Below are 144,179 nucleotides of genomic sequence, written 5' to 3'. Positions count from 1 at the left end.
GATCAAGTTTATTCCTGTGACTCTCCTAAGGTTACAGAATCACAGAATCACAGAATCACAGAATGGCTGAGGTTGGAAGGGACCTCTGGAGGTCATCTGGTCCAACATGCCTGCTCAAGCAGGGTTACCTGGAGCAGGTTACCCAATACCATGTCAAGGCGTCTTTTGAATATCTCCAAGGAGGGAGGTTCCACAACGTCTCTGGGCAACCTGTGCCAGTGCTCAGTCACTCTCACACTAAAAAAGTGTTTCCTTACATTCAGATGGAACTTCCTGTATTCCAGTTTGTACCCGTTGCCTCTGGTCCTGTCACTGTTACTGCTGAACCGTTAAACACAGGTGCTGTGGATCCATTTGCAGCTGAGGAAGGTTAAGTCATGTCCTTTAGGATACAATTGGAAGTGTAGAAGTTGCATCACTTCCTGGTTTCCTCCTAAGCATATATCATGGGGTTCTTTCAAGCCATATTTAAAAAGCATATTTCAAATGCATGGAAGCTAAGAAGTGTTATACATTTGTCTCTTCTCTTTCATATGACAAAGACATAAGCTACGGAACTTCACTCAGAAGGGGAAGTAGGAAAAACTTAACTGCATCTTTTTTCTTCTCATTTTATTTAAACTTCTTCTCCTATTCATTTAAACTCAAGCTGAGTTTTGCTTGAGAGTTAAGAAAAAAATTATACCTGTTTTGGAAAATGTTTTGTGACACCTGGAAAACTAAGACCACTCTTTCAGTGATCCGCTTTTCCAGTTTCGCTTACATAGGCTTCTACTGGTTTTTGTCCATTAGTATTTGTCTGTTTTCTTCCTTGTCAATGAATAAAGTAAAATAAAATCATTAGTATACATACCAGAATTTAATACCAATTGATGATATGTTAATTTCCTTCACTGTAAAAAATGGATAAAGCATTATGAACATGCTATGGTTGTTGAAGTCTCTAAGAATACTTGCATAGTGTAAATAAATTGTGCTATGTACTATTTTGAACTTTTATACTGTAGGTTTGGAAGATCTAGATATGCCATAGGTTAATAGGTAGAACCCTATATGTTAAGCAATGTACTTAGAGACAAAAAATAAACATTTTTTAATTACAGCTATTTAATTGCACACTGAATGGGGACTTTGGATTCAAGAGAAAAGCAGAGTGTCAGAAGGTACCTGAGCAAGTTCAGTATAACACAGTCTGCATGTTGTGTTTAAAATACTCAGTCCTAGAGTACATTAATCACCTCTCTCAAAGCATAAGTTATTAAAAATGCACTTCAGCCTATGTTAATATTCTTTGCTACCTATAATAATGTTCTTTGCTGTTTATATTCTTCTTTATCCTATGTCCACAGAAGTTTCTTCACTGAGACTATGCTGGACTCTGTTTAATCCTTATTTACAAGAAATATATTTTTTCAAATATGTATTTTATTAAAAGTCTGCTACTCGCCTCCCCAAATTCCCTCTGTTGCTTATCTTGATCAGTCACTTTTAATTACTTGAAAAAACACTAAAATAATTTAAATGCTGACATACTTATTCATTCTGTACTGAATGTTCATAGAAAAGAAACAGAAATAAAGAATCCTTCTCCTCTAATCATCACCACTAAAACATATCTAGAGTGTTGGGTCCAGTACTGGGCTCCTCAATACAAGAGACATGTAGATGTACTGGAGCAAGCGCAAGGGGCCACAGGCCACAAAGATTATTAGGGGACTGAAGCATCTGTCATATGAGGAAATGCTGAGAGAGCTGGTGTCCTCGTTTCAGCTGGGATAGAGTTAATTTTCTTCTTAGTAGCTGCTATAGTGCTGTGGTTTGGATTTAGGATGAGAATAATGTTGATAACACACTGATGTTTTAGTTGTTGCTAAGTAGTGCTTACACTAGTCAAGGACTTTTCAGCTTCCCATGCTCTGCCAGGTGCACAAGAAGCTGGGAGGGAGCACAGCCAGGACAGATGACCCAAACTGGCCAAAGGGCTATGCCATACCGTATGATGTCATACTCAGCATATAAAGTGGGGGGAATTGGCCAGGGGGCAGCGATCGCTGCTTGGGGATGGGCTAGGCATCGGTCAGCAGGTGGTGAGCAATTGCATTGTGCGTCACTTGTTTTGTATATTCTTTTATCATTATTATTAGTATTATTTTCCTTCCTCTGCTGTCTTTATCTCAGTCTGCAGGTTTTACTTTTTTTTTTTTCCGATTCTCTCCCCCATCCCACCAGTAGTGGGGAGGGTGAGCAAGCGTCTGTGTGGTGCTTAGTTGCCGACTGGGGCTAAACCATGACAGCTAGGACTGTTCAGCCTGGAGAAGAGAGCTCAGGGAGATCTTATAAAAATGTATAAATATTTGATGGAAGGGAATAAGGAAGATGGAGCCTCTTCTCAGTATGGCCCAGTGACAGGGAAAGAAGCAATGGACACAATTTTTTTTTTCAATTTCTATTGAAATACAAAAATTTCCATTTAAACATTTAAAAAAACAAACAAAGAACAACAAAACAAAACAAACCCCAAACCCCTACTCAAACAAAACAAAACAGATCTTTGTTTACCGTGAGGTTGATGAAATATGGAAACAGACTGCCCAGAGAGACTGTTGAGGCCCCATCCTTGGAGATATTAAAAACTTGACTGGACATGGTCCTGAGGAACCTGCTCTAGATTTCCCTGCTTTAAGCGGGATGGTTGGGCTGGATGATCTCCACAGGTATCTTCCTACCTTAACCATTCTGTAATTCTGTAATATAGGTCTCTCTAAGAATATACAGCCTGAGTTTTATATCAACCAAATATTGTCAACATTAAGTTGTTGACACTTGTGTATTGACAAATACATACAGTAACTTGTGATAGCATATATATTACCTAGTCTCAGGTCATTATATGATGAGAGAGATGCAGAGTTCTATAGGTTGAGGTATTCTCTTATACTTTAACTACATCTTTGTGCCTTTGTTTCCTTTTGTTGAAGGTGTCATCTTTTCAGTCCCCAACTTTATATCCTAGGGACTATTTTATTACTTCTGAAAACCAAACATTACAGAAATTCTTCAATTTAGAAACTAAAATTAAGATACTTCAAATCAATAGTCATACAGTGCATGTACAAATGATCTGAGTGTGTAAAACGCATCATTCAGCTTATCAAATAATATCTATCAGCTAATAATCTCAATATCAATGTCAATGTGAAAAAGTACCTATTTCCCACTGAACATACAGTTTTCAAAATGCATTTGGCCTTTAGCATCCCGTTACTTTAGATGTTCTCCCCACTTTTGTCTGTACAATTACAACTTGGCTGCATTCAGTCAAATATTCACTACAAACAGTTCGTCCTGCATAGTAATTTTGTAAACACTTATTGAGAGAAATTAATCTTCTACTAGAGACAATTATGTAGCAAATAGGTTTTTCCACCTATGAATGATGAACATGCTGTGCTACCCATATGGTGGAGCATCTGAACTTTATAAACTATAGAATCAGTATGCATCTTGTTCTTTCTGTCAGAACAAGAGGGAAAATAACACATCGACCTCTGTAAGAATTGTCTAATTGAACAGGCAGTTTGTTAACTGAGGCCTTGGACAGGCATGAGCCATGTCCATGATGGGACATTGCTGTTGAAAGAACACATATAACAACACTGATCAAGGTAAATGTCTTTCCACACCATACTGTGGTAAACAGTGAGATCCAAAGATGTAAACTCTATATTGGCAACATACAATCATACATATGTTTAGTCATCAAAAGATCAGTATTTTTGGTAACTTTGGCAACTTTCCTATCTTGTCACACACCCTCCTCCAGTTCTGAATGATTCTAGAGAGAAATGGGCAAAATCAGACTACTGAACTAAACACCCCTCCCATTCAACTGTCCATTGAATGAAAAAAAAATTCTTCCCGGAGACACAGTTCAAACCCTAAAGCAAATACTTTTGTTTGGAATAATATTTTGATGAAAAGTGCAAATTTCTGAGATTGCATTGAGAGCTTGTGTTGAAGTCACTACTGTCTTTAAGTCCTTTCTGAATCTCACTTTTTATACACCAAATCTTTTGCTTTATTTTTAGGAGATTTAAATGCATTTTTGCTACATTTCAACATTACGTTTTCTGAACAGAACTTGGAACTGCACTCTGGTAAGCCTTGCTGCTTGACTTTTTTGTCTGTTTTTCACCTAGAAGGGAGAATTGGCAGCAAATGGTTAGTGTGTGAGATTTATCTCTTCAGCAAGATTACAGCTTTTTGTTTCAAACTTCTTTGAGTGTTTTTTTGTCCTTAGTTCTGGCATATTACATTTTTGTAAGCTTTCTACATGACCACTTCATCAAAAGAGGTTGTTTAAAACATCCAACTTGGTTGGAATGCTATTGTTCATCTCATATTATTTTACAATACCACTTGCAGAAATGTGCTCACTGGTAGAGGATGCTGATAATTTCAATGTTTTGAAAAATTTTACCAATTTTTTTTTTCCAGCAAAGAACATTTCCACTCCTTTAAAACATAAAAACACTGTTCTGCTTTTAAGCAGAGGGTATTATACAGAACAGAGTATACCAAGCTAAGTTCTGTTACTGTTTTGCAGCTAGTAAGCATATATTGACATTTTTTTTAGGTCAGTATTAAGCTTATTGACTGGAGGATTTAATATTTACAGTATTTTGCCAGAATCAATATGATGACCTTAAGGGGGAAAAGGAAATGTCTTTGAGTCAACTAAATAACAATGTTTTCTGTTTGTGCCAGAAGTCTGCTGATATTTAAATATATCTATGGTGAAAAATTTGAAATGTAGTTACAGTTAACAGCTCATCATTCTTTATCTCCTAGAATTCCAATTTTTTCAACACAAAAAAAATACTATTTTTGAAAAAAATCTATGGCACTTGCTAATGCTATCTGATGCTTCAAGTCCTTTTTTTTTGCAGAGACAACTGATGTCCAGAGACCTTAATTTCAGAGAAATTCTATTCTATTTTATGTTTTTAACATGTAAAGTGTTCCTTTCACTTTTTTGCTAGCCACTGGTGAAAATTAGAATCACCTCAAAGTAGATGGAATTTGTTCATATTGATTTAGTCTTAGTGGCTTTAAAATGCTTCGGAGCTCCTATCCAGTTTGGATATTTTGTAATGGGGAGGATCAGAAAACTTCATGAGAATGCCATGAATTCTTTGTGTTTGAAATCCCTATTATTTTATTAAATATGATATGGTAGGTAGAATACAATACAATATAATACAATAATTAATGTAATATGATATTATAAAATACAATACAATAGAGTGTAATAAAGGATGATGGCTGACTGTTATTTGCCATCTTCTGTCATATTGGCTTTGATGTACTCCTTTAGGAAATATGCTTACTTTTACTCAGTTTATTATTAAAATAAAAAATAAAATAAGAAGAACCAAATATTTTAAATTTTGCTAAAGAGCTTATATTGCACTGAATTAGCAGTGTTCATTGCACATCAACCTCCAGACCAAAACAATGTGCTACACAGTGGATTTTTTTATCAAAGACACCTAGAAAAATAGCAAGGTAGTGATGCCATACTTTTTAATAACTGTATGTTTATGTAGCAATGTATAAATACTAAGTAATATGTATTTAGTTTATGGTTATTAGTGTATGATATATTTTCTTAATTAAGAAAGTATATCTATATTTTCAAGTTTTGTTTTTACTGTGTTTGCATTATTCACTTTCATCTTTTCTTTTAGAAATTCTAAACATTAAAAATGTCAATGGAAGTCCATCCAAGAAGCCCAAACTGAGGAAACTAAAGTGATTTGATTTTTCTTTTAAAATTTGCTCCATAGATCTTTAAGTATTAGAAATGGTAACAGATCAGATTATTCTGGGTTTTATACTCAGACTTCGACTCATTTTGAGAAGATGTTGCAGAAAATCCGGAAAAAGAAAGAGAGAAAAAGGAGCAATAAAATGTCTAAGGCAGCATATGAATTCCCCCTGGCCCCCCAAGTGGATCTGAAAAATAAATTTCTAAAGGGAAAATCTATCATTGCTCAGGTAAAAGGAAAGCTTTTTTCATTTTCAGATGGTTTTAGAGATGACAAAATCTAAATATTTTTATAAAAGCATCTGGCTACTTTGCTATTCAGTATTCAACTCTTCACAACTTGATATATACATGAAGACATTCATAAAGATACCACATCATCATTTGTAAAATAATTGAGGAATCAGTTTAAATGCTTATTTTGAATGTAAGTAAATGATTTAGCTGTGGTATTCTCACCATTGTAAAATAACTGACTTGTTGATGTACTGGATAGAACATTTTTAGGGAACAAGAGATAAAAAAAACCACATTTTTTTTCAAGTTGAAAATACCAATTTTTCTATTAAGAACCTCAAAATCTCTTGGGTTGAAAATGGAAAAAAAAGAGCTACAGCAATGTCAAAGGGAGCACTCTATGATGTCCTAAAAGCTTATTTACTCTAAGAGAAAAATATAAAGGGAGAAGAGAGAAAGCGGCTGTAACAATCCACAGTACATGTGCTGTTGCTGAGATACGGTGTATTTCTTAAGGAAAAAACTTTGTCAGTATGTAATACGAACTCTTGCTCTGTGTTACAAGGCAGAAATAGCATTTACCGAAAGAGAAAAAAACATTGCTCTCTCTTAAAACTTCGCTTTGGTTTGATTTGATTTTCTTCCTCTCTGGATGCAAATATACTTGTATTTTTATCTAAATTACACCAAAAGTAATTGAAAGGTACATTTGATTTCATCACAGCGTGGAATAAAGAGTAAAAACATCATCAGACAGCACTTTATTCTTCTCCTCTTGCCTTGTCACTTTGTTTCCTTTTCTTCTACCTAAAACCTCTGTTTAAGTACAGGCTGTTATCTTTACTCACCTCTTCAGCAAATGTAGCATGAACATAGCATAGAGTACCTTCCTAGTCTCCATCTACTTTGGGCACAAACATTTTTTGAGCCAGAGGTATTTTCTTTGTATTTAAAACACTGGATGGATTTTCTCTCCCACTCCCATGTTTGTCCAGCCTGTCTTTTGATCCCATGTAATGTAAATTACTAAGGCAGATTGTGATTAATATTACTCTTGGGCAAGTACGGTTTGTTTGAGATGTTCTGCAAAACTTCTACAGAATTCTGAACATGATAAACCAAACACTTATTAAGATGAAGAGATTCTTTTTTCTTTTTGTCTTTTTTTTTTGTTCTTAATGTTGCACAGATGACATTGCACTTGCTGTTCCATGACTGCTATAAAAGAAGTTCCCAAAATATCTCTCTCATACTGCTGTACCTTAGGCAGTTTCCCTGATCTCTTAAACTGTCTTGTTTCCCTTTTAATAAGGAATAAACATTTTCTTGCCTCTTTTATCGAACTCTTCCCTGAAAAACTGCAATATACTGTCAAATGGAAGTATATTCATTTTCACATTTGAAATATTTTCCAGGAAATATGAAATATTTCCAAGCAAATGCTAATACTCTTGTAACAGAGAAGACCACGATCTAGTACAGAGAAAAATATTGTTCAAAAAAGAAAATTTGCCTCTTGAGCTATACTTTGAATTTTTCAGCTATTGCATATATCTTCTTTTAAGCTAAACATTTAAAAATCATATTAAATGTGCAACATAACTACATGTTTAATTACAGTGTCTTTGTGGAGAGATTTGTCCAATTACATTAGGGCTGACAGCTTCCGTAAATAATAGTTAAGTTCCATTGCAAATGGACCTTAAACTCTGCTTTAAAACTATCCTGTCATGTCATAGATCTTTTCCTACAATTACGTGCAGGAAGGTATAGAAAAAAATGTATGTATTTAATTGGTAAATATATAAAATGATGATATGTATTAAAAAAATACTTCCTGTTTGTCATAAACAGGTATATGAGTCACTCTTTGCTTGATTTCTAGAAGAAAAGAAAAAAAATCCCTCTTTTTGGATATGATTTAAATATTATTTAAAAAAAAAAACCCGAAGTGTATCTTTTAAGGGTAATGCAAATTAAGTAAGGAAGGTGACTTTTACCTCTGAGCCCAGTTACTCTGACAAATGTCTCTAAGATTGTCTTGGTCAATCAAATCCGTATAATGCAATATTCTCTATTAGTGGAATTGTATATCATCTAACATGTTGATGCTTTGTAACCAAAGCAAATCTGAAAAGATGTTTTCACTGAATACTGTGATACAAACAAAATGCGCATTACAGCTAAGTTGTATTTACACCAGTAGTCTTGCCTTGTGGTGCAATATAATCCATGTGTATACATTAAAAATTATCTTTCAAAATATTTGTTTCATATTTGGATTTGTTGCATTTGCTTGTTTTCTGATAGTCTGAAATTTAAAAGCCTACATGTGCAAATCTAAGCATAACTAGTTTAATGAAATCTTCCAAACTCTAAAATTAACATGAATTTGACACAAACAAAAGAGAAGAAAATATGTTAACATACCTTAAATCTATGCAGGGGGGTTTTCGTTTTGTTGTTTGGAGTTTTTTTAAATTATTTTTCATTGTATTTAGTTTAAGACAAGATTTGGTGAAAAACAAGATGTGGATATTTATGTGTGTCATATTCTTGCCTGTGTAACACTGCTTAATGCAGACTATCTACTGTTCCTGATAAAAGTTAAGAGCTACTGAAAAGTATTTAGCACCTCTTGTGAACAGTCTGAATTTGACAGAAGAAATACAATTGCTTCTCTGCCTATGGACAGTTTATTTAAGACTATTACCTAATATGTAGCCATAGACAGAAGTTCAGAACTGATTAATGATTGCCTGATTTGAAAGAGTGTAAAATATGGTATAAGAACTTGTCCAGGCTATCTGCATTAGAACACTGTTCACCCTTCACAAATCCCTAATTTTAACAGTCTGAGTTTTCTTATCTATTTTAGTGATTTTAAAACATGTAAATATTGCCTAAAAGGGCTGATTAGGATGACGAAAACCCAACAAACAAACAAAGAACCCCAGGGAAATAGCGGAAGAAGAAAATCAAACACAGCCGCCACAAACTAGGCAGTTGTGTAAGGGCAGAATGAACACAAATATGCAAACAAGATCTGAAAAAAATTCATGAATGGATATCCAGTATATTTTTTCCATGATATTATAAAGTCACTAAAACTTGACTGACTAAAAATGTTTCTTTTTGAAACATTTGAAAAATGTTTCTTTTTTTTCTTTAGCTAGAATTCAGCAAAGAAGTAACAGAAACATGGTAAATGTTTATTTTTCTTCATTTACTCTATATCTTTAAATTAAAAATAGGAATAGTCTTATCATGTAAATAATGTTTATTAATGATATATGTGACAACTATAAAAAAGTAAGGTGATGCAATTAGGAAAACAAAAGTGTCTGAATGCAGCACTTTTAATGGAGATGAAAGCTGAACATTAAAGCAACATGAACTGTTGCAAAATAACAGCTATATGACTTGATTAAGGGAATATTTGCAGGTGTTTCTGTGAATTTTGAATTGCTTTTAGAAGCTGGATTTTGACAGGATTATTTAAGATAACTTTTTTAGTTTCTCAGCCATAAGGCCTGACCTTCATGATATTTTGACTGGGAATATCAGTCACCTCTGATCTGAACACTGAGATACCGGAGATAATGAGATGTTGAGGTTATAGTTGATATTCAGAAAATAACTTAATGCACTGAATAGGAAGATATTTACAGAAATAACAAATGTATGAATAAGTGAATGGATGGAAGGGAATTAGAATGTGCCATGATTGTTTTTTGCAGAAGAATACATATATTATGTTGGGTTATGGGCATTCTCTGTTCAAGTAAAGCAATAGGCAAACTGTTCTACTTTTTTGTGTATGATGAAATAATGTCTGGAAAGATGAATTTTAATGTTTCTCAGATGATGGGAGACATTTACAAATTTACAAATTCTTCACATGAAATTACACAGTACTTATTAAATATTTTAAAATCTAGATTAAATAGTAGCTTAAAAATAATAAATTATTTTTATACCCCATTCTCAGGTCTTCTCCAGAATAATTTACTTTATTTTATTGTTGTGTCCAGAGAGCTGCAGCTGGCTAAGCAAAAGGAAAGTGTGTCTGCACTTTAATAGCATTTGCTATTATGTCTATAAAGTATCAGAAAATTTGACAAAGGCTTGTGCCGTTCTGTGAACTCCGTGTAAGTGGCACTGCCCCATTTATTTTTACCTTTAGGTCCTGCATATTGCAAGATTGCACTCAGCTTTATGTCATATTCATTCTGCATTCTAACAGACCCTTCGTGCTCTTTGAGATTCTATCAAAAAGGTATTGAGCCGCATGCTTGCAATTTGCCTGCTTAAGCACAATTTGGCTCATTGGCCTAATGGCAAAACACAAGGAAACAGAAATACATAGCACACAGTGCAAGACAATCATAAAAGCATAGTTCAAAATATAAAACCAAAAGGGAGAGACTACCTCTCCAAAACAGAATTAAACTAGTGTTTCTGCTCCAGCTACTTCATTAAAAGCTGAAGAAAAAGACTTCCCTTTTTCCCTTCTCTTCCTCCCCACCCCAATCCTCAAAATACATTTTTTTTCTACTACAGTGATGAGCCAAAACAATAGGGTTCCTAATTCCTAAAATAGATGACTGCATGGCCAGATTTCATAGACAATTAATGACACTGAAAGAGATATGAGTGGGTGCCAACAGGACAGTAGTGAAAAGGTAATGTTCAGATAAAATACAATTTTGAAAAGCTTTTCATTTATGGACTGCTAGAAATTCAAATATTCAAATATTAGGATATGAATGCCATACTGAACTGCACATACAGAACTATTCCATAAATTTAATTTATTCTATTGTTTTACATTAGCCACAAACTGTAAATGAAAAACTGTAATGAACTTAAAGAAGTAAATACAGGAGATCATTTCAGATATGACTGAGTCAAACAGAGTTTTATTCTTTATTTTTATTTTTTTTTTATTCTTTATTCTCCTGGTAATTGACTATTTCCAGTAGATGTAAATCAAGCAATCAAGGGAGTGCAGATCAGTTCTCTTAACTGACTGTTCTTTAAAATACTTTTAATCATCTTTGACGTTTATTTGGGACAGGCATTTTGTCATGGTTTAACCCCAGCCAGCAACTAAGCACCATGCAGCCACTCACTCCCCCCCCCGGTGGGATGGGGGAGAGAATCAGAAGAGTAAAAATGAGAAAACTCATGGATTGAGATAAAGACACTTTAATGGGTAAAGCAAAAGCTGTGCGTGCAAGCATAGCAAAGCAAGGAATTCATTCACTACTTCCCATTGGCAGGCAGGTGTTCAGCCGTCTCCAGGAAAGTAGAGCTCCATCACGCATAATGGTTACTTGGGAAGACACTTGCCATCACTCTGAATGTCTCCCCCTTCTTTCTTCTTCCCCCAGCTTTATATGCTGAGTATGACGTCATATGGTGTGGAATATGCCTTTGGCCCGTCTGGGTCAGCTGTCCTGGCTGTGCCCCCTCCCAGCTTCTTGTGCATCTCCTCGCTGGCAGAGCATGGGAAGCTGAAAAGTCCTTGACTAGTATAAACACTACTTAGCAACAACCAAAACATCAGTGTGTTACCAACATTATTCTCATCCCAAATCCAAAACAGAGCACTATACCAGCTGCTAAGAAGAAAATTAACTCTATCCCAGCTGAAACCAGGACACATTTTCAAATATGTCAGAAAGAGAAAAGATCTCCAAACTACAGTTTCCTCATCTTCTTGCTAGAGGATGCTATCTACCTCTTGGAATTCTATTTCCGGGAATAAATTCTTTCTTCTTCTTTCTTCCAGCATGAGACCTTAGCTCATGTAGGGATTGTGAAAAAGAAAGCTGTTGCTGGCCTAAAAGTTGCCTGTGTCCACTCCTGAAACATACTGAGAGCTTTGTGTGTAATCAATTGAGTACCAAAATTGAAAATTTCAGCACATTCTTTAACGTTTTGAGAATTTTAAGTAAAAAAGCAGAAACACTTTTAATCACAATTGCTGTGTGTCATAATTCCATCTTAGTGCATTTGGGAATGCTGTAAAATCTTTCTATTTTTTCTTAATTTTTCTGTTTTACAGAATAAAAAATTAGAACATTGCAGGGAATACTACAAATAAATCCTGATATCTTCAGAATACCAGAAGTGTCTTTATCTTTTCTGATAAATAAATGTTTGCATCTTACTGTTTGTACACATTCTTTTATATATTGTAGATGACAAGAGTTAAAAGTTAAAAAATAATGATGTAGCTTATATCAATATATCAAAAGAAACTTCTATAAAATCTAAAACATTCATCAACAGTAATCACAGTAATTTTCCTTAGTGCACATTAGACCTAATCCAAACTTTCATAAAAAATCATGTTGTTCCTTAAAGAAAAGGCAATTCATTGATTTCTTCTTAATATTCAGACATCTTCCTTTTAAAATTAAAATTTGTTTTCTTATTCTTCATGGGAGTGTAGTAATATGCTATTTCTTATGTCATGGGGAAAATACACTGAAGAAAATACAGTGAAAGATACTGAAGATATAGAAAATTCTTCATTGTTGAGTTATATAATAGAAAATAGAATGTATTCTTCCCAACTGCAAAACCTCTAGCTGACATTTTTCCAGAGATTCAACACTACACAGTGGCTTCATATGTGTCATTTTCCTTTTTTTGGCACAATCTGTTTAAATTGGGAATATGTCTATGTCATATTCGTGCTTAGATTGCATGTCTGGAAAAAGTTACTGTGAAATGTATAAGCAAGGACTTGAAAAATATTGATGGCAGTTGTCTAGCAACTGTTCTATTTTGGAAATGACCAAAGGGGCATTTCAGTTGTGTTTTAACCATTGATAGCTTAACAAGTAATGTCAAAGACAGGTAATCAGTATCTGAAATATTGTTTAAATTGAAGACTCTGTGTCCTTTCATCATTTAAAGTGTTTGCATACTTACTATTGCAAACAATACTTCATGTAGAAGTTGGACAGATATAACTACTTCCTCTAAAAATATTTACTAACATTTAAGTGAATTAGGTAATCTTCATCCTAGCGTCTGTTATGGTTTCTTCATATTAATATTCTATTTAAAAATTTATATACATCTTTGAAAATATTAGATTCTAAATAAATATTAAAGAATATGAGCAGAAAATGAGCTTTGAATTTACAAATGCAAATTTATAGAACAAATTTGGACACAATTATATAATTTTTGAAAAAAAGAAATAAATTCTCAATGAATTCTTCAAATTTATAATTATTAGAAACAACCAAAATTAAGGACTATAAAAGCTGTAGTGCTGGCTTATTGCCATATCTAAATAATACTACGACAGAAAGTTGCAATTATGTTGTATAGCTGAATGAAACAAAACAAAACAAAGTAACAAAAACATTTGTTATATGTATGTATCACTGACCCTTGTGTCTGCGTTAGATCAAAAAGATAATCATCCTCATTCACAAAAGCTGAAAAAGCCACAGAGAAAATGGAGAAACACAATAATCAAGATAAATATGATACAATTAAATTAAACTGTAAAATAAAGATAAGCAATGAGAATGGTAACCATAGAACACAATAATCTTACTCTTAGTCTGAAACCATTTACTGGATCTTCTTTTTATTATAGAGTTAATGAAATCTATTGGAAATAAGAATAAACTGAATTATTTTTTCCATCAGTAGTTTCTGCTATTACAGGTTTATACCTAAATGTGAATGAATCTCGAACAAAAAGGGCATTCCACATTTGCTAGAATTATACTATAAATGTCATTCCACAAACAAATTCAGGTAAACACAATTTTCAGCTCTATATTCTATAGTACCTTTATCTTTCTAAATCCTGCAGTTGAATTCCCAGATCCCTGCAACAAAACATTAGAACAGAAAAAAAGTATTGTAGGTCTGGCAAAGGGTTTTTGTTACTTGTAAGAGAAGACAACAGGGACAAGCCTTTAGAGCTTCACTTGTAACACCCTACTTATTTCCAGCTGTTGCATTGACTCAGTATAGGTGAAATTTACATTGGGAATCAGGTTTATAAGTCTGGTGGCTGATAAATCCCACTGAATATATGAATGATTTTTGTCTCTTCTAAGATCAATTAAAAGATTTAATGATATTTTAGCTTGTATGCTAGGTCACTGTCTGTTTAAATTTTGCTCTTTCCTAATGTCTTTGTTATTTGGGAAGGAATATTTTGAATAACGGAAAGGTATCTTCAGTAATGAAATAATGAACAGTAAATAATAAAAGATACCTTAGACAATGGAAAAATGCCCATACAACACATTATGTAAAATGCACTATGATCTTAATTATAGGAGGTTTATTTGCATGACAATATAGATGCAGGAAATCTGGGGGTGATCTGAAAGTGGCTCAAGAATGTTACACAAATTGGTGAACCTTTTCCAAAAAGAGTCATATTGTATAAAACCATGCAGAAGTAAATACACTGATTTTGTTATTTGTATCTGCTGCAGTCCTTGTGAATTTGTGCTTGAGAGACTAGATTGATATCTGAATTTGGAAAGTAACTGAAATGATGCATGACCCGTTCTCTGTATAAATCTAAAGTAATCATGCTTACATCTACCTAGTGTTTGAAAACTTTGGGATTAAGTACACAGTATTTATTACTAATGTTACTTTGATTGTATTTGGAGTGTCTCTGGTCATAAGAAAGCACAGTATGGATTTCACAAAAAAATTCACATGAAAGTTCAAAAACCCAAGTGCATTGTTTAGCCTAAAGAAGTGGAGACCGAGAAGGCATATGACACCAGTCCTTAAGTGTAGAGAGGAGTTTCATGAAAAGGAAAGTAATAATTTGTTCTTTATATGTGTGATAGGTAAGGCAAAGGCTGATGGATTTGTATTGTTGGATAGAAGAGTCATGTTAGATACAAGAAGAAGCTTTATTATGATAAAGATAATGAAACAGAGGGATACATTCATTGGAAGAGGGTTGATGTGTTCCTCATCTATATTCCTTAAGAACAAAATAAACTACCAGGACCTAAATAAACTGGTCCTCTCCTAGTGTGACATCTAACACTTTTTCCCTTTTATTTTCCTTTAAGACAATTCGTTTGAAAAAGGGGAAAAAAAAGTGCTGCTGGGACTTTTAAAATTGTCAAGTGATAGCTTAGCTTTGGCAATAAACAAACCAAAAAAAAGCAGAAGCACTAGAAAAAAAATAAACATTTTATTTTGACTTTTTATATGAAAATTAAATTTTTCAGGGAAGAGCTGACTGGACGAAAACAAGTTATTTTCTTTTTCATTTCATGGTGAAACTGGTGTTATGTTAATTCAGAAGACCATTGGGTTTTCTTTACACTTTTTTTCAGAAAATCAAAATAACCAGTATCATTTGCAGTGCTCTAGACTTCTCTGCTTTTAAGATGTCATTGATGGGTGTAAGCATTGAACATGACAAGCCTTTGTATCCTACCACTTTCTGTACCTTATGTGAGGAACCACATGTATTTTACTTAAGATACAGTTTGGTCTTGATCACAATCACATTGAATTTAAAGGACAGACTATTAATGATTTCTACCCTGCTTTGGATCAGACTTTTTGTGAAGTACCACATTTCCTTTGGAAAGTTGTATGTATAATAATTATATATATTATACCACCATTATGACTGACTTCAGTTCTGTACAAATGAGTAGGGCATACTGATGAAGGACCAGAGGTAATTTAAAGACACTCCAATCAATAGCAAACCATTTCTACATACTGTATGCAGCTATGGGAATTTCTGCTCTTTACTAAAGCCTTCTTCAAAAGCCAAATATTTTTTTTCCAAGTGAATCAGATGTGCTTCATATTCATTCAGATGCCCTAAAGATGGGACTAAAGCAATATAAATATAACACATATGAACATCAGGCCCTTTGGATATTATAAAACAATATATATTTCCAAACCTCAAAAATATTAGCTACCTAGGATTGTATAAGAAGTTCTCATTTAGAAGGTTACCCTTTTCTTAGAAAACTCTACCAGTTAATTTTAATATTTAATAGTTCTTATTAATATAATTAGTGCTTGGAGGCAGAAGGACTCTAGAATAATTGGGCTATTGGCAGAAGATAAAGTTGTCTAGAGCATGTTTTAACATATGAATAATGCCTTAGTTGAAATATTGTGTTTGTCACAACAAAAGGATTACAATTAAAAGATTATATGCTTTAAAAAATGCATGCATAAATCTTGTCCAAATTCAAGACAGCAGAAAGATATATTTTACCTTAAAGCCTATGACTGATATGCTGTATTATGATTTACAAAGTGAAATCTATCCTCTGTTCTGCATGTATTTAGTACTGAATTATTCAGCTCAATAAAGGACATAATAGTAGTAGTAGTAGTAGTAGTAGTAGTAGTAGTAGTAGTAGTAGTAGTAGTAATAATAATAATAATAATAATAATAATAATAATAAAAAATAATGAGAATACCATGTTTTGCTTGAGGCATGAAGTTATAACACCATTTACTATGTAATGTTATTATGTTCTTGCTAAACCTGGGGATTTAAAGACTGAGTTTTTGAGGTACAAAAGCCCTGCTGGTAACCACTTAGTTCTTGTTTATTTACTCTTGATGCTCACAAAGTTCAATCACCAGCTCTGCCTCAAGGTAAACAGAGAACAGAGATCAGCAGTTGTTTTTGGTAAGGCCTGTATTTTCTACTGCTGATTTTTTTTCTTGTTATTAATAGATTTAATTTGTATGTTACCAACAGGTTAATATTTTTTAATCAAACAAGTAAAGCTTTTTCAAACGGGTGTTAATCTGCCCCTAGAGTCATAAAATTTGTACGGACAGTTAAGGCCATAATGGTCAAAGGCTGAAAGAAGAAAAGGGATGATCAATTTCTGCTACTTCTATTTAAGGTAAGTTACTGGAGAGGAAAAAAGTCAAGATTATTGATTCAAAAGGCAAAGCAAAAATATGAATATGTAATTTACTTGCCAATGCTCTCACTGGCACTCACTGAAAGATAATTCTTGCACTGGTCCTTGATTTTGGAGTTTTCTCTACTTTAGTCTGTAATGTTTAATATAAAATATGTACAACCTTTTTAGCAAGAGAAGCATCCATACTTCCCACTCTCTGATGTTTGCCCTAATATAAGAATCATACTTCCTGTTGGTTTCAGAGCGATTTTAAATCTTCTACAGTGACACAGCTTCTCTGGGAGGGCTGGGGGCTGCCCTTCTTACCAAAACCTGCACTTTCCTAACTTCACCCATAGGATAAATCTACTAGTGCCCCAAGCATATACTCTCACTCCTGAGAGTTTTGTTGCTTGGACTCAGGGCCAACTTTGATATTGCAACTGTGCTGCACTCCTAAGGGCTGCACAGCTGCCAAAGAGACCCTGAAGTGGCTATCACAAGAAAGAAAAACACACCCTTCTAAACAAAAATGCAGCAGCTACTGCCAGAACAATTATCATTGTTTTTGGGAAAGTGCTCACTGCTGCTAGAGAGTTAAGCACACTTTGCAAACACTGAATCGAGAATTTTGAGTGTAAGAATGTCAGCTTTTCAGATCCCCGTTACATCAGTAATGATATAATTCAAATTTACAAAACTGAAAAAGCTATTGAAAATGTACTTCAGTCCCCTATTGACACTTTAAGGCTACAAATTGCCATGACTTTGAAGCTGACACAGCAGATCAATAAGTTTTAGGCTGAGATATCTAAATGCTATGCAAGTTCTACATTAAAAAAAGGTGGTCATGCTTACACTGCACTATGGAGTATGATATAGAAATCTCACCTCTAGAAACATAGCAGTGTATCTGTGTAATTTTTGGAATATGTCTATTTTAATTAAGCATGTTGAGAAATAGAGCTGATTAGTCCAGGCACAGTGTCACCCTCCAATGACTACCTTGCTTTTGGGACCTGAGCTCACAATCCCTTATGGCGTGTCACAGCATGATGCAAATGTACTGGCTTAGATTGATGCTAGCTAGGGGGTGTCTCATGAAATTATCCTTCAGTTCTGTATTATGTAAATCATGAAATCAATGCAGTTTGACTTGAAAAAGATCAAATATGGAATAAAAAGGATGTAAGATATAGTCAAAACATTTTTAACATAGCTATGATTCTTGTTGTATCTAGGAAACAAATTTTTAGCTCACACAATATTATAGTTCTTAACAAATAGGGTAAAAGAAAACAGAATATTGTAAATTGCTGACAAGAACATGAAGAGGAGAGATTCTGTAAATTGTTCATAACTCCTAAGACTATTTGAACAATCACCTTTCAGTGCACTAAAAATTAGGCAATTTCGTTTTGTCTTGGAAGGTTCTGATTTGTCCATACTTTCCATTCCATTTTTACAAAAATCCATTAAACACACTTGAGAAATGCATTATTATTTATGGACAAGTTCATGAAGGATCTCTAATATGAATATTCAGAATTTGCACAGACATTTACATATAAGCATTAGGTAGATTTGCAAACTGAATAGTGTATATACCACCTATGTAGTCAATTCCTGTATGGCAAAATGAATATTCTCTAAATATCAAATCAAAATATTTCTGGAATCTTTGTAAAGTTTTTCAGCAGGTTATTGTTCTGAAACACTCTGCTTTTTACTGCAGATTTTTTTTTTTATATCTGCTTTTGATACACACAGACTGTTATCCCTTTATTGTGATTGTGGACACTTTCCTACTTGAATGACTGGAGACCCACGGTAAGAGCATCATTTATCACAAAACCATTTTTATCATTTTCTCTGAGACTACACAAACAAAAAAGTGTTTCTAAGGTGTCTAAATGGATCAATCATCAGACTATACTTTAAGAGCTGAGTTGGAACAACCTTTCACCTCCTCAGATGCAAAGAATATACATGAAAGGAAAGAAGAAATGTTTTTCTATGTTACAGAGAAGTATGAGGTCAAGGATGATCATTAAACTTCATGGGGAAAGCAATTGCTACTGTGTAGTTTTCGTCTTAATAGATATTTATAAGAGAATTCAAAAACACAGATTAAATTAAAGAAGAATATAATATTAAATATTTGTTTCATGAGTTTTTTTGGACTTATTCCTGAAAACAAATGGTAGCAGAACTGATTCTTGTTTGTTGTCTGATTGGTTTTGTTTTCATACAGAAATGTGAAACAGGAAAATTGCTTTGCATGTGTCACATGCACATGAGGACATTTTGTCAGGTCCATAAAACCACAAAAATTTGGTTGAGCTATTTGAATATACACAGAAATTTTTTTTTATTATAATGTGCGAAAGTTGAACTTTTGTAACTCTAAATTTTTACCTTTTTGCCAAGAGCATCAAGAATTCAAAATATAGAATGAAAAAAAGATTTACTGTAGGAATATCAGTAGAATGACAGCAGACAGGGACATTTTTCAGATGTCCAGTGAGATTGCCTGTCTTCTGGTATGTGTTGTGTTACCTTCTGACATAATGTTACCATACATAGACCAGATCTTATACCTCGTTTTGTCAAAACGGTCCTACTGAGGTCACGAAAGAAAGAAATCTCTCTTAAACAAACTTTTATTTGATTTACAAGTAAAAAGCCTCAATATATTTTCTAATTGCAATCCTCCTTTCCTTCTGGTTACTCCATGAAGATTCTCTTGCAGAGCTTGTGCCCATTTATTCTATATTGTGCATCCAAAGTAAGAACACAATGATGTCAGCTGTGAAATATGTGCATCCTCGTTGTGGCTCAAGGACAATAAGTTTGTTTATAGAGCAGCTGGCATAAATAATTCACTGTGGAATCACCACACTCTAACAATTGAAAAATCTTTTACTTAAGCACCTGAGGTCTGATGTTACCCACAGTGATATGGGAAACAACTTTCTTTTAATGTGAAAAGGATTGTTCTCTTGGAAAGAGACACAAAAAAGGGAATTTGGACCTGAATTCATTAAATAAATAAATAGGATGAAAGATTTTATGGTTTTCTGTGCATGAACCTAGATGTGAAATTAATTTATTCATCTTCTTTCAACATTAAGATTACCAAACAAAAAGATGACATATAAGTGCTGTCTATTCAATCCCAGTAAGAACATAAAGTCCACCCATACATTTCCTGAGGTATCTTTTTTATCTTGAAGAAGGAGGCACTTAACAAAACAGGTCCTGCTACTGAATTGCCTTACATCCCAACTCACACCAGTATGTTGATGGAGCCATTTTGTAATCATGAAACTCTCTACTGACTTACCTCCAGTCGTCTAGTCCCTCTCCTAGACTACACCAGCTGAAGACATAAAAGCTCTCTTTGAGGGAATTGCTTTTTGTCTTAAAATATTCTTAATTTAATCAAAATAAATAGTAATATCAATTTTTTGTTTTTTTTTTAATTTTGAAACTTCATATTGTTCAGTTTCCAGACTAGTTATTAGAACAATTCTCAGAAGCCTAGCAGGGAATTTAACAGCAAAATAATCTGCTATCCTGTTGCAGTGGCTACCCTAAGTTCTTCTGAAATAATTGCTGATTTGCTATATGCTGGATCTGTTCAGACAAAAGCTCAGCAGATCGTCTTCCTGTCAGACTGTCAATTTTGTGCATCTCGGATGGTTTTATGTATAAGCTGATTTTCTATACCAAATTAGAGCAGTTGGATAGCTTTTTGTGGATGACAGTTTTGGAATAAGACACCTAAATTCCATCTAAATTGTGTTTCCCATCATTAAACTGTATTTGGAATCTGACTAATTCTGTATCTAACCCTGGGAACATAATTCAACAAACTATTCAAACACATGTTTAACTGAAGAGCATGCATGCTATGTTGTAAAACCACTTGCACGTGTATAAGGTTAAGTACTTGTTTGTTTGGTGAAGAGGTCTCAGCTGCTAACACACTGATAAGGTATTTGCTACATGGTCTGGGCCTTGTAGCAGTGATACTTCTGAATATTCTGGCTAAGTTTTGTAGACCATTGCTCTGAATTCCCTGAATGAATGTCTTTGTGTGAGAAAATACACTGAATTATCTGTCTTTTTCATGTTTCCTTTTCGAGTTAATTGCTGTGTTACAAAGATGAGTTTTCTGTCTCCTAGTTCATCAACATTCATTTGGATTCCTCCCTTGTTCATACTCATAGGCGTTCACTCACACACATGTCAACACACATTGCATCCAAATTACAACTAAGCCTCAAGGATGAGTGAGTAGATCAAATATCCAGTGCAATCTCTGTGGGCTAAATAAACACATCTTATGAATATATAAAATATGAAGGGAGGTTGTAGAGAAGATGGATCCAGGCTCTTTCCAGTGGTGCCCAGTGACAAAAGAGGCAAGGGACACAAACTGAATCACAGGAGGTTCCATCTGAACATAAGGAAACACTTTTTTTACTATGACAGTGAATGAGCACTGGCACGTGTTGCCAGAGAGGTTGTGGAATCTCCATCTTTGGGGACATTCAAAAGCCATCTGGACATGGTCCTGGACGACTGGCTTTTGGTGATCCTGCTTGAGTGGGGGGAAGTAGACTAGATGACCTCCAGAGGTACCTTCCAATCTCAGCCATTCTGTGGTTCTATGATCTTTCAAGTGGAACTAAGAACTTACTATTAGTATAATTAAAGTATTGGTAATCTAATAAAGACTAATAAAATTATGAATCCAGTTAAAATTATGCCAACAGTTTAAATCCAAAATATCAAATTGCTGAAATGAAATAATTCCTATTGAAAACATGGGAATGAAATTACTGCTTTTCAAAATAATCTACCAAAGACTATTCAAGAAATTCCACTGAAATTAGCAATTTTAAACTGTTTTATGAGAGAACATAGTGGCTCTGGCAGTCCTAGATAAGCCAAAAGGTTTTGATATTGGAAACCAAAGCACAGAACTCAGAACTTCGATAATTCCTAAATGGGATATTTGAGACAAAGTTCACAAATCTGCACAGCTAGGGACCTAGCCTGCCTAGAATTGTACTCTAAATGCTTCCAGATTCCCCCTGTGTGAGAGTGGAAATTCTGAGATGTCTAGATGTAGCCTTCATCATCAGAATAATGGCCCTGAGCCAGGTATTTAGAAACGCATCAAACCAAAAAATTCCTAAAAAAGTTTCTGTTTCAACAAGTAGTATTTTCCATAAGAAATCTTTCACTGTAGCATTCCTGTAAGTTTGAAGAGTTCTGTCATAGAAGGATGGGGGAAAAATGAGGAGCCCTTTTACTCTTTTCTTGCTCTATGTTTATGATCCCATCAACAATAAAAAGGAGGAAAAGTAAGTGCTATAAATGCACAGGAAAAGACTCAGTGCAACCTCTTTTTACTTGTCTAGGAAATCAGCAATCTTACCAAGAAAAAGTTTGCTTTTGTCTGGTAAAAGTTACCTTTTATCTGTATTTTATAACCTTTTCCAATTACTTCCATGCCTGAACTTCATCTTTTCTTTATTTTTTTTCTAAAAACTCTTATACATAGAAGTCAGATGAATGGACCTCTGTTTCCCTGCGTCACTTTTTCCCCCTCTTAAACGCAGATAGTACATTCACCAGTCTCCAGTCTCACAATGCAACTTCTGTTTCAATATAAAATCCTTCCAGGTAGATCATTGATTGCAAATTTATAATCTAAACTATTCAGTTCCTCCAAGTTCAGCACATCACAATAAAAAAAATGTTAGCATGCACTTAAAACAAAAATAGGACTTATTCACTGATGACATAGTGGTTGATCTCCCTTTTTCAATTGATTTTTAAACTGATTTTCTTCAGGCAAATACAGCGTCATCACAAGCACATGGTTTGCTTAGCAGAAATATAATCACTGAGGACATTCCTCTTGGACTGATTTCAACCCATATGCCTGAAGCATGAGATATTTTACAGTTTCATAATAGCCAAAAGCACGGCACCAAGTAATGGTAATTCATGAACATTGAAAGTTGCTTACTGAAGGTTAAACAAGAACTATATGCACAAAAAAAAAAGCAGTCACTAAAATAATGCAGCTTTTACAGTTTGTTCTTCTTCTCTTGAGGATGTTTACTATTTCCTCGGACAGTTAAGGTAAGGTCAGGAGAAAAATGAAGAATTTGAAATATCTGATGCCAACAAAAAGTAGACTACATTATATTTATTTAGTTAGATACAAATTTCATGCCTTTTGATAGCTGTAATAGTAAAAAAAAAAATAAAATTCCTGCTATTGTAAAGGCAAACAAAAAAAATCTTTTGAATCTTCTAAACAAAACAGAGTGAAATGTGAAAATTGAACTAGAATTTCCTCTGCTGGAACGGTGGAGAGCTTGAGATGTTTACTACTGTGTTTTACCTTACTTGGTGCTGGAATGGACAAGCACTAAAGCCAAACTCTAGTATTACCATTCCTGAAATGGGACAAGTTAAATGATCTGGGAAAACAATCATCACTTTATTCAAAAATGTTTTACTAGATCCATCTAAGGAAATAAGAAGAAAGGAGGAGAAGAAAAAAAAAAAGCCCTTCTTTGGACATCTAAAGAAGATTGTCTCTTTGTGAAATAATGGTAAACCTAATGGAGGATATAAAACATATGAAAGCAAACAAATATTTATATTCTGAAAATGTGAAAAATTTTTGGTTTATATCTCTGGAAACTGTTGTAATCACTTCTGCTATCTCTCTAAAAAGTTTAGCCAATTTCCAGCCACTGTAGCTTTCCGTTCTTGTGTTCATCATCAATTGTTTGTATTACAGTTTAGTTTCAGAAAACCAGATATGGCTTAGAAAAAGGACACTATTTGTTCAGTCACTAACTCGGATTAATCTTTCTTATTTTAGAATTGCATTCTATTTTTACATATCACATCATTAATGCAGTGTAATATGTAATGATTAATGTGTTTTTACTCAGAAAATACTTGGGGATCTACAATCTAGGTTAGATTATTACTTTGTTAAAGTCAATCATTATTGTTAATGCATGCAAACATAGTCTTAAAAAAATATAAATTTTAATTCCAGAAGAAATAATTGGATAATATAGTTTGATCTTCTGTATAGTACAGACAATTTTTTTCCTGGGTTGAACCTAGCGACATATATTCATCTAAGCCTATCTTCTGAAATGGATCTGATGTGAAAAGTCTAAGATAGACAGAATTTATTATTCTCTTTCGGCATTAATTCCAGCAATTATTTACCTCACTGTTAAAAATGTGTCTATTTCTTCTTTCAATTTATCTAATTGAGTTGAAAGGCACTGATTCTTCCTGTACCTTTCTATGTCAGATTAAAGCACTTTTTAGTACACAGTATTTTCTTCCTTTGAAGATGTTTTAATTCTGTGATAAAATTTGTAAACAATGAAGAGTTTATTAAAGAGCAAAGCTAATTGGCTAACATTTAATGTATATATGTATTTAGGCAATGTGTGGAGTCCTTTCCTATGCTGGTTAAAGCATAAGTCAGAGCTTTTCCCTCCGCTTTGAATACCTTTAATGTCAGCTTAATGATTTTAATAATCCTATTCAATAGAGATCTTAGATATGGACAAATTGTCATGATATGCCTTATGTTTATCCATGTTTTTGAAGAAGAAATGCTGCTTATCTTAATCTTTACCCTTTTCTGCCTATTCTTATTTGGAGGTTCTGAAAAACAATATTTTTCTTTATGTGAACCTAACTGTGATATACTCACTACAACATAGATTTAAGTTAGTCATCTTTAGTAATGGTTGAATTTTTTACATATTGCTATTCCAAATTTGCATACGTAGGATTTATTCATGCTAACAGTTTGCTTTTTTAATGACCACTTTTTATTTTATGCATCCAAGTGAGGAACTGGTTTCTATAGATCATTCTTCTTTCATTCTTCCATGAACAGTTACTAAAAAACTTTCAGATTTTTGTATGTGGAGTATGGGCAACAAAGATAACAAAAGCAAAGAAATGGTACTGAAAAAAAAAAAAAAAGAAACATCTGTGCTTGGCTTTATTCTGCAAGTTTTATAAAAAACGATTTCACAGATTGCAGTCAGAAGCAGTGATTATTGAACAAAGTCTTCCCCAAAGCATTCTGATTTTCCTTTACAGTGACACTTCTATCCAGAGCTGAGCACTTTCATATTTGGAATGTACACTGAACTGTGACAATAGGCATCCTGATATTCAGCTGATGAGAACTATAGAAAGTCCTAATACTAATATGGATTTCCATGGGGATTATTCAAGGGTATAAAAAAAGGAAAAAAGGAAAAAGAAGAAAAATAATATTCAGAATGATTTTGTCTATATCTAAAGGCTGTGCTTTTAGGGTAACACAAGAATTGAATGGGTGTAGTTCAGAGACTGACTGCCCAGAGGACTACAAGGCAAACAAAATATAGAAATTATCTCTTTGCATTTTTAGCCTCTGTTTTCATTACTTCAGTAGAACTACAGGGCACAGAGAGACTCAGTGGATTAGACTTTGTACATGATGCTGTAGATTTGAATCTCTTGTTCTGAATGAATTGTTATTACTTTTCAAAGTTTTAGATATTTTTATAAAAGTTGGGAGTTTTTTATTCTATTAGCTTTTGTTATCTTATTTTCCAGTTAAGAATTTTAAGTTGTTTTACCAGTAGAAAACTTCTATGAGTTCATATAAGATCGCTCTCTGCCTCCCTGTTTTTGGGTTTTGGTTGTTTTGGGTTTTTTTGTTTTTTGTTTTTTTTTTCCTAGAACCAAATGATACAGAGTTAAGGTGTATTGGTTTTCTTATGCAGATGGTTTAGCTAAGAATAACTAGCATGAATCTATGGCACAGATCATGGTCTGAAATCTCCTCTGGAGCCTACTTGACTGATAACGACCCTTTTGTCCTCCACAGCTACGAACCTTCCTCTAAACCAGCAACCATTTTCCTAAGACACCATAAAATCTTCAGTTTGAAGCAAGTATAAAATTTCTCATGTTATGAATGATTTCCACACTTCTCAGTGAGATCGTATAAGACTCAGTGCACTATCAGCTGCCCTGGGCATTTCCACTAGCTCATGTTACAGCGAGGTCATAGATGCCAAGGGCAAAAAGAGAGGCTGAAAATGTATGCAGGATGTGTAGTAATGCAGAATCAGAACTGCCACTAACCTTTCCAAATCGGAGTCAAGGTGAAAGTGCTTGCATCTTCACCCTGTGTGACTGCTGTAGGTGACTCTTTATGCTGTTGAAAACAGCTTTCTCCATTACTACTATTTTCAGCAGCCTAGGTCCCTAAGAAACCCCTGTATTGTATTCTTTTTGACTCACAGTATTCACTTGGACTTAACCTCTGCCCCATAGTGTTAATCTTTCAGTCAATGTCAAAAGAAGATAACAAATAGTAAAAATGTACTTAAGAATAACTGAGTCAGTGTTAACAACAAAGGAATATCATAAAGTTCTTCCCTGCAAGTTACGAAGTGATGTGGCAGAACAGATTATCAGTCTATATTGGAGAATGAAGGCTTCTATGAAACAAAGGTGGTAGTGAGTGGAAATATCTTATATTAGACCAAATTATTTATTATGGTATAGCAATAGACTTTTAAGTATTATGTCATAAGGAGATAAACAAGGAATCTAGTATGTCTACTAAAAAATGTTATTTCATAAACTGGAAGTGAGAATGTTTAAACTCTGGGCGTGGAAAGAAGCATTATTTTGTTATTTGTTTGTTTGTTTTTAATAATGGAACTTATTTATAGAATAATAAGGAAAAGTTTACACTGGATGATGAAGAGGTTTGGAGACAGGATGATAAGGACTTAGCCTCTGAGACAACTTAGCACTTGTATTGGCGTTCTTCAGGTTTAGTAAAATACAGTTGCAAATGCTGAAAACCTACTTTTATTATATAGATATTTTAAGGCTATCTGTTGTTTATTATTTATTTTTGTCAGCTTTCATCGCAAAGGCAAGGTTTTTAAGCTCCATGATTTTCTATTCATATATATTTAAAAAAAAGGAATGTCATTGTGTAAGTTTATGGCTGCTTTGTTTGGTAAAAACTTCTTATAACTATTTTTTACCTCCAAGGGTTTTTCCAAAGGCAAATAATTTATAAAAAAATCAATAAATGCTAGACTAAGACATACACAGCTTTGCTATACAGCTTAATAATTGAATAGGAACTGTGTAAACAAGTTGTAATTATTAAGAAAAATAGAAAACATGTAAAAAGACTTTTTAAAAAAACAATCAAATTTTATTAAAATAAATCCACAATAAATGATTTATCTAAAAGAAAAGATCCAATCTTAAATTAAGGAAAAAGTTCAATTTTAAGGAAAAACTTCGGTTAAAAATATATATACATCCATAAGCACAAACACTTTTATTTGATGTAGGAGTAAGAAAAAAATTTAAAAATCAAAATATTTTAACAGTTTAATGAGTAAGAGCTTGTATAAGTGGAACAGAATTTTTCTGAAACATAACAGTACTTATATATAATGTCATTTTTAGCTATTCATATAGTCTTTCAAGACAATTTTTTAGAATCGGGTAGAATGTGGCAGAAGTGTAAATATGTAATATGTATGTGTAAAAAAATGGTAGGAAATTTTAGCATTCTTTTCTGTCTTGAGTCTTGGATGTTATTATTCTAGACCTGTTTCTTCTGTGATATTTAATGTAAATATATTTCATGTCAGCATGTCAGGCTTATTTTCTTGATAGCACTAATATTTTTATCTTAAATTTTGCTAGAAGAGTAAAATCTGGGATCGGTATCAAATATACATGCACAGTTTACAGTAGGGGGGAAAAGCTAATTGGTAATATATATACTGAAAACGCAGTACTCCAATGAAAAAGGTATCTTTCTCAATATAGAGAACCACATTACTATTATAAGGCCCTTCTATGTGTTCACTAGTTTTAAAAAAAAAAAAAAAAGAGTAAATAGCAGAATGTGGAAATACTCTGAGATCTAGTAGATCCTGCAGGTTGTTGAGGACAGACATTCTTCTCCCATAAAACCATGCTGTGATGAGGGATCAGTATTTCTCCTGTGTGTACTCTTCAGCTAACTTATAGCCGTAGACTATTTAATCTACTAAAAAAAATAGTTAATGGATAATATTCTAAATGAACAGCTTAGAGCTAAAACCTGAATATTCCTGAGGAACATTTTTTCTCTGGCTGGTCCAGGAACTCCCCAGCCAACTGTCTTCACATATGAGATAATGGACGTGTTTGAGAAAATGGAGTAACTTGGTACTAGGTGACTAGTTGAACTCTTAGCAACTCTTACAACTTCATTAACTGGTGCTGACTGAACTTTTAGAAAGGTTCACAACTTGATTAATTGGTGCAGGACTTCTCTAGGTGAGAATTTCAGACTGTCCTGAAAACTTCCTCCAGGCAACTCCTTCTATGCAAGGACAAAGTTGTGTGTTTACCTATGTTAACTAATGTCCTGAGTGGAGAATCTCTCCTTCCTTCCAGAGACTCCCCTAAGTGGTTCCTGCTACAAAATCGATCAAATTGTGTATAGATAAAAGACTTGTAATTAAGAAATACAAACTTCCTGCAGATGCAGAAATGGTCACATAAGACAGTCTTTTGTACATACTTAAGAAAGTTAGGAGATGTTTTACCTGTGGATTGAGAAAATCTATGACAATGGATCATACACGTCCTGAGGACTACGGGCCACCTGCATTACAAGACTTCCACAGAAGAGTCAGACCTGATCCAGCTGAAGTTGCTGTTACAGAGTCTTCCAACATAGACTCTTATTTCCATCTGCACAATGACTAACTGTCCTGTTTCAGATATTCCCCACATGAGAGTTACCGTACTCAAAGGACCGAACAAATCAACTTTGTTTGTCTGTTTGTTTGCTTGCTTTTAAACAAACTGTCCATAGTGTCTGTGCAACAAGGAGAGAAATTATATGAAAACTCCATAAAGATGTCAAGTTAGTTACAGGTGAGCTGCATGGGAATACTTTCATAATTACTGAAATGTTTACAAATCCACAGTGACCAGGCTGTATCTTACTGTTGTTACTGTAGAGCTACATGGTATCCTTGTTTTGTGCATTTTTTTCTATGTGTAATCATCTCCCAGATTCTAAACCTTGTTCTTAGCTGTTTCTACAATGTTTGATATAACACAGTTTTAGTCCACAATTATTAAATGCTGAGACAAAAACACCTTTCAGTATTATTTTATAGTGAACAAAGGACATGGAACATCATGAAATGAACCATTGTGAAACAGTTGTCTATTTAGCTATTTGCTTTTCAAATAAAATCAAACATTCTTTGTAATGATAATTACTTAAAAAAATTAGATGAGGAGAAGGGGAATTTTTCACAAAATTGTATGACTTCAGGAAAAAATGAAATTGAAAATAAACCATCATGGATGGGCATATTATAAATGTCAGTCTCTAGAGACCTGAAAAAGAGTGAAATGTTACACCTACAATTTTTTGTGCAAGACACCTGCTTTAACAACCATAGTTACCAATGGAAAGAATCTTGCAGACATTAGTGGGATTTATGTTAGGGATTTTTACGTCAAATACAGAACAGCTCATGAAATATATCAATGTTCACCTAGTTCCATTTGTCTTCAAAATAAATATGCTTGCAAAAACCCCATAGGATTAATTTTCAAAGCCAAATAGAAATCTTATTTAGCATGTCTGTCAAGAAAACATGTGAATGAGAAGGCGAGCAAAATCTGAGATTGTTTTTGGAAATGAAGAGTAACATCTGCCATTTTAGTTACAGTAATCAGACATGTCTTCTAAGAGACTCTAAATAGCATGTACCTGTTAAACTTTCAAAGTAATCCATCTGCTTTGTTATATAAATAATTCTATAAATATTGCACTCCAAAAAAGAATATTTTATTAATGAAGCAAAAACATAATTTTTGCAAACATTTACACTTTAATAAACATTTATGGTAATTGAATCCTTAGAATAATTACTCTAAATATTTAATGTTCTTTCAGTATTAAAAATATTATTATTACATAAAAATATTTTTTCAATGTTAACAAAACTATATCAGGAAAATGTAACATGGTTTTACAAAAAGATATCACACATACCAAAGTGCTGAAATAAACACGATGGTTTCTGTCAGTGGGATTTTGAGATCTCAATATCTTACGAGTGTCATAATGATGCAATTCCTCTCCTGCATCCTCTTTCAGGATTTAAAAATCTGACACTGTTCAAGCACTGTCAGTTTTCATGGTGAATGTCTGAAAACAATGTGATGGGAATTTGTCAGGACCACCTCATGCATTTGTTGCTTTATTGGAATCACCTGTTTATTTGATAGATCCTGCTGAATGTATCATAGGAACCTATTGTAACCTAGGGGTCCTAGACTTAGATAAGAAATATTCTGGTTGATATGAAGTGTTAGCTTTGCAATGCCAGGTGTTGACAATATCCAACTTCAATGCTTTTTTGATGGAAGTTAAACCCCTGATAATTATTGTGTCAGTAAATCAGTACAGTAAAATATTTGTGAATCAACAAATTGAGGAAGTTGGTGCCCAGGTTCCTAATGCCCCTCTAGGGGTTTTGGGGATTTTTTGGGGGGTGAGGAGGAGGAAGCTTTAGGGTGTAAGTTATAGTTTAACTGGTGCCAAATGCCTCTGCTACACAGATGGTTCATAGCTTTCTAAAGAAGAGATATCTCATAAATTTTTCCTTCCCTAACTCTGGGCTCTTGTAACCATACTGATCTTTTATCTGTCTCAAAGAAGGGGTAACAAATTAGTGTCCCCATCTCCTCAGTATCTGAACCTTATTACTGTTCCTCCTTGTGTTTTTCTGAGCGGCTGTCTGGTACCTTATGACCAACTCACCTCCCAGCTATGAGTTTGGACAATGTGCAAGGTGACATATTGGGAGAGTGTTAAAATCAGTTTAGTAGCTTCAGCAGCAATGATGGGAGGACATTTTAAATGAAGTGATGACAGTCCCCCTTCAGGTCCTTTCCCTTAAGGAAACATGTATCTGAACAAGTCTTAAGTCATTGCTATTGCTTCACATTTGGTTTAAGAGACAGTAGGAAATATCTTCATACCCTCTTACAAATCACTTCACTTAATGATCCGCCATCCCTTTTGGACATGCATGGTTACTATAATTGTTCTCTCTACACAGTTTTTGCCCTTTTTTGTGTATTGACAGGATGCTTTGGCTGATATTTCTTCAGCCCCCAAGAAATACTCTTCTCTTATTTCTTGAGTTATGGCTCCTCACTGCACAGGCCTTGACTACAGTGGATTTGGCTAGGAAAATGTTACAGTCAATGACTGCAGTTGCAGCTACAGGAGGAACTTGGCAAAGGCATTGAGAGGAGAAGGTGAAGTTCCATAGAAGAAAAACTTTAAAGGACTTAAGTATGTAAGGTACATGTGTAGCTCATTAGGCCATGGTGTCTAGAACACAATCCAAGAAGGATGCTCTCTCCTTCTCCCATCATGACTAAGACAAAAGTTTTTATCCTTTTTAGTTCTATGGAATTTTTTATCCTTTGTCATGTTCATCCTCTATCTTTTTTAGTTCTCTGGAGACATCACTCACCACTCCTGTTCCTAGGCTTTGGCCGGTCTTTGGTTTTTGGCTGAAGCACTCTATTCAAAGAATAACCATGATGGCTCATCAATACCCAATGGGTGATGCTCCTGACTCAGAGGGTCCCCATAGCTAGACTTCTTCATTCCTAGAATCTACCCTCATTCTGCTGCAAGCAAAGCACTTGCAAAGCAAAGCCTGTTCTCTGTGTCTCTATACTCCTTACAAAGAGTTATTCAAAGGCACTTTTTGCCTTTTGAGGACTGTCAATATACCTCTCTGCTGTCTTCTCCCTCTTGTTACATTCAAGATCACATATACAAGAAAGCATATAGCTTTAAGTGAAAGTCAAGCATGGGATGAACTGTAGCTGAACAGAAAAGTGTCAGAAAATATTTTCAAACAGTAAAAGGCTGATTTCCTAAGAAGCCAATATGACCCATGACTTGGATGTGTTACTTGGCTGTGAATGTGTGAGAAGGAAGAATTAGGAAATCTTTTGTGATCAAAACAACATTCAAAATTGATATGTTTCTACTCCAAACAAATTGGTTTTGATGAATCAACATTTTGTAAAGAAAAAAATTGCTAGCATATTCCTGACCAGCCAAATAGCAAGGCCAGTATATATTTTCCACTACTATATCTGGAATAGATCAGTAGTAAAGGGACATCAGTTAAAAATTCCAAAAATAGAAGTGGAATTCACATAGATATGATATAATACAATACTTAACCAGTTTCTAGAGTTTGATATGTTAGAACTGCATTTTTTGGTAACACTTTAGAGATAATTAATAGCAAAGTGGTGCTTAAATTGCTAAGCATATATATGCATTTCCTATTTCAATATAAACTAAGAAGTGAAAGTGTTTGCAGAATTATGGTATCAGGATTTATCTTCTCTTGGCTTGCAGAAGGTTAAAAAAATAGGTCAGTCCTGTGAAATGCTGATACATTTCTTCTAAGACAACTTTTGGTTTGTTATTATTATTACTCAGATGCGTATCCTTAATCATAAATTTTATAAGATTGCTATATATTAAGCTGATTACATAAGATCTATTGCAAAGTTCATATTTTTAAACACACATGATCCTTGATCTCCTCTTGGAATCCTCACTTAAGTTATGCATCAAGAACAGCTTTTAGCAATTGATATTATTTGATAAAACAGAGGTAATAGAGACAGGAAAAGTGTGTCTGATCATAACCCCTGTCATTGCCCTTCATGATTATTTATGAAGCCTGTGCCTTTTCAATATAATAGGCATACATCATCAGTGTTTTGATGGCCCAATTATTTTCACTTTATTGCATCTTATCTAGTCAGTTTTAAAATAATTACTGTAGAAATCATATCATTCTGATCTCTCTCTCTAGTGTCTGAGCAGTTAATACAACCCACTGCTTAACTATGACATTCATGCCTACAGATTCAAAGTATGTATTCTTTTTACCACTCAGCATTCATAACTACATATTTCACACATGTCTTTTCATGTAGTGTGCTATATAGAAGTAATTGAAATTTTTCCCTGTGAGTATATTAGCTGTACTTGTGAATATTTGTTGATTGTCATATAAACTCTATCAATAATTCAGACTTGGCCACTGGCTGAACTGATTCTTGTAGATCTATGCCTGCAATTTTATATATTAATAATGTAATCCTGAAAAAGGAATTGGAAACCTTTTTCATCTTCTTGACATATTGCTGCGGGATGCATACTAATAGCAGGTCAATCATTGACCATTTGTCCTTGTGATGTTTTCTAGGAGCATGAGTAGTATGCTCTTGGCATACATACTTCTTCAAATGATGCCCAGTAAAATATATACTCTTCCATGGATGCTACAATAGTGTTTTAGTACAATATAAACACTAGGCAATATGAAGTTCTGGATAATGAACATTTGTCTGTCTGCCCCTTTCGCCTGCCTGCCTTCCTTCCTTCCTTCCTTCCTTCCTTCCTTCCTTCCTCCCTTCCTTCCTTCCTTCCTTCCTTCCTTCCTTCCTTCCTTCCTTCCTTCCTTCCTTCCTTTCCACAAAGCCTAAACTTGTAAGCTGTTCTTGCTTGTTACTACATATGTTTTCAGATAGGAAAATTAATTTAACATGATCATTAACTCCTGTACCTCATTTAATGTCCACATTCACAGGACAAGGAATATACTTTTTAATTTGTGAAATATGGACAGCCTGAAAATACTTCTGCTAGAACATTTTATGATCATCCCTTGATGATCCCTTGACCAGTGATACTTGCAATCCCTACTTTCTCTTCTTTTTTCTTTTTATTTTTTTTGCTACCACTTTTTCTTTTTCTTTTTCTTTTTCTTTTTCTTTTTCTTTTTCTTTTTCTTTTTCTTTTTCTTTTTCTTTTTCTTTTTCTTTTTCTTTTTCTTTTTTTTTTTCTTTTTGTTTTTCTTTTTCTTTTTCTTTTTTTCTTTTTCAATTGTATTCTTGCTCCTCAAGCAGTGCATGTGATGCAGGGGAATAAGAGACAGCAGAACCTCAAGTACATACTCTTTCACATTTGGTTGTGTAGAGCAAGCTAAACTACAGTTCACAGCAACAGTATTCTCTGAATTGTGCCAAAAGCACAAAATAGCTCATATTTTCTTGTTCTAGGATTCAAGTAAGAGCAGAGCTATGGCTTTTCACACTTTCTGACAGGGTGGAGGGTTATTTTTTTGTAATAAAATACTTTCTGTGGCAACAGTTCATCATTTATTCATAATGTGAAATATATAATAATGATGACAATGCAAAAGGGCTAATAAATTGCTAGTCCTTCTACAGCTATAAAGTAACATAAAAATAGTGATGGAACATTTATAGTTCTTGACATGATACAGCATGTGGAGAATATTACCATCAAAGATTAATTTTATTTGGAAGAAGTTACCAAGGGCAAGTACATCATTAAAAACAATTGCATTTTAAGCTAGATATTAAAAAAAGGTGGGCAATTCATTTGTCCTGAATGAATTGACCATGTAACCTTGAATGAAAAAAAAAAATTACTCTACATCCAAGGGATTAAGGCAGACACGACAAATTGATGGAAGTCTGTCAATGTATCACACAAAATTGTTTAATCTGTCATTGAAGAACTCTGGATTGTTTAATGGATTAAAGTGTTTAAACAATGTAATCTTTTAGCAGTTTTTACAGACATAAAATGTGAGTATTTTGCATATTTGTGCTATCAGCTCAGATGGTCTTATAACTTCATCTCTGGATCACAATACAGGCACCTTTTCCAAGTTGCAAAGAGACTCTGCAGGAAGGTTACGTATAATTTTTTTTCTGTAAATATATTCAATAGATGGCTAAGACTAATAATCTGCCAGATTAACATTTAGTATGTTTGCTATTTGAGATGAGACACTTAATGTGTCTTTGCTGGTAGACAGTCACTAGTCAGAGGGGGAAGTGTGGCCTCTCTTGCTCCTTGGAATGGCTTGATGTTGCTAAATCATCATCTTTCCACATAACTTTTTTTTCTTGAGATTTTATACATTTCCACATCAGTGTTTTTTGTCCTTAATCCCTGAGTTGCTGACTGTCCCATTTCAGTTATCCTACCTCTTCCTGTGTTTTTACTCTTGTTATCTATTATGGTTCTTTCCTATGCACTTTCTCACAGCTGTTTCTCACAATTTATTGATTTTCTCAAAAGTTTGAACCAAGATTATACATAGCTGGATTGTATCAAAACTAGACCTTGGATCACAGACAGTGGAACCACTTGGAAAAGATTTACAGCCTTATTCTATTTCCCTATTTACATAGATTTAGCATCCTCCATAAACACAAAGTTCGATGTAACTGTGGTCTGTATGGAAGGAAGAAACACATCAGAGGAGAATGATCATATACATTGCTTTAAGGCACCCTTACAGTATTTTGTTTCAAGGTTACTTTACCCAACTAAAAAGCTGTTAACACTAGACTAAAATGATTACTTCAAATCAGTGGATATCTCTTCATTGGCTTTGTTTGGCTTTGTACTTGGTATGGTGAAATGGATTGACATACCGTAATAACTAAAGACGTGGTAGCTTAAAAATGTCATGGAATAGCTTGGTGGTGGAATATGCTAGATTTTTTCCCAACATTCAGAGTTTATTTGACCAAGCACAGAGGAAAAATTATTTAGGAGGAGGAAAAGAGTTATAAATTGACCAATGGCTATGTAGTAGGAAAATATAAGGCTACGTAAATGTTAAAAATCTTTTCATGTAGCTTCACTATTCAGAAACTGTGATTTTCTCATTAAAAGAGACGGGGGGTGGGGGGGAAGAAAAATTACTTCCAACCCTACCTCAGTTCAGAAGATTGATTTCATAGCCAGCCTCTGTGAACACATGCAGAACTTAAATTCCTCACAGACATAGGAAGTCACCTACAGAGATAAACTGGCAAATGGCGGGCCTGGGATTTTAAGTTAATGACCATTGTGGGAAAATGAGTGAAGCACTCACAAGTTCTTAGAAGACAGGTGTTATCCTAACCTGTTAAAATCACTCAGCTCTCCACAGTTTTTCAGATTTGTCTTCATTTACCGTAAACTGTATTTCCAATTTGGTTAACTGAATAGAATTACATTTTTACCTTATAGTGTTATCTATGGTATCCCTCCTCATTGCTATATTCTTGACTACAGTGGCTAACGATAAATAATACTTCTTGCTGCCTGTTTACAAAATCAGTTTGTGACCAGTTTAGGGTCATAATATTTGCAAGTGGACCCAACTTTAAGGACAATGAAATATATTAAAATTAAATTGCTAAAAAAAAATAAAAGAAAAACTAAATGATGGTTATTTTAGAATTCATCTGAGCCTTCCCTAGTGTAAAAATAAAAGTGACAACAATGACCAAAGCCTTTACAAATCCCATTTTCTAGGATAAAGTGTAGTCTGGTTAGGCCAGGGAAACAACTAATAGCAGATCCCAACTTTTTGAGGCTTTGTGCTGCTGATCACCATCCTCTGGGCCTGGCCATTCAGCCAGTTTTCTGTCCACCTCACTGTCTGCTCATCCAGCCCATCTATCAACAGCTTCTTTATGAGGATGTTATGGGAGACAGTGTCAAAGGCCTTCCTGAAGTCCAGGTAGACAGTATCCACTGCTCCCTGCTCATCTACCAGGCCAGTCGCTTCATCATACAAGTTTTTCAATTTGGTCAAGCATGACTTCCTCTTGGTGAAGTCATGCTGACTACTCCTGACCAAGGGTGTTCAGTTCAATGCTCACCAGTAAAAGAGACACATGGATACACTGTACAGCAGAGATATGGAGCTACTGGAGAGCCCAACAAAGAGCCATTAAGATGATTAAGGGACTGGCACATCTTTTATATGATGAGAGGCTGAGAAAGCTAGGACTGTTTAGCCTACAGAAGAGAAGGAAGAGGAGGATCTTATCAGTGTGTATAAAAATCTGAAGGGAAGGTGTAAAGAAGATTGATCCAGGCTTTTCTTAGTGATATCAACTGACAGGACAAGAGGCAATGGGCACAAGCTGAAACACGGGAGGTTCCATCTGAACATAAGGAAACACTTCATTATGGTGAGGTTGACTGAGCACTGAAACAGCTTGCCCAGGGAGGCTGAGGAATCTCTGTCCCTGGAGATATTCACAGGCTGTCTGGACACAGTCCTGGGCAACCTGCTCTGGAGTTGGACCAGATGACCTCCAGGGTTGCCTTCCGACCTCAACCAGCCTGTGCTTCTGTGGAAGATCCTGTGCTTCTGTGGAAAATCTACTCAATTTTTTGCCTGTCTTGTCATCTGCCATGACTTGATGTTCTACAGATGTACATTAAAATGAAGGTTGTCGAAGATACTAGCAGACCACATCGTTACCTGTTTGGAAAATTTTTTTTAGAATATGACTGAGAGAGATACCTAAGTATTTCACCCCCAGGGGTCCATACTGGGGCCAGTGCTGTTTAATATCTTCATCAATGACACAGACAGCGGGATCGAGTGCACCCTCAGCAAGTTTGCAGATGACACCAAGCTGAGCGGTGCAGTTGACATGCCTGAGGGACGGGATGCCATCCAGAGGGACCTGGACATGCTGGAAAAATGGGCCTGTGTGAACCTCATGAGGTTCAACAAGGACAAGTGCAAGGTCCTGCACCTGGGTCGGTGCAATCCCTGGTATCAGTACAGGGTGGGGGATGAAGGGATTGAGTGCAGCCCTGAGGAGAAGGACTTGGGGGTACTGGTGGATGAAAAGCTAAACATGTGCTCTTGCAGCCCAGAGAGCCAGCTGTATCCTGGGCTGCATCAGAAGAAGCACGGCCAGCAGGTTGAGGGAGGTGATTCTGCCCCTCTGCTCTGCTCTGCTCTGCTCTGGTGAGACCTCACCTAGAGTACGGCATCCAGCTCTGGAGTCCTCAGCACAGGAGGGACATGGACCTGTTGGAGAGGGTCCAGAGGAGGGCCACAAAAATGATCAGAGGGATGGAACACCTCTGCTATGAGGAAAGGCTGAAAGAGCTGGGGCTGTTCAGCCTGGAGAAGAGAAGGCTGCGCGGAGACCTTATTGCAGCCTTTCAATACTTAAAGGGGGCCTAAAAGAAAGATGTGGCTAGTCTTTTTAGCAAGGCCTGCTGTGACAGGACAAGGGGTAAAGGTTTTAAACTAAAGGAAGGTAGATTTAGACTGAACACTGGGTTGCCCAGAGAGGTGGTAGATGCCCCATCCTTGGAAACATTCAAGGACAGGCTGGATGGGGCTCTGAGCAACCTGATCTAGTTGAAGATGTCCCTGCCCATTGCAGAGGGGTTGGACTAGATGACCTTTAAAGGTCCCTTGCATCCCAAAGCATTCTATGATTCTATGATTTTCTGGATGAAAAGTCTTCTAAAGTGAAATACCATTCTGTATTCAAGTTTTTTGCATGTGTAAATTTGACGTGACTCCAAGTAGTATTTAAATGAACTAAGCAGTGGAATAACCAACAGCAGCCTGTGAAAAATACCACATTGGAAATATAAAGCATCTTTTTAATAGGGTGTCTACTTCTGAGAAATCACAGACCTTGTCTAAATTAATCATGGTTAGTTGATAAATCCAGTCATAGACTCATAGAATTGTTTAGGTTGGAAAAGACCTTTAAGATAATCAAGCCCAACTGTTAACCTAGCACTGCCAAGTCCACCACTAAACCATGTCCTCAAGCACCACATCTACCTGTCTTTTAACTACCTTCATGGATGGGGACTGAACCACTTCCCTAGGCAGCCTGTTCCGGTTCCTGACTACCCTTTCAGTGAAGAAATTTTTCCTAATATCCAATCTAACCCTCCCCTGGCACAACTTGAGGCTGTTTCCTCTCATCCTATCGCTTGTTACTTGGGAGAAGACACCAAACCCCACATCGCTACAACCTCCTTTCATGTAGTTGTAGAGAGCAATAAGGTCTCCCCTCAGCCTCCTCTTCTCCAGACTAAACAACCCCAGTTCCCTCAGCCGCTCCTCGTAAGACTTGTGCTCTAGACCCTCCACCAACTTCGTTGCCCTTCTTTGGACACACTCCAGCATCTCAATGTCCTTCTTGTAGTGAGGGGCCCAAAACTGAAGCCAGTATTCAAAGTGCGGCCTCACCAGTGCTGAGTACAGGGGAATGATCACTTCCCTCGTCCTGATGGCCACGCTATTTCTGATACAGCTGAGAATGCTATTGGCCTTCTTGGCCACCTGAGCACACTGCTGGCTCATATTCAACTGGCTGTCAGCCAACACCCCCATGTCCTTGTTGAATCCTATACAATTGTCCTTGGCCCATCGATCCAGCCTGTCCAGATCCGTCCGTAGAGCCTTCCTACCCTCCAGCAGGTCAACACTGCTGCCCAGCTTGGTGTTGTCTGCTAACTTGCTTAGTCTTACAGAACTGTTTTAGAAGTTAACCATCTTTGAACAGTTTGAAGCATATTTTGTATCAGTCAATGTAAAGCCTAGCTATCTGTACAAAGGCTACTGTTGTCTAGTTCACAGTTTTCAAGAGCTGGGAAGTAAGCATGCAGACTATGCAGCTCATTAGAGCACTATATCTGTATAATAGGGATTTACTTTCCCTGCCTTTCAGCTCAGTGCCTTTTATTGTCTATAAAGTCAGGCTTTTGTGAACTGTGGTCTACAATATATTTGAAAGGGATATGAAGTGCCAGAGCTTTGTAGATGTGGCCCACCATTAATGTTCAGGCAAAGAAGCCTTTTCATTAGCTTAATGTGTGGTAACATAAGTTTTTCTAAGACTCTGGGGTGTCAAAAATTAGACAAGTCTTCAGTATCTGATAAATTCCCAATGAACGGCTATTAGGAAACAGAACAGGAAAGACATCTTTACAGAGGCAGCAAAAATGAATACAGAGTAAATACCCTCAGCAAAGTGTTCTAAACTTTCCAACAGGGAAAAAAATCATACATCAGCCACACAGGTTCACTGTGGCATCTTCTTGGGAAAAGATAACAATTCCTAGAATAGTGGATAAATAAGTGGGATAGAGCTTAATGGGCATAATACTTTGTGTGGCACTGTGATTTATTTTGTTATATATCAGTAAGTGTTATAATATTTAAATTAACATTTTTAATATAAATTTAAGAGATGGCATAGCAACAGCAAGAAATCTTGCTACCTGCTTCAGTCTCCCTAAATAATGTCAATAACTACATCAAAATCTAAGCTCCCTTCACCACTAACAGTGAAAGACAGGCACATCTAAAAGTGTATCTGCCTATCTTGGGTACCTATTTGTAAAGTAAGATAAATAACCTTCCAGAGGTTCCTTTAAGATCCCCAAGCACCTTCTATTAAATCTATCCCTCTTGTTGCTTACAATGAGCATAAAGAACAGAGCCTGAGACGCCACCAGTTATTTAACTGTCAATTAAACATTCCCTAGCTCAATGACTTTAACAGTGTTGCAGCGCATTAATGAGAAGACTCATAGAATCATAGAATCATAGAATCGTTAAGGTTGGAAAAGACCCTTAAGATCATCGAGTCCAACCGTTAACCTATCACTGCCAAGTCCACCACTAAACCATGTCCTCAAGCACCACATCTACCCATCTTTTAAATACCTCCAGGGATGGAGACTCAACCACGTCCCTGGGCAGCCTGTTCCAATGCTTGACCACCCTTTCGGTGAAGAAGTTTTTCCTAATATCCAACCTACACTTCCTCTGGTGCAGCTTGAGGCCGTTTCCTCTCATCCTATTGCTTGTTACTAGGGACAAGAGACCGACCCCCACCTCGCTACAACCTCCTTTCAGGTAGTTCTACAGAGCAATAAGGTCTCCCCTCAGCCTCCTGTTCTCCAGACTAAACAACCCCAGCTCCCTCAGCTGCTCCTCATAAGACTTGTGCTCTAGACCCTTCACCAACTTCGTTGCCCTCCTCTGGACATGCTCTAGTACCTCGATGTCCTTCTTGTAGTGAGGGGCCCAAAACTGAAGCCAGTATTCAAGGTACGGCCTCACCAGTGCTGAGTACAGAGGCACTATCACCTCCCTTTTCCTGCTGGCCACATTATTCCTGATACAGGCCAGGATGCCATTGGCCTTCTTGGCCACCTGAGCACACTGCTGGCTCATGTTCAGGCGGCTGTCAACCAACACCCCCAGGTCCTTTTCCGCCAGGCAGCTCTCCAGCCACTCCTCCCCAAGCCTGCAGCATTGCATGGGATTGTTGTGACGGAAGTGCAGGACCTGGCACTTGGCCTTGTTGGATGTCATACAGTTGGCCCTGGCCCAACGATCCAGCCTGTCCAGGTCTCTCTGTAGGACCTTCCTACCCTCCAGCAGATCAACACTTCCACCCAACTTGGTGTCATCTGCAAACTTGCTGAGGGTGCACTCAATCCCCTCATCCAGATCATCAATGAAGATATTGAACAGGACTAGCCCCAATACTGAGCCCTAGGGAACACCACTCGTGACCGGCCGCCAACTGGATTTTACTCCATTCGCCACCACTTTCTGGGCTTGGCTGTGCAGCCAGTTTTTAACCCAGCACAGAGTGCACTTATCCAAGCCATGAGCAGCCAGCTTCTCCAGGAGAATGCTGTGGGGGACTGTGTCAAAGGCCTTACTAAAGTCCAGGTAGACAACATCCACAGCCTTTCCCTCATCCACTAAGCGGGTCCCCTTGTCATAGAAGGAGATCAGGTTAGTCAAGCAGGACCTGACTTTCATAAACCCATGCTGCCTGAGCCTGATCCCCCGGTTGTCCTGCACATGCCGCATAATGGCACTCAAGATGATCTGCTCCATGACCTTCCGCGGCACCAAGGTCAGACTGACAGGCCTGTAGTTCCCTGGATCCTCCTTCCAGCCCTACTTGTAGATGGGTGTCACATTTGCTAACTTCCAGTCATCTGGGACCTCCCCGGTTGACCAGGACTGCTGATAAATGATGGAGAGTGGCTTGGCAAGCTCCTCTGCCAGCTCCCTCAGTATCCTCAGGTGGATCCCGTAGACTTGTGAGCATTCAGGTGGAGGAGCAGATCAGTGACTGCCACCTCTTCGACAACTGGGACTTCATTCTGCATCCTATCTCCATCTCCCAGCTGAGGGACCTGAAAAACCCAAGGATGACCAGTCTGACTATTAAAGACTGAGGCAAAGAAGGCATTAAGTACCTCAGCCTTCTCCTCATCCTTTGTGGCAATGTTTCCCTCCGCATCCAACAAAGGATGGAGATTCTTCCTGGCCCTCCATTTGTCGCTGATATATTTGTAAAAACATTTTTTCTTATTTTTAACAGCGGTAGCCAGTTTAAGTTCCAGCTGGGCCTTCGCCTTTCTAATCTTCTCCCTGCATAACCTTACAACATCTTTGTAATCCTCCTAAGTCACCTGCCCCGTCTTCCAAAGGTGGTAGGCTCTCCTTTTTTTTCTGAGTTCCAGCCAAAGCTCTCTGTTCAGCCAGGCCAGTCTTCTCCCCGACCTGCTCATCTTACAGCACATGGGGACAGCCTGCTCCTGTGCCTTTAAGACTTCCTTCTTGAATAACATCCAGCCTTCCTGGACTCCTTTGCCCTTCAGGACTGCCTCTCAAGGGACTCTCTCAACCAGACTCCTAAACAATCCAAAGTCTGCCCTTCTAAAGTTCAGGGTAGCGGTTTTGCTGACCCCCTTCCTTACTTCTCCAAGACTTGAAAACTCTATCATTTCACTGTCACTGAGCCCAAGACAGCCTCCAGCCACCACATCACCCACCAGGCCTTCTCTGTTCATAAACAGCAGGTCCAGTGGGGCATCTCCTCTGGTTGACTCGCTTACCAGCTGCGTCAGGAAGGTATCTCCCACACACTCCAGGAACCTCCTAGACCGCTTTCTCTCTGCTGTGTTGTATTTCCAGCAGATATCTGGTAAGTTGAAGTCTCCCACGAGAACAAGGGCTAGAGATTGTGAGACTTCAGCCAGCCGCTTGTAGAATACTTCATCTGCCTCTTCATTCTGGTTGGGTGGTCTATATCAGACTCCCACCAAGATATCTGCCTTATTAGCCTTCCCTCTAAACTTTACCCATAAGCACTCAACCTTATCATTACCTTTGTTGAGCTCTAGACAATCAAAACACTCTCTAACGTACAAGGCTACCCCACCACCTCTCCTTCCTTGCCTATGCCTTCTGAAGAGCTTGTAGCCATCCATTGCAGCACTCCAGTTGTGTGAGTCATCCCACCATGTTTCCGTGATGGCAACCACATCATAGTTTTCCTGCTGCACAATGGCTTCCAGCTCCTCCTGTTTATTGCCCATGCTGCGTGCATTGGTGTAAATGCACTTCACTTGGGCTATTGATGTCTTCTCCAACACAGGCATGTCACCCCTAGGCTCATCCCTAGCAAGGCTGGTTTTATCCTCTCCCCCCTTTGAATCTAGTTTAAAGCTCTCTCAATGAGGTCTGCTAACTCCTGAGCCAGAATCCTTTTACCCCTTTGCGACAGGCGAACTCCATCTGTCTCCAGCAGGCCTGGTGCCATGTAAACTGCCCCGTGATTGAAAAACCCAAAATTCCACCTCTGGCACCAGCCTCTGAGCCACATGTTAATGAGATGGGTCTTGCTGTTCCATTCTGTATGCCTCCCGCCTACTGACAGGATGGAGGAAAAGGACTCGATATATTTTTAAAGTAGAAACCACCATAGTAACTGCGGTGAGTTGTGTATTATATTTGAGGAACAAATATGAAGTAGATTCTTAGACTTATTCACTGATGTATTGTGAGCAGTGTGTCAAACTTTTTCAGGGAAAATAGCATACTATTTACAGCTGCTTTCAGCTTCCTACTTTTTTCTTGAGTCAATAGCTATAATGCCATATAAATTTACCATATAAATTCTTGAAGAATTTTCATTCTAATTCCAGTTTGGCAATGCGAGAAACCTATGTGAGGATGATGAAATGTGAAAACTGATTTGTTCTACTCTGAATATTCAATCACATATTTTTTAAAAACAGTTGTGTCTCAGCCACCTATATATTGTACACGTAAAATAGAAACTGCACACCCAATTTTCACTTTAGGTTTAGCAATGAAAATAAAGATACAAAAACTTCATGAATACTTTGACAAAAATAAATTAATATAAAATATAAAATACTTTTATAAAGGTAACATCAAGGAGGTTCGCATCTGGAGTAGTGTGTCCATTTCTGGGCTCCTCAGTGCAAGAAATATACAGACGTACTGGAGCCAATCCAGTGCACGGACACAAAAATGATAAAGAGGCAGCGCTTCTTTCATGTGTGGAGAAGCTGAGTGAGCTGGGTCTCTTCATCCTCGAGCCCTGAAAGCTCATAAGGAATCTTCTAAATTTGTATAAGTATCTGAGCCTGACTCTTCTCAGTAGTACCCAGGACAAGAAGCAATAGACACTAATTAAAACACATGAGATTCTATCTGAACACACAAAACCACTTTTTTTTTATTTTTTATTGTGAAGGTGATCAAACACTGCAGCTTATTTAGTGATGGACTTGGCAGTGCTAGGTTAAGGGTTGGACTTGATGATCTTAAAGGTCTTTTCCAACCTAAATGATTCTATAATTCTATCCAGAAAGGCTGAGGAGGCTCCATCCATGGAGATGTTCAAAACAGAAATGGACATGATCCTCGGCAACCTGCTCTAGGTAGCCCTGCTTGAGCAGTGGGGTTGAACCAGATGATCTCAAGAGTTCCCTTCCAACTTAAATGATTCTGTGATTCTGTGATTTGTTTACAAATTATTTAAAAACATTTAGCAAATGATGTTTTAGCTACCATTGTAAACCACTTGCAAACTAGAATGCACAAAATAATTTATAAACTTCTCTGTGGCATGCTGGAAACCTTCTCATTTATTTCTAAATATCTACTTTATTAAGCATTTATGAATATCAGCTGCATTTAAATCATTACTACCACAGCTCAACTGGTAGGCTCCAAATAATTTTTTTTTTGTTAAACTCCGTTCTACTCAGCACCGTAAGGGGAGATAAAAACTCTTGGCAGCCCATGATAACGCTCCCGTTCAACTTACCTGGATTAGAGAATGGGTCATTTTGTAAGGGCCTTCTGAGTGCTCTTTCAATTGCTACAAACTGTGCCCAACCAGAGAACCTCTGAAGTCCACATAGATAACATACTAATATCTAATAAGCCACGACCAAACAATCTGGGAAATGTAATGAAAAATTCAGCCATTGGGACTTAATATTTCACTCTTCCAAAATATTTTTTTCATTCTTTATCATGGCATGACAGAACTTTGACACTGATATGTACCATTTCATTTATATTTGTGAAGTTCTGTTTAATTCTGTGCTGGGTGTAGGTATCAAGGTGGAGGGGGCTGCAGGGCTTCGGGGAAGAGGCCAGGGGCTGCCCGTTGCTGATTCCAGCCAGTTCCAGCTGGCTCCAGCTGGGTCTGAAGGACCCACTGTGGGACACAGCTGAGCCCATCTGCCTTGGGTGTGGCACCTCTGGGAAAATGTATTTAAGGGCAGAAACTGTTATAGAGAGGAAGGAACAAAAAGGGTGAGAAATAGTAGAGATGGAAAGCCATAGAGGACTGGATTTTTTTCCCCCCTGCAGCCTGTGGAGACCCCCACACTGGAGCAGGGAAAAGTGTGAGAGTAATGAGTTGTAGAGAGAAACTGTGAGGTACTGACTGCACTACCCCTGTTCCCCCATCTCCCTTGCACTGCTTAGGGGAGGGTAGAGGAGTTGGGAGTGAAGGAAACAAGTTGAGCCTGGGAAAGGAGGGGAAGAAAGTTGTTGTCTTAATGTTTGTCTTTGTTTTCCACTAGTTGAATTAGTAACTACATTTTTATTTTAACTGCCAATAAATTAAGTTAATCTTCCCCAAGCTGAGGTTGTCCTGCTTGTGATGATAATTAAAAAGTGATGTCCCTGCCTTTATCTTGGCCCATGAGCTTTCTTATTTCTATTCTTATTTCCTCCCCCATCCTGCTGAGGGGAGAGTGAGTGAGCAGTTTGGTGGGAGTTTGGCTGTTAGCCAGGGCTAACTCACTAAAAGTTCTTAAAGGTGAACATAAATTGAAAGAGATAGTAAGCCATACTTCTTTTGTATTGGTATGATAAATTTTCCATCAGGCTTCTGTCCAAAGAACTCTGCTCATTTTGAGCATTCATTTCTGATTTCTGCATTCTCTTTTGCTTTGTAAAATCTTGTTTAAAACCACTAAGTTCTAATTGTTTCATTCTAATATTTCTGTGTTACGTATATCCATTACACTTCATTTTGTAAATATGTTAACACCAATTTTTGGGGTCTGAGCTGCAGCTAGAGAAACTGTAGGGAGACTTTTCTATCAAATGGGTGGTAGGATAAAGGAGGAGTCCTTCCCTACCGGTTACAGAATAGGAAGCTTGTGTCCAGCAACTCCTAAGATCCTTTCCCAAATGAAGAGATGCGCATGACTATTTTTCCTGGTAGCTAATACTAGGCATAAAGTCTGTTTTGAAACTGTTTCTTTCTCAAATATTTGTGTTTCTCAAGAAAGCTCAACAAAGAATTCAGACTGTTTCCTGACAGTTGGTATCTGTTAGTTCTTCATCTGATCAAAATACATTCTTTTCCTTTAAAGAAGAATATTGTGCTTAGTCAGTATAGAATATATATTTAGTGCCCTCCTTCCAGATGCCACTTCTCACATTTCCTAATATGCATTTTCATAACTTTCCTACAGTATTTTCTTTGTAATGTATCTTATCTTCCACTTTAGAGCTCATTAGCACAGTCCACATCCACTACATAGTATTTCTCAGGTCTCCTAGATGTTTTATGTAGTCTCCAGTCAGAAAACAGTACGGTAGATGTACAATTTTATTACCATTTGCTGTCTGTTCATTTACTATTTTACTTGAATTTCTTTGCAGTTTTTAGTCCACTTGTTTTAGCATATTTGTTTTGTTTGATTTGTTTTGTTTTCATGACATTAAATCTATTCTTTAAGCAATTATTTGTGTTAGGTTAAACTGATCTTTTGGCCTCTTCGGATCTTGTTTGAAAATACATATAGAATATCTTGTTCATTATTTACCCACTGAGACCATGGCTTTCATGTTTAGGTAAGTGTGAAAAAGAAGATAATAAAGGTAAAAAAAGAAAGCGATATTTTTAATCATTATTTTGTTTCCTTTTAATAACTTCTCAAAAGGCCTCACAGTTTATAGTATTTCTCCAGTGAGATGATACTGTTTGTGACAATAGCTGGCAAAAAGGGACACATTTCTTTAGTGCTAAAGAAGACCTATTATATGGATAAAACCAGAAATATGTAAACTACATATTTGTCAAAATGTCAGAGAAAAAACATGTATTGACTTATTAGTAGTCTTAAAAGGGACAATGGACAATATCAGCTAGTTCTTTAATTAGCCTACTTTTTCCTGCAACTATTCCCATGATGTTTACAAGTATGAAAATATAAAATAAATAACTTTTTTATATATATATATAATTACTTACAAATGGCTCAACTGTGTTATACTCCAAGATCGTTGTCTGAAAGTATAGCATTGATCAGGGTGAAATAAAGGCAAAATCACAGCTGCTGTATGACAGAGACATGCTTGTGTACACACATTTTGTTCTCAAACTAAAAATATCTCTGGCTACTTGAAGATACGGTGACTTTCCTTTTTGAACTAATTTCAGACCTTTTGGGAAGGGCATATTTGGACTTGATTTTGAGATCTTGGAGGGTATTGAGAGCTTGTCCATTGGTGACCAAACATTTAAACTTTGTTTCCAGATTCATACTTCTTTTCATAAACTTGCATGGAATTTTATTTTAAGCAGTGAACTTTCCTGGCTTAATTTTCTGTTTTGTGTGACAAATTATTTTATTAGCTAGGTTCATAGCTTTTTTTTTTTAAATTTCACTCAGTGATAGCACTCAAGAGATTGCTACATGTGATGTTTATTTTAAATATGTTTGTACTGGTCTTTTCCCAGAATAAATCCACTGTATCTGATAAATCTTCTTCCAGTGCATGTGAGATCCCATTAGTAATATTTGGCAACCAAAAAATAAATTGTCCCTTTCTTAGACATTTCTTAATACGAACAAACCTCTTCATTCAAACACAATAATTTGTGTATGCATATGTGATTGATATACATGTATGTGCAATCATGTCATGACTGTAAGACAGTGAAGGCAAGGTAGTGCATAGTAAAGAGTGGCTGTAATCAAGAGCATATAAACTGATTAGATGAGGGCCATGAAAATGATCAGAAGTCTGGAACACATCTCCTATGAAGAAAGGCTGAGAGAGTTGGGGTTCAGCCTGGAGAAGAGAAGGCTCTGGGGAGACCATATTGTGACCTTTTAATTCTTAAAGGGGCCTTAGAAGAAAGATGGAGAGAGCCTTTTTACCAGGGCCTGTAGGGATAGAACAATGGGTACTGGTTTTGACCTAAAAGAGTCAGAGATTTAGATTAGATATAAGGAAGAAATTCTTTACAATAAGGGTTATGAGAGACGGGAACAGGTTGCCCAGAGAAGTTGTGGATGCCCCATCCCTGGAAGTGTTCAGGGCCAGGTTGGATGGGGCTTTGAGCAACCTGATCTAGTGTAACATGTCCCTCCCCCCCACTGCAGAGGGGGGATCAAACAAGATTATCTTTAAAGGTCCCTTCCAACCCAAACCATTCTATGATTTTATGATTTTCTCAAAATAAAATTAGAATAAATGTTCTAAAACCTAAGCAGAATTCAAATAATTTCACCCCCCTTTTATAAGAAAAAATGCAATATAACAATTTAATTTTATGCTTTTGTGGTTTAAATTTAATTTGGGGTTAATTAGTAGGCAAGGAGGTCATATAGGTTCATATTTTCTATTCCATTTCCATGCCTCTCAATCGAGAATAATTTCAAGGAAAATGAATTTGTATTTCTAACTAATTGGCCGCTTAATGGCAGCCACCTTGATTCCAAAGTGGGGTTTTGCTTGCAGACAAAATGTAAGGAGTTGACATCTGAAATAGTTAAGATTTCAGTGGGAGTTGGTGGCATATATGACCTCTCAAAATCACTTTGAGGTGGCTGAAATAATAGGTTATCAAAATCCCCTGGCCTTTGGTCCTTCCTGAGTGAAATACATGCTTTCTGTAATATGTAGAGCAGTACTAAAAATTGAAGTTTTGAAAGCTTGAACTTTTCAATAGGAGACATCAGCTCCTTTGTTGTTGTCACCCTGTGCTGTGGCCTTATCTTAGAACTTAAAAATTCAAAGGTGTTTCCTAAAAATTAATAATAATACCCATAATTAAAGCAAGGAAGTCTTAGAGGAAACTCTTTGCAACAGTAAAGCACACATTTGGAGAAATGTCACTATAGAAAATAGGATACATATCCTTCATGCTCGTAGTTTGTCAAGTGGAGTATGTTCAGGGCTATCTGTATTGAAGGTGAACTATCAAGCTTAACTCTACCAGTGTCCCTTGCACATCAGTTGTGAACCGTTGCCTTACATTGGCTAATAAGTATTAGATCAAGCAGAGGTCAAAGGGAGCCAAGGGTATATAAGTACCACTAGCAAATGGACAAGCAAACAGACAATTTAAAAGTAGAGAAAGAAAGTGAAAATCAAAAAAGTAGAATTACACTTTTCATAATATTTTTCTACCCCTGCTAAAATCAACATGGTGTCCTGATTTACACATAATGAAGGAATATGTTGAGAGAATGTTTTATGTTTTTTCAAATTTCAAGTTTCTCAGGCTACACAATTGCTTTGGAATGATTCAGTGTCTACTATTTGCTAAGGTTGTTTACATTGAAAGAAAGAGTTATAATTTAGGTATACTAGGAAATGGGCTCAAGTTGTGCCAGGGGAGGTTTAGATTAGATATTCGGAAAAATTTCTTCATGGAGAGAGTGGTTAGGCATTGGAACAGACTGTTCAGGGAAGTGGTACAATCATGGTCTCTGGAAGTATTTAAAAAACGTGTGGATGTGGTGCTCAGGGACAGGGTTTAGAGGTAGACCTGACAGTTAGGTTAATGGCTGGATGCGATCTCAGAGGTCTTTTCCAAGCTTAATGATTCTATATTACAGTGGTGTAACTATTATCTTGGCTACATTGAAGTTCTTATTGCTGAGACTGATTTAAATTAATGCAGATATGTTTTCTGAGCTGAGAGCCATTCACAGTCAGTGGAAAAAACGTAGGCATATTGTCATGGTTTAACCCCAGTCGGCAACTAAGCACCACACAGCTGCTCTCTCACCCTCCCCCCCTACCGGTGGGATCGGGGAGAGAATCGGAAAAAAAAAAAAAGTAAAACCTGCAGACTGAGATAAAAACAGTGTAATAGGACAGCAGAGGAAAAGAAAATATTCATAAAAGAATATATAAAACAGATGAAGCACAATGTGATCGCTCACCACCTGCTAACTGATGTCCAGCCTGTCCCTGAGCAGCAATCACAACCCCCTGGCCAGCTCCCCTCAGTTTATATACTGACCGTGATGTCACATGGTATGGAATATCCCTTTGGCCAGTCTGGGTCAGCTGTCCTGGCTGTGCTCCCTCCCAGCTTCTTGTGCACCTGGCAGAGCATGGGAAGCTGAAAAGTCCTTGACGTGTAAGCACTACTTAGCAACAATTACAACACCAGTGTGTTATTAACATTATTCTCATCTTAAATCCAAAACACAGCACTACATCAGCTACTAGAAAGAAATTTAACTCTATCCCAGCTGAAACCAGGGCAGATATGGAAGGCACTCAAACTAAGAGTTCCTTTCCTCTCCATTAACTTCAGTGGAATTTAGGATGATTAGCTCTGTGTTAGAAGTCAGTGACAGAGGTATGTAATATTATGTGAGATGAACTCAAATATAGAATTTTACCATTAACCCTGGGGTAATCAGATGTTTGATCTGTATTTATATTTTTTTCTCAGAAGGATTGCTTGTGATAATGTTTGTTCCACATCCTCTCATGTCATCTCTGCGTGTCCAGAGGAGGGCAACGAAGTTGGTGAAGGGTCTAGAGCACATGTCTTATGAGGAGCAACTGAGGGAAGTGGGGTTGTTTAGTCTGGAGAAGGGGAGGCTGAGGGGTGACCTTATTGCTCTCTACAACTACATGAAAGGAGGTTGTAGCGAGGTGGGTTTGGTCTCTTCTACCTAGTAACAAGCGATAGGATGAGAGGAAACGGCCTCAAGCTGCGCCAGGGGAGGTTTAGGTTAGATATTAGGAAAAATTTCTTCACTGAAAGGGTAGTCAGGCATTGGAACAGGCTTCCCAGGGAAGTGGTTGAGTCTCCATCCCTGGAGGTATTTAAAGAACAGATAGATGTGGTGCTCAAGGACATGGTATAGATGGACTTGGCAGTGATAGGTTAACGGTTGGACTCGATGATCTTAAGGGTCTTTTCCAACCTTAACGATTCTATGATTCTATTGAAAACTTGAAGAATCAACTTTACCATAGTTATAGCTGTTGAATAAATATAAAATTGACTAGAAAATGACCAAGAGTCTTCTGGATTTTTTGATTTTTTTTTTTCTTCTGTTTAATAAGACACAGAATATGGTCAAAAAAAATCTTTTCAGTTAGGCATTGGTGTTAAGTACATGTACAATGCTGCTAAGTCCTGATCAACCGTTCTTTCTCTCCAGTAATATTATCTACAGTAAGAATACAGTTGTGATCCCAGTGAAAACAATAATAACTGCTTAACATAATCAGTATTAAAGTTCAAGATTTATGCTTTTATCTCTATCTTCAAACAAAAATTCAGAGAGCCAAATCCCATAGTCTCGATGAGGTGAAATTCCTGAGAAATGGGGCCAAGTACAGAATTGGATTGGATTCCAATAACATGTCCATTCCAAGGGTCACAATTAACTAATTTATTTAATTTAAGTAATAATTTTTTTCCTGCACTACTCCTTAACAGTAAATAATCCCATTCAGGCTATATTAAAAGTGTATCTTAGGGGGCTACTTTTCTCACAATTAAGAGGTAATAGACATGGAACACAATTCCAAAAGAAAGCACTGGGAAAAGCTTGTTATTTTCACTGTGGACGTGAAGGTAAATCTTCAAAGCATTCGTATGTATACACTTAGCGCATTTTATTGCCATGATCATGAGTATACTAACAGACAGAAAAATCAGAAATTTGGCTTCTGTATAGATCCTGAACTTAATTTTCTTAAACTTTCTATTACTATGATTATACAGCATTCTGCATTTCAATGCTATTCTGTTCTGCTGTGCTAGCAAGTTCATCTGAAAAACACGCAGTAACAGCAATGAAAAAGCATTGTGCTAAGCACCTGACTTCACTAACATGGCAAGAAAAAACTCATTTTGTCCATGCTGCAACAATTGAAACAAAAGGAATTAGAATTCCAGTAAAAGTCCCTTAGAAAAATCCCCTTTTTCAAACTGAGAACCCAAACTTGTTCACAATACTTGCTACAGAAATCTCAATCAGATTTTTCCATGTCTGTCCTTTTGTTCATAGGGGATCAAAGGTTAGCAACTTCCAAATTCAGCTGAATTTAGACTTCCTTCTGGACATGGTTATCAAATATATTAAATAATGCCGTGTTTCTTAAGTAAAACTGATGGTATTTTCTTATGACTGTAGCACTGAAAAATATTGTTACTTTTTGTCTGCTTCTAATGAAACCTCTCTTTCTCCAACAAAATTGCAAGTTTATGTGTTTCTCTTTACTACTTTTTTTGCACACCCAAATGCTGGAGGGATTCTTCTTGTGTCATATAGTCTTGTACTCTTTATGAAAAGGAGTAATGCCTTTCTAACAACATCTTCATTATTCAAACTATTAGTTAATTACATAAAGACTCATTCCCTTCTCCCATAAGAAGTAGTCAAGCAAAATTTACAGCATAAATCTGTGGTTGTGAAGAATTAGACAGCTCTAGTCTTCATTTACAGTATTCGCATAAACAAGACAGAGGGTATCACTGTTTAATTGTGCATAGCTAATGCATATAATAAAAACCCTATACCAAACTGCAACAGTCTTAAACAATTTCAATAGGTTTTAAGCAATGTATACTATTTTAATATATTAAACTATTTCAAAGACGCATTTCTGCCACTATCTTCTGCTCTGATTTCTATTGACATCATAATTTGTATGTGATTGTTAAATTGTTTGTCATATTTTCCCAAATGTTCCTTGCATATTATCTCTTCTTTTGTTCTCAGGTAAATTGGTAGTGGTGGAGATGATTCTACTGATGGCCTCGAAGTTTAGGTTTGATTTCAGTCTAGACTGGTATAACTGTAAATCTAACTGAAAACAGTAATTTCTGATTTGTTACTAACATAAATTGAGGTCTTTGTCATATTCTTAAAAGAACTTGTAATCAAAGCACAAAGCTCACATTATGCCTTGTTACACTGCTGCAAGAGATTACTTAGTAAATTCACACCTTTGGTTTCATTAACTTCAGTAACAACTTTGGGCTGTAGGTTATTACTAGTATTTTTGACTACTCTTTTTGCCAAAAATTGAATTGGCTTTTGTTTCGGCTGCAAGAGTTTCTATAATTTTTCCTTATCAACTGAGCAAAGAAATCTCAGTTCTTCGCTTAAACATCTAAATTGGATGGAAGGTAAAAGCTACAATGTATGTCATAGTTCTGATGTCCTAGAACGAGACCTTTTATTTTATGCACAAAAATTTTCTTCTCATAGAAATCATAGGCACACGGAAAGGGGAGGCTAAGACCAGATGAGTTTCTCTGGGCTTCCTCACAAGAGTGAGCTACTTTCTCTGATATAATGTGACCTGTGCTAATTTTGTCAACATTTTTCTAGGTGCTTGATTACACAGAAGACTGTTTTTTGAGGAATTTCAGTTACTGCCAATGGAAAAATGTCAAATATACGTTAAATAAACCATCTTATTGCTGAGCATTTTTTACACAGTTGTAATTATAACACTTCAAATTTTATAAACAATTTGCATATTTCCTCTTTTGAGATTTCATAAATCTAATGTTTGACTACTATTATCTGGCTAATGTCTACTTCAATACAAAACTGCAAACTAAACTGTAAACATATTTTAAACAATATAAATCATTTGATCATAAAAATAGCTGCAGTTGCCCTGTGAGGCACATTCTTATAAACAGAAAGATAACCCACATGGGATTACTTAAGAAATAATATATTCACATTTCATGTGAAAATATTTGTTACTAGAAAACTGTCATTTAGGATAAGCTAATATGCACTACATTCTTATTTTTCTTTCTGTTTTCTCTCAAGAGTAATTTTCTAGTGAATTCTTTTGCCCTTTAAGAGATATTTTAAAGATTTTTTTTTAAATGCCCTGCTTTTTTAGTCATATTATTTTTAAGATTGACGGTTATACCCAAGATAATTTCACTAGTTAGTGGAGCAAGATATTTGCAACTTCATGAACATGACGAATACAACGAATATGTCATTTGCACTATTAGTTTTCTTCATTTCACATCATCTACCATTAGCTCTTTCTCATTCTTCTTTTCTCCGTCTGAACCATCTGATGTCCATTGTGCCAGTGTTGCTTTAGATCTTACTATAGAAAAATATCCAACTAATAAGAGACTGTGATAAAATGATAATTTATTTCTGACAAATTGATATCTTTAATTATAGTGGATAATTACATCTGGTAATTCATGACTATGCTAACACCACAGATTGAATTTTTTTGTGCTGCTCAAAGGGATTAAGTAGCAGTAAGCAATGAAATGAGACTAGTCCTCTCAGTTATGTGTTTCTGTCCAACGTTTTTGCTGTGATGTGTTTATATAAGGTTATTGTAGAAAGTAAAACAAAAAATGCCAAAAAAAAGTATTTTTGTGCACTTTATGAAGATCTAGGTATTCTTCTTTATTGAAACAAACAAATAGAATTTCAAGGCACCAAACCTGGAAAATTATACTTAAAGCAAAAATGTTAAAAATTCGTGTTGTTAAAAATGAACTATTATTTACATCTAACAAGGAGACATGAAGTTGGCATGTATTTTGGTGAATGAAGTTTGTTTTCTGTTTTTATTAATGTCTTTAGTTTCACCATAGTATATCAAGGTCTTGAGGGCACTACCAGGCCTGACTGTTCATGCTCAACCTCCCTCAGGGCCATCAATCCCTGGCCATGACTCCAAATCCCATTCAGCCCCCCCAGAGCCATCAGGCCCTGCCCCAGAGACACCACAGCAGTGCCAGTCTGCAGCTCCCCACAGCCCTGCCCAGCCATGGGCCTCGCTGGGCTGAGCCCACCTGTGGGCCTGTGTCCTGGCCCAGATTTGGCCTGTCCCCATCCCCAGGGAGGTGCCCAATTCCAGGGGCTGGGGCTGACCCCAGCTACCCTGCTCCCCGGCTGGGGTGGTGGGACAGGCCCTGGCTGCCAAGCCGTGTCCTGCTGCCCCCATGTCCTGCTGCAGCTCCTGGTGTCCTGACCCCAGGGACCTGCTGGCTCCCAGTGCATCCTGACACAGTAGAAAATATTATCTTTTTTTCTTTTTTTCAGAGAAATTCTGGAGTTAAAGTGGTGGGTTTTGCTATCAAGAGTTGTTTACTTCTATCATAAACTTAAAAAAAAAAAAGAAAGATGAAAACATGTAGGTTTTCCTGAGCAAAGAACCTAAGGATTTAAGTTTTGGCTTCGATTATCTATAGTAGTAGTTACATTTTATATCCTGTTCTAGTTCATTGTGATCAATCTATAAAGGAAAACAGAAGACAGAAACCCTTAACATATAATTGGTTACCAAACATATTCAACCTGGTGCAACTGGCTAATAGAGAAATAGAAATATGAAATGAGATTAATATTTATATTTCTTATTAAGAAGAAAAAGAGAAAAAAAGTCTACTTATACCTGTAAAGGGGACAAGAATCAAACCTGACAAGCAGTGCTGATTTTCTCTGTCTTTTTTCATCTTCCTTTCTTGCAATATTCCAGTCTATAAGAAATCAGTATTTCTTCTTTTTTTTTTTTTGAACTTTAACTGTATATTCAGCAAAAAGAAGGAAGGAACCGAAACCCAATATCTACTATGACTGGCCAGAAACTCAGTTTCATTAAAGATTAATCTAAATACTACACATGTGTAGTTAAGCATTTTCTTCAATGATATAAGGCAAAAAGATGTATGTAATGCATGGGTAGGCAGAATTAACAAGCAACAGAAAAATCCTTTACTGTTAATGTGCTGACAGGTATGCATGTGCAGCAAAGAAGAATAGCAGAACCACTAAAAAGGGGAGTTGTGAATGTTGTATCTATAAATAATATGTGAATAAATGTAAGAATAATGTTTAATTGAAGCCAAATATATATCATTTTTTATATCAGCATACTTCAGATATGGCTGTTGCACATGCCAAAGGAGTTGAGTCAGGGAAAAGTGTGTTAAATGATTTCACTCTTAAAGCAAAGAATTTATTTATCTTGTACTAACCCTGTATCATAGAAGGTAAAATGTATAGAAAGAGATAGTTCATCCTTTTGGTAACTTCTGTGGGAGGACTGAGACCACAAAGGCTTCCATCATTGGATTCTAAATGGAGCTTTTTTTCGTGCACAGTTCATAACTTCACTGGAGAAACAGGAACAAAAATTTGGGAAACAAAAATATTTAAGATTGATGAGCACCCATAAAAAAAGAGAGGAATGTCTAAAATCTAAACATCTATGACAATGGAACAGGATAAATGTAATGCTACAGAAATTTAACAATTCTACACAAACTCAAGGAACTGCAGGTGTCCAATACCCTTGGATTCTTCCCTGATAAGTACATTAATTTTGCTCTCTGTAAATAACAAAGCAGCTCCTGAAAGAAACATTTTTCAAGTCATACTGATCCTTCTTTTGGCTGCACCAGTCTTTCCACATGAAAATGAAGAGACTTGCTATTCTTCTCATTAGCATGTATATGTCCTTGCTTTTGACTATTACTTGAGTAACCACTGTGTAATAATGTCTCAATTTACTCATTGCTGATATTCCATGAAATGCTAGTGAATAACTTCAGCACAGTAACTTTTTGAACATTTTTAAAATGCAAAAATTAATACATGAAATCTAAGGTATGTTTTTATTCAACAGATCTATGAAATGTATCATGAAAACTGTAGCATCCTGACCACTTCCTTCTTTCCCTGAGGAGAAAAAAAAAACTTATGAGAAAGATTATATCACATCTAAATCCACCCATTACCTAGCTTCATATGATGTACCTATACAAATTTATGAAATGGTGAGGTAGAAGAAATCAATGGGTAGAAGCTGGACTCTAATATCATAGGATAGTTCAAGTTGGAAGGGACCTGAGGAGGTCTCTAGTCCAACCTGCTGCTCAGTGCAGGGTCAGTTCTGATGTTGGAACAAATTGTTCAGAGTTTGACCCAGTTGAGTCTTGGAACCCCCAAGAACAGAGACTGCAGAACCTCTCTGAGCAGCCTTTTCCACTGCTTGCTTGACCATATGGGGAAAATTTTTATCTTTATTTCGCATGTGAACCACTCTCTTCAACTTATGCCTGTTTACTCTCATCCTTCCTCCAGGCAGCTCTGGGAAAAGCCTCATCCTGCTGGCTTGGTGACAAACTCCTCTCAAAGCTGTCCCTTCTCCAGGCTGAACAAGCCCAGCACTCTCAGCCTCTCAGAAGAACTTGCTTCAGTTTATTGATGTATTGATGTATTTTCAGCATTATATTCCTCCTGCACTTAAGAATCTTCAAACATTCCCAGCCTGAAAGTACAATCCACAAGAAAAATTTACAGTAACGATACTACTAACCATGCATCCAAATACGGGCTATATCAATGCAGAGTTGGTATAGAAGAGAAATCAGATTGCATCTGTCACTGGCAGACAGGAACATCTGGAATTCTGGATGACAGATGTGAGACTGATGCAGCTCAAACTGTGTAAATTTGCACCAAATCTCTCAATAACAAATCAATTAAATAAAAAACAATAGGATTTTTTGTTGTTGTTGTTACTGGAGGTGGAACTCTTCCCCATATATCAGACAGAAAAACAGTTGCAGAAAGATATATATTTTAGACGATAGCATCGGGTTCAGCACATCTGGCCGAGCATTCACGTAGTGCACGTAGACTGTACTTTTTTTAGATCTTTTCAATATAGCATGTGGCAATTACACAGGTTTGATGCAGTAAGGTTTGGGGCATTCAGCAAAATGAATTTACTTATGGTAATCAATTGTGGAAATAAACTTTCCACATTTTTGTCAGAGAATGTATTTGTTACAATACAAATAACAAAATACAGGATGGGGGTGGAAGAATGGTATCTTCTGCTGATAGCAGAGCTGTTGCTTGATATATTGTTGTTTCCAGTTTACTGGATCGGTGTGTTCCCATTTGCAATACTAAAGTGAGAACAAATGAAATAGATAAATCTACGAAACCTAAATCAAAGTTTTGATTTTATTGTAAGGGAATACAAAACTTCATATCACATTTTTTTCAGAATTTTTGCTTTTATGATATTGGACTTTTCTAGAACATTTTTAAAATGACATTTATTACATTTCATCCTGGAATATGTCTAAAGTTGGAGTCTCCCAAATATTCTGCAAAATTAAATATGCAAAAGGATGTAATATATTACAATGTTTTCATTGTGGATTGTCTCTTAGGATGAATGTGGATAAAGCAAACACTCCTGACATCTCTGTTTCCTCTCTTTAAGTCAAGTATGCATATTAAAGCTTTAAAAAGGATTTTCCCTTACCAACTTAATTAATGCAGACTACTGTATAACCTCACTAAGCTGTTAGCTACTAAACTAAACCAAAACTAACTAAAACAAAATCCCAATATCCAAACAAAACAATTACTGGAAATGGCCACATGATCATCTTAAATGTCTCCTCATGCTACTTTTTTATGCCTTCTGACTGTTCTTATCCTACAACCAGTACTACTGTTTCTGATATGTTCCTTCTGCCTGACCTAAATCTCATATTATTGATAAGTCCTCTGATCTAATGTTAAACTGGCAAAATGATCACATTACTTTTTATGCTTGTTCTCTGACATGCCACAGAAACATCAAAGAAATATATATATCTTTAAATTGGAACTAAAGAAACCTCTTTGATACTTTTTGAAGAACACTTTATGTAATATTATTATCCAGTATTTTTGATGCTAGTAAAACTTTGCAGTATAGGTTATACCTAAAAATCTTTGATCTGGTATTTCACCTCCCTTTTACCTTTTCACTCCCAAGTCCTTTTCCATTTTCTGAAACTTGCTGCTGATTGTAGCTGGTTGATACTTTTATACTGAATAGAATTAGGTTTTCTTTTGTTGCGTTACTGCCACTGGAAAACTGACAGTTCTAACTAGATATTAGTTACGGGAAAGTACAAGCTCCCTGAGCTTTTAAGTATAATTTATGATGTCTAACCGTCTGAATTTTGGATAGCCAGTAAAGGACAGTAATTTAGACTGCTTTTATCTTAACTGATAAACGTCCCTTTTGGTATCATTCATTGTTTCCTAAAATTGGAATATAAACTGGGTGAGATGAATCATGCTTTGGGAGGTTCTACTCTCTCCTTAGATTACAGATGTAGATTAATCAACTATTTTTGAAACAACAGTTTTTACTGTGTTTGTCTTTTCTACCTAAGTACACAATATTTTTTCCAGTTAAACTCATCCAGTGTTTTTTCTGTTGCCTCCATGACACAAGAAAAAATTCCTGGAAATGATACCAAATACAAAACTCAGCATTCAGAATTAACTGTATCTGAATGCATTGCTTAATATTAGGAATGCAGCTGCCTTATCATGATACAATCTTTTATTCTTTTTTCTTTTTTTTTTTTTTTAAAAATGCAAATTCTTTTATTGTATCATTTACAGTAACTATATAAGACTATTCTCCTCTTCATTAGAGGAACTGTGTTCATACCTCCTGTAAAGCACAGTTTCTGTCTTTCATTACCCACAGCTTCTGTTCTAGAGCAAGATAAAGTGTGAGAGTTATGAGGAACATAACTGGTTTCGCCATAGACACTGTTTATGGTCTTTCTAGGGACAAACACCATTCTATGAAATAATGCATGAGATGTGCAGTGCCATTCTGCAATCACAGTATTCCATGTACTATCTAATCTACCCTTTCAGTCAGCGAAGATTAGTATTTTGTCCAGAAAAGTGTTTGGTTTGATTTTGTCCTTAAGGTAGAATTTGTTTTATTTTCTATAGCTTTAATTTTTCCTTTTAAATATATTGCAGTAGTTATGGTTTTTGTATGTTCAGAAATTCTCTCTCACTCCCCCTTTTTCTTCCTTTCAAAGTGAAAGAGAATAAGATTCTTTTCACTTCCATCATGCATAAGTTTTTTTAACTTGTATAAAGTGAGTCTTTTTTTCTTTTTAGGATCTTCTTACAGCAAAGACCGGTGAACTCAAAAATCACTGTAAATTGCCACATGCTATTGTTGCTTGCTTTCAAAGCTATCTAAAATGGAATCTTACATAATTAGGTTGACAGATATCATTCAAGCCATCTCTTCCTCTGTTTTAGCACACCTAGTAGAATAATGCTGTAGAAGAAATACATAACAAGCCAGTAAGCAATTTTAGGATGGATTGAACATTAGTGATAAAACCATTTAGGAGTAGAGAAGGTACTGAGACAGAGATAAAGAATAGAACCCTGCTTCTAACAAAATAAGCTAAAGAGCACGAGACATATGGATTAATGTTACTGTGCATATGCTAATTAAAATGGGTTATTTTGCCTATTAAAAAGATTCATGACCAGGACTGAGACTGCCAATTTTGGTGATGATTCACAAAACCAAAGTAATTTATCCCTCTCAAGTCTACAGCTTGTTCAACTCTGCAGGACAAACAAGTATTCACTTGTTTTTGTCAGAATAAGAAAATCCAAGATGTCAAAGAAGGGAGAATGTGATTTTCTGTATGGATATATTCTTTAATTTCCTTACTTAATGAGTATATAACACTGAAATGTTAAATCAAGCTGCTTTCTACCATTCCAGGTGAAATGAAACAAAGAAAACTGAAAAGTCCCCAGTGAATATTATGGTAAACAGAATTAAAGTCAGGTTGGTTTATAAAAAAAGAATGGATTCCCAGTCTTTTCCTATTGAGACCCATTGAGAATAGAGAGTTTAACCCTTAAAACACCAGGTAGGTGGTCAAAGAAATTAAATCCTGTCATGATTCGAACCCAGTAAACAGAGTTCAGCAGATAGGGAAAGATTATTATAAAACAATTTTCATTGGATTTATGATAGTCCAGGAAACAGCAGAAAGCAGAAAATGAAATCATAACAAGTTACATATTAGCATCGATGTTTCCATAACTCTGAAAGTGCTAGTTGAATCTGCAAAAGGGGATAGTAGTAATCCAAAGCTACCATGCATAAGGGAGTCTCTGGCAGTACTAAATGGATAACTAATGCATAGTTATCAAGGTTGTGAGAGTCTATGATACTTCTTATTGCATTACTCTAATTAAATGGATCACAAAGAGGTCAAACTAGCAAAGACAAGATTCCTGTAGTTATTTTAACAACAGCAACAGAAGAGGATGGAAATGATCCAGGAAGGTGCACTGAAAAAACAGACTTTGCTGATGAGCTAAATTAATTTTTGGTAGGTGAAGGAGTTGACTGAGACCTAATTCACACCTCACTTCTCTAATAATCTCTAGAGTCATCATTCCTCTAGATAATACAAGTAACTAAAACAGGGAATTGTCAAGGAGGAACATAATACCATATTATATGATGACACCACAATTGATATAAGCCTGAAGCATAGTTCTTGGTGTTTATACAATACCTTTTAGCACAAACTGTACCAAAAGTACTATGTTTCCATTTTTATTATTTTGAGAACTGCAGTTACATGAAACATTAAAGAGAAATCAAATCACTGTGATTTCTCGTGGGCTTTATTCATAGTTCCCACAAACCGTTATTTGGACAATAGTAGCATATTAGAATTTAATGTGCTTGGCAGAGATTTAGTAATGGGATAATCATATCACTAATTAATATCTGGTAAAAAACATAAATGTTATTAAAGGAAGTAAGTTTTGGTTGACTAAATCAAACAAAGAATAAATTATGTCCATTTCTCAGTTATTTTTCTACTTTAAAAAATTGAGTGCATGTAGAGAACTGCTAATGTAAAACAACAAGATGTCTCAAACAGCCTGGTGCTAAAACCACAATGAAGAGCGACGGTCACTAGGACCCAGGCCCGGACAGTACCCTGGAGTGAGGGTGAGGGAGGGAGTCCTGTGGAGACAGGGCAGCCTTGCCTCGGCCCCATTCCCCATGGTCTGTGAAGCATCTTATTACCCCCCACACCTACTACCTGGGGGACAGTCCTGGTATCACTCCTTTTGGTTTTGACTGGTTGCTGATGTAATTTTCCAATTAGCAAAACTACTAACCACTTGTGCCTTGGGAAAGGAATTTGGGAGGGAGCTAAAAGATAACAAACTGTAGAAAACTAACGGCTCTAACCTCAAAGAAGAGCTAACAAGCCGACAAAAGTGAACATCTTGGCACCAAAGACTGGACAGTGGCCAGAGAAGATAAAACTGCAGAAAGTAGGTGAAAGGTAAATGTGGCGAGGGGAGATCACGACCACCGACTCAATTCAGGACCGAAAAGACTTGCCCCCCCCCACCTGAAAGTAGCATGCATGCTAATTTACATAGCAAGTGAGGCTAATTTAAATACAGTAAACCAATAGTGTACGAAATGTTAATCACTAACCAGTAAGTGTAAATTTAGGCAGGTTTATACTAATCATGTGGCCTGATAAATGTGCTGTAGTTTGTGTGTGGTGTGTGCTCGTGTGTGTACCAGTACTCATGTTTACGTTCGTGCTCATGCTCGTGCGTGCGTGATTTGTGGAATTATTCTCACCGAGCACCCTGCGCAGAATCAACACCTCTATAAGAATCTGCTTCTTGCCTCACCGAATACCCTTGTTGGCAGGACCAACGCTGGATCCAGGACTGGTGATTCTCTCTCTCTCTCTCTCTCTCTTTCTCTTTGTTTCACTTTTCGTAAGGTGATTAAGTTGTTAAAGTTGTTGAATTGAAGTCAAGTACTGCATGGCCTACCTTGATTTTCTGTAAAACCGCATAGCTGGGGTGAATATAACTGTGAGAGGGTTGGCGGGTATCGAATATTTGTGCTCAGTATTTGTCTCTATAGAAGCTTTCTATTAAAGCTGGTGTTTGTGTACGGACCTTGAGTGTTGGCCCACCTTAATCCACACCGAGAGGATTTGTGAATCTTTGTCACTCCTCCCCCCTCCTCCCCAGGTGGGACGTGACAGTGCATTAATTAACTTTGGAAGGGTTAAAGGTTGTATAGACTTGGGAAAAGACACATCATAGCTATCAAGAAGGTGACAACTGCTTGCTCTCCTGTATCTCCATGATCATGAGAGGTACTGCTTCTAGTAGTTTAAGTGGTATACTACCTGAAGTAGTACTTAAGAAGATTTGCCTAATATTTAACTCTAGTTACACCACTCAATGAAAAAAAAAATTCCTTGGCAAAAAAGCTATGCTTCCAGATGTCTGTATTTTGCAATGGGCCATTAACAATGCCAACTATTATGAAATTTTACATACCTCTATAAAATTTATATTATTGAACATGTATGATATTATTGAAATACAGCATTTCACCTAACAAAAATGATTGTCTGGCACAAAAATCAAAACATGTATAGCTATGACTATTTCAAGCCACTATATACAAGACAGCCCAGCTGGATTCAGGGTAAAAAGTCAAACCAGTTTGAACTGAGATTCTTTGAGAGCGACAATGTTTAAAAGAGATTACAATTAATTTTTGAAAATTTTTGGACAACAAAGCATCTTATTTCTTGATAATGTCTATTTTCTTGCATTAAATCTTTACATATTAGAGATATTTGACCTATACAAAAGGATTTGTCTCTGTATACCTGGTCCTATTTTCATAAATAAAGGTGCAAAAATAAAGTGGTTTTTTTTCTCTCCTGCACAGAAGTTAAATATTTTCTAATAAATATCTGAAAATGTCAAGCTTACTCTTTTTGCATTATTTTCTTTAAAAATGTAATGAAAAGAGAAGCACAATAAATCATACAACTGATTTTGTATTAATGTAATAAAAATTTACACAGAATTGAAGAGCATGTTGACTAAGCAGTTCAGAAATTTCAGAAATGAATGAATTTCATGTAACTCCTATAATCTGTTGGTCAGTGTGTTAGCAGCACTTTATCAGTACAATTTTATTTCCCTGAGCTGCAGGAGTGAGGCTTGTAGGGTTTGAATTTCTCCCTGCTATAAAGAAAGAAAGGAAAAAAAACCCTCTTGTACCTCCTCAAAATCTGTTGAACAATTAGGTGTCCAAACATTAGTGCTGATACCACATAGATTGTTTGCCAAACATGCATGTATACCCTTAAGGAATATCCAAGGGATGTGGAATAAGGACACTTTCACTCTGAGAAAAAAATATCCAAACCAAAAAACCAACAACAGCCAAAAAAATGCCCACAAAAACAAAACCTACATATTCTTTAAAAATGGTAGTGTCCTTCCATGCAGTGCAGGAAAATAATCGTATTGTTTAATGATTTATCTAAATATAATACCATATTTTATGCTTTCAGACAGTTGTTTCTTTTATTTAATGCATATAATGCTGTAAATATATTTTTGCTATCTTCTGATGAACAAAAGAAAGAAAGGACACTCTCTTTACCTTATGCCTTCACTGTCAAGTCATTTTTTTTACATAATTTTTTTTTATTCCCCAGGAGAAACATTCTCTTTTCAGAGACAATATCATGTTGTCAACAAATCTTTTTTGTAATGAAAAATCACTGCTAAATTTGGGCTTCAGATTTATTACAGAGACCTTTTGTCCCTGTGATGAGTTTCATGAGAAACAAATGCAAAAGGCACTGACAGTTCAAAATGATGAGGTGGATTCTTACATCTTTGTGGAATTCTTCTGATTTCAGTAGGCTTTTTGTCAGACACTATAGTCATATACTGCAAGGCTGTAGTCAGAAGCTGCTGCAAGGCAACAACATATGTCTTTTTTTGCTAAAATTTAATCCAGTAGCAGGTGGACTGGAGCTAACTGCTTTAAGCCTGTATCTTCCATTAAAACAGTATTTTTCCTACAGCTGTCTGTGCGACCATTTTTCAACATCCCTACTCCAGAGAATTATTTTGTCACTACTTAATACTTGTGTTCAGAGAGGTAACTCATTGTTTATACCTTGTAACATTTTTTGTTTCATATTTAAACTTTCCTGCTTATATTTTAGTGCATTGCAATTTTTTTCATCTGTTTAAAAAAATATTTAAATCTATGTTAAAAAAAGTCATCCTTAAGGCAAATATATCTATATAGACATACGTGTATCATTCTTGTTTAATGGAAAAAATGACCATTAACACCTCTAAGGAGACGACATTTAGGGTAATGCCTAGTCTCATTTTCCCATACTGAACTTGTCCCTAGGGCTATATTATTTTCATGTATGCAGAGAGGCATTTCTTCATGTCTTGCTTATATAAACTAGTGCTCCTTGTAACCATGTAGCCCTGTAATGCAAGGCTATTATCATTGCTGGTAGCAGGCCATAAGCTTTGCAGTGGATTTGCAATTGTCAGACTTACTCTGGCTGAACTTGGCCTGTCTGTAGCTTTGCCTCAGCTTGGTTTGGCTGTGACAGCACTTTCTCTAATTGGTGATTATGGCTAATTTGTTTTACTTTTGTTTATCCTTCTGTAGTACAGCCATAGTTTTATATAGTGAGTGGTAACAAGCACTATGTAGAATGAGATATTTACAACTCTAACACAATGATGTAGAGAAATGCAGGCCCTGAGAAGCAGAGGCACAGGACGTGACACAGAGTGCAGGCATGGGATGAGATGGAATGGGTCACAGGCCTGGCACTGGAGGCACCATGGCTATCAGCAACAACATTCATGGTCAGTTAAAGAACTGGAGACCTGGAGCTGGGCAGAACTGGTTTTAGGGCTAACAAAGAGAAACAGAAATAATATCTAACATACATAAAGGTCACAATATATAGTAAATTTGGATGTAACCTGGAGCTGTAGGCCAAGGGAGAAAGAGAAAGGTGTAAAACTGTGTTAGCAAACACATAAAAATAGCCCCAAGTCGATCCTAGAGGGCTGAAGAAGAAACCATCAACATAAACATTATATTCTTTCTGGTGAAGGACTCCAGATGCTGACAATTCATCATAACACTCCCTCCTCATTGGTGTGAAACCACGGGCCTTAGGCCCAGAGGAGCAGAGGAAAGGTGAGCACAACACCAAGAAAAGGGGTAAAAACTAAAAGAAGTGTGTGTAGAACAATTTTGGCTGCATCATTATTTTTTCTTTTTTTGGTAACAATTAGATCTGGACTAATAATGATTAGACTCTCATGATTTCATTTATAGTAACAATAATTTTTTGATTTTATTTATATACAAGATGTGCTTCCTCTTTGCCCATAAACTAGATTGTGAGCATACCATCCTTCAGGACCTAATTCACTGCATTCAATCTGTTCTAATTACTACTGCTGACCTAGTGGAAACAAGGTAAGTAGAGCACTGCTAATTAGTATAATATTAACAACAAAAAAAAAGTCACTTAGGTGGAAGACTTTTTGTTTAAATCTTACAACTTTCTCAGATAAAAGATATAATTGTCCTTCTATGGAAAAGTGACCCAGTTATAAAATCTACATGGAGATTTCTTTCACAACTTCTGCCATCAACAATAAATCCTATTTGCTAATTTAATGGGCCAAAAAAAAGCAAAAAGGTATATTTGCGTAGTGCAAACTTAGTTCTATGTAGATAACTGCAACAAGGAGTTATTCTATGCACAATAAGGTATTTGACTCCAACACAGTGACATATTGCAGAGGACTTCAGGCCTGGTGTGATAGCAGAGGCCTTGAGAAGTGGAGACACAAGCTGCAGCCTGTGGATAACACTCCACAATTTGTTGAAAGCTTCGTGTTCTGTAGTCTTCTGATGTTTTATAATCACCAGCTTTTATGGAGAACTGAAAGGCAATACTATTCTTGAATTAACGTGAAGAATTACAAGTAACTCAGTATGATTATGGTAAAGAACAATGTCTGTGCAACATATTTTTTAATGGACACTATTCATAAACATGAAATTGATAAACATGAATGTCATAAAACACAGAGTGAAAAAGAAGTCTGGTCGTATGCCTCAATAACTGAAAGGGAAGCTCCCCGTTGAATTTAGCTGAAGATCTCAGTTATGAAAATTTTTAAAATGGAAAGGGAAATATGAAAATTTTCAACAGTTTTCATCTATTTTCTGAACCAGAAGGGAAAGACATAGTAATAATCTAGTGGCTAATTAAAACCCACTGCTCTGCAGTTATAAAGATGTGTATATTCTAAAGAATAAGGTATAAAAGAAGATCAGATATCAGATGACTCAACAGAATAATCAAAATAATAGTATTAAAAGTCAAAAATGAAATAAAAGAAGGTGGCCAATTACACTAGAGAGAAAGAAGAGAAAAAAGGTGGGGATAGGAAAATTCTGTTTGGTAATATTGAACTTTACAGCAACAGACTTTCAAACATTCAAAAATTCCAGGTAGAGCAACAGCATATCCCATTAGTCCGAGCTTTAAAGAAATTAAATTTAAGTATTCCGAGACTAGGTATACTAGTTATACCTTAATATTTCTTTAGTAAAATTGTGACTCAGACATTATTTCTGTTCTTTCTAGCATGACAGCCATTTGACCAATAGATAAGAAAATGACCAGAGGAAATAGGCAAAAAAACCTGTCCTGAGTTCAGAAAAGTCCTTCATTTCTTCATCTACCTATATTTCAAACACCCTGGAGGTTATGCTAAGAGAGGCTTTCAGGGCATATTTTTGCTTGCTCTGAAAGTTTCAGTCTTGTGGGCTTACCCTCTCACAGATTTAGTATTTGATCTTATGGGCAGCTTTCGGGCGTGAAGCAACAAACATATACTAGGCTGAGCCTATTAATACAATTATGCCCCAAGGTAAAACATTTTTTGTTCACTTGCAAAGGAGTATTAACAGAGAGAGAGAGAGAGTTACTCTACAAAAGCTGCTACTGCAGTTCTTCTCCTGTTGAGAAGTCTTTAGTTTTTCTGTCCTTCAGCTCCATACCCTTTAGAACGTACAATAGTACTTTCCAGTCCCTCAGGGGTATATTAAAGATGAGCTTACGAAAATGCTATTAGATGTTTTGAGCTTTTATTAGTGCAGGCTATATACATATCTTAGGTGTGTGTGCACATGAAGTTTACAATGCACATACTAAATATAGCTTTGATAACTGATGCACAAACTGACAAGGAAAAATAACTCACAAAAACCAAAATAACAATGAAATGTTATTTTTAGCATAATGAACATGCATTATTCTGGTATATATTATGTCTACACGAGATCATGATTTATGATGTAAATCCATGGCTGTTTCTGCCAGCTGTTACCTTTTCACTTTATATAATCTTTTTCACTTATATGTAGTATGGTCGTTCATGGGGTTTTGATCTGTCTCTTTGACCAAGACCAAGACTGAGAAGGTTCTGAGTTCCAGTAACAGTTTACTCATTGGCATATCTGCTTAGATTGTATGGAAGGGGGGTGGCTTCTTCTTCATTTGGTAGTATAGGTGTGGAAAGATATTTGCTATGTGGTTTCAAAACACATTAGTGTATCCAAATTCTTAATAACTTGGGGAGTGAAGCAGCACAAGCATAAGAGGTTTCCCCAGCTACTACTTGGACTAGATTTTTTTCCACCTATTGAAACATGTTACCAGGCCACTGTTTAAATAATAAAAAATAGATTATCAAGACACATTAACTTTTCCACAATAATGTTCACATCCTTATGCTCACTATGCTTTCTCCTTGATAATGACTTGCTGCTGAGGTTATTGTATTGTACAATGAAGTCTTTATTTCCTTTTCTGTGAGAGTATTATCACTTTTCACTTTGGGGTATTTTTACATTTCCTTTATGTAACTATATAGAGATTAAAAACTGTATGTGTCTGTTTTCCTTAAAAGGCAAATGTTCCTCTGTCCTTTGCAGAAAACTATAATTAAATGCTTGCACGAAAAAGTACCGTATTATTTAAGTACTATTGATATGCTTGGTGTTTAAAAGTATTTTAACATGATAGCAAACTTTGCATCTTTTCAATAAATGCAGGTATAAGTATTTATATATGTGTATGTATATGTATATGTATATGTATATGTATATGTATATGTATATGTATATGTATATGTATATGTGTGTGTGTGTGTGTGTGTGTGTGTGTGTGTGTGTGTGTCTGTATATACATATATATACAAACAGTATACTTCTGGTCTCAAATCCATACACTAAAATATAGCTTTAGGCGTTAAATTTATTCCTAAATCCTGTAACAAATGTAGCATTCTTATTCCCTTTTCTTCTTTCACCGTCTAGGTCTTTCTTTTTAGGCTATATTATTCTGAAAAACTGAAAAGAAAACTGAAATTTCTGACAGAAATAGTCATTAAGATAGAGTGAAACTGTTTGGATAAAGTGCTTTTAAATGCTAATTGAAAAATAATTACAGAAAGGTACCAACCTGAAAATGTACTTGCTTCTCCTTGCCTCTTAAAATTACAATAATCATACATGTTACTGGTATTCTGTGTAATATTACAAATATTATCAGAGAGAAGCATGGGAATTAAAATTATTTATTTCTAAGTCACAATCTAGTCATAAATGTATCTACCAGATTCCAGCTGTTTAGTTTATTCTCTGACTTGCCTTGCTTTTCTCCATGTATTATAAAACATCGAGGTATATGTGGAGGCATATTGCTTTTTGCATGAAACACTACCATTTGAATACCCAGTGAAATCTGAATTAAGTTTATACCGTGGTCTCAGGTAATTTCCTATGACATATCTTCCTTGTATCATTTGCAATAACTGTAGGTTTGCTAGAGGTCAAGGAACAGAGACATAATGGAAATTCAGGTAAGTCTCACTCTCTCAAGAAGTGTTCATATCACTCGTAAAGGTATATTTTAATTCACTAGAAAAAGAGAGAGAGAGAGAATGATGACAAATGTTAGTTAATGCTAAAGCATTAAGTTCTGATCTGCAGAGGTGCTCACTAATCATTTAAAATTATTGCTTATCAAATTGGGAAAGATTCCACCAAAGCTGTGTAAAATGTTATTGTTTGAACAGAAAAGAAGAGCTTAACTGTCAGTATTTGTCCTCTTGTGTGAGAGAGAGAGAGAGAGAGAGAATGTTGCAATATATGTTGCCTTTTTGACCACCCAAACACCAATTTAAATTAATGTCAGGGTAAGATGTTTGGCCAAACTTTGGAAAATCTAATTAGCTCCAAACTTAGAGGTTCAGTCAGGCCCAAATGCAATAGCTAATGTGTTAGAAGTAGGACATTTTGGGATTTTTTTTAAAGACATATCCAGGTTTTATGCAACTACAGCAGTAATTGGGATAAATTCAAAGTTATAATCCAGAAAATTATCCTGAGTAGCATTTCATTTGTGAGGTACTTAAGATCCATATTATTTTACTTTTTCCTATGTGACCATCATCAGGTGTTTGCACTTCTGGTTTTGTGCATTTATGAAAATCTGAATCATGACACCACTGTATAGCTTTAAGTCTATTTCACAACTAAACTACATCTCCCTACTTTCTTTTATGATCCTCTCACATCAGACACTGAAATTATGATTTCTGCCACTGAAAATATGATTTCTGCAAACCCAAATTAAGTTAGCTAGTACCTAAAAAAGTACAGTCTCATTCATAATACCCCTTCTCTCTACACTATTGTATCTATACCCTTGTACTTCTCCAGATTTCTGAATTGAAATGTGAATTGTTGTGTACGGAGGGTTCCTATAGCCATTGATTCATGGTATAAAATGCTCCTGCTCAGCCAATTACCACCTAATAAGGTCAAGCTCTTTGTAAGGAGTCACAGCTTAAGACACAGGTTTAGAGTAGTTACTGCTAGATAGCTTTTATTTTTGAGTTTGAACTTCGTGGGAGTACTCTGTATAGGTAATTACAGGAAATGGCAATAATTTTTTTTTTGTAAGCTGTTGATGATCCTACCTAGAGTAACATGTATGGCTTAAGTCCTTTACATGGACAGAGTTAAGAGCTGATGTCATGAGTATGAGAGGCAGACAATTCATGTTCTGGAATAGTTTGACTCCATTACAGATTAATTTTGATATAAATTGACCGTTTGTTTTTTTTTAAAAAAAGGGAAAAAAAGGTGCTGTGCACCTGCTCTGTAATGGTTTAGAATTTTAAGCTAACAAAAGCAACACAAACTTTATTTTTCTTTATCCAAAAGGAAGCTCATACCTAAATCTGGCATCTCAAGACGTGTTCATAACACTCGATAAAGCTATAGTTTATTTTTTTTAGAAAGAAAAAGAGAGTGAGAATGATGATAAAAATTAGTTGCTCAAACATTAAGCTATGATGTGCAGAACACATGAAAATAGGAGGAATGGTTAATACAACAGGTGAATGTGCTTCCAGAGAAACCTCAACGGCTGGACAAATGAACTGACAGAAACTTCAGGGAGTTCAGCAAAGGGAAATGCAAAGTCCTGCACCTCGAAAGAAATAGCCTCATGCACCAAGACAGGCTAGGGGCTTACAGGCTGGAAAACAACTCTACAGAGAATGACCTAGGTGTACTGGTGGACACCCAGTTGAACATGAGCCTCAATGAGCCTTTGAGACAAAGAAGGCTGAGAGTCTTGTGGGTTGCATTAGAAAATGTGTGGCCAGCAGCTTGAGGGAGGTGATCATTCCCCTCTACCAGGCACTGGCGAGGCCACATCTGGAGCACTGCATCCAGGTCTGGGCTTCCCAGTACATGAGAGACATGGACATACTGGAAAGAGTGCAGTGAAGGGCCACTAAGATGTTTAAAAAAGTGGAGCATCTCTCATGTGATGAAAAGCTAAGACAACTGGGACTATTCAGCCTAGAGAAGGCTCAGAGGGAATCGGAATCTTGTCAATGTTAATAAATATCTGATGGAAGGGCGTGAAGATGACAGAGACAGGCTTTTATTAGTGGTGTCCAGTAGCAGGACATGAGGTAATGGACACAAACTGAAACAGAGGAAATTACATATAAACATAAGTGTCCTGGTTTCAGCTGGGATACAGTTAATTTTCTTCTTGGTAGCCGGTATGGGGCTGTGTTTTGGATTTAGGATGAGAACAATGTCGATGATACACTGATGCTTTGGTTCTTGCTAAGTAGCGCTAAGCTGTTGCTAAATAGGTCCTAAGTGGCGCTCACACTGGTCAAAGACTTTTCAGCTGCCTGTGCTCTGCCAGGTGCACAAGAAGCTGGGAGGGGGCACAGCCAGGACAGCTGACCCAGAGTGGCCAAAGGGCTATTCCATACCATATGACGTCATGCTCAGTATATAAGCTGGGGGAAGAAGGAAGGGGGGGACATTGTGTATGATGGCACTTGTCTTCCCAAGTAACCGTTAGGTGTGATGGAGCCCTGCTTTCCTGGGGATGGCTGAACACCTGCCTGCCGATGGGAAGTAGTGAATGAATTCCTTGCTTTGCTTTGTTTGCGTGCACGGTTTTTGCTTTGCCGATTTAACTGTTCTAATTTATTTTACTTCAGTTATTAAACTGTTCTTATCTCAACCCACGAGTTTTCTCCCTTTTACCCTTCTGATTCTCTCCCCCATCCCACTGGTGGGGAGTGAGCGAGCGGCTGCGTGGTGCTTAGTTGCTGGCTGGGGTTAAACCACGACAATAAGGAAACATCTTTTTAATGTGAGGGTGATTGAACAGTGGTACAGGCTGCCCAGAAAAGTTGTGGAGTTTCCATCCTTGGAAATAATCAAAACCTGGCTGAATATTGTCCGGGGCAACCTACTGTAGGCTTTGAGACAGGGGGGCAGGGAAGGGGGATGGACTAGATGGTCTGCAGATCTCAGCAATTCTGTGATTCTGTATTCTGTATAGGTTCTTCTGCCTGTTTTGCAAGATCCATGTACTTTTATATAGTAACAGTGTTGTGGAAAAATACATGAAAAAAATCTGTAGAAATGGGACTAAAGTTTGCATCTCTGGCCCGTAAGTGTCCCACAGTGGCCCCTAAGTGTCCTGACCTTGAGCTTTTCCTTTTTTTTTAATATATTTTCATTTCTTTTCTTTACAGAATAACTACATTACAAGGGAAATAATGTATTATTTTCAGTAATAAAAAAAAAATATGTCAAGAGATATAGTAGTCGTGGATTTGAATCTTTTCCAGAAGGGAAAAAAATTAAAGCTGACCACTCACCACCTCAAGGAAGTTCTAACTAACAAACTATAGCATAAACTCAGATAAGTGGAATCTCTTGTAGTTACTACTTTGTGGCAAAAGTAATTTTTTTATCGATCATCAAGACAGTTCAAATTTTGACTGTTTACTTCTGTACCAGATATTTGGAAATATGTAATGTTATACTGAATTTACATTGATAGCTTTTGTTGCTCTCACAGATTTTATTTGAAACTTGTATTAGAAACTTGGGATGACTCTCATAATATTTAAGACCAAGTCTTCTAAGTTAAGTTAAAGACAGTTTTGCTATTCATTTGTATGTTAAATCCTGATTCTCATACTGCATGCAGTAGTAATTTATGCCACTATTATGATCACAGACGCCAAAGATTTGGAGATTATTTTTGCAAACTAAGATGCAATTCACCTTCACAGTTTAGCAATGGAAATATATTTCATTAAAGGCCAATGACTGAGCTTCTAGTGTTGTTTGTCCATGTATGCTTTTGGTGGAAGGTTGTCTTCATTATCCTCACTCAAATCCGTAAACTGGAAGGAAGTTTAGATTCCTCTGATATGGACTATGCATATTAGGTTCATGAAAACTAGGCAATGGGACCATCTCATTTGGTTTTACACCTTTTACTTCTAACTTCCTTTTTATAACATATTATTTATTATTATTATTCTCATACTAAACTTCAAAGGAAAGCTACTTCTTTGCGGAAAGAACACAGAGAGGAGTTTCATCAATTTGCTGAAACACATTATTCAGAAAACCCAAGCACCCAAGCACTTGCCTTTCCTTATTCTTTTTTTTTTTTTCTTTTTTTGCTTCCTCCTCAAAATATTGATTTAATGTAATCATTTGGCCAACTCTTGATCTAGGGGCTAGAGAGATCACGTGAGAAATAGATTTCACACATATCTTACATGACAGGCTTCTCTAGAAAAAGTGTCTTGATCATTGGCTTTCCACTATTTATAGGGTCATAGAATGGTTTGGGTTGGAAGGGACCTTAAAGATCACCTAGTTCCAACCCCCTTGCCACAGGCAGGGGCGCCTTCCACTAGATCACGTTGCTCAAAGCCCCATCCAAACTGGCCTTGAACACTTCCAGGTATGGGGCATTCACAACTTCTCTGGGCAACCTGTTCCAGTGCCTCACCACCCTCATAATAAAAAATGTATTACTTACATCCTATTTAAATATACCTTGTTTCAGTTTAAAGCTGTTGCCCCTTGTCCTGTCACTACAGGCCCTGGTAAAAAGTCTCTCTCCATCTTTTTTATAAGCCCCCTCTAAGAGTTGAAAGGCTGCAATAAGGTCTTCCCAGAGCCTTGTCTTCTACAGGCTGAACAACCCCAACTCTCTCAGCCTTTCTTCATAGGAGAGGTGTTCCAGCCCTCTGATCATTTTCATGGCCCTCCTCTAGATCCACTCTAACAGGTCCATGTCTGTGCACAATGCACTCTAACCATCGACTTTCTTTTAAAATGCTTTGAAAAAGTCTAGAACAAGAATAAGATTACATTTTGTTTTAGCCTGTCATATCAGCATACACATCTGTTCTGGAAACACTGTTGATTAATTTCATCGTTCTGTCTTAAAATAAACACCTGAAAACTTACTCAGGATTCTTACTTAAAGCAGTGAGGTGTCAGTACAAGCTTTTGTACTTTAAAGCTTTCTGTTCATAGTTTATATGCAAAAATAAATAATAAAATTTTTAAATGGCGCTGTCTTGGGGGAGGGCGGGGGGTGAACAAGGTTATTTGTGTGAAAATAGTCACAGTACAATTAAACTTGTGGTAATCTTTGCAATATCAGAATCCAGAGGATACCAACTTTTTACCATATACTGTTCTTCAAAAAGGAAGTGAAAAGGAGCTAGCAAATTGTATTTCATTCTGTCAGTGGATATGTTATATACCACAGGTTGCATATAATGTGTATGCTTTAAACAATTAGTACAAGCAGAAGCTTTTTCAATGTCAAGCCATTTTCAGCTAATTGGTGCTAACATACTTTGCTGCTGCTGTTGCATTTATGATTAAAAGGTAGCTAAAGAATATGGTTAATGTTTATAGCAATATCTGCCAATTTCAGTGAAAATGAAACAGATTTTTCAAACCCGTACAACCTTATAGCAGAAGTTAAAACGGTTCTGTTAATAACAAATTTATCTCAAATACCCATCATGCTGATCAGGCTAATAATGTAAGAAAGAATGTGTAATCCAAAAGTCTAAGTTTTATTTAGATGTCATTCATTTTAATATTATATAGATTTCTTTTTCTTACTAGTTTTAAGTCTGAGCAGAATTAATGCTGTAGTGTTAAGAACATCCAACACATCTAGCATTATTAATCTTAAAAATCCTAAATAAGCAGTGTCTGTATTTCAAGTCATTTTCATTTAATCTGTATTGATATATTTTGTAAGTAAGTTCTCTGCATCATGTGAATGATCTGCAGTCATTTTGGACGGCTATGAATTCTGTGTTCTCTCATTACCCATACTTTGCTTGCTTCTTTCAGGATCACCTTTTTCAAGTAAAACTTTGACTGTAAGAAAATTATAACGAATGAGGCATTATATGCTACATTTGACCGAATAATTTGGTAGACTTTTCTATCCCATTAAAAGAAATATTATTGTACATCTTTAACACTAGATCACCATGGTTTTATAACAGTGCAAACAACTTGGACAGCTTTATTTTAAAAGCAAAATCTGGAGAGAAAAATACCCCTTATTGAAGCAAATCCTGTTATTGAAAAGTGTGCACACAGCACTCTTTTGTGTTTTTCTTTAATATCAGAATTAATTTAGCCCATAAAAGACTAATGCTGGAATAATATACCTGAAGATTTCTAAAAATACTACTATGAAAAGGTGATAGGAAGCTGTTGTAGGAAGCAGTTATACCTCTTTTTGGATCTTCATATTACAGGGTTTCCACAGGGATTTTGTTATAAACCTATAGTTTATTGGTTTTCACTCTGTTCTTTTTTACAGAATTAATCATCATCATCCTATGATCTTCTAGAAAACTGAATTCAAATGGATTAAGAATGTGATTTGACAAATTCATCGAGAAATGTCTTCAGCTGGTTATTAAACAGAAAGATGAAGAGGTGATTGTGGATTTGGAAATTCTAGTTGAAGACTGCAGAAAGCTGGAAGCATGTGACTATATGCTTTTATTATTACTCTATGCATCTGTTACTGGCTTATATCAGACACAGGTATGAATCAGTGATCATTCTCATTTTCTTTAGGGTATGAAGTAGACTAGGTAGAAATAGAATCATAGAATCATAGGATCATAGAATCATTTAGGTTGGAAAAGACCTTTAAGATCATCGAGTCAAACCATAAACCTAGCGCTGCCAAGTCCACCACTAAACCATGTCCCTAAGAACCACATCTACACATCTTTTAAACACCTCCAGGGATGAGGTCTCAACCACTTGCCTGGGCAGCCTGTTCCAGTGCCTCATTAACCTTTCAGTGAAGAAGTTTTTCCTAATATCCAATCTAACCTTCCCCTGGCACAACTTGAGGCCATTTCTGCTCATCTTATCACTTGTTGCTTGGAAGAAGAAACTGATCCCCACCTCGCCACAATCTCCTTTCATGTAGTTGTAGAGAGTGATAAGGTCTCCCCTCAGCCTTCTTTTCTTCAGGCTAAACCCCAGTTCACTCAGCCGCTCCTCATAAGACTTGTGCTCTAGGCCCTTCACCAGCTTCATTGCCCTTCTTTGGACACGCTCCAGCACCTCAATGTCCTTCTTGTAGTGAGAGACCCAAAACCGAACAAACAATATTCAAGGTGTGGCCTCACCAGTGGTGAGAGATACAGGGGGATGACACTTCCCTGATGGCCACACTATTCCTGATACAACCGAGGATGCTATTGGCCTTCTTGGCCGCCTGGGCACATTGCTGGCTCATATTCAGCTGGCTGTCCACCAACACCTCCATGTCCTTTTCTGCTGGACAGCTCTCCAGCCACTCTTCCCCAAGCCTGTTGCATGGGGTTGTTGTGACCCAAGTGCAGCACCCAGCACTTAGCCTTGTTGAATCTCATACAGTTGGCCTCAGCCTGTTGATCCAGCCTCTCCAGACCCCTCTGAAGAGCCTTTCTACTCTCCAGCAGATCAACACTCCTGGCCAGCTTGGTGTCGTCTGCAAACTTACGGAGGGTGCACTTGATCGCCTCGTCCAGATCATTGATCGAGGTATTAAACAGAACTGACCCCAATACTGAGCCCTGGGGAACACCACTTGTGACCGCCCGCCAACTGGATTTAAGTCCATTCACCACAACTCTTTGGGCCCAGCCATCCAGCCAGTTTTTTACCCAGCGAAGCATACGCCGATCCAAGCCATGAGCAGCCAGTTTCTCCAGGAGAATGCTGTGGGAAACCATGTCAAAGGCTTTACTAAAGTCCAGGTAGACAACATCCACAGCCTTTCCCTCATCCACTAAGTGGGTCACCTTGTCATAGAAAGAGATCAGGTTAGTCAAGCAGGACCTGCCTTTCATAAACCCATGCTGACTGGGCCTGATCCCCTGGTTGTCTTGTACGTGCCACATGATGGCACTCAGGATGATCAGCTCCATGACCTTTCCCGTCACCAAGATCAGGTTGACAGGTCTGTAATTCCCCAATCCTCCTTCCAGCTCTTCTTGTAGATGGGTGTCACATTTGCTAACTTCCAGTCATCTGGGACCTCCCTAGTTAGCCAGGACTGCTGAGAAATGACGGAAGATTACTTGGTGAGCACTTTCGCCAGCTCCTTCAATACCCTTGGGAGGATCCCACCCAGCCCCATAAACTTGCGTGTGTCTGTGTGGTGTAGCAGGTTGCTAACCACATCCCATTATGCAGGCTTCATTCTGTTCCTCATCCATGCCTTCCTGCTCAGGGGGCTGGGTACCCGGACAACAACTGGTCTGACTCTTAAAGACTGGGGCAAAGAAGGCATTAAGTACCTCAGCCTTTTTCTCATCCTCTTCTCACTATGTTTCCCCCACGTCCAATAAGGGATGGAGATTCTCCTTAGCCCTCCTGTTGTTGCTAATGTATTTGTAGAGACTTTTTTTTGTTGTCTTTTATTGCAGTAACCAGATTAAGTTCTAGTTGGGCTTTGGCCCTTCTAATCTTCTCCCTGCATAAACTCATGACATCTTTGTAGTCCTCCTGAGTTGCCTCTCCCTTCTTCTAAAGGTCATAAACTCTCCTTTTTTCCCTGAGTTCCAGAGAAAGCTCTCTGTTCAGCCAGGCCAGTCTTCTCCCCTGCCAGCTCATCTTCTGGCACATGGGGATGGTCTACATCTGTGCCTTTAAAGTTTCCTTCTTGAAGAGTGTCCAGCCTTCCTGGACTCCTTTGCCCTTCAGGACTGCCTCCCAAGGGCAAACTGACTCCTGAACAGGCCAAAGTCTGCCCTCCTGAAGTCCAGGGCAGCGGTTCTGCTGAACCCATCCTTACTTCTCCAGGAATCAAAAACTATCATTTCATGATCACTATGTCCAAGACAGCCCCCAACCATCACATCACGTACAACTCTTTCTCTGTTCACAAACACCAGGTCCAGCGGAGTGCTTTCCTAGTTGGCTCTCTCACCAGCTGTGTCAGGAAGTTCTCTTCCACACACTCCAAGAACCTCCTAGACTGTTTCCTCTCTGCTATATGGTGTTTCCAGCAAGCATTTGGTAAGTTGAAGTCCCCCATGAGAACAAGTGCTAGTGATCGTGGGACTTCTCCCAGCTACTTATAGAATATTTCATCTGTCTCTTCATCCTGGTTGGGTGGTCTGTAACAGACTCTCACCATGATATCTGCCTTGTTGGCCTTCCCCCTGATTCTTACCCATAAACACTCGATCTTTTCATCACCATCGTCAAGCTCTAGACAGTCAAAACACTCCCTAACATACAAGCTACCCCACCGCTTCTCCTTCCTTGCCTATGCCTTCTGAAGAGTTTATAGCCATCCATTGCAGCATTCCAGTTGTGAGAGTCATCCCAGCATGTTTCCATGATGGCAACTATGTCATAGTTTTCCTGCCGCGCAAGGGCTTCCAGGTCCTCCTGTTTGTTGCCCACGCTGCGTGCATTGGCATAGATGCACTTCAGTTGGGCTATTGATCCTGCCAGCTTTTTTGGGGGAGAAGCCCTAGTTCCTATGTGTCCATTCTCAGGTGCTTCCGTGGTTTCTAACACATCCATAGCCCTTGCTTCTTTGCTGCCATGTGGATCTCCATCCCCTACCTTCACTGAGACAGCAGACCAAAGGACCGCACTAGCACACCATCCCTCAAACATTGGCATGATGCCCCCAGGCTTATCTCTAGCAAGCCAGGTTTTACCCCTTTTCCCCTTCAAATCTAGTTTAAAGCTCTTTCAATAAGCTCGGCTAACTCCTGCACAAAGATCCTTATGCATGTATTAATTCAATTAAGTTTGACTGCGGTTGCTATCTCAGGATAGGACAAAACTATCTTTACGAAGACTTCATTTGCAATTATACAGCCATATTAGGCATTCTAGAACAACATCTCATATGCCCAAGGTCTAAATTATCCTGCAGGTGAGTCCCCTAATTGAGCTTATGCTAAAAAGCATGGGCAGGATACGTCTGTTATCTTTGCTATGCTAGAGGCAAAAAGTGTACATCCGAGTAAGACCTTCACATTTGGTATGAGATTTCTTTCCTGACTTTTTTGACCATTTCGACCATTTTCTTCACTAGAAGTCACTATCTTGTATCTATATATCAATGTATTTAAGGTATATACTATAACGTATCCTATTCATATACAAAAAATATATTTTTTCCCAGTTAATTTATTACTTCCTGAAAAGTGCAGTTCTTCAGTAGGTGAAAATATTTGCAAATTGAGGATAAAGCAGGCAAAAAAAAGTTTTGATTTTAGGGGACTAAGCCCCCTCTCAAAACCACCGACAACCCAAAACTCTGTTTCCAAAACAAAGAAAAAAAATGACACTTGCCCTGTGATTAAAGTCACCATTTTTCTCTTATTATTTTTCTCTTATTGAGTTAGCAGTAAACATGAAATTATAGCAGTAAACATGAAAAATTTGAAATTATTTTATGAATAGAATCACTCTGAGACACATTTTTGAAAGTGTCCTTTAAATAGACTTAAGAAAATGATCATTCCAAAAATCATTCTCAGTCCAGCATCCTTTAATAAATATTTGAGATGATGATTTTAATATAATGAAAAGTGTGAATACAATCATGTTCAATAGGCATTTTGAATTGCCATTAATTATACTTCTGAATTATCATGAAATTAAAAGTTATGATTTACCATGAGCTTTAACATACTTGTGCATGGAAATAACTTTATTCATACATGTTGCCTGAGTGCCATCAGATGATAAAACCATCATTATTTCTGTAAGTATTTATCTCTTGGCATAAAGCAATGTTTCTATTTCACACATATCTCTTGCAAAACCTCCATCAGACTTATGTTCTGCATACTTTAGAAAGTTTGTATGCAAAATATATTCAGGAGTGTGTACAATAATGCCAATCAATGTTTATTTGGAGAGAGAAAAAAAAATGGCTCTGTTTACCTGTTTCTTGTTCTGATTATCATTCTTGGTTTTACCAAAAAAAAAAACTTGCAGAAAGTCCAGAATGTTTCCAACGCAAGAGGAAAAAGACACTGAATAAACTGAGTGAGCATCTGAATTTTTCATCACTTAACTAAATGTAGCTGAACTTCTCAGGTTTTAATCTTCTCCATCATTCATGGAAACAAGAAACCTGGCAACATGATATGATAATATATGGGTGGATGATTGTCTGTAAATCTTGTCATGTCAGTACAGAAAATATTTTTTTTTAAATGCTGTCTACAGATAAGCTAGCAAAGAAGGCAAGAAGGCTATTGCCATGCCCTTTTCACCTTTATATGATGATTTTAACATACTCAGAAAAAATCACACTCCAACATCAAGCTGGAGATGAGACCATAGATAATGACACTTTCTGTTATGACATTTGTCTTTTTTTTTAGTTTAACTCACTTAAAGTACAATCACTGAGATTGAAATGTTGCATGATAGTATCCTTCCAATAAGTCTTTGAAATGTCTGTTCAATTAGTTCAAACATTTCTGAGAAAGGAATAACATTCAGCGCACACTAATCTTTTAAAATAAGGAAATAACTCTACTGAGAATCTGTTGCATGCCCATTCTGTATCTGAGGTTTTAATTTACAAAGAGGTCATTTGTGCATCCTGCAAGGGGTTTTCATCCTCATTCTCTCAATTCTGTGTGCTTTCTCAGTCAAATTTCTCACCAAAATTTTTTCTCAGAAAAGAAGAAAATGTAATTGATTTCTAGACATTTAAAAATATTCAGTTTATTTTAGAGATAGGTAGCTAACTTACTTTTCTGAAGGCCTCCTCGGCAAAAAGTGTGCACCAGCTGTGAGTGCACAAGTTTAACTAACTGGACGCGCACTCGTTTTCACTTAGACTCTGAGCATACATCATAGCATGACTGCAAGGACTAAGCACAGATTCCCCTTTAAGTGCTTCTCTGAACTAACAGAAATTGCTATAGGAGGATTACATGAACTGAGAGGAGGGAAGCAGTCTTCCCTATACTCAACTTTTCCCATGTTAGAACCAAGATAAATTAGAGTAGAAGGAGGAAAAACAGTGATGTGAATGCAGAAGTTACATCTTGGAGCTGGACTGAATGAAGAGCAGGAACTGCTCAGGGAACAGATGCAAAAGACAACTGTGTCCAAAATCAGGCTTCTCTAAGAGTTGTCTAGAATTTTAGCCAATATTTTATGGTCCCAACATTAATGAACCTTGCTAGCCTCCCTGATAATGAACTGTAGTGAAGATCCCAATACACAGACACACAGACACACAGACACACAGGGACACAGGGACACAGAATCACGGAATGGTTGTGGTTGGAAGGGACCTCTGGAGGTCATCTTGTCCAACCCCCTTGTTCAAGCAGGGGTTGAACAAGGCCACCTACAGCAGGTTGCCCAGGGCCATGTCTAGATGGTTTTTGAATATCTCCAAGGATGGAGATTCCATGACAACTCTGGGCAACCTATGCCAGTGCTCAGTCATCCTCCCAGTGAAAAAGTGTTTCCTGACATTCAGGTGGAACCTCCTGTGTTTCAGTATGTGCCCATTGCCTCTGGTCCTGTCACTGGGCACTACTGAAAAGAGCCTGGCTCCATCCTCTTTGCACCCTCCCTTGAGGTTTTTATATACATTGAAGAGATCCCCCCCGAGCCTTCTTTTCTCCAGGCTAAACAGTCCCAGCTCTCTCAGCCTTTCCTCAGAGGACAGATGCTTGTCCATTAATCATCTTTATGCCCTTTGGTGGACTCTTTCCAGTATATTCATGTCTTCCTTGTACTGAGGAGCTCAGAACCGGATACAGTCCACCAGTGTGGCCTCACAAGTGCTGATTAAAGGGGAAGGATCACCTCCCTCGACCTGCTGGCAACACTCTTCTTAATGCATCCCAGGATACTGTTAAACTTCTTTGGCTCATGCTCAACCTGGTTTCCACCAGGACCCCCAGGTCCTTTTCTGCAAAGCTGCTTTCCAGCTGGGGGTATCCCAGCATATATCAGTGTGTCAAGTTGCTCTTCCCCAGGTGCAGGAGTTTGCATCTGCAAACTTGCTGAGAGTACACTCTACCTTGTCATCCAGGTCATTAATGAAGATGTTGAACAGGATGGGACCCAGTATAGACCCCTAGAGTGCACTGCCAGTTACTGGCCTCCAACTAGACTTTGATCTGGATGATCACCACCCTCTGAGCCTGCCCATTCAGCCAGTGATGACTTTGCACAAAATAAGAAATTTATAATTAAATACTATATCAGAATATGTGTGCACAAAAGGACTAAATTAAATCACACAGGAAACTGGTCTCTATCTTGTAATCTTTATGTTCTTTCAGCATAGTTATCTTTTTTATGTAACATTGTACTATTGTAAATGAAAATAAGAAAATTGCGGTCTTGTAAACTAGTAGTGGTGAATTGAGGTGGATAGAGAGATAAGAATCCACTTACAACATGGAATGACTAAGTATGAGTGCTGCAGGCATGAAAATAGACAACTTATCAACTGCTATATTGTGCTCTTAAGGAAGCACTCAGAAGACAAAAATAATAATAAAAAAACCTTGTAGAGCAGAAATCACATCTAACATGGTTTTTAAAGTCAGAACTCATAAATTGATCTTGGACTCTATTTGTGTGTGCTTTAAGAAAGAGCACAAATGTTTGAAAGGAAATAAGTGTATTTCATTCATGACATCCAAGACAATTACAATAAGTTGTGCTTTGTGTGACATAAAATTTGTTTTAATTATAATTTATAGGGCTCAGAAGGAGATTGAGCTCTTCCTGAAATGTCCGCACGGAAAAGAAAATGCTCCTTTCTCAGAAAGAATAACTTTTTTTTTGACAACTTGGTATTGTATCATGTCATAACATGAAAAGGTGACCAGTGCCCAGTTTTGTATTTGCTACTTTGTAACCATACTCATTTGTCTTCTAAGGTTTTACCTGGATTAAAAAAAAAAAAAAAAAAAAGAGAGAAGGAGCCTTACTTCTGGATGACTGTGTCTATTCTTTGGATTTTGCAGACATTTATATGCACAATAGAACAAAATATCTTAAACACCTAGGGAAAAAAGCATGAAATAAATTTAAACATTAATTTTCAGACTGGGATTGGTAAAACTTTATGAAATACAGACTAAATCACAAAATTCTGAAACATTTAGCAATCTTCCATTTATTTTTTCTACATCATTTCAGAGTATAGATTCCTCTGGCTGGATGATTGACTGATTGAGGACTATGCCTTGAAAGACATCTAAACATATGACTATTTTATGGCTAGTAGCTAGAGTTGCTAGTGATCATTCAAAGCTATGCACTTTCCCACTCACTCTTGAGAAGCATCTGGAATACATTGAAACATTGCAAAACATAGTATATTTCAAAGTCTTTGTTTCCCACAGTTTAATAATTTGCCATTCATATGATATTTTACAAAAGAACATAGAGTCTTGTAACTTAACAGCATCTGTGATAAACAGCAATCTTAAATAAACTTAGGGTCTCAGTCATTATAAACCACATAGTAATTTTGCGTGATATCCAGTGACTGTAGACTTGTTAAATGTTAATGCATTACCAGCAATACCACCTTGATTTCTCTTCAGGGACAGAACAGAAGAATTCCCAGTGATTTAGGGCTGAAAATTATGAATGTGCTTTTATATGTCTATAAATGAGGATAAGTGCAAAAGGTTTGTGTGGCAAGAGGCAGTTACACAGGATAAAAATTTCCTACCCTCTGAATGCTTCCAAGTTCCATAATCCTGCTGTTCCATGGTGAGATGAACTGAAAACTTTCTCTACCTCGTTTTTGATAACAGAAACATTGTACACAATCCAGAACAACCAACCATTGCCTGGCTTCATCAATATGATAGCATACATATCTCTTCCCCTACTTGAGTCGGATCAAAACTGGAATTACACCCTTCCTTATTTCAAGTGAGAGCTAAAACCAGTGAAATATCTTCTACTGTATGTGACCACAAATTAGTGCTTAATAGTAACAAGTTCAGTATAAGGAATTGAAATCTGATGTATCAGAGACTTTATCCTTAGTGTCTCATTTTCAGACTGTGTAGGGTTAAGCAGCAGAGGACAGGCAGACAGTTATTGATTCTGGAAAGGATTCACATTGCTCCTTAGCTTTGCTGGAAACTGTTCTATGGGAAGATCATATGTATCCATGCAATTCCTCCAAATTTCCCTGGAAAGTCTACCAGAAACACATAATTTCAAGTGGAAGAGGTTTCAGTCAGGTGTAAAAAATAAGATAAAATGGCCCTTCTCTCACCACACTTGTCTCTGGAGAACTCTAGGTGTCTATTTGATGTTCACCACCATTGCTGTCCAAGTAGTTGCATTTTTAAATTCGGTAGCCTTACTGATGACAGATTGTCATCAGTCAGATGTGTATTTTATTAAAACTTTGTTAAAAAGTGTAAGTTTATTAAAATATTCAACAAAGGAAATCAGACCACTGATATCTCATTTTGAGCACAGTTAAACTTAGATTTTAAACCTGAGATGTTCTTTTACTGTAAGAGTTGCCATTATTCAAGCAGACTGCTACATTAACTCCTCAATTATATTTTTTTCCACTGGAAATGATAAATACTCATCCTAAATTCAAACTAAACGGAGCATCCAGAAGCATTCTTCATCAGCAAATGAGCCAACTGGCAGACTTCTACCATACTTCAGAATATACTGAGTATTATGGTACTTTCCTTCTAGCTTCTTATTGAAAGGTTTTAATGTAGTTCTGTGACTGAATAATAGACTTAATATCTACCTAACTATTATACATTTGACATCATGTGATGAATTTATGACAGGCCACCTTCTTCTACTCTTTGACAGAGCTGTTACTTTAATATAACTTCAAGGTGCCATAGGTTAGCGTAACTCAGCATTCAACAGCCATTTGCTTATCAGTTGCTTTCTGGGAGATGTATACAACAGTAACATGCCAATCTATTTAAAATACTTAGAAGTCTATTTAAAAAAACTTAGAAAACATTATTGTACTCAATATGGTTTCAAGAATTCTGACTTGCCAGTGATTAATAAGTTTCTAGGCTAAGGATACTGCAGTTCACTCACCCATTAACCATTATATTTGTTTGGATTTTGTAGACAGCAGTGACATTTAAGATCTGTTTTTGAAAAAGCATTCTATTGGATCTTGCAAAGAATGTGACTTTCTTCATAGACAAGATGTGTTCATTATCTGCTGATCTGGGCAAAAAAACATATGAAAAAAGTCTCAGTTTATGCTTACCTGCTTCAGATCTTTTCTGAGGAAACACCCGAGCTTTGGACACTGCAGAGAAGGACATGTTTTACAACTGAGTCTCCTAAACAGATAAAAATGATGATGTTCTTAGGAGGAAGTCTGCAGGGAGCAACTATGTAAAATTTGAGCCAATCACCAAAATTACACTTTGCCATTTGTTTTCTTTTACAGAATTATGTTAGTGTTTACCTTTCTTTGCCAGTTAAGATCTTGGAGATCATATGATTTCCTGGCATGTTCTCTGCTGGAAACAGGGCATTTGGCATTTACCCCAGATTTTGGTATGAGGTTCACAGTTTATAATTCCCTTCAAATTAAATTACCTTCACTAAGCAGCAGTTATGTGTAAGTGATTCCCTTGTTATTAATTCTGTAACACCCGTTATTTTTTACTATTACACCTTTAGATAGCAGTATTAACAGTATCTCAGATTGGTCAGTATTAAAATGTATGAGGCTATATGCAAATGTATAGTGAAAAGACACCCCCATAAGAAAAGACATAATTGGTAAATGAGACAAGCAATAGCACGAAAGCAGAGAAAGGTGACAATTCAGAAAAGCAAAGATGAGGGACAAGTAAAAGAATTCAGGAACTCTACAGCTCAGGAATCACTGAGGGTTAGCAATTAAATACCACATGGCATAGGGCTATGCCATATTCATATGTCAGGTTTTAACATATATGCTGTATACCAGTCAGCTATTATAGTGTATTAGATACATGAGAATATGTGTTTGTGCTTCTTGAATATTCCAGTTATCCTGGTTATGTGAATAGCAAACAATTCAATAGCACTATCATTTAGCTTTCAGATATAATGAAGTAGTAATAGACCTTCCTAGCTATGAGAACATTTGAGTTTCTATGTCTAATTACAATTTTTTGAACTGTAGTAATGAAAAACTAATCACTATGACAATAGTCTTCTGGAAATTATACTGTAGAAGCACAAAATGCAGGCAATTTTATGTTTGCTATGGTTCACCAAATTCAGACTCCTCATGCATAACTTGATCACATTTATTTGTGCTCCACAGGGGTGTAACTCCAAAAGGAAAAGCTAGACCCAGAATGTACTTCACAAAAAAATGTCGTTGCCTTGGCAACTAATACAGTACTAAATGTTCCAACAGGTAGAATATCACACAACATTGAAACACATCGTTCTTGTTGCAGAAAATGTGTGCAACCTGAACTTCTATACTAAAAGTGAATGCTGTAGATACTCTGTTATATTGCACCCCAAAATGTTTGTCTTGCTCACAGAAAGTTGCCTCCCATTTCTCTGCCCCTCTGCCATTTCATAGTTTTTTTTTTCCAATACATTCTTTACCTAGTGTATCAGTCTTTTCTCTCCCTCCAGCTATTTCTTCCTGTCCCTTAGTTTTCTGTTTCCAAGGTTCTCGTTCCCTCTATTTCTCACTCTTTTCATCACATGCATCTCAGTTTCTCTCTCTTTTCATCTGAGCTCAGGGAATTAGGAAAAATCTTTCCCTTTGAATTTCAGTTCCCTTCCATTGCCCTGCCAATAATCTTTAATTTAGCCTGAAGAGGAATTTTCAGTGCCAGGGTGTGATCTGGGTTCACAGGGGCCATCTGGGACTAGTTTGTTGTGCTTGCTGGCTGCTCTGAGCTCAGAACTTGATCTCTGTCAGACACCTTGGCTCAAAGTGGTTATTGGAAAATGTATGACACAGGAAATATAATAGATTAAGAAAATTCTGTGAATGGAAAAATGGAACAGCCTTACCAGTGGTGAAACTCTTCAGAAATATGAAGGGTGACTGGAGAAGATATATACTTTAGGAGAGTTATATTCTACATTTACGGTCAGGGCGTGCAAGCAAAGACTGAGAAGAGAGCCACCAAGGTGGTTCATTTTTTGATACTGGCTGTCTTTTAGGCCTCCAATATTAAGTTTTCAGTTTCCTTAGTTATGAAGACCTAAGAGTGACAATATGTTTCATGCATTTCACAAGGCTTTGTATAAAGGAAGTTGTACTTGAGACACCAGTTTTATATAATGGGAATATCTATTAGCTATTAAGATACAGATTTTTCTGTTTTAAAGATTTTTTTTTGGTTATTAATTTGTCATCAGCAGCATGTTTATATCTTTTTTCCATTATTTGTAGGATATGTTTTCTTGTTTGGCTGTAGTTTTTTTTTTTTTCTCTCTTCACACCATTTATTTTCCACCTCTTCTTATTTTTCATACTGTAGTTTAAAAAATGTTGCAGGTTTCATTTTTTTTACACTCAGCATTTTGATTCATCAAACTTTGATATTAAAGGAAGCATTTTAACATACAAATTTAGTTTATATTATGTTCAGTGTTTGAGATTTTTGTAAAAACACACACACAAAAGCATCCAGACAGCTTCTTAAATTAGTTCATTTTAACCTTTGTCTTTGGTTTAGGATTAACAGTTTTTCAAACTACTCAGTGCAGAATAGCCTTCTGATTCAAAGCCCAAGCCAAGGGCAAGATCCTCTTCATCTTTTATGATCATTGGCTGTAGCTCAAACTTATGTTTTCTTAAGTACAGGTATGATTGCATAGTCTTAAGTAAAGATAATGGCAACATTTTGGATAATAAACAATGAGTATCACATTGTCGTTTTTTTAGAGCTCAATAAAATTGAGTTAATATTTTCTAATTGCTTAGTCACATACTCAGATTCTCTTTCATTAGCCAAAACTGGAAGCTAGGGAATTAAAATGCCATGAAAAACAGAATTTTTATTTTTCTAACTTTACCAGTGTCCTGATATTTCAGTAATCTCACCAATGAACAAATGAATGAATGAATGGCATTTCGAGACAAAATGAACCATCCCTCTTTGAAAAGCAAATCTGCAAAATGGTCTTTTGCAGCTTTCCACACAACAGAAAACACTGGATAGCAGTTTGGAATGTGAAAAAAAAAATGGAGTTTTTCTCCTTACTCTTTAATTGTTTGTTGAAAAGGCTGTTTTCTCTTGGAAAATGTGCAGCAATGTTCTTTCACAGATTATATCTAACACAATTTTCCCAAATTTCATATATATACAAAGGGGAAAGGGCTACTGTGTTCTTCATCAAAGTACTTTCATTTTCAAACAAATACAAGCCTCTAAATAAGGAAGAATAAAAAGAAACTCAAAGCTTGAAGATATGGGATTATGAAGCAAAATATCTGCAATAGAAACTTATAATTTTCAGGAACAGTTTCCCTATAATATGTAAGTAATTTTTAATACACTTTGAGTAGCTGAGACTTGGGAGCCTGTCACATTAAAATTCTTGGTATTTTAAGTTTCCGAGCTTTTTAGAAGATCTTTTGGTACACAAGGTGTAGAGAAGAATAAAATAAAATGAAGGTTGCAATGGACAATGTCTTCGAGCCCAGAAGCTCAGTAATATTAAATAAATCTTTCAATTGGATTTCCTAATCTAGGAATTTTTGTCAAGTGATATCTCTCTCTTTTAATCTGTCTTCATCTCCTGTCAGGAAAGAGAGACATCCCAGGAGCTTGAAAGATGGAACTGAGAAATTTGCTTTTTGCAAAAGCAATGTATATATGGACATCAAGGTTGTTTAGATGCCTAAATAATGTAGCAGGTATCCAAGGGAATTTTAAAAAACGCCTAGACAGATAACATTCATTTAAATCTGCTCTTTGAAATATTTGTGTGATGATGGCTAAGCACAGTAATGCCTTTTATAAAAGGCTATGAGTAAAATCATATTCTAAATCTAAATTTAAGCTTGAGACCATATGTATGCAATGAAGTGAAATCATATATATATAATGAGGTTTAATAGTATCTACTGTATGAACTGTTACACGTCTTAGAAACTATTTTGATCTATAGCTTTTAATCTAATATGCATATTTAAAAACAAGTACAAAAAGAAGCAGGGAGTAAAGAATATGGCGCCAGACTTTTCAGTGGTATAAATAACATGATAAGAGACAATGGCAACAAACCAAAATGCAGGGAATTCCATTTAAATAGAAGAAAACACTGTTTTACTGAGAGGTTGGTTGAACACTGGAACAGATTTCCCAGAGAGATTGTGGTCTCCACCTTGGAGATATTCAAAAACCATCTGGAAATGGTCCTAGGCAACCTGCTTTAGGTGACCTTACTTCAGCAGAGGGGTTGGACTAGTTAATCTCCTGAGGTCCCTTCCAACCTGAGCAACTCTGTGATTCTGTGAATTAAGGAAAAGATGTTAAATTTTACAAAGGTCTAAAAATTTTTAGGGGTAACATTAAAATTACAGGTAGTTAAAACAGCACACTAGGAACTCTATTTGCCATTTGTTTCCTTTGATTTTTTTTTCTTTTTTTAAAGAAAGAAAATTTAAAAGACAGTTACCAGCAGCACAAGTGGGTGTTGCTTTCATGGAAGCCTCAGAATGAAGGTAATTCAGACTGAAGATTTTAAGTAAAGTGTCAGAGCTTGTAGCTTTACGACATTCCTTTTGCTATTATATTGCTGCATTATGTTTCAAACATGTAACTACACTTCCTTTAGAAAAGTGTTTACTGGTCATGAAAGCTATAAAGACAGTTGAATCATATTCACTGATACTAACTGACAACTGACATGGCGAATGAAGCAATTTCTGTTCTGATTAAATTGAGGGTTTGGAAAGTCTTTAAAGAATTCAGAAAGGTCAGCAGCAAGCAGCATAATAAGTTAAGGGACTTCAATTCATATTTATAAATTCTATTCATTGACTCCACTATCCTTTCTAAACTAAAACTAGGTGAAATAGCTAAAATTAGTCTTTTTTTTTTCTGCTCACCTCTGACTACAGGTAAACTATGGATTTTTTTTTAATTTTTTAAATAAAGGATTAATTAGGCACTTATCTTTCTTTCATATACAGCAACTGTCATGTGTAGTTGTTACCTTTCAAGATGCATGTTTTTCAGCCCTCAGATGCTTATGACAAAATGCAATGCACTGCTGAAGTAAAATGTGTGTAAACTGTCTCATACGTCTACTTTAACTCATATTGACACTTCCAAAATGAAGTAGAAGGGCTTTAATACAGTTAATAATCGAACAGAGTAGATCCTATATTATAGATGGTTACTGTTAAATGCCAAAATCTTTAAGTATTCAAATAAAAGCTGGCTGATTTTCAGTACTGCTTGGTACCACTTCTTCCAATTATCTTGTGAGATATCTAGGATTCTGTGACACTTAGAATCCATGAAAATGATGCACTGCCTAAGAACTTTATTGAAGGCTATCCATTTACCTTAAACTCTAGCTCTTCTATGAAATTAGCGTTATAATTACTTATAAGTGTCCGGTCCTGATTGTTTTGCTGAACTGTAAATGCACAATCTTAATTTTTACCCACCTAACATGAAAAATTAAAGGAACAGTTAGAAACTAGATGGATACTGGTGGTAACTTACATAAAGAAAGCTGCAGTCTGACTATTTTGGAGAATATTTAATAGTAGATCCCATAAACACCAAAAAAAAAAAAAAAAGAGAGAAAGGGTCCTGTTGTGAACAATTTATTGATCTTTTTTTTCATGATTACTGAGTAAGATGAATTTTAACTGTGGACCATAAAGCTTCAGAAGCAAAGATTGTCTGACCAGTGCCTAAAATATTTTAGAAGTTGAAGAGTTATTGATTAAAAAAAAAATAATATATGCTGTTAAATATTCCTCCTTGTCAATGTTCTGTTGCACACATAGTTGGCCAGAACCTCTAGAATATTCTCAAAAGTAATACATGATTATTAAAGTGGGCTAGGAATTTACAAATAAAATATTTTTTGTCTTCAGAATGTGTGTTTGAAACTGAAAATATGGTTAATAAGGCCTTTTTTTTTTTTTTTTTTTTTTTTTCCTGTGAGGAAAGAGATTTTATTTTCCAAACAGCAAAAAGCCCACATGACCATGTAATAAAATGTTGTTATGTTGCTTTACATTTTCTGTTAATGTGTATGTTCATTTCTATTACATTTTAGTTGATTTATTTATTTAAAATGCCAATTTCAAAGTATTTAATTAAAACACAGTGTTCTAGGAGACTCATTTATATACTTCTTACTGATTGAAGAAATATTTATGATTTTGGTTTTGATTCTGGTTCACGGTAGACTTTTTATTATAAAGGAGAGCTTGTGAGCCAAAGATGGGGGGAAAAAATCTATTTCTGATTGTTAATACTATACTTATAACAACCAATGCTCAGTCTCTAAAATTTTTGGAATGGTTTATATCTACACAGAAAAGGCTCTAGCTTGCTTAAAATTTGAGGGCAAGGCTCAGCTCCTACTTACCCAGAAACTTTGGATCACAGCTTGAGTCATGACCCTCCCTCTGTGTGGACATAAAAGTAGCCAGTACTCAAGTCCTAGAAGAGGCCAAAGATAACAAATGCATGAAACTTAGTCTAGGAAAGATACACTTACATGAAGTCTAGCAATTCCTCTCAAAAGACCCAAACTGTCAACTTTACTTTCAGCTTTTCTAGAGGTCTGTTAGCTATTTTCACTTTGCTTCTCTTTCCAATAGGGAGGGCAAGAAATGAAGGAGGTGGTAATAGCACAGAAATGAAATCCAGAGGAAGGAAAGTGTCTTGTGTGAACTTAGCTGAAGGAGAACGCCCCCCCAAAAAATGCAGGAGGGATATAGGGAAATATTTGCAAGTGTTTTAACCTGATGATTGTGAGAAATGGACAGACATACAGCTGTTGCTTTTCTGTAACTCTGATAGCCAGTGGAAGGGTTCATAAATAGCATTATCCCCCTTCTCACAACACTTTTTTTAAGCCAAAGAGCACTGACAATGAATGAAACTGTTTGCAAATAATGCCGTTTCACACCTTTCAAGTCTGTGTTCAGCCATAAATACTACTTGCTCCAATTTTTTGTAGTGCTTATAATTTTAAAATATTTGCACTTTTTGTAAGTTAATTGGAAAACAGAATTAGAAATTATCTGTGGAGACAGAAGAAGTAAGACATACAAGGCTGAAATAAAAATTGTCATGTTTGATGTTATAACAGGGAAAAGCTCAAAACTTATGCCTACATAAATGTATTCTCAAGCCTCCTGATTGCTATCTAGCCACATTGTGCATATGATGGGACTACTCTAAAACCACATATATCAGAGAACATGCATAGCGGACTCAGATACTACACTTGATCTTAGACAAAAAGCTGAGAAGCACTATCTAAAGGGAGGGTGTAAAGAAGACAGAGCTCCTTTCAGTGGTGCCCAGTGATAGGACCAGCGGTAATGGGCACAAACCGAAACACAGGAGATCCCATCTGAATGTAAGGAAACACTTTTTTCACTGTGAGGGTGACTGAGCACTGGCACAGGTTGTGGAGTCTCCATCCTTGGAGATATTCAAAAGCTATCTGGACACGGTCCTGGGCAATGTGCTGTAAGTGGCCTTGTTCAACCCCTGCTTGAACAAGGGGGTTGGACAAGATGACCTCCAGAGGTCCCTGCCAGCCTCAACCATTCTGTCATTCTGTGAGTCTGAATGCATTGAACATAGAACCCTACTAGATTCTCTTATATGGGTCTCAGAAATCTGTCCAAACTGAGGACCTGAAACCTAAATTCCATAAATCTATGTCTTAAAATGGCACTGTTTCATCTAGAACTTGTGTGGCTTGATACCAGCCACTATTCTAGTTATTTTTAGTCACTGTGGGACATAGCAGGAGCTGAAACACTGGGGGAAAAGGAAGTATTGAGGTGAAACCTGGGCATATGACAATGCAGAATATAGGGAGGATCACAAAACTTCCTATAGGGGGTTTCCCTACAGGAAATCAGGAAAAATACAGACATTTGTTATGTATACACATAACATATATATATACGCATAACAAATTATTTTTTCTTATTAACTCCAGACTAACTGCAACACAGATAATCAAAACTTTGTTCCTTTGTTTCACTGAGCATATGGCTATTTAGACTACTCAACTTCTAAAGAGTGGACTTGAATGAAGTTTTGTGTGTGTACTTGAGAAAAAAGATTCAATGTGTATTTCTTTGCCCTGTTTGCAAATTACATACCTGTGTGAATATTAAACTGAAAAATTAGTATGAACATTTTAAGTTTGATGACATTGCACTTCATAAAAATGAAGAAAAGAAAAAATACTCGCTTTTGTTTTGCATTTTTTCACTTTCCAACAAGAAAATCATAGTTGCTTAATCATAGTAATGTGGAAACATTTTGATAAAACTAGCAAAGAAAGGAGAAAATCCATGAAGAAGTGTTAGAACCATTTTGAAATTGCAAGTTTCATGTACTCATGCATGTCGAAATTAAAAAAGCTTTGTGATTAAATTGCATGCATCTAAAGCCTTTTAGACAACTTAATATGCCAATATAAGTGTAGAGAATGTAATTTCTAGCTAAGTTGCCGAAGAAATATTTTTTTGCCACAAATATTGCAAGAGTTGTTCATAAATTATTTTGTTATGCAATTTACTTAAAGGTTTTCAGCATTTATCAACTTGCAATGTAGCAAATATAGATTCACGCTATATCAAAGGTACTTTTAAGTCGACAGATGTAGACTGCGCTTGGTACCGCACTTGTTTTCATTCTAAGCATATAAAATAGAAAGCTGAAATGACCAAAGCAGTTTTCAGCAGACTGGAACACATTGATTGAGAATACGTTAATTTGGAATGTCTGTGATGTCTGTGTCAGGCTAATGAATTAATGCAATAAAAGTCACATTGGTAATACCTGCATGTGGGAAAGCATGTTGTATAAAGTCAATGGAGAGGAAAAGATGTGAATTCTAAACTGTAAATTTTGTGAATGGAAATTAGTTTGTGTGAAATGTTCAATCTTTCAATTATAAACATTTTTATCATTGATGCTTATATTCACTCTTTTTTTTTAATTTCTTCATTCTGTTTGACTGTCAACTTATTAAAAACCTACATGTAAATAGAAGTTTTTGAAAAGTATGCTTTTGCATATTAATTGTTGTGGGCTAATTAATCAAAGCCCAAAGTATTCAATGGAATTAAAATTTTAATTGACACATCCAAACTGAGATCTTTAGCTTTTTGTTTCTTTGTTTTCTTCCTTTAATTAACAATGTCATTGTATTCTGACTCTAAGGACATTGTTTTGTTATTGTGATTTATGAATCTGATGTTATTTGTCATTATAAGTACAACTACCATTTTATCCAGTCTGTTCCTCAGTAAAGCTCAGCTGTTTATTCCCACTACTATTAGCACATTGTACTTCTGATGTACCAGCAAGATCCTTTAGCTTGAATGCCACATTGTCTTTCAGTACCTTTTTTTTCTTTTTTTTTTTTTTTTTCTGAGACCATAACTCATGTGTGTTGAAAGCTTTAATGTTTGTATTCATGGGAGGATTAAAATACCTGTAAACTACCCACCACTATTACAAAAAATGGTTTGGCAAAAAGAATTGGTAGTACACGCATTACTTAGTGAACTTTGCAATATTGCCTTTACTCTGGTACCTATCTTGCAAAAGTATACTTACACCTTCTCCAGTACTTTTTTTTAAGAGGAGGATATGAGACATTGAGTTAACAGTTTCGTGAAATGTGTCCAAACTTAGGAAACAGCCACAACAGACACTTCAAGTCCTGAATAAAAAACGACCAAAAAAAAAAAAAAAAAAAAAAAAAGCATTCATTATATCTTCACATCCCACGTGTGTCAAAGTCTAACTGAATATTGCTACAAGCTGGTAGGTGGTCACAGATACGCATTTGAAGTAGTACTTCATACCAAAACTGCTTTTTTTTAAGTTAATATGAGGGAAAATTTGGCAAATCATCTCTTTAGGTTTACCTTTTAAAGATAGGAAGGTTGTAAGTGTTTAAGAGGGTGGAGGCAAAGATATGAATAAGGATGTGTGCATGTGTGTAGGGTTTTATAAACAGTCCTAAGTATATTACAAAAAAACAGCTAGGTGGTGTTACTGATTAGAGGGAGCAGATTATTCCTCATCAGCACATCCAGTTTCGATTGATACAGTTGATTGCTATTAACCAGTTCGTATTATTAGAGAAGTATAGAGTCCATTGTCATGGAGGTATAGCTTATCATCAATCACATACTGCTGTATTGCACCAACTGCGTAACAAGATGTCCTGGTTTCAGCTGGGATAGAGTTAATTTTCTTCTTGGTAGCCGGTATGGGGCTGTGTTTTGGATTTAGGATGAGAACAATGTCGATGATACACCGATGTTTTGGTTCTTGCTAAGTAGTGATAAGCTGTTGCTAAGTAGCTGCTAAGTGGCGCTCACACTGGTCAAGGACTTTTCAGCTTCCCGTGCTCTGCCAGGTGCACAAGCTGGGAGGGAGCACAGCCAGGACAGCTGACCCAGAGTGGCCAAAGGGCTATTCCATACCATGTGACGTCATGCTCAGTATATAAGCTGGGGGAAAAAGAAGGAAGGGGGAAGGGGGAAGGGGGGAGGGGGGAGGGGGGGAAAGGGGGAAAGGGGGAAAGGGGGAAAGGGGGAAAGGGGGAAAGGACCGGGGATATTGGGTGTGATGGCGTTTGTCTTACCAAGTAACTGTTACGTGTGATGGAGCCCTGCTTTCCTGGGGATGGCTGAACACCTGTCTGCCGATGGGAAGTAGTGAATGAATTCCTTGCTTTGCTTTGTTTGCGTGCACGGTTTTTGCTTTGCTATTTAACTGTTCTAATTTATTTTACTTCAATTATTAAACTGTTCTTATCTCAACCTACGAGTTTTCTCCCTTCTACCCTTCTGATTCTCTCCCCCATCCTACCAAGGGGGGACAGAGCAAGCAGCTGTGTGGTGCTTAGTTGCTGGCTGGGGTTAAACGACGACACAAGACATAGCAAATTATTGTAGTTTGGGCTATTGATAAGATGCCCTTGAGTTAAAGGAAAAAGGTATTTTCTTCTTGTATTCTGAAACATAGTTGATAACCACAAAACTTTCCAAACCACTGCACTGGAAATATCTGGAATTCTTCATGGTACAAGACGCATTATAAGTTCTGACTTATATTCGTCAATTAAAAAAACAAATATAAAAATTAAGGCCTTTGTTAGCATACCTGAAATATGATTTCTTCTGTCATTCTGAGATTCAAGTGCACCCTACTTCCCTGCTTATTAAAGCATTTACTGAACATTCGGCTTGAAGAAAAAAAGAAGGTAATGATATATCAAACAGATAAAGAATAAAGGTTGCTTGTGACGCACATGCCTGTGCCTACTGCTCAGTCAGGCCTACCTCAAGTGCTGTCTGTTTTCTTTATTTAGTGCAATAACTAAGACAAGAAGAAATAAAAAGCTCAACAATGAGTAAGAGAAAAAATCATAGATGTTTTGGGATGCTTTGAAAAGCACAGAATTTTTCTATGCAAACAGCAGCAAATTGTTGGGATTTACAAGTCTTATGATTCTGTTATGAGAATGAGAGGCTGAACTGTTGCAATAAAATATTGTGTGTTATACAAAGTTTTCATTAATTTATGAGTAAGTATTCAATGAAATAGAAGTCTAGTTTTCATTATTTGCACAATAATTTTATGTAAGGCCTCTTTATTATCCTTAGGGTGGCTCTGATTTTATTGAACTATTGGTTCCTTCTCAATAATAACTTTTTTTCAAATACAAACTTAAGCAAATGTTAAAACCTTGATTTAGCAGATCAGTGCACAGCAGGAGATGTTGAGACTTAATGTTCATGATTAGACAATAGAAACCTGAAGAGAAAGATGAAGAAATAGTAAGAATATAATGCACTAAGTATGTAAATATATGTAAATAAATATAATGCACTAAGGTGCACTATTTATCTTGTTTGATTTGGAAGCATCGTGAGCTGGACTGTATGAAACAAGATTGACTTTGTCATAGACAGACAGTCTTTATGTCTTATGAAATGGAGTATGAAGAAAACAGAGAGGGATTCAGAACCATACTGCTGCTATAAATACAGATAGTTCTTCCTAAGCTCGACCACTTTTTTGGTGAGACTTTGATCCCAGGAAAGATCTTTTTTCTGAAGTCCTCTAGCAGGACTGACTGCTTCTATGCTAACTGCTACAATTGCTTCTGTGTATTCCCCTTTTTCCTCCAGAATAGCTCTTTTTGGAAATAATCTATCCATTACTCTCAGAAGGACAATAAAGAGTCCTGGGTAAGACTCCATAGACATGCACACATGTCCACTGAACATAGTGCTATACTCTGTTAAATATACATGAGCCAGATAACAATTAACTAATATGTCTGGAAGCTGATAAAGCATAGTGTCATGCATGTAGCCATGGAATGAGTATCAGTGTAGTGAAGTACTTGGGCTAGTTAATATTATTTCTTGGGTAGGTTAATTAGCTTGGGTGTGGAAGTAGGTTTGACAGAGGTATATGGCTGTGATTCTGGAGTTAGTTCATTTGCTGCCTGCTACTTCCTGTCTTATGCTCCATGGAATGATGGAAGCATACCCTGTACTTCTTCTGGTGTGATACAAGCTATGTGTATGGCAGCTATATTGTCATAATGATCTTTGGAAAAGGATCCCTCACAGGTACCCTCTATTAAGTTATACGTTAGGTGTGTCTTTTCTGTGAAGAAAGGATCCTGGCTTTCTGGAGAAATTTCTCTTCGTGTTTATAGGTACCTTCGGTGTTCTTTGAAGATCTTTATTACTGAAGAATTTAATCCCTAGGTGGGTTATTTTTTCCCTCTCTGTAATCCTGGAAGAATTTATAAACATTTTTCTACAACTGAATGTGGATGCCGTTTTGATATTTACTTTAACATCTGCTTACAAATCTTGCATACTAAAGTCTGTAGGTGAGGCAGGACTAGCTGTCCTATCTAAAACAAATTAATTCAATTACATGTTGAGATAGATTCACAGATTCTACTAAACTGTGAAGGATATATGATCCACCACAAAGGTAAATAATCTAGAAACTACCATTTTAATGAGAAATCAGCAGTTAGCTAAACTGACATGAGCCTAGAATAAAAAGAAGAGACCTGGATAAACAGCTTGATACAGGTATGAAGCGATGCAGTTAGAAATAAAAAGAGAGGGTTGCTACATTTGGACAAGTGAATGGATGTGTCCACAGTGTGCATGGTAAGACAGACCCTTAAGCAGCTACAACCTGAGCTGAATACATTGGACACATCAAAGGGTGGCACTGTACATCTACCAAATGGAGTTCGAAAGTATCTCAGCAGGGTGTTTTATCTTCACAGCTTCATAAAATAAGTTTATAGAATAGATATAGAATAATTTAGTCTGGAGTGGGGAACCCTTACTCAGGGCAGGACCAGCTTCAAAGCTGAATATAACTTTGAAGTTAGTTACATCAAGTTTTTCAGAGCTTTGGGTGAATGTTATTTAGAGTGGTGTCAACCTAGGGACTTAATCCCTGCAATGTGGATGTACCCTCAGTGTTGTTGTCTCTAACCTAGACATATTAGCAGGCTGTCTTGTTCTCTGCCTCTTTCATAATTATATGCTGTCTTTCATATGATTATTTCATAATTATATGCTTCTTTTCACTCTACAGTCCAGTTCCTGTTTCTGTGATTTGATAAACAATGCGGGACATTTTGTTTGATATATGTGTATTTTCTTATTTTTCTCTCTCATACAACAGCTCTTACTAGAAAACTACTTTCTTTGCTTTCAATGTCATCTTCATTCACAAAGTCCCCACTGAGAACTTCTGGGAACAAGAGGACTTACATCTCTCTTCTGGCCTGAAAGGGCCTCTAAGTTATGGTAGTCACAGCATAATGTGCTTTTGGAGTAAAGTGACTATAGTCTTTGATGTATGTTAACAAGGGGAGCTATGTGAGTTTAAAAAACTACCACAACTCTCTGAATTTTCTGTCTATATTGTAGATAGCCAAAAGACAAAACCAAACACCTCATCCACACTAGTAAGAGGGTAGAGTGTAATGAATCTTTTGTCTGTTTCAAAAAGTGAAAGGGGGAGGAGAGAAGAAAAGGAAAAGAAAAAAAAAAGAAAAAAGAAGCCATGCATCATAGTTCTGTCAAAGAACTTGGGACAATTTGCTGTATTGATCTCATCAGGCAAAAACCATTAATATTAGTGTCTTGAGGGGCAATGGAAGGGTGAGCATTATACCAGGAAAAAAATAATAATAATAATTTTGATTGTATTATTTTGATTGAGACTTTTTCTGTATAGTAGTATATTCTTTATTTTCCTTTTTTTTTTTTCTTTTTCTGTAATAAAGCTAGACAAGAAGCACTTCCTTAATTAGACTAGTAAGATTTCAATTAGAATAAAAATAAATTTTTGGCTTTACACATAAAGTGTGTCCTTTTTGCCCATAATAAGATTTTGAGTGTAACGTATTCAGTAATGGATGTTATCCTAGATAGTATACTAAGCTGAAGAAGAGGAGACACATGGCAGGGTAGAGTAGGTAGAGACACTTTTACAGTGCAGAAATCAGTACAGATCTTTAAGAAACAGGACCCTTATGAAGATGAACTGGAATAAAATAACACTTTCATCATTTTCACCAGTTTTAAATAGATATCTCTCCTTTAAGTGCTAATGCAAGATACCTTTTGGCTCCCATTTGAATTGTTGGAAGAAAAGGTGGTGTCATGTTTTTCCTCCCTACATGTCAGTCTGGTCCTAGCTAAAAAGAACAGAAAGGTCTTTTGGAAAGGATTCTTAATTAAGCATATTGAAACATATATGTTTGCGAAGAATTAGAAGTGGTTAGAGGGAATAAAGGAGACAAAGAACTCACTAACTCATTTATAATAGTTGCACTTTACTCTTGTGTGCTGATTACACAGCAATGGAACATATTTAGAGACAAATATGAATGTTCTGTTGTGTCTGTGATGATGAAAGCTGTGGGGGTTATACTCTACTTATAAATGACAACCGAAACAAGCAGATGAGAGAAGGTCAACCACTTACATTTTTAAGGGATTCTTCGTACTTTCTGTGGCACACTTTGGCCATGGGAAAGAAGGATAGATCTCTTTCTTCCCTTTTCAGCCAGTTTTTTTTTTGGAGGGTGCAGGATGATTGTAGGATCCTGACCATAGTAATAAATACTTGATTAATGGTTACTATGGACTGTTCAGTGCATCTGAGTTGTTGGCTCTTTTCAAGTCATTTTTCTTTATTTTCCCATCAGTAATGGATGAGGTAGGGGCAAATACCTGACATGTGCCTCTTCCTAGTTGAGATCAATGACGTATTTCTTCCAGGCAAGAACTCATCCTCCAATTTACGATCTTTAAAGCTGTCCCTAAGGTTATTGACATCTTGTACTTGCAGTAGCTAAAGGAGTTCAAAGTCACCTACATGGAGTTCAAAGTGGGTCAGAAAGTGATGATACAATGTACAGGCAGGTTGTCTTTTTGGTTGTTGTTGTGCTGGTTGGGTTTTCTCTATTCTGTGTGGAGGTGGGAAAGTGACAGTGGCTCTTTGGAGATCAGAAATGTTGTCATTTTACTTTGTTGCCCACACACACAATGTAATACAATGGAGTAGAAAAGCAGAAGGAACAAAGAAGCAGATGAACAACAAAGGAGTGGGAAGAAGAGGAAAAAACATGTAATGGGGAGTGGGGGAGAGAAATTAGAAGGAGAAAATCATGTGTGGTGGGGTATTTTCACAGCTAAAATAACCTTTTAGATAAAGTTGTGGGTGAAGTGGTGTTTAAAGTAATGAGAAATTGCGTGGAACAACTGACGAAAGAATAAGCAAAAAGTTCTGTATATCTGGTAGTTTAGCCAAGGATACTGGGGAAAAAGGAAATGAGAAAGGCAGGAAATATGACTTTGTATTTCAAAGAGCAGCTGTGCATCCTGAAACACATTCTACTGCAAAATGAAACCAAATAACTTGCTCCCTCCTTTGCTGCCACACTCAGGTGCTGATTTTCCTTTCAGTGTGAATATTTCTCTGAGACCTGCAACTGTGCTTCCATGCATGCTCAGAACTCAGGCGCAGCCTAAGAGTTGTGCAGCTCCTGGTTAAGCTCTTCTGGAGCTCAGAAAAAGGCAGAACACTATGTGTCTCCTAAAGGACACATTCCACACATACAATCAGGGTATGCTGAGCACAGGGTGTCAAGATGAGATCTCAAAAAATGTGTAGTTCATTTTGAAAATAGTGGTGATGGATACATCATCACAGAATATAAAGTGAAAGAGCTGAATTTAGAGAATCAGCCTGTAGATTCAAGTCCATATCTTTCCTATCTTGAGAGCACCTGAGGCTACATTTACATTATCAAGTAGTGCAGCGGAATTAAACAAATGGTGCTGATGATGTGCATTCAGGAAATACATGGTGCTCTGTGATATAGTACTAAGGAGTGAATGTCAGCTAGCAGCTTGAGTGTGTTAGGTGGGCTCCAAGAGCCTATCTTTAGTTTTATCTAAAAGGAATTCAGTTTGTGCCCTCTGAGACTGTTCCACAATGTGAACCAAAGTGCAAGAGGTAAAGAAGCTCAGCTTTCCTTCAAAAACGCAAGAGCTGAACTAAAATTCTGATGTAGATCCAACTTTACTGACCACACTGCATGTTTCTATCTGTCTCTTGTTGCCTCTTTGCATAGGATGGTATTTGTAGTATGCAGTGACTACTTGATATGTAGTAATCATTTGTAATGATCAGTCTTTCATTCTTAGCACAAATTCTAGAATTTAGAACCCAAATGTACTTGCAGTCTTGCTTTGAATACCTACATTCCAGTGAAGGATCAGAGGGAGATCAGATTTTACAGATGTGCTTAGCATTCTGTGAGTGAGCTATGAGAAACTTCCCATTCAGCCCACCAAATTCTTTAATTTTTTTATAATACCTTACCTTCCACAACAAATGTTTTAAAGGAACCTAGAAAACCAATACTGCATTTTTATTTCTTTTTGAGATCCACTACAGAAAATATATTACATCACCTAACTTGTAGACCCTTAAAGCCTTTTCCTGGACTGCACCCTCAGCTGTAAAGAAGTCATGCATCTCATACTTACTGGTAAAAAGGTGAAAAATAAGAAATCTCCCTCAGTTCTGCCCGTAAGTGTTTGCAGTAGACCACTATATAACTTCCAGATATGTTTTCAGTGTTTTATTGTGTGGAACAGAACAATCATTCCATTGAGCATGGTCACATATTTTGAAATAAACACAAAAACTCTCACCAGTTTCAGTGGGCTTACATTCAGAACTGATGTTACTGAATGTTATTATTTCTATATTGGAAAAAAAAAATGCCTAGAGATTAAGACTTTGTTTTGGTAAGGGCGTTGTACCTAAAAGCCTACAGTCTAACTAGGAAAAACAAAAAGAATAGAAGATAGAGAGTGTTAAGAAAGCTTTGTAAAATAATGTAGCAAGTTAATGGCAAAGCAAGAAATAGAAAACATAGAAGCTGAGTCTTAAAGCCTTTATCCTATTCACTAGAGAAGTGACATCAGTGAATAGCTTGTTGCAACGAATGGAGGAGGATGAACAAAGCAGTACAGATTAAGAGATGACTTCCTATAGCTAAAAGATGTTCTCCTGAATAGGCTGATTTAATGAATCGCCAGTACCAATGAGTTCATGAAATCTGTGACTAGATTAAACTGCTCTGGATTAAGACTATAAACTATAAGGAATAGAGTGACAATCTAAATGCCATGACAATTTTAACAGTCATGCTGCCATGCTGCAGGATGTCACTCACGTTATTTAGAAGGAAGTTAAAGGGGAAAAAAAAAGATGTTTAAAGGAAAAGGGTGAATCTCATAACAAATTATGAGCTTAAAGACTGCTGAACACACAAACACCTCCAACACCAAAAATATAGAACACTGTGGCTTGCTATTGAATCACTGTATTTGAAAAGCTGTGCTTCAGTTCAGATACTTTGTACAGCTCGTTAATGACATTAATCATTCTTTGACTTTCAAAGTGATGCAGCTGCCAACCTGTAAAGTAACTCTGACCCCAGACATTCAGATACTCCTATGCAAATATTCCTAACCCTGGAGACATGCAATAAAAATGCAATGTCTTCTCTAATTACAACTGAAAGGTCAAACTCACATCTGTTTACTTTCACACTTTGCCAGACCCGATAAACTGAATTGGATCTAGCAGTTTCTCTACTGAAGTGTTTTCCTTGACAATACTGGCAGTCAAGAGGCACTGCCCTTGTCTGGTTTTAACTATATTTAGCCAGCATAACCTTTCTTTATATATTTGTCTCCTTATTTTCTTAGCACTGGACTTAAACTTCTCACTCTGTATCTCTGTGCTCATCTCTTGCAGATGTGTAAGATTGTGACTCAGTAGTTAGCACGGTTAGCCATGGTAGTTGCAGCATAGTTTTGTAAGACCTGAGAACACAACTGGCAGAAAAAAATAACAGGATGTCATAACAAGCCAAGGGATGGATGTCACAACTACAATTCTCTGATTGTCTTGGATATTTTTAACTTGGACACTAAGAAGGAGGGACTCACAGATAGATGGATAGGAAACAGTGTTCTGTTCTGGGAAAAAAATAATGTTCCCCCCACCCTCCAGATCCTAGCATATCTTGCTCACTAAATCTAAATGCTTTGCCTTATAACATTTTATAAATATTTGGAAAAAAACAGCTCTCAATGGCTTAGTTTCCACCTAAGGTAAGATTAATGATACGCCGTCTGAAAACATTCTGAATATGGTTTGTTTATTTATATTTTATATGTTTTTCCTGGGGTACTCATAAAGACCACTAGAGTGACCCCTTCTTTCAGGAATTCTAATGAAACTGTTGGTATACTGTGACTATATCTGACTAGAAAATTGAGGCGCCTGCAGATTTGTGACAGTTCCCCAAATAAGGAAAACTGAAAATCAGCTCAAAAGGACTATTTTTTTTATTTTCCTACAAACCATACTGTGTTTGCGTAGTAAAATATAGAAACTATAGTGTATGTTAGAATGCTAATTAGAAGCTTCTGCCAAGCAATTAAGAGATTGCTTGGCCTGGACTTGCACCTTTACTGTAAATTCTTTAGTTCCATCATGGGATACTCTCTGCCTTGGCTATACCTCATTTGGGGATGATGATGTAGAAACAGAATAGCAGAAGTATGGAATCCCCACCTGCAGCTATAGAAAAAATGTCTCATCTATGAGAATAATCTGTTTGCATTGAACCAAGAACTAAGTGTCAGTGATGCTACTAACAGAATTACAAGCCTAAATATTTTAAAATATTAATGGACCAATATTATTTGATTTATGAATCACTTTAGTTAAATCAAAAAGGATTTACAAAAGACAGTGTGGATCACAAAAATAGAATATTCAAGAGTCACAATGCCTGCTTATAGTCACAGGTCTATGGAGGATGTCTAGGTGTTGTCGTGTTATACATGACTATTTGAAAACATTTTTAGAGAACACTTGTTAGTAATTGTGACTAGTTAATACAGGTCTTCAAAAAGTGAGAGCATGCTTTTTTGTCATAATCCTCTAAATTAAGTACGATAAACTTGAAAACTGAGTAAGTGGTCACCTGATTTTCACAAAAGAAATGTGAATATTCGAGACATTGTGTATGTATTGTACCAGTAGATAAAATTCAAGTATTTGCCTGTATAACTGACTCACCCAGTACATTAGAAGAAAAACTTTTTCTAGAAGCTTTAGGAAATAAAATAAGAACAATCACTGCAGCCATCTTCTGGGAAAAAAAATATTCTTTTAAGAACATACACCATTTTCTACATGCACTAGTCAGTTTATTATAGCAAATCAATAAAGTAATATTACAGAATAACACTATCATGAAGTATGCTTTATTTTCATGTGAGAAGGGCAATTATTAATAGAACTCACATATGACAATCTTAAGAGATTTCACACGGAAAAACATATAAATGAACTCTAGAATCATGAAAATCCCAATTTTTGTTTTATTTCTTTCCCCCCGCCCACGATCTCACAATGGCCATAGTGAAAGAACTCAGAAAAATATGGTGAGTGAGATTTCACTCTACTTCTCCTGGTTTTCATGTTCATTCAGGAGCTAAGCTTTCAAGTGATTCCAAACAGTAAAACTTTCTTGAGACTCAAGTGATACAATGAATTTTACCTTCATGGAGTATCCTGACATTAAATATTCCAATATGACTGAATAGCATTAACATATTCCAGATTTATAGAAATGCAATTATTTTAATTGTGTTTACATATTAAACTTTATCCATGCAGTGTTTCAAAGTCATTTTCTATGACATTTTGTGAAAATGATCACTTTCTATGAACCTGAAAGGATTTTCCCCAATGACATTTTCTTGAAATAATCTGTTATGCCTCCTACAAGGAAGATCCTAGCAGCTGCTTTATGCCTTGTTATGCTTTTAGTAGTAAAGATTTTCAGGAAGACTTACTCCTGAAGCTGCTCTTAGTACTTGCTTTTGTACTTGTTCTTGTTTTATTCTTTTGTCTTGTGTAAAGAAAGAATACTGGAATTCAGAAATCATGGGCCACTTGTAAGCATTAAAGAAAAACATAATCAGGCTAAATGCACTTGAAATTTCAAAAAATGACATGACATAAATCAGAAAAATCATTAAGTCTTATTGTTCTTCATCCCATCAATTTAAGTGCAATAAGTACACTACAACACAACAGGACAGTGTATGTTTGACAGTGTCACAAACAATAGAGCAGCAGAATTTCTTACAGTTGTCTTGTAGAGCAACTTGAAAGAGCATGGAGGAAAACTCGATGTACCCTAAATGTTGGATAGGTAGACATATGGTCATTTTCCACTTCAAGTATTTAAATATTCATTATCTTAATCTGAGAAGTTCTTACAGATCTCAGATTAGTACCCTAATCACAATTAAAAAAGAAATTATAGTCTGTCATCCACTTCATGCTTATTTTCACTGGAATTGCTTCAACAAGAAATACTAAGGGAGAGAGATTCCCAAACACAACAAAAGCTACCTATCAGAGTACTCTTCTGAGAGGTTGTAGTAGAGAGAACACTGTTCAGATGAGCAATATTAAATTTTCCACATTTAAAATGGACAAACGATTTAACTACTTATAGAATAATTTGGGTTGGAAGGGACCTTTAAAGATCACCTAGTCCAACGCCCCTGCAATGAGCCGGGACATCTTCAACTAGATCAAGTTGCTCAGAGCCCCGTCCAACCTGACCTTGAATGTTTCCAAGGATGAGGCATCTACCATCTTGCTGGGCAACCTATTTCAGTGTTTCACCACCCTCATTGTAAAAAATTTCTTCCTTATATTTAGTCTGAATCTACCCTCTTTTAGTTTAAAACCGTTGTGCCTTGTCCTGTTGCTACAGGGCTTGTTAAAAAGTTTGTCTCCATCTTTCTTATAAGCCCCCTTTAAGTATTGAAAGGCTGCAATAAGGTCTTCCCAGAGTCTTCTCTTCTCCAGGCTGAACAACCCCTACTCTCTCAGCCTTTCTTCATAGGAGAGGTGTTCCATCCCTCCGATAATTTTTGTGGCCCTCCTTTGGACCTGCTCTGAGAGGTCCATATCTTTCCTCCAGAGCTGGACACAGTACTCCAGGTGGGGTCTCACCAGGGCAGAGTAGAGGGGAAGAATCACCTCCTTCAACTTGCTACCCACGCTTCTTTTGATGCAACGCAGGATATGGTCGGCTTCCTGGGCTGCGAGCACACAGTGTCGGCTCATGTCCATCATGAACTTGATGATATCAGAGGGAGACACCGCTTAGGAAGTAACACCTATGGACCCTTGGAGTTCCACGTGCAACTAGGAAGGAAGAATAACAACAGTGTCTCCACAATTGCACAGTAAGTCTCCACAACAAGCCTCCACAATAGCAGCAATAGCAAAATAATTATTTTTCATTGGACTGTACACTTCAGGAGAATTCTAGGTATTGTTAAGTGGTCTGAACAGCAGAATAAAGAAAGGTGATAAGGACTGGAAGTAAACATCTTCTGTACAAGCAGTTGGTTTCCCTGATACGGATACTAACAAGCTAAATTTTTGTTCCATTTTCTAAAATGGTTTAGCACAGGATCTGGAAGGCAACGCCAGGTTTTGCATAATGATTTTTTCTTTGATCCCCTCATTCATAAAGTTTTGAGGTATACACTGTAACTGCATGATTTACAGATATCTGTTGTAACTCACTAGAGGATATTGACAAAGTTACACAGGTGCATTTCAGCAGCAAAGAATGCAGAAGCCATGCTAAAATTAGACCTTTCAGCATAATCGATAAATTGCTTACATTTCAGATTTTAAGGTAGATGAAATAACAATAAATATTGAACAAATACAGTTAATCTATTTCCAATGCATTTTAATGTATCAAAACAATAATTAAAAGAAAAAAATCAATGTAAGCTTGTTCTCTGTTGTGAACTCTTGTCTATAATAAGAAAATTCTGAACATTATTTGCACATAGAGTAGCTTCTTTCATTGTGATCATTAGAAGCAACCTCTTTGGGTAATCTCTTACCCTTCCTTACTGCAACACTGCTCTATTCTCTCCTTTGGCCTTAGTTTTCTTTGCCTGATGTCATGCAGTGTATGAACACTGTGGAGCAGGGCTTACATGCACTTTCCAATTTCTGGCTATTTTGTTGTTGTTTTGTGCCTTTTTGTTTCTAAAAATCATGATGTGTTTCTTAACTAGTAGTAAGAAATGAACTGAAAAGAGAAGGACTGCACAACAGAGTGAATGCCAGAAAGAATCATACTTACCACTTACAAATTTTCCTAGGGCTTCATAGGTGCACCTGTACTAATAATTTAAATAGGGCCAGGGCAAAACCTGAGCTATGGCATATGTTAATCCACACTATTTAACTGTTAGCATACTCTCAGGCTTGTTTGGTTTCTGCCTACTAATATGCTCTCCTTAAACAATGCACAGGTAAAGTTCAGGAGATGGAACAGGGCAGAGTCGATTCTCAGCCGGTAAAACAGATGTGGTCAATCTGTCCTTTTTTGTATGTTCATCTGGATTTGGGAGAGGCAGTGAGTTCAGCCCTCAAAATAGGAGTTCTGTTGTAGAACTTGCTCTCAGAGCTGGAAATAAAGAAAAGTCCTGGTCTGTTTCATTTGCCAAAACATAGACTAGGGGATCAGATCTTGCATATGCTCTTTCTAGCATATCAATTCCACTGGTTAGTAGTAGGAAAAGGTGAAACAATATGTTTTCTTGACCCTATTCAAAATCTTTTTCTCTATAGATACTATAGTTTCAGATGAAGGCAGGAAGCAGTAGAGACATTGGTCATTAATGAGCTACTAGAAACTGATGGTGATTTGCATCCGGCGTGCAGCAGTCAAGCTGCAGCAAAGCCTGATGGTGAGGGCACCAGACTGAAAATGTTGTGCAACTTATGTGGGCTAAGGAAACACACCTTTTGTGCAAAGACAAGAGTTTACTGAAAAGGCAGTGAAACGGGGTACTGGTCCCTGGGCAGGGTGGGGTGTGTCCCGGTGGAGCTGGGTAGGGACACTCAGGGCTGGCAGGGTCCTCAGAACCTGGAAAAAGTGTCCAGGAGGATGGCAGCAAGTGATAAGCATCAAGGATCCCAGACCTTCAGCAGGATGAATATATTGTTGAAGGGAGGTATTAAATTCTCTTTACTCTTAATTCTGCTGGGTCTGTTTTTGTATGTTTTCCAACACTGTCAATTTACTCATTCTTTATTCATTAAATTAACAATATAGTGATTGAATCTGCTATATCTAAGTTTTACTGTGTATGTTAAATTTTACCTATGTTGAATTGGTTCTTTTTTCTCTTTGTTAACCCTATGATTAGCTTCAGTTACCTATCAGTTTTTGTATCACTTTAATGACCAGCTGCTGACCACCGGTTATTGATAGCCCCAGGGCCTCCCTTATATTCCTGCACTTACACTTTTAAAGCCTCTGTTCTCATCTTGCGCTTGTATTTGTTAACAGTTGTTAACTTGTTACCAACTCTCTGTTTTTCTTCAGCAGCCTTTGAACTGTGGCTTTCTTTGAAACATAACTAAATTTTTATTAGCCCAATGTAGTGACATGCACATCCTTTACCTTAGGGTCATTGATTTGTTCACTCTACAAAAATAATAATCCATTAGATTTAATGCCTTGATAAATGCTTGTTATTAACATCTATTAGTTATAGCAGTATCACTGGTGTGTTACTCAGTGTGTCTTAAAATACGAGAATAATGATGATTATCTTTTTTTTTTTTTAATCTGAATTAAACTTTCATTTCTGAATGGGGAAAAAAGAGCAAAGTTCACTATGAACATTGCTGACAGTAATGAATTTGACTAGATCTATGGATGATTTTAAACAGCCTAAGCAATGTTCTATAGAACACTTGAGAAATTATCTGCTATAGAAGAAGAAGTTGTCTTATTTTTATTATATCCCTTCTTGCCAGGATTTCTCCTAAGTAGGCCCATAAAACTTCCCAGACTGACAAGAACAAAATATCTTAGGAAAAATTATAGTCATATTCAACAAGGGTATTCTGCAAAATCCACTGATGTCACTAGAAAGACTGTTCTCATGCCACTGGGCATTGGATCAGTCACAGACCTCAACGTGCATATACTGTAAAGGCTGAAAGAAAGAAAATAAACCACAATGAACAGGTAATGAAAATACCAAGAATAAGTACAGGTGGCATGTAGATGACCAGGGTTCAAGCTGATATTCTAGCTTACTCTGTTTGGCTCAATAAACATTTTATTCTAATTGAAATAACTCCAGTAGACGAGAGTGAGCCAGAAAAGAAGTTACCCTAGAGTGCAGTGGTTAGTGCACATAAGTGACTGGAAGATGTGAAAATTTGTCAGCTTGAATATATTTCCTTTCAGCAAGATGATGAAAACTACCCTTGTAGTTGCAGAATGAATAGGATCTTACAGCATGTAAGGAAGAATATTATGTGAAGTAACATTATTTTTTAAAAAGTCTCTCTGCTAAAATTGTGAACAAAAATGAATGCTAAATTGTGCTGGAATCCCCATGCAATTCCATGCATATCACATAAAAATCAAATAATTCATCATGAATAATGTTAGTGCTGAACAAGGAGCAACAAAATAATTTTAAATAATAATTAGCTTGATGCTGTAGCAAGCTCCTTTAGTGTTTTGTTAAATTGAGTAGTAAGTTTATACTCCATTTGGCAAATGCACATTACAAACTAAGAATATTACTGTGTTTCAGAATACTGATATTAATGTAGGCTGACTTAGCCTGCACATAGCACAGCACATATAGTACCAGGTTGTGCCATTCCTGTTATTACTTTTTTTTTTTTGCAACTTTTATGTAAAGGGAAAAGTAAGTTACTTTACCTACTACCATCATCTGTGCAGGTAATGAGGAAGCATTACATTAATATAATATAGTCTGAAAATTGAAAGTGGGCATTTCAATGACAGCAGGAAACCTAACTTCAAAGCTCCTAGTTTGAATCAGTTCATTCTTTCATTGACATATGGATTAATCCAATGTGGCTGCTTGCACTGGGTGAAGCCGAGCACAGCAAAGTAGGCAAAAATGTCCTTTAAACTAGCCTGTTCTTTTTTCTTCCACCCCTACCCCTGGAAATTCTTCACATTTTTTTCTTGTGTTACTGTTCTCTGTTTCTAAACATTTATTTTTACGATCCAGATCTCCTGTAAGTGGATATTCTTTTATTCTTTATAAAATGCCTATTTTTGGGGCTGCACATCTCTGAAGGACACCGTGGTTGTTGTAAAATTTACATGTAATAGCTTTGAGGTTTGGAGGCAATAAGAGAGCTAGAGAGCTTTAGGTCAGAGCTCAGAGTAAATTCATTAATTCCTTTTTGAACAGAAAGCACATAAAAAATTAATGAATTGGGCCTGCTGAACTTAGTTTGCCATATATTGCAGTAAACTTTTTTTTTTTTTTTGGTCAAGGATTACTTGCAGCTTTACATTTTTAATCTGCAGACAAAGATGGGGAGAGAGGGAGAAAGAAGAATAACAACATTAAGGGAATAACTTATCCCACATATATTGTGCTATGTGTTGCAGTTACTGCTGTCCTAGAAAGAGATGATCCTAATATCCTAACACTTCAGTCAGTACAAATGTAGATATTAACAGATATACATCCAGATGTACACATAGCTAAGGGGATGCAGCGGATGTTCCCACTGAAGTCTACATAAGTGCAATGGCTTGGCATAAATTAATGCCAGAATACAGATACATAGAAAGCATCTCACATTGACATTTTGGGGGTAGGTTGGTACAATGTATTCAGTTTATTACCCATCCTTTCATCTCCCCCAAGGCAATCGCATACATATATATTAGTACCAGTTGCTGTGGCAAGCACAGCAGCGTCTTATGACAAGGTTAGCCTATACACCTGTATTAGCTCTACTGCTGTTTTCAGGATATAGTGCAAAGATACCCAAATGATTTGACAAGCAATCTAGCCACATTCATGAGGTGCTGCAGCCAAGCCTTATTAACTTCAGGGTGGCATTTTGCCATGTTGCTTAACTGGTTTAGATTAGTGCCAGTATAGTGATTTTTGTGCCTCTGTCCCCTGAAGAATGGAGACATACCCTAAGGACAGATGGAAAAATATGATAAAAATTATAAGGAACACCAAATGATTATTTAAACAATTAATTGGAGCTTCTCAAATGCTAAGTTAGTGCATTTTAGACCTACAGTTTCTTTCGGTTCTCTAACAACTATGAATATTTCTAGAGTCAATATAACCAGTACTGTGTTATGTGCTTAACAGTACTGTGCAGTAGAAAATCTACTAAAATTAAAAGTTGGCTTCAGGCCATTTGACTTACAATGAAAGGAAAAGCCTTAGCAGCACAGGCAAAAAATCTTCAAATTTCAAAAGATTGTAATATTTCTTAAAAATAATTGTATCATAAAAGCGATCTGAAACATCCAGAACAAAATATTTCAAAGCACACTTAAAAAAGGAATAAAACATACTTTAAGGGTGATATACAAAATAATATCATAAATTAAAACATTTTTAAAGTTACAGGGAGGAATATTTTACTGATGTTATGATAGATTTTCAGGTTAGATTTTTCTGTGTGATTGTTTTTACATGCACATGCACTCAAATATAGGCACATCACACACTAGTAAGAAAATCTTTGCTACTTAAGTTTAAATTTCAGGAAGAAGGCAAAAAGTTAACACTTCTCATTGAAAAAATAAAAACCTGATAAGGTAATTAATATTTTAAAAGATATGGCAAGTAAATTATGAGCATTATGATTAACTGTTTAATTAGTGCTTTTTAACAGTGGTACCATTCTAGTCTCTAGTCTTTTAGACCATAGTGCCTCTAGTCTTTTAGTGCTAGTAGTAAATGATGTTCCATAATAGGGATGATTACAGATGGCAAGAAGTCCTCCTTGAAAGACATAGGTGATCTTATAGGAGAAAGCTCATAGTCATTCTAGCTATTTCTGAAGAATGAGCATGAGCCCAAGTCCGTAGTTCGTTCAAACCCATACGTAATAGACATATCATCCGAGAACAAAAAAACAGTCTTAGATTCCAGAGTGGGTCAAGAGAGCTACAACACAGTCCTACCTGCTCAGTAGATGACTGAATCTGATCTTCCTTAAGAATAAATATTACACATTAAGGCACAAGCAAAAAATAAGCACTACGGACAGCTGGCAAATGTAAGGCCACTCATTTATAGCAATAATAGGGTTAACCATTGTCTTCTGTGAGTGTCTGGATTTGGAGAATGAGGAGACAAAACATTTGTTTCTGAAAGAAATGTGTGCATGAGAGGGAAGAAATACGGGAATTTAATGTTGTCCCTGCAAAAGTTAACAGATTAGATGTGTGCACAGTATTCCAGTCGTTTAGGATGATCTGGTTTTGTCTTTTATTCCCTGATCCCATTTAAGAAACGTGTATCTGAGACAAATTTAGTGCCAGGTATAGTATCTTTTGGCTTTTAAATAATGCCTTAATGTTTGGAGGATATATTAATAACTTTAATTGAATTCAATTAGACTGCAGATGTCCAGAATGTCTGAAAATCAGCAAGCATCTTAATACAATTAAACATAGATTTCAGTGCTTTGTGTTACATACCAGTTTCTGAAAACAGCCTTCATTTGGAATGGTATAACTCGATCCTTTTCTGTAGTGTTGTGTATTTTTATGTTCCATTTACACACTACTGCTTCAAAAAGGTGCTTATAAACCAATGTGATTTTCTCTATACTAGAGCCAAAGAGAGTGCTAAAACATGGAATGTACAGACAGGGCATTCAAGAACTGGTACACGAAAGTGAAGTGATGAAAAAGATGGATTTCTCAAATTCTTTTTTTTTTTTTTTTAATATATTCTATAACATTTTCAGTCTTTGTCAGTCAATAATCACAATCAGATCTGGTAAATGGTGTTCAAAAACTAATTTGTTTTCCCAACAGAGGGGCAAAAATGTTCTCTTGTTCAAAATGGCTTTTATCTAAGATTAAAAGAAGGAATATACAGTAGATAGAGATCCCAATGAGAAAGCAAAATGAGTTTTGATCACTTATTACATACGTGTAGAGGGAAAGCAGAGAACACGAATGTGAAGTTTTAGCAGAATTTTGTAAGACAGAGAACTGTCAAACCAGAAATTGTGCTGAAATCCTTGAAGAAGAATGAATACAGTGCCTACTGTTAAGGGATGTTAGGAGCAGCAGCCACCTCCAGAGGCTCCAGCCCAGGACCCTCTGTCCTGGCTGCTGGAGCCCAGCCTAGTACTCAGGGACCCAGAGTCTCTGCCCAACCTGAGGGAGATGGCTGCCGCTTTCCTATTTACAAGTTCAACCAGTAGCGAAGCTGCACACGTCCCAGAGACACACACACACAGAGGCACACACACACAGAGGCACACACACACAGAGGCACACACACACAGAGGCACACACAGAGGACGCCAACATGGGCAGTTACATAGGCTGCCACAGACAAGGTGCTGCATACAGGATGCACATAAAAGACAAGCACAGCCAGCCAAGTGCCCTCCTCCTCTTCAGCTGGTAGAAGAAGAAGTGGAGGCACATGCACATGGCATTCTCTAGATTCACAACCACTAGCAATCCCCTGAGTACTGGCATGACCTCTTTCTCAGTCCACCACCCCTGACCACATCTTGGCTTTCTTACTTGCCCCACAGATTTCTCACTTGCTGTTTGGTCCAGCTTGGTGCTTGCTATCAAACAAACACGCACTCACACACTCATTTCAAAGGCACCCTGCACTCTCAGGTCTCCCTGAATACCAGCCTGGGCCCTCTCCCTGCCTGATACCCTGACCCAGACCCAGGGTCTCCTACTCGCCGGCTGGTCCTGCTTGAGGTTTTCTAGGGAATACATATGAACACTCTATGCACACGTGGTTTGGAGGAGATACGGACCAGGAGCGGTCTCCCTCCAGCAACCAGTACTGAGCCCGTCAGTCACCTCACTCGCACTGTTCTCTTCCAGTAGCTGTTTTTTCAGGACATGCACCATTCCCACCCCAGTGGCTGGCAGCCATACACTCTGATAGCTGGAACTGGGACCCCCACTCACTCCAGCAGCTGACACCACAGGCCAGGGGTGCCTGCACCCCTTGTCTGACTCCAGTAGCTGGTCCCAAATCCACTCAACCTGGTCCTCCATGTAGCTGACACCTAGTCCTTGCAGCACTGACACACACAGAGGACAGACAGTGAGATTGTACAGAAGAAATAGTTAAAAAAAAAAAAAATTAATAAGAAGATAGGACAGACTGTAGTGATCAGGCACCGGCTCAGTCATACAAGTGTGCTGACTGGCCCCGTTTCACAACTGACTGACCACTTTTATATATCTTTCTGTCTATTGTCCCTTTCTTCTGCCCCTGCACATTCCCCCATCAGTTTGCACAGTTCCACTGACCCCCTGCAATATCCTGGATCTTCATCTTTGAATCCTTATCAGTTACAAAGTCCTGGTTTGTGTGCAGTTTTTTGATGCCCATCAATTAGTGTGACTGCCAAGGTTTTTTTCTTATCTTTGTCTCCCTTATATTTTCCTGTCAGGTTTGTGTCTCTATATTTTGTTTCTGCCTTCCCCCTTTTCCTTAGTAACCCATTTAACAAAGTCCATGATCAGATAATCTCACAGAAATAAACATTACCACTTTTCACATACACTTACCCATTAATGTGACTGACCAGGTTTGGTTGTCCTTACTGCCTCCCTTATCTTTTGTTGGTAAGGTTTGTGTCTGTATATTCTTGCTCATGGATTCCTCCTGTTCTCATTATCCTCTTTTGCATTTAAAAGGTCATTGTCCAGATACCCTGAAGAAGCAGACACTGTCTCCTTACACATACCCTTACACCTATATTTAAGAAATAAGGAGAAAGTCTGGCTTGGGAGTTTGGTCAATAATGGCATGCTAAGATACAATAAAATATTCCTTAGGAAAAGAGAATTAAAATAGGAAGTTATAGGAAAAAGGATATACTGGATTGGTTTTAATTATAGGTGGAGTGGAAAACTATAAAAAACCAGGTGGTTGTAGTGCTGTTGGTTTCTTCCATGTGAGAGCTTTAACATGAGTGGCCAACTTGCTGGTGCTTCCCTTTTGTGGCTGCATTGAGAAAAGGATCCTACCAAAATCTGGAGTTCTTATTCCTGAGAAAAAGTAGAGGAAAGTGAAGAATCCTACATACAGAGTGAAGTGGGAAAGCACTCCATGCTGTGGAAGTTGGAGCAGAAGACTATTGTGGCATACTGGAAATAGAATAGAAGTGGGACCTTGTTGTGGTTTAACCCTGGTAGGCAGCTCAGCACCGCACAGCCACTTGCTCGCTCCCCCACAGAAAGATCATAAGGGTAAAAGTGAGAAAACTCATGGCTGAGATAAGACAGTTTAGTATGTAAGGCAAAAGCTGAACGCACAAGCAGAGCAAAACAAGGAATTCTTTCACTATTACCCATTGACAGACAGATGTTCAGCCATCTCCAGGAAAGCAGCACTTCATCACATGCAATGGTTACTTGGGAAGACAAATGCCATAACTCTGAATGTCACCCCCTTCCTCCTTCTTTCCACAGCTTTTATTGCCAAGCATGGTGTCATAGGGTATGGGATATCCCTTTGGTCAGTTGGGGTCAGCTGTCCCAGCTGTGTCCCCTCCCAGGTCTCTTGTGCACCCCTAGCCTTCTCACTCGTGGGGCAGTGTGAAGAGCAGAGAAGGCCTTGAGGCTGAGTAAGCACTGTTCAGCAATAACTAAAATAACCCTGTGTTACCAACACTGTTTTCATCGCAAATCCAAAGCATAGCTCCATACAAGCTACTGTGAAGAAATTTAACTCTACCCCAGCCAAAACCAGTACAGACCTAAATGATAAAGTGTGGGTCCTGTGCTCTGAAGGGGTGGGTGGAGGAGGAAGATGGAATTACAGGTCAGAAGCAGAGTTTGCCTGGAAGGTTATGAAAGACCAGCACATGCCAGGGGCAGGGCTTTGGATCTAGGAGAACCCTTTGATTCCTGGATTTCTGTATTCCTAAATTTTAGCCACCAGACTTAATGGATTCAAAGAATTTCCCATTAGGAAAGGAATAATTTAAAAGCTCTGATACATAGAAATTTCTATCTTAAATACCTGACGATGATGTCAGGTTATATATATACTGTTATATAACTGGTATGTAGTTTTGCAGTATCATATTATTTTCTTAATTCATTTAATGGTGACTATATTGAATTTTAATTCTAGTAACAATTAAAGACTCCCATTCATGGCTGATAATTAATGATGATAGAAACTGTCTAAATAGAAATTGATAGTCAGAACTTGAAACAATTAATCTCCTTAACAGGTAAATCTGAAGAAAAATAATAACAATTTAAAAAACCTTGATAATTTTTGACTTCTTTCTTTGTCAGTTTGCTCTAAAATGTGGTTTCATTTGTTCTTACATTGCAGTTGGATTTTGTCAGAATGAAACAAGTTTATTCTTCAGCTTAGGAAATGAAGCACAAAAAAAATAAAATTCAATGTCTTGCCATTTCCATTATTGCTAATGGACTCTCGAAAATATCATGCTTATTTCAAAATTCAGCCATTCTATTACTGATCATTCTTGATTCTCACTGTAGTTAGCTAATGACTTTCTCCTATTTCCACTGCCAGAAAAGGAAAACTCACTGACTTCCAAAGAAGCAAAATCAGGCCCAATATCCAATAAAAATGTGCAGTGGATGGTAGAAAACAAGTCTCTCTAATTCATGTTAATTGTTTTCCTGTCTTTGAAATGTACCAAATAATTCTACTGTGGATTTTCTTTATATTGTTCTTTTGCATCTAGAAAGTCAAGACAACATTAACAGAAATTTTTGCGTTAAAAAATTTTGGAGACCACAAACCTACAGAATGGAATTTTCAAAAGGATTCTGTAGTGCGAACTCTGGTCTTATTGAAGTCAAAGGAATTTTAGTATTGATCTCAGTAGGAAAGCACTAAAGACTTCAGAAACTCTTATGATACCTGTGCAATGATAATATAGACACAACAGTACCACCTAGGAAATGTTATTCATTCAGCTTAAATTATCTTAAGCCTCTAGCCTATTATAATTTAAAAGAATACTGAGGTTTTCTAAACAAAATTATTTTATTTTTCTCTACACAGCTCAGAGAATGAATAATTCTTCATTAGTTGTTGTTTGCTATTGAAAAAATCAACACAATCTTTTAATAACTAGGAACCTCATCCTGTCAGATTTTGCATAACTTGAGCATCTAAAAACACCTATGACAACTGGGATTTTTAAGTGTTTTGCAAAACTGAGTCCCAAAACATCACTCAATTTAATTATTAAAGTTTCGCAAATAATTAAGAGGCTCCAAAAAAACCCTGAACAAATTAAGAAATCCTCTCTAACCATATTTCCTTGCATTATTTTGCATGCATACCTCTAACTCACCTAATTTTCAGTAGACAATTGAACAATAAAAATTGCTTAATGGTTTATACAGCCTTTAAATCTTATTATTATTGGTTAAGCAACATTGTGAATTATTTTTGTTGTGTTTTATTTGCTTAATCTACCTAAAGTACATCACTTAATATTCACATACATACAGCAGCAACAGCTTTTGATCGAAATTCAATTTGTTTGGAAGCCACTACAAAACGAAACATTCCTGAAAAGCCAAAGTTTGCCAACTGTTCTTGAAGCTGTCATGGAGGAGGAGGTAGCTGTTAATGGCAGATCTCCATTAATACAGAACAAATAATTTTCAGTTAAATAGCATTCTCATTATAAATTTATGTCTTCAACAACTAATAAAGATAGACGTGAGAGATGGGAAATATCCAATACAAAATTGCTCATAACAGCTGTCTTTTAGTCTTAAATATTTCCCTGACTCTAGCTGCTTCATCAATGCATTCTGTTATTTTTCATGTTTTTTAAGTTCTATGCTTTGAAAATAGTTCATCGAATGAGTATGTGTTATTATCAGTATTTTATCATACTAATGGTTAGATATTCCAGCTGAGATTAAGGCCATGTTGTACTATAGGGCCTATTGTGCAGATAACTGAAAGACCTGCTGCACAGCTTGTACAATGTAAACTGAGGACAAAGGAAAAAGAGAAGCTGTTTTGTCTCCATTGTAAATTAAGAAGAAAAATAAATGACTTGCTAAAAGTCATATATGAGAGGTTTTGCAGAAATGCAAGTAGATCATAACCTTCTGAGGAGAGCTGATCAAAATACAAGGTTTCCAAATTTCAGCTGTGAAGTACACACATATGTAGTACTAGATATGTATGTACGTTTCAATATGTGCCATTACTTCTATAATACAGTTTTTCTTAGTTCTGTATTTTAAATAAAAGATTATATATACAAATATTTTCTGTCACAGCTGTCTACCCATCATGAAACTGACAAAAATATCAGTTTCACTGAACATCAATTAAGGATCTGTAGTTACAAAATCTTTTCAGGGACATTAATCTTTTAAAGCCATCTCAAGACTGTCAATTTTTGTCAGTGTACAACTTCACAACAGGGAGGAGCCATGTGCCAGGCCCCCAACTAGCCCTGGTTGGATAGGAACACTGAATTTTCGTTTACTCAGGTTTCCTCAAGGGTTCCTCAGAAGATCTGACTGCCCCAGAATTATGGACCCTGGAGTTCTGGTAAGTCCCAACTGACATAAAAGTGAGATTGCTCAAATTATTTTTTTTTTTCCTCTAACTGTGAGAAAACATTTCCTTTTTTCTATAATCTCACTCACTACATTTGACAATGCAATAGACTATTTGGGAATTAATATAAAAGCTTATGGAAATTTTTAACCTTTCTATAGAATATGTTACTAGCATACAAGGTAGATTAGCATACAGTCACGTCTTATGTTAAATTTCTAAAAATGTTACAGTCCTCGCTTGTTCAAATTATTAATCAATCATTTTGTCAAGAGTGGAATATATCAATGCAAGCAAGGGTAGTAAAATAAATTATGAGCTTTAATTTTCTTCTCTTACCATGTCTCTACAGAGAGATGAGATCCTTTGAGCATTCCAAGTTGGCTGGTTGAAGTCTGAAAGACATATATCTGGGTTAGTGTAGTGCTGTGCTCAGTTTATATGCATTTAGCAGCAGGACATAAACAATTCACACAGTATTAAGAGAAGTGGCATATTAGCTTGGCCACAGTAGAGCAGCTATATAGCTTTTTACCAAAAATTCGCTTATATCAAGCAGACTCAGAATATGAGCAGAAAAGTATGAATCTGTTTAAACCCTACCCTGTAATTATGCATTTGTATGTTCTGTTACCCTACAGGACACTTTATAGCTTCACATACAAGATTTATTTTCTTCTTCTTTATAATATTGTTAGTGAGAACATTCTTTTTCCTTCTCCTTACATGTATTAAAGGTTTGTCCAGTTTCAAGGTGGGGGACAATGGAAAGTAGTCTCATGCATGCATTTCTTCTTGTCTTTTTTGAATGGCCCAACCATTAAGGAGGAAAAGAATTTAGATGTCCTGTGCTTCATGCTCAGAACAGTAAAGCTGCAGAAATTAACTAGGAAGGACAATGGACAGACAAGAAATGCATTTAAATGGAATTTTGGAAAACTATGCCTCAATCCAAAACACAGATCTTTAAAACTTCCTTCCCCAGGGGACACCTGGATATTTTGCATGCCCTTAGATGTTGTAGGAAGCGGGAATTTCTGTATCAAGATTTCATAGAACCTTAAGCTCCTGTTTCGAATTTGCCTAGAAGTGCTTCAGTCCTGCCCGAAGCTATTCAGCTCGGCATGTAGTAAATGCCCAAACCTGATCAGACTCCAGAAATTTCCCAGTGGAGTTTGAATAAGAGAAGATGGTATGAGGCTGCTCAACCCTCTAGCTATGGCTGTTCCGTGTGATGTGAGAGCATAAACTGTAGGAATCATTGTGAGTGCAATAATCTCCCTTGCCTAGGAAACACACCTCTTCCTCTTCTGATGTCCCTTATCAGATAGAACTTATAAATAAAGCAGTAGTGCCCTGGGCTTCCTTTACAAAAATACACTGAGGTAAAATTCCTGTTGCTTCTTATTTCCTCACTACTCAAAAGACTATTTGTTCTTTTATTTATGTGAAATGACCCGTCTGAAATTGTTGCCACTATGAGTAAAGGACTTTAATTCTGGAGAGGATGGGATTACAGTGTATGTCTAATTTGGTAAATTGAGATTTAATCCCTGCCCTTCATGACTGGTTGGGTACTTTTGTTTTTATTTTTCTGTAATGGTCAATTCTCCTTGTACCTTGTATAGGCCTTTTACCTAAGGTATGAGGGAAACTAAGTGGACTGTTTCAAAACTGACCTCATAAACATTTGGTAAATTTCAATCTCAGGAAGGCTTTTAAAAATCTCTCAGACAATTAAAGATGCTAAAAATGTTTAAAACACTTAAGCAGTAAAAGGTGTGAAATGAAGATTAAAAGTATTTTCTCCTCATGAGAATTTATGTTTTAATGATCAAGAGATGATTAGATAATACTGCAGTGAGTTCATAAAACATTTCAGAAAAGCCCATATTGTAATCTAAGAAAGTTTTGAACTCAATAATGTGATGAACATATGAGTGTGTCTATGCTTATACTTGTTTTAAGTTCCTGAGGACATTAAATACAAATTCAAGGTTTCTAGGATAATGTGAAAGAAACTGAGATCGAGCAGTGCTTAGTCAGTTCACAGAAGTGCTGACCCTTCTTTCTTGGCTCCTGAGTGCTCGCTAAGTGCTACAACTGAAGATGTACATTCTTACTTAATATACATGTCTTTTAGCTTTTAAGTATGTATTGCATTTTGTTGTTCATAATGAAAATCACAGAAGTAGTTTTCTGCTGTTAAGTAGCTTCTGTCCATCCACTGGAATTTAGCTAATGGCAGGTATATATATCTATACAGGAAAGCAGATGTTAAATTTAACAACTTCAATAGGACACTCTCAGTAAAAAAAAATGGTACCTTCTATTCACTTTTATAGCTCCTCCCCTACTGTTAGCAGAGGCCTCTGAAATAATACCACTAAAGAATAATGAAAGCTGCTATAAAAAAAGCGGAAAGCTATTAAAAAAGCAACAATCCTAAAATAAAGATATTCCTGAGCGCACAAAAGCAGCTGCTGTATTGATGCTTGCAATCAATTACTATACTATAAGGCATTCGCTCCTCTTGAACACCCTATTATTTTGAAACATAATGCAAAGTCACAGCAGGTGTCATAGTACTGGGCCATGCATACTGTATCTCAGTCAGATACAGAGAGCCTTAAACAAGCTAGACTCTGTATGTATTCTGCATAAAAAAATCAACAATCCTTATAGCACTGCTCTAATCTGTTTTACCACATTTGTTTTTGGGATCATGACATTCATTACTGAGACTAAATCCTTCATTACGCAGTTTGTCAAAGTGTTTAAAGCAATACATCAGCCTAAACAGAAGAAAAGGAATTAACTTTCAATGGCTAGCTACTCAGTTTCAAGGAATTTATATATTTACATGCCTAAATGCATGTACTGTGTAGGAAAATCTCACTAAACAGAATTCTCCAAGTCTGTACTCTTTTTAATACACAAAAAGTAAGTCTTTCAATTTGTCAGAAATTTACTATCAGATGTTAATAAAGGGCTTAGTTTTACCTATATTTTTCACTGTAAAAATAATTTGCTGAATAATTTGGTCATATATTTGCTATTTTGTTATGAAATAATAGATTAAGTGGATAAAATTAAACTAATTGGCAAAATAGAGTGTAAATAAATTTTGAAATATTTAAATAATACTATATACATATTTATATCCTCACTAAATAAGGTTGTATGAGATATTCTATATTTGCATAGGTTTCAGTATTTGACATTTTAATCATTTCTATTGGGTCTCATAGTTCCAATGAATTATTCATGTATGTGTGTGTATATATACAACAGATATATATATCTCCACAGAAATATCATTATGTATTTATTGAAATATATCATGGTCATCTAATTGCACAAGTATTGCAAAGGGCATGCAATGATCCCATTTTAGGATTAATATCTATGCAAGAAATAAGCTCCACCACTTTTTCCAATGGTATGAAGTATAGCTATTGAAACCTTTCAAGGTTCCCTGGATGTTAGTCCAAAAACTGCAACAATATTAGGAACAGAAATGTTACTATAAATGATTGTAAAGATTCCAAAACATAACAGTATGATTTTCATTTTCCACTGATTGTTGTAGGGTTAAGCTGTGCTAGCCTGATCTTGGAGGTAGGGAGGTGAAAGATAAAGTTTTTGAAATTCTTAAGATCACACCTGACAGGGTGTTTTGGTTCTTTTTTTTTTTTTTTTTTTTTCCTTTTAAATATGAGTTGTTTGGAGCACTTGGTAACATACTGGTTTGCATTCTGGATGAACTATAACTTCTTTATAATTTTGTTACTTGCAAGTACTGAGCATTTTTTTTTCCCTAAAAAATGATAAAGGATTTGAATACATGCTCTACTGCTCTACTACAGCTCCCTTAGCAATCTTGGTCCCAGGCAGCGTGTGAGAGGTGAGCTTTTCCATGCATAGAAGGCCTTTCACAAGAAGTGCACAATGGAGGCAGAAGCACATTTGCCTATTACAACAAATATGTTAAACATGACATCAGAGATGCATATCCCTTTGCTTCTCTTTACCATCAATAAGGGCTGCTCACTTCAGCCTTGATTCTTGTCATTACTTCTATATCTAGGTATAATTGAAGGGTATTAAAAAAGGATAAAATTGTCATCATTGACTGTACAGCAAAGTAGGTATAAATTGCTACTAAAGCATATCCAAGTAGTAATATTTCTATATTATGCTGAAATGAAGTCATTTGGAGAGCAACAAAAGAATTTTGACTTGTCAACAAAAGAAGACATGATCTCTGAAGCAGAAAATTCCAACATAGAAAACAAGGAGATCAATTAAATGAGAATCGGGAGCCTACAGGGTGCAGTTTCAAATAAATGACCTCTTTTATGTAACTGCTATCTGATATGTCAAGTAGAGGTTCTTATTGTAAATGGTGTCTAAAGTAGGCAATTCACTTGTTTTAAATATTAACTTGAAATAATCTTTTAGATTATATGAATGCAATAGAGAGTATAAAGGTCTTTCAAATGAATATCTGTAAACACAATATCCTTAAAAATGTGAACCATGGTGGTGTGTCTTTACAGCCATTTATTTATTAGATACCTACTCATTTTCTAATAGCATCTAACCATTTGGCATGTCTGCAAAAAATCCCTCTCTCCCTTGTGCCCATACATGTCATGCCTCCCTAAACAAATTAACTGTAAGCATAAGAAATTATTTTATCGCAGATTAAATAAAAACATTGTTATAAATTTAATCTGTCTTTCCATATCGGTAATGTCTATCCAAAGACAAATGCTTGAAGATTACTTTGTTTTTTCACTTTATTGTAAACCATTGTATTATAAGCTCATTTTCAGAGCCTAAGGAGGTCAACCCTATCAAAGACAGGTAGAAGACCACCACCTAAACACTTAGGCAATTAAACAGGACAGCCTTGTGTACCTTAAAGAAAAGTCATTCTGTGAAAGTGGTGATCCTTGTGAGATTTTTTTGGCGGTGTTTAAGCAACTGTTTTGAAGATTATTCAGCTTTTCAGCAGCTTGTTTTCTCCAGAGATGTTCCCAGGTGTTTTAAAAAGTCTTTCATGTGCTCCCTCTCTTCTTACACTTTTGAATTTGGTGAATACATCTAGCTTAAAGCTAATATTTTATGTATCTGTCTTTCAGCAGTTATAACATTGGAGAAGCTTTATTTTAAAGACATAAAGGAATAATGTAATTGTATTTAATTTGACACCTTTTGGATGTTAATGTTTTAGTTTCAGTCACAATATGCTCTGGAAAGCCATATATTATTTATTTATTCCAGCGATTAACATATTTTTTCTTAATAAAAAGTTAAGGCAGAGTTTCGGTTAATCTAATTAATTTGGTTTCCAGAGATTTATAACTATGACATACAATTTCCCCTCTTGCCATTCTTAACCAAGATCTCATAGATTAGAATCATGGCTCTGAGTTATGGTAATATGAAAGTTAGTGCGGACACCTCCCCCCCCCCCCCCAAAACCTCTATTTTGTCTTCTCAGGAAACTATTCAGGATAAAGTTCAGTCTCTTCTCATTGTTACCCTCAGCCATCTCTCTGTAAAGACAGAAATAAGGATTCAAGGATTCTGACTTTTTAATGCTGAATTTCCATATCTTTGCTGCAATAGCAAGTCACCATTTTTATTCTTCTAATTTTGCAAATGTTATTTAAAGAAAGAATATTCACACACACAATACACTTCACAGTAAAACTTTACTTACACTGTTTCAAGAAATCAATACAGGTGTAGAAACTTGTTGGGTAAAACTTATTTTTGTTTCTCTAGATATCCACAGCAGCAAACAAGAAAAAACACCTCATTCGATTCAGATTGGAAAAGATTACTCTCAGAAAAAAAGCATTATTTCACAAAGAGTTTTCACAACATTGATCCTATTTTGTATGCCTCGTGCTTACCTGCTCTAGCTATTTCTGTGTTGTTTTCATTGACTTTGTGCTTGTAACTGCACTTTGTGTAAGATTATAGTCAGTAATGTTTTTTTGCATGCACTATTCCTCCTGGAAATAGGCGTATGATATTATGTTTTAAGTAACTTAAGATATTAAAGCATTGTAGTCAAAGCAGAAGCCTTTGATGCCTATGCATTAAAGTGCATTAATCACTATATAGCTAGTATTAGCTTTCCTTGAACTCAACTATAACCATACTGAAATAATGCCACCAACAAAATTACGTAAGCATTTTGTAATACTGTGATGGCATGCCAGATGCAAGGCATAAGCTTTTTCTGTAAGTATGTGATCAATGTGACCAACAAGAGAGAAATAAGTTGTGTATAGCACATAGGAGGCATACAAGTACAAAAAAAAGTTGCTTGGCAAGGGCAAGATAAGCACAGGGAATTGCAAAATGTCTGGACATCCTGCAGAATATACAAGAAGGATGAATGGCAAAAAAAAAAAAAAAAAAAGATAAAGAGTACTGGGGAGCGGATGTGCTGCAAAATGGTGTGGAGAGAGCAAATAACATAAAAATGTCAAGCATGCATAGGCAAGATGTGGTAAATAGAATACAAGCTTTCTTCTGGTCAATCTTACACAGATTGACAAAATATGGCCATGTGACGGCACACCTAATCTAATCTAATCTAATCTAATCTAATAGATATAATTAATATAATATAGCATAATATAATATAACATAATATAATATAATATTGCTTAATATAATGTAGCTTCCTAATAAAGTGAACCATGAATTTAAAAAATAGGGATACAGAGATTAACTGCTTCACTACAATGAGAGTAAAATACTGTAAAATGTAAATACTTTGCTGTTCTGAAGATCAGATCAGGTACTATGCTGTGGAAACCCTAGGCCATCCCACCTAAACTAGTATCTTGGTTTTGATGGCGGCAAATAACAGATATTTAGGAAATGAATGAAAGGAGTGTATATATAGACACACATGAATATACAAAGAAAATATGTGACAGTGGTGCTCCTGACTTTCAGGGTCCTGAGGGCATCACCAGGCCTGACTGTCCCTGCCTAGCTTCCACCCTGCCCATGGGCCCAGGAGCCCGTTATGCCTGATCCTAGTGACACCATAGGAGTGCCTGTGTTCAGCCGTGCCTTTAGTCCTGCTCCCTGGATGGACCTTGGATCTCAATAGTAGCTTTGTTTCCAGCCTGCCTCCTGCTGCTCCTGACTGTCCAATGACAATGGGCATAACAATAATGTATCATTATTATAATTAGGACAAACTAGACAAAGGATGAATTTCCCATTATGACTTAAATAGCAACAAAAATCCATAAATCTATTAAAAATCAGAAACATAGTTAATAACATGTATTTTGGTGGTGCTTAGCTTTCACTCATTATTGCAGAGTGCTGTTTCTTTTTCTTCTGAGGTCAGAATCAAAAGGATTTGGATAGTATGTTCTAGTAAAATCTCCTCTTTACTATGGATTTATTAACCTTTTGATGATGTGAATGAAAAATAAAACAGGCTTTATAACACTAGTTCTTTATTTTCCCCCAATCAGTTATAAAATACATCCATTCAGTTTTGGAACAAATACCTCATATCTCTAAGAACTTCGTGATTTTTAATTTTTTATTTTATTTTTATTTTTATTATTAATTTTATTTATCTTGAATTAAGATTTGTAGCCAAGGGTTGTAGTGTTTCAAGTATACACATAGTCTGATGGCCCCTTCTTGGCAACTTCTTCATCTTGACTTCAGGCCCTTTTTAACATGAATGTTTTCTTTTAACTGTTCCATCTGGAAACCTGTAGCTTCTCTGTCCTTGACCTTATTATAGACGAAATGTAAATTTGCTCCCTAAATGACATAATGATCTTCCATTTTCAAGATCTTGAATATTATGACTTAAGTCCTCTTAGGCAAATAATTTAAAAGAAATCAAAATGTGTCATTTTCTCTGCTGAATGGAATCTTTTGAGCTTATCTTTTGATAGAATTAGCAAATCCCATTAAAAACCAATACATAGGTTTGGGTGCATTTTTTTAGTGAATGAAGAAGCACCTATAAACACCCAGACACTCAGTATACACACACAAGAGACTGAGTTGCCAGTGTAGTCTAAGCCAATTCAAAGCCTTACTGGCACCATCATCATGGCATCACTTACCTTACAAATAAAAATACACTTCACTCAGCTGCAGTTACTGCGGTAACTATCCTGTCTTGAAGCACAGACTGAAGAGAAAAATTAGTTATGGTAGATGTTCTGAAGCTTTTCAATCTGGGAAAAGTTATTTTCTTAAGGATTTGTTTTCTTTCAGCTTAAAACTTATTTCTGTGAAGAATTTTAAACCTATACTCAGCATCATAAAAACCATTAGCTATTAAGACTCTAGAGGAATACCATTTGCTGAAGAACAAATCTTGCAGAACTCCTCTAATGCCAAGTTTTTGACTGAAAAATCTACCTGTCCACATAAAACTGGACATACAAAAATATTTTTTTTTCTATTTCAAATTTGAAAACATACATATAATACCAGCTAGAAAAAGATTCAGGGAAAAAGCACGATGAAACGGTATTACTCTCTCAGTTTTTCTAAGAAAGCAGCTGTAACTTTTGTGAGTTTCTTTTAATGTAGCATGAAAGAAAAATAAGTTGGATCATTTCAAAATGTAGGATACATCTGTCTGTAAGTCAGTGTGTTGTTTTGAATCTCGTAGGCATATGCTACACTTCATTCAGTGCTAGTGCACTACTGCACTGAAATCTGCACACAGCAGACTTCAAGCAAGTATCTGGTTGAATCATGGCCAGAGACCTCACAAAATCTACTTGCTCTTACTAGCTAGTTGTAGGTACAGTTTGCACAGAGGTATTATGCGAACATCTATGTATACTTATGTTAATGCCTATTAGCTTTTAATATACGACATTTCAAGTAACCAACATGCTGATTTTATAATATTGACCGAGTGTTTTGTGGAGCTAGATTAGGACTGCCTTATTTTGTGAAGTAGTCTAGGAGGTTGCCTAGAACTACGTATCATCTCTATCTGAAACTGTAGTAAATGGATATAGCCAATATTAGTACAACTTAAGCATGAAATTATTTCAGTTTAAAGGTGAGTGAAATGTACTACTTACTTTCATCTAGTTTCATGTGTGGCACAGGGACAGGAATTACAGACAGTCAAGTATTTTGCCTTTTAATAAGCTGCAAATTTCCACTAACTTGGCACAAGTTGACAGTTGACAGTACTCGGTTATTACATATAAATAAATCCTCTATGTTATGGAAGTTTGTCTTTTTTTTTCTATGAAAGTTCTTATTTCCTTTAATAATTGATAACTAAGCAACAAACATATAGTGCATCATTTACAGCAAACTGATTTATGCTGAACCAAGATCATTGGGAAATAAAATAAATGAAAGTGAAACCATCATCAAAAGCACATGAGATAAGAAATAACAGAAAAGGTTAAAAGATCACAAAGTCAATGAGTTGTACATCATCAACATATTAGTAAAACTATAACCATGAATAGTCCTTAATGAAATTAGGCAGACTGTGCTTTAATACTTTCTCAGTGTAAAGAGTTTTACACACATAATAATACAACTTTACTTATAATTTCACAAGCAAAGTTATTGAAAAAAGATGCTTGCTTACACAGTCAAACACTACTTTTATGTTGCTTTTTTAAATGCTTTCACTTTTTTTAATCTTGTCTTTTAAAAATTGCAAAAGGGAACAAAACAAAATTTTTTTTAAAGAAATAATTTAATAAATTACCTTGTCAACAAATGTCCTCTACTTCATAAGAATGAGATGTGCAGAGATAAATTGTCCTGATCACTCTATTTTGATCTTCTATTATTATGGTAGAATGTCTTTTTTTACTGGTTCAGAAAAACTCTCAGAAAAATGTTGTCAGTTCTAGGACATCAAAAAAGAACATACCTACATCACCAGAGGGATAGAACCAGGCCAAAATTAAAATTTGATAGATACTTCCAAATTATTTTTGTTTAATTAAAAGGGTTCTTTCCATTTCCAATCATGAAAATCAATTATATGTCCATAGCTTAGGTTCTGCAACCTCTCAAAGACAAGTGAGAGCCACTGAGAGCTTCCAAGCTATATTTATTATCCACTTTAACAAACCAAGATTTTGCTTTGTAATGCTAAAAAAATGAGTTTCACTGAAGATGAGTTATTGGTAAGGATATCAGTACTTCCCTACCTCCTGAATCCTGAAGGGACAAGTTATTTCATGTTCTTTAGAAGGCAGCTTTCTAAACACTTGTCTTGCTGTAGTACCATCATCCATTCAGTTGAGTCATTATGTTATGATTGTGACTAGAACTGCCTTAAAAAAGATTTTCTTCTCCTTGGGAAAAAAAAAATCAAGTTAAGAAAAGGAAAACAAAAAGGATATATCTTGGTTTTTTGTTTTTTTTTTTTTTTTTTTTTTATGTATAAAGCAAAACCAAACACAAATTTAGATCCAGTCTAAATTATTTTTATTCTTTTTATTTCAAAGTAAGCTTTCTTGACCTTAAGAGGTAAAGGCTATGAAACATTTCAGCCTGAAAAATGTATTTATTTAGTTACAGAATTTCAAAGTGAATGCTTTTGAAAACTTTAGAACTTCTTTTCTGATCATTTTGAAAGAAGAAATAGAAAAAAACTTCCTGGAAATGAGTTTGCTGTTGTTGAACTAACATTTTCTTATGGAAAAAAGTTACATCAAAAACTTAATAACGTGCTCCAACTCTGAACTCCCTTAAATTATAGCTTAATTAGGCTTATAATTTTGCAAAAAGTTTCTTATTCGCTCTCATATGAATAAAGAACCAGATCTATAGTGTGGGATTCTAATGTACAGCTATTCGTCACAGAAGAAAGTATGCTATGAAAGGAGTGTTCCTGATGTGCATTTCTGCTGCGTGAAGTTCATTCTCACAATTTTTGTTATCTCATGAGATAGTTCAATTATTCCTGTCCATTTCCTAATTCAGCCAGTACATTTCTGGATTATAATATAATGCCTCAGGTAAATTTCTATGGCAGAGGACTGAAGAAAAAGTGACTGTAACTTCTCAGAGACTTGATTAAAGACATTAAAAAGTGCTGCCTGGAAAGTCTCATTAAAATCATTATAAAAATAAAGAAGAGACCCTTGTGCATTTACTTAGGATTATTGGTTTTGCTGTGACATGCCTGACAATCAATTATAAAGTTTCTATTATGTCCGCTGTGAAGGTTTAGAACAATTTCATATTTAGTAACACTTTTTCTTGTTTATGCTTTAGTGCAGATGTGACAAGCTGCTTGCCCAAAGCAGTCTCTCTATTATTAGGGACATCTCTCCAGTTCTTCCTAATAAATTCACATGTGGTTAACAATTCATATCCTTGCTTGTGTTATATTAACTATACAAAAAATTACTCTGGAAAGCTTAATATTGAGTAATGCTCAATACTATTGGATTTCCAATCAGTTTTGTGAGCTTTCTTTTTTTGGAGCTAATTGCTCTGCAGCTTTGGGGTACAATGTCTTGAAGAAGACTTCTCCAGGACTATATCTAGAAGTAAGGAAATAAATCTTTATTAAAATAACCCTATCCTTTGACAGAGATCTACTTATCTCTTCATAATTCATTATTAAAAAAACCAACATGTACCCTCTCAAAAATGGATGCTTCTCTTCTTCCATTTAGAAGAGATTAAAAAAGTCCTTACAAAAATAACATTCATAAATAGTGATAGCCATCTGTGAAAAGATACATCTGAGCTAAGTTACTAAGCTTGTGAAAGGCTGGTAAGGCTATTAAACACTGACAAACATTTTATTTCTTCCACCTTAATTCTGAGTTATACATTCATGAAATTGTTTTACTAAACTATTCCTCATCCTCATGCCTTTGGGAAGGAGGAAGCCCAGAATGACATCAAAGATGTTTTCTTTACTCTGACTTCTCTTTCAGTCTTCTGGTAAATTTTTTAAGATTTATTTTATTTTCAGCTATGATTTGTGAGAATGCAAATAGAACATGGTAAAGGTTGATCTGGAGCTGAAATATATACAACTTCTGATATATATATTGATTTGCCACAACATGGAGAGGTGGAGGTAACAAATAGAATTGCTCTTCCTCTGACACTTTTCTTTTTGACAACAAAAAATTTACACTTTGACCCTTTCCTTGTCTTCATAATAATTTAAACTTGTATGGTATAAAAATTAATATCTACAAGTGATGTTACAAATCTTTCTGTAGAGTTATGTCATCTTTAGAGTTATGTTATAATGGGCTTGCTTTCTGCACCTTTCATCAGTTTTTAGGAACGCTTTCCATCTCTTACAAAAGCCCTTCCAAAAAAAGGTAAAAGTTTCTCAAAGTTATCACATAATTGCCTAATTTAATTTGTGGTGCAGGAAAATTATTATAGTGAAATTCAGTGCAAAATCTTATGGAAGGGCAAGGTTGTATTTATTCACAAAATCTCTGATCGAGTACCTGTAATGCAGTTACACTCTCACACTCACTGTCTAATAGACTGAATTCATTCACACACTCACATTCACAAACTCACAAGTAATACAGAGATGAAGAACCCAGAACTTCTACTGTGCAGACTAGAGTACAAAAGTATAGTTTACTTGCTGGAGAGAAGGTGCAGACTCAAAGAATGGGAGAGGAATCCAAGGCAAAGGAATGTTTAGTCAGTGGCATATATTCACAGAAAACAGAAGATTACACATGACTACTGATTCACTGGCAAAAGAAAAATTGGTAAAGGGATTTAAAGTTAATTTATGTGAGAGTTTTTAAAGTTTGTTTCCTAAGGAGACAAAGATTAGTTGATTAGGCTGTCTGCTTCCCTCCTTACCTCTCTGATAATTTTGAGGCCTTCTAACCAAATTCAACCAAATGAAACAATGAGGAAAATGTCACTAACTTACTAAATTCCTGTACTTTCTGTAAAAATGTAGCTGCATAGATAAGAACACTGTTAATATGTTCCATGAGGAAAAGAATATTTTATAAAATTCAAATTTGAAAAAGTCCCAAGCATTAGAAGTTCTACACTCAAAGAATGAGAAAGGGTTTTCGTATTTCTGTATATATATATATAAGTGTTCACATATTTCAGGTAGATGCTATAGTCCCTTAAACTTTAAATCAGTCAGACACACATATATTATGTCGTACATGCAAGCAAATACATGCGGGAATGTTCTTTTTATTTTGAGATGTAACATGAATATGATATTCACAATTTCCATTTTCTTACTACTGTAAGTGCAAGAGAGCTATAAGCCATAGTGGTACCTTTTATCACAGTTCTGCAGAATGATATTGTGCATCTTGTTCAATTTTTCCATGTTTTGTGTTTCTCATAACATGTTTTATTTTGTACTTTACCTGTATGCAACCTAACCTTGTTGAATGAGGCAATTCAAAAGGTTCTGAACAAGAGGATATTGAGAACTCTGTCCTAAATATATTTATTAGCTCAGACAGATTAGGGGTGGGGGGAGAAAAAAATTACCATATTTGTGGAAAAAATTCAATGAAGGTGGTTTCACATTCAGTCAGATAAATCTGGATGCTCTTTTCGGGGAATGCATACATAGTTTAAGGGATATAAAAGATGTTAGTATATAAGTATGCAAAAAATCTATAAGGCAAGGACAGACTTTTGAAAACAGCATTTTATCTTTGTGCAAAATGTTCTGCAAGAGAAGACTCATCTGCATCTTATCCCTGTAGTAAGCCATTTAAATAAGAGGGCAAAAAGTTCTTTAATGACTATTTAAAAATCTTAACTTACCACTTGACATAGATTTTTATGACAACATCTGTCTGTTGTGGTGAAAGTGGCCTGTTTTTTATTCCTGATACTGTAAACAAGATTTGTCCATGGTCTGAATCTTGAGGTTATAGAATTATTGTTGCCAAGATATTTAATTTGAAAATATACTTTTTTTTTTTTAACTTTTCTTATCTGTAAATTTCCCCACAGTTTCATTTATTAAATGGCTGGACTGGATTATTCATTTTAATCTAGTTGTTGAATATGTAACTTGCACAAGATAGGAATAAATGATCCTTTTGTGAAGTGAAAGAAAATGACTGACTGCCACAGGACAGGTAAAATACGTATAAAAATACTTTTTGAAGTGTATAACGTACCAAATCTTTGGTTTTTGGAAGATAATTTGCTGACTAATCTAATCTTTTTAGTAAATTATTTTAAACTCAAAACACTGGTTTACATTTGTAATGAAAACTGCAGTACTCACCAGCTAACCAGAGGCAACATTTGCACTGCCATATAAGCCTTCTGAGCTGGATATGAGTAATGTAAAAAAATTATTTTAGAAGAATTTTAATAATAATAATTAAAAAAAAAATAAGCAGCAAATGGAAAACCAGTACAATTATTCAGAAAGTGGCACATAAGTACATGCATACATATACACCGCCTCCCAAAAGTCACAAATAGGTATAAAGATAATGACTGTTTTAACAGAATATTAATAAGAACCTTACATTTCAGACTGTATTTTCTTTTCTGCACTGCTTCAGGGACATTTTATTTCTGGAGAAGGCGCAGCATCACTGGCATTTATCTGGCTACTGAAAACTCAGCTGTGTATTTTCATGGCTTTATTCAATGGTGCTAATAGCAATGAAAATCTAACTGCTATTATGTTTGAAAATGGGCAGAATTTTGTAAATAAAAGTAGCCTTCTGTTGAGTTGCTGTCATTTTAAGAGATAGATGGTGCATTCCTACATTACTGTCTAAAATAAGTGCTGGTTCTGTCTCATGATTTTGGCTGCTGCATATCAATATTACTGCAGCTGGTGAGTGAATCATCCTTAACATCACAAGAAAGCAAGAAGTTAAGCAGATGAACTCCATGGAAATATGAAGTTACTACTTCCCACCATGAGTTATCTGTTTGTTTGCATCCTTGGAATATCTGGGAATGGAATGAATGATCAAAAGCTTTCTTTCAGATAGTGTGATCTTATTCTTTCCCTATGAACACTTGCCCTTTTTTCAAGTTGTCCAGGAGGTATATATATCTTTCTCTTCTCCTTAGCAAACATGAACTCTTGCTGGTCTTCATTAACAAAATGATCCCAATGAAGACTCAGGACCCAGCCATTTGTTGTCTTAAGGGTTCAGGAAAGGTTTCAAAGATTTATTTCTTCTTCCCTCTCTCTTTGTAATTGCATAGTAGTGACCATAGCAATGCTGTACAGAGCAGATAGATTACTTTCTCTACTTCCATCTGCTTTTTAAGTATCTAATGTAATCAATGCAATCAGTTCTTCTGTGTTACACAGAGTACCTATGGGATTTCCAAGATAATATCCTCTTGTCTTACCATCTAGACTACTATTCCCTAAAATTTTCCTCAGAACTTTACAGATATAACCTGCCTTCTCGATTTTCATATGCGTTTGATTGTACTGAAATTCAGTTTTTTTGATTCAATCCATTTAGTCAAGATATTAAGATTATGGTAGCAGTATCCTGCCCTCTTATTTGTTTATTCCTCCCCCCCCCCCCATCTCTGTCATCAGCAAATTTTATTAGCAAAGATATTTAGATCATCAATCCAGATCATTGATAAAAGAGCATTAGTGTCAGACATAATATCTGTTCTTGAACTACCGCATTAGATTATGCTATGCACGTTGATATTTCATCATTAGCAATGACAATTTAAGATGCTATATACATGATATCAGACTTGAAATCAGAATTCTACTTAGTGGGAAATAAAGCAGCTGTAAAATGTATCTTTTTTTTAGAGAAAGGAGAGGCTATTAATTGTTTTAAACTGAGCTATAGTAGGTTACTCTCTATTTATAATTTGTACATGGATATAGATAAAAAGCAAGTTCCTTGGCTGCTGATTTATGTTTGTAGATTTTATTTACCGCTTTCTGTGTGTGAAACCAAAATAACCCACTTCTATCTCCAGATTTGAAACTATACTGTGTTCTGTATGAACAGGCAGTTCTAGGATCTGAATCTCCAAATAAAAAGAGAATTTTGTAATCTTAAAATACACAGAAGCAGAACATGCACAACTCAATAAAATCCCATCCTTGATGACAAGAAGTTGAGTCAGAAAATTAAGATAAATGCATGTCTGTCTTGCAAAAATTCAGAGGGGAAGAAGAAGGAAGACAGCTGCAGCTAATGTATCTGGAGTTTCCTCTCCAGTTCTTTTATTACCTTAATTTAAAATGAGTTTAGTGCTAATAAAGTTTCTAAGCAAAACAAAGTTTCAGATTACAGACAAGAGTTTGATTGTCTAGGGAAAAAGGCTGATGACTGCACAGGATCCAGCCCTCTGTTCAAGCACAGAATTAGATTAGTTATAGAATGTTAGCTTTTTTCTGCTGCAGAGATTGGCAAACAAGCATCTTTCTTGGCTTCACCTACTCACCTTTGTTATATGCATAGGGAGCTTAGTAATTATATCTGCTGTGTAAGGGAAATAGCGATATCCTCCATTCTGTGGCTTTATTTTTTCAATATGTGGCTGGCTAGGAAATAAATAAGTATGCCTAATGGAATAAAAGCCTGACATTGACATTAGTGTGCTCAAGACATTGCAGTTTTGACCAAATTTAAACAGGCAATTGTGTTAACTTGTAAAGAGACAAGAAGAATCCCAAACTTGGTCTTTTTCAAATCAAATTATTATTGTTAATAATTGTAATAATTTTGTCTTGCTACTAATATGTTTTTGCATAAGGGCATCCCATTTGACCTTTTCCAAATGTCAGCAATAATATTTAATATGAATATGCTTCACAGACACTTTAAACACTCATATAATGTTTAATATTAAAAGATAATAATCTTGGTATTTGTACTCAAAATGTCACTGAATATTGCATGAGCAGTGATCATGCTGGCTTAATAGGAAGGTGTGTATCCAAACCCTGATATTATCAGATAGCTTAGGAAATTAGTATGGAAGAGAATTGTTTTCATGCTTTTTTTGTGTTTTAATTACTAAGTATTTATAGAACACACTTCCTTTGTAAGGAATTTGGTCATAGGGATCTAGCTTGAACGATTACCTGGAAATAACGTAAAAAGGAAAGAAAACATTAGTTCCTTCTGTTAATGAAGATGTACCTTAATGCTCTTGGATTCTAAAAATTCTTAGGAATGAAGACAGTGAGGACCATATCCAGTGAAAGACCTAATTTCAGGAACCTAGTTCCCAAATGAACTATATATTAAGGCACTCCAAACAAGTAGAAAACTCAGATGGGTGATCTGAAAAAAACAACATTTCAATTGACAAAATACTTACAATGAACCAGTAGGAAATAACACTTACATGTTGTGTGCTTCAAAAAGACAGACAGTGCTGAAGTTAGATCCTCTGAAAAGCTTCTCCATCCACATTGGCTTAAGTCCTAGAATTGTCTTCCAATGGAAGGTTCCTACAATAGCTATTCTCACTATAATTCAGTAAGACTCATTGAATTTGTCTAAAATGTGAATTCTGAACTAAAAGCCTTCTCTCTAAATTTTCAAAGCAGTCACCAGGAAAAGGGAGATCTACCTTTAAAATTTTCCTCAGATTTAGGACCTTTAAGTCCACATAACCAGAGGAATTCTGTATCCACTGGCTTAAAGGGAAAGAAAAACCAAAAAAATTACTTGACCATGAGGAAAAAGCATAGGAAGAGGGATGAGCCTTGAGCCTAACAGTAGCTCACTTTCTAAGGAGGGTGGATGTAAAACCTGAATTTGCAAGGCTTTGCACTTTAATATTGAGATTAGAGGAGGGAAAATAATATTTGGATTAAACAAAATAACTAAGAACAAATGAAAAATACTGCTTAGAACAGGAATGAGGATACATATCTCTCTTAATGAGTGCTCTTACTGCTACATAATAGTATTATACACTTGTCTGTATTGAATTCCGTTATTCTGCAAAGAATAACTTAATTCCTGTTGAACAGAGCAACTGCCTGGCACATCCTGGAAGTGTCTGTGTATTGTGCATGTATCTTAGGGTAAGCTGGGCAGGTACAACAATTTTGAAGGAGTTACAACACCTCAGATGTTGTGCATGATAGATCTTCTGGCAAAATATATGCAGAAAATTTTAATTGTGCATATGCAAGCACAGGATTTGGAGTCCCTGAATATCCATTGACCCAAGATCCAAGTAGAGAGTTAAATAAAACTAATAATAACATTATTATATCAATCTTGATACAAAATTAATTGAAAGTTATAAATGGAAGCATTCTGTCAGATGTTATTTCTGGAGGTATATAGTGACTGGTCTGTCCCTGAATTCAAGAAGATTAATGGCTATGAGGTCCATGTGTTCATAGCCAAACCTGTTTTCAGTTATATTTTACCAGTTTACTGTATGCATTTGGAATTCTTCTGGGAGTTTCTTCTGCTGTCTTACAGATTTCTTAAATAAAGCCTACAGCTTACTGATCTGCTATCAAGAAAATAATTCTTGTATCCAGAAAGCAAAGCACATACCTTGTCATCATTTCATTAAGACATTGGATATGAAAAACAAAACAAACAAAAAAAATCTCTTGTCCCAAGCAATAATTACACCACCTAGAAAGCAGGAGCAGATAACTCCTTAGAGTTGCTGGAAAACTCTTTGAATCTCCCATCAGGGGAGGTTCTCTTTTTTTTGATACATGTTTTCCTGCACATCTTCATGTTTTTCATTATTATTTTTTCTATTCTAAATTCATAAAGACTGGATTATAGTATGACTGGGTAGATATTTGCCAATAAAATAGAAATGATCTATGACATGCTAAGGCCTTTGTATAAAATAAATGGGCTTTTAAATCGTGATATGTATGTTTGTATATGGCCAATAGAGAAAAAACTGAACGTTTGTTGTAATGACCGTAATTAACAAACAAACCAGGAAGATTTGATATTCAGCTGCCTTTGCAGAAGTTCTTGAATTTAGCAGCAGAAAGGTTAGTAAAATCTTACAAATAATGTTAAAATTAAGTTAAATGTATGAAAAGAGAAAGAAAACACATCAAAATAGATTCTGAAAAGCACTTTCATTGAAATTGGTTTAAAGTTAATTTGTTTATATAATAAGTTCCAAAATGAATAAAGGAGTCTGGTGTATTTTATGTACAAAAAAAGGGAATACCATGCAAATAAAAATTAAAAAAACTTACAGGTTTCTGCAAACTAGTTAGTCTTGAAATTTGCCTTTACTAATTGAGAAATCAAATTTACAGGAGAGAAATTATAATAAATTAAGAAAGGAACAAATAAAACCTTGAAGTTAATAAGTATGAGAAGCTCTGAACATTGATCAAGACTCCAGAAGCAGTCATCTCCCAAGAGATGCTAACGGGAATGGGAACAGAAATTAGAGAAGCCAACAGAATACCCTTATTTAAGAAAAAGCCTGGGGGCACAGCAGGAAATTAAAGACCAAATAGTTTAACTTCAATTTGCAGGAAAGTGTTAGGAACTATTTTAAACCACCAGATCAGAAAATGCTCAGAAAAGCACAACTTGATTAAATGAAGGTTGGAATACGAAGGTTATGCCTTACTAATTTGTTAGTTCTATGAGACTATTATTGCCAAAGTAGACAAAGGAGTTGCAGTGTAGATATCATACTTAATGGCTGCTCAGGAAGATTTTTAATATCAGAGGTTGTATAGGGTGCAGTATCATTGAACAGGAGGCAGTCTGGAATATTAATTTAAAAGAAAATGGCTAAAGGACTAAAGGACAGAGAACAAGCCACTATAAACCTGGAACAATATCATCTGGAGAAAGAAAAAAAAAAAAGAGAAAAAAGAAATGTGATCCCATAGAGATAAATTCTGGTCTAGTGCCTGGAAATGTAATACACTGGGTTCAGGATGAGATAATACAAAGGCTTTGCACTGTATATAAAATTCTATAAATAAAAGAAAGGTCAAAATTTAATAAACTATCTCAAAATATTTTATAAAACTTTTTTATATGACAGGCTTTTCCCTCCAACTTCTAACAGTAAAGCAAAACTGTGATGGAAGTACAGTCCACCTTTCTTTGTGATACTCTTAAAAACCTTATCTACAGTATGATACAGAAGTGCCAACCGATGTGCTTTAGGTTTTGGTAAGGGTTATAAATGTCAGTGTAGATCAGGAAAAAATAAAATTCGCTGTTCAAAAAGCAAGTTGTATTCTTCTGTCTGTTTCTATCCAGAATGTATTTAAGACTTTGAAGTGGGAAAAAAAGAACGTCTCATCTTAGAAGAAAAGTAAAATCAAAACAAAACAAGGAAAAAACCTAAAAACCACTCATGTTAAATGGAAGTGAAAAGACCACTTTCATCTTGTTCTTCATCTGTTTGGAAGACTGATGTGGTTTTTACTTGCCAGAAGTTTCTAGTGAAGATGACAATAATATCTCTCATAGTCTGAAAATTGCTGAGATCCCTTTTTTATCTTTTTCACTTTGTCTTTAGCCTGATGACAGTTACTTACATCACAAAAAAAAACTGAAAGAAAAAAATCCCTCTGGGATTGTGGTCACTGGAATGTCAAATGATTTTGGAAACTGAATTAGATTATGGCAATTTTAGTCCTAGAATAATATTTTATATTTAAAAAAATCTAAGGAAAATTTCTGCATAGTTTACAATTTGAAATTTGTTTTTTTTAATACAGGTATAATATTTTGAGACCGGGAAATTAAGATTATTGTACCAGAATGATATATGCTTTTAAAAGAAATAAAACAGATTCTTACCTGTCTTTAATAAATACTGGATAACATTTTTTATTATCTTATAGATAATATAAATGCTACAGAAATCTAGAATGTAATAGGTGGTTTTTTTCTGTTATTTTTTCTCTTCAGCTTTGGCTTGCTGAATAATGCTTAATGTTTGTGGCGGTTTGACCTTGGCCAGCTGCTGGATGCCCACCCAGCCACTCTTTCACTTCCCCTCCTTAAGAGGACGGGAGGAAAAAATAAGATTAAAAAGCTTCTCAGTTGAGATAAAGACAGGGAGATCACTCACTGATTACAGTTTCAGGCAAAACAGACTCAACTTGAGAAAGACTAATTTAATTTATTGCCAATTAAAATGGAGTTGGATGGTGAGAAACAAAGACCAAAACTAAGACACCTTCCCACCAGCCCACCCTTCTTCCCAGGCTCAACTTCACTCCTGACTCTTCTACCACCCTGTCCAGCAGCTCACGGGAGATGGGGAATGGGGGTAGTGGTCAGTCCATCTCTGCAACTCCTTCCTCTTTATACTTTTCCCTTGCTTCAGTGTGGGATCTTCCCATGGGCTGCAGTCCTTAAGGATAAACATGTTTCAGCGTGGGCCCACCATGGCCTGCAGTCCCTGCCAGAAAACCTGCTCCTGCGTGGGTTCTTCTCCACAGGCTGCAGCTTCCTTCAGGGCACATCCACCTGCTCTGGCATGCTGCAGTGTGGATATCTGCTCCAACTTGGTCTCCTCTATGGGCTCGAGGAATCTCCTTCTGTAGCGCATTGCAGCTCAGCACATTTTTTCCATTACTAATAAAAGACGACTGATTTTATATTTACTTGACAGCGCAGGGATCTCCGGACTAGTCTGGGATTGCCTTGGACTGAGCTTATTTTTGCTTGTTTCAGCTGTGGTTGCAATTGCCTAGTAGCTAAATAACCACTGCTTTGTGTCAATTAAGCTCTAGTTTATAGGAATGACATAATAGTAGAAGCAATTCTGTACAGACTGAATTGTCTGCAGCTCTAGAATAAAAAGTGACATGGAGGAGTGCAGACACAGGATGATACAGGACGTCCCAGGAAAGCAGCCTTGTGAATCAGGTGAAACTGCTTCAGAGATAACAAAGAGAGCAGAAAATTGAATGACTGTGAATTGACAAAAAGAAAGAGCACATAAGCAGACTGTGTTAAGAAATTGTATAAAGATAACCCCAGGTGGACTCCAAGAGTGAAGTGGAAGACATGCTTACTCCTAATATCCTAGGAAGGTTATTTTGACAACTCAGTTTGGAGGCCTTGTTTCTCTTGATTTGGAGGCTTTGTTTCTCCTTGAAACACTTTGGAACTTGATTTGTCTCTTGGTTAGGGAGGAAATTATGCTGTGCAATTCTTTCCTCTGGGCTAATGTAGAAATGTAAAAAGTAGCAGCCCCTCCAGACAATTTATTCTTCTTGCATTGCTTCTGTTTTCTCTACCTCAGCTGCATATAATCCCTAACATCTGTCCTTGTATCAAGAATTTCTGATGGTCAAGAGTTTATGATGCTGACTCAGAAAGCTTCTGTGTGAAGGAGTTTAACTAGGACAGTGAGTGTGAAGGTTTCATTGACTTAAGCTGTGATGCTCAGGAATAGATGAACAATCCTGAGGCTCACCTGGACATTTGTGAACTCAAAAATCTGGTGACTTCTATAAAGACACCTGCATATCTATATCAAAAGATAGTTACTTGAAACATTTATCAGTTGTCATAAGCCAAAGACACACCTTTCCTGTGTCCAGCAAAATATTACTAGTGAATTTGCATGAATATAGACCTATGTGTCACCAGTCGCATTTAACAGTATGGGAGGTGTTGACCTCTTTTTATTACAGATGTTTAAATGAAATTACTTGAAATCTTGAGTCATATTGCCTCTGCATGCTACAGGTTTAGTATCTATTAAAGGCTAAACAAGTTATTCTGTCTGTTCTTCAATACAGTTAAAATAGTATCACTTTGTGGTTTATGTACTCCAGATGAAACACTCCCATGTTTCAAATATTCTTCAAACTTGTTTTTCTTCTGTTTTCCACCTGTCTGGGTTAGGCGAGCACTATTGGAACAAAATATAGTTAACATCCAATTATTCAGTATTCCTGGGACAGGATGAAACCAAACTTCTTTTCAGGGGAAAGCCAGTTGTTTTGGAGATTTTTGCAAGAGCAAAATGCTGAGGGTTTTCTGAAATAATACATTACAATTACCATTACCAATACTGGAATGTAAATTCCTATATCATTGCAAAATATACTCAAAAGACATCCCTCAGTTGACCTGGAAAATGACTTTTCAGCTAGCATTCGTCTCTAAGCAGGACACATATGTCTTAAAAAGAAATGGAAGTTATCTTCTGGCTAGCATAATTCCTCCACCAGTAAGTTATCCGTAGCCAAAGCAGAGGTCTGTGACACCTGTAA

The sequence above is a fragment of the Nipponia nippon genome, unplaced genomic scaffold (assembly GCF_047370975.1).
Source record: "Nipponia nippon isolate SJK-2023a ecotype South Korea unplaced genomic scaffold, ASM4737097v1 scaffold_6, whole genome shotgun sequence".
In the NCBI taxonomy this organism is placed as follows: domain Eukaryota; kingdom Metazoa; phylum Chordata; class Aves; order Pelecaniformes; family Threskiornithidae; genus Nipponia; species Nipponia nippon.
The sequence above is the reverse complement of the archived record's forward strand: the minus strand, read 5'-3'. Positions refer to the sequence as shown.